The sequence below is a fragment of the Narcine bancroftii genome, chromosome 3 (assembly GCF_036971445.1).
Source record: "Narcine bancroftii isolate sNarBan1 chromosome 3, sNarBan1.hap1, whole genome shotgun sequence".
In the NCBI taxonomy this organism is placed as follows: domain Eukaryota; kingdom Metazoa; phylum Chordata; class Chondrichthyes; order Torpediniformes; family Narcinidae; genus Narcine; species Narcine bancroftii.
The window spans coordinates 65080051-65224229 of NC_091471.1; the positions used below are offsets into that span (position 1 = coordinate 65080051).

The 144179-nt window shown below is 40.9% G+C and overlaps 2 long non-coding RNA genes across 5 annotated transcripts; one reads left to right on the forward strand and one right to left on the reverse strand.

Moving 5' to 3' along the window:
* Positions 1–777: 777 nt before the first annotated feature.
* LOC138756129 (uncharacterized) lies at positions 778–72293 on the reverse strand. Of its 3 annotated transcripts, none has more exons than XR_011352779.1 (5): positions 72177–72293; positions 39583–39624; positions 37074–37182; positions 1994–2033; positions 778–1480 (listed from the first exon to the last, which is right to left on the reverse strand). It is a non-coding gene; the product is annotated as an uncharacterized lncRNA (long non-coding RNA). The 3 variants fall into 3 exon arrangements; XR_011352780.1 differs by lacking the exon at positions 39583–39624 and adding an exon at positions 62291–62430; XR_011352778.1 differs by lacking the exon at positions 39583–39624 and having other exon boundaries at positions 72177–72292.
* On the forward strand, positions 71896–78479 carry LOC138757227 (uncharacterized). 2 transcript variants are annotated; one of them, XR_011353432.1, is made up of 4 exons: positions 71896–72298; positions 73544–73652; positions 78240–78273; positions 78370–78479. It is a non-coding gene; the product is annotated as an uncharacterized lncRNA (long non-coding RNA). The 2 variants fall into 2 exon arrangements; XR_011353431.1 differs by lacking the exon at positions 78240–78273.
* Positions 78480–144179: the final 65700 nt, after the last annotated feature.

Here is a 144179-nt window from a genome sequence, read left to right on the forward strand (position 1 = left end):
ACACCCTTACTAATCAAGAAGCCATCAACCTCTGCTTTAAATATACCCAATGACTCGGCTTTCACACCCATCTGTCGCAATGAATTCCAGATTCACCAATCTCTGGTTAAAGAATTATTAGGGTAAACACAGGGAAATTATTTCCTTTAATGGGAGATAAAGAACAAAGGAGGGAACTTTAGAATTAAAGCAAGGCCAATCAGGACTGTTGTCACAGAAAGACTAGTTGATAAAAACAGCTACCGCAGCCACACAAATTGTACATTTCAAATCTGAGACTGATAACTTTTTTAATATCTCAGGGAATGGTACTAAGGGAAATGTAGCCAAGAAATATAAACATAACCGGGTGGAGACAAGCTATAGTGTAGACTTGAGGAGCTATAAAGCCGACTCCTGTTTGTAAATGGTATCTGATATTTATTACTTTAAATGAACTGAGCTATCAATATCTGAGCAAAGGCTCAGCTGATAACCAAATAAAGATACACATTCTTGCTTATCAGGCCAATTTAGAGAACTGAGGTTTTGTCCCCCAATAAACCATAGACATTGAATGAATTTGACTGGCCTCTTTGAAATCATGCCTGCATTATTCTTTCCGAGTGAATATGTTATTTTGAGCTAAATAGGCAAGAGAAAATTAGGTTGAATCAGTAGAAGTTGGAGCAAGTTAGGCTCCAGAGAACTATTGACAACTGGAGTCAGTTACCAGTTCATGCAACAGATTGAATTTATTGTGGATTCTCATAAGGATAAGACTGAAAGTTGCTTCAGTAAGCTTAAGTTCAGTTTAATTTAAATTGTCACATTATACCTGGTACAAAAAACAAGTATCCTTCAGTGTGCAGTCTCTCAGGTCAACTCTAACATACCTGTAGTAAGTAGAAGAATAAGCACATTTTTATAGTTACAATGAAACAAAAGATCCTGTAATGGCAGAATGATAGCACTGTTATAGGCTTCGTTCAGGAGCCTGGTGGCTGTCTTTAAGTCTGTCGGTGCATGATCTTTTGACACTTCTTGACATTTTTCCAAATGGGAGGAGGAAGAAGAGAGTATGTCTGGGATATGATGGGTCTTTCAGTACATTGGTTGCCTTTCCTATGCAGATGTAGATGATGTCCATGGAGAGGAGGAAAGTTTGCATGATCTTTTGAACTACATTCACCACTTCCTTCTTTATTTTGATGTTGAGCAGAAAGGTCCCCACGATGTGCTATGAGGCAGCAAGTATACTTTTGATGGTGTGCCTATAGAACTTGTTGGGACTTGTTGAGCTTCCTTACTCTTCTAAGAAAGTAGGGCCATTTTGTATGCTTTCTTGACCATTTTGTCAAAGTGGATGGTCTAGATCAGGTCACTGGAAATGTTTACTCCCAACAACTTGAAGCTATCTACTGTTTCAACTTCACTGCCATTAATGTGAACAAGGGTGTGGTCTCTGCACCCTCCTGAAGTCCATGATCATCTCCTTCACCTTAATGACATAAAGAGAGTGTTACCTTGGCACCATTCCACTAGATTTTGAATCATCTTCCTGTATTGTACCTTACCATAATTTGATATCTAGTGTGGTGTGTCAGGGAATTTAAAGATGGAGTTGGAACAGCATAAAGCGAGTATAGTAGGGGGTCATAGTACACATCCTTGAGAAGTGCTGGTGTTGAGTGTAATCATGGAGGAAATGACGAAACACATCTTCATAAATAACCAGGATCAATTAAATTAGTCATCATGGGTATTTTCAGCCTAACCACCATGGGGATTCAGGAGGAATTCCCTTACATTTGTATCTCATTTTCATTTTGGATTTCCAAGTAGATTACAGGAATGTAACATTGGGTTTTATGAGAGGGAGGATGAGTGAAGTTGCGATGCAGGCACGGATAGTACCTTATCATGACAGGGTAGGATTCATGATTAAGTTGCTCCTACTCTTACCTTTTCTCATGTGTTACTATTCAGAGGTAGGGAACTTGGCCAGCATTACCTGTAATACTTTGAAATCTGGAGAATCATGGAAGCAGGGTCTAAGAGCAGAAAAAACAAATCAGCCAAGAAAAATATGGAAGCGAGATATGTAAAGTATACCAAGCTAAAATTGTTTATTAAATAGTGAAAATGAACAAAATATGAATAGAATGATTGATTCCTATGCATGAAAATTGAATAAAAGGAAAGAAGTAATATTTAGTATCATATCCACCTTAAACAAATTAATGTGGATTTGGCAAAAACACAAAATTTCCAGGAGTGATAGATGAGCAATTCATGTAATTGTTCTAGAAAGACTGAATCTAGCTACCTAGAGAGAAAAAAAAACAATCTGCTGAAGGAACTCAGTGGGTTGAGCAACATCAGTGGGAGGCAAAGAATGGCTGACATTTTGGGTTGGAATCCTTCATCCAGATTGCTTTTTCGGCCAGCATCTGTGGCCTCTCACATATCCCCTGTCTATACGGCAGATCATTTTTAAATGAAATACTCAAATGAACAAACGTACACCTTTCATTCGTTACATGTTTAAATGATCATGTGCTTAATTTGCCCTCTCTCCCAAAGAATGACAGTCACTGAGGTTCTGTCTTTTGGGAAGGCAGGCACAAGTTACCTCTTATTTCTAGGTAGCTGAGGAAAAATCCTGGTTTCTGGCTTGAGGCTGACCAGTATTCAGTAGAAAAAGTTCAAAATACAAAACTCGTTGCACAATATTACTTCTAAGCTTTGACATTTGGCAGCATCGCAATAAAAATGGCCTGCTTACTTTCTTAAATTAGCTTTTCGTGAAATCTGGAGAGGCCCACTGCCAAAGCGTTTTAACTTTGCAAGTCATTTATGTCTGAGGTCATTTCAAAATAATTTTGACCAACAAATCTGAGAATTTCCCAAAATAACATTTTTTTTGCTGTGATTTTACTAGCTTAAAACTATTCTGAACTAATGAAACATGTCTAAGTACCTTTTATTGGAGGTGCACAAACCCAGCAATATTTTTCTTCTGTACAAGTGATACATAAAGAACCATAAATCAAGAACTTATGATTACCTGGAGTACAGTTGGCATAGTGATTAGTGCCAGCGATAGGGTCCAGGCCAGGGTTCAAATCCCGTGCTGTCAGGTGTTTGTATATTCTCCCTGTGTCTACATGGGTTTCCTCTGCGTCCTCTGGTTTCCTCCCACCATTTGAAATATGCCAGGGGTGTAGGTTAAATAGGGTGTAAATTGGATAGCATAGATTCATGGGCTGAAATTTAAATTTTAATTTACTACATTTCATCAATTAATTTTAAAAGTCAGGAAAATTATACTGTACAAGGAATGCAACTTATGTTGGTGAAGATGACTGAATGCCTAAATGCAAATAAAAAGTCCATGCATACATCGCAGGAAGTTTTAATAACCTAATCGGCTAAAGGGAAGAACATGCAGAGACTGATTCACCTGAATCTCACTATAGGGCCAGGAGATGAAAATCAGTAATGCGTTTTGAAGGTAAGTTAAGTCTGATGGTTAGAAGGTCTGATAGTTCAAAAGGCAATTTGAAGCATATTTTGTTCTTATATCATCGCTGGAACTCTCACCATTTGGCAACTGATGGAATTGTGCTAAGATCCTTCACTCTTAAATCACATGTTAATCTCAAGGAGTAGTAGTAAGTTTATAGGTTTTGGGGTTGTGATGCACTGTCGTGACAGTAAGCAGACACAAGATTCAAAGACTGAACAATAGGCAGTATAGATTTGTTAGTGTGGCAATGGTGTGTGGAATTGAAGTGTTTGGCCATTGGGAGGTCCTTGCTTTTGGAGGAAACAGAGCAAAGGTGCTCAATGTTAATATCAATTTCAATATTGAAAGGCTCAGGCCCAAAACATTGGCAGCTTTTTACTTCCTATCGATGCTGCTGAGTTTCTAAGGCACTTATATGTACTGCACTGGACTCCAGCATCTATAGATTTGCCTCTAATAAATACAAAAAATAGATGGTTCATAAATAAACATATGGATTGAATGAAGCCAAATGGCATTAGTGTAGATGTGCAAAAAGGATTGGCCTGGACATGTTAGCAAAGCGCCTGTGTTCGGCCGTATGAAACTGTGACTCAATAACCTGCAGGCAACTAAACCTAGCTGAAGAATTGGACGCCTATTCATTCTGACTGATATCATGGAAGACATGGCTGAAAAAATTGTTCATCTTGACAAATAACTTCATTTATTTGTCTTCTAAGTAGTAGAAGGCAAAAAAGTAGAAAAATAATACAGTCTCTATCATTATTTAAATAAGGGTTGGCCTTGGTCATAGAGAGAACATACCAGTTTTAGTTTTCTATCTGAGGAATTGGGCATCTGGTAAGCAGATTAAAAATAATATTTCTTCACCTGCACCTCATAAAAATCTGCAACAGTTTTGCTTATGTGAAGGGGAAAAGGTAACATCTTTTGTAGTTTTGGTTCCTGCATTACAGATCAGATATCATAAAATGCTATTGTGGCTTATGTTTCACTTTAAGAATCATTAATTTAAAATTTAATAAACAACAAATGTCGGCGTTAATCTGCCCAAAGCCAAATGTTGGGAGAAATGAGTTTATGACCTCAGTTCATTATTGGCACAAAATTACAGGCTATTGTCGCTCAAAGGATGTGAGAGGTAAGTAATTGAGTGTCTCCTGTGCTGATCGTGCTTCCAAGTTGTTCTGGTTGATGAGGAAGGGGGTGGAAGGGGTGCTGCTCTCCAGCTGAACAAGAAAAATGTGATCATAGGACAGACAATCCTGCTTCTCCTGCCCCAAAGCAACTTAACAATACAATAAATCATCACTAGCTAGACTCTATTTCAAACTCTTGTCCAGATACTTTTCACATGATATGTGAGCACTTGCTTCCATCACTTTCTCAGGGAGTGTTTTCCAGATGCCACCATTCTCCAGGTAAAAATATTTTTCTTTGGATCACTTCTACCCCCTTACCTCCTCTGGTCTTAGAAACGTCTGCCATGGGGAATAGTTTCTTGCCATTTACTCTATTTATGTCCCTCAATTTTATTTATATCTATCAGGCCCTACTCTAACATCTCAACCTCCTCTGCTCCTGGAGAAAGAAAGTCAGTCTGGCCAGTCATTCCTCATAACTGAAACACTCCATCCCAGGCAAGATCCTGGCAAATCTCCTCTTCACACGCTCCATTTGTCATCATGCCTTTCCTGTTTTGCAGCAAGCAGAATTGCACACAATAGTCCAGCTGTGTTCCGAGAAATATTTGTTCCTGCCCTTATACTCAATGGCTTGGCTGAAGAAAGCAGGTTCCCTGTATTCTTTCTTCTCCAGGTGGCAAGCTTAGCGTAGCCGTTAGTGCACCGCCATTTCAGTGCCAACGATGAGGGTCTGAATTGGACACTGTCTGTAAGAACCTGAGTGGGTTCTCTCCAGGTGTGCCAGTTTCCTCGTTCTCTCCAAAATGTCCAGGGTCTGTATGCTAATTCAGATTAATTGGGTGACAGGGATTTCATGAGCCAGATGGCCTTACATTGCACTGTATCCATTACAATTAAAATTCACCACTTTAGCTCACAGCAGCCATTTTAAGTGTTCAATGGACTTGCACACCATGATTCCTTTTATCCCCAATACTTCCCAGGACCCACTATTCATTGTATATGTCATACCCCTCTTCGACTCTCCAAAGTTCATTACTTCACACATATCAGGATTTAATTCTATCTGTGTGGTGATACACCACTGAATACTGTTACTTGGTTAATGGGATTGTGTATGGTTCATATGAATGGCTGGCCTGCCTTCCCTCAGTGACTCTATCCCCTAAGAGTCTTATGGTATTAAAAGCCTGCTCTCCAGCAACTCCAGTCTTTGGTATTATTGGTAGTGTATTAATTTTAATACCATAAAATTTTGCAATGGACAAGCTGCTAAAGCTGGACAAGCTAGACATAGATCTGCAAATGCCTGATGCCCCAGACCAATTCAAGCTTCTGGATTATCCGCTTCAACAATTTCTTGCACACCAGTGCTCAAGTCATGAGTACTGATGACAGCAAACTACGTTTGCTGCAATTGAGGGTTAACCTTCAGGCCAACAGATTCATCAGAGGCTGCGTGAGGTTTGATGCGGCCATAAGTAAACTCCAAAGCATGTAGAGCTTCAAGACTAATGTGGTCTATGCCAGGCACCTAAGCCCATCTCAGATGGCTCTTGGAACGATTGAAAAATAGGTTTGAGCTTTATGAAGTCTTTCTAGGTGCTTGGTGTTGGCTTTTAAATTGACCCTCTTAGCACTATTCTTGCATCTATAAAACAAGAACAATGCAGTCCAATATCCTATTGATCAGTACAGGGCATTGATGTGAATAAAAGTGGTTGAGGTGGTTAGGAAAAAAATACCAATTTAGTTCCTTTTAACTGCTTGATATTTAATGTAATGCCTTGGTCTGTGAAAATTAAAGCCAGCTTATACTATTTTAATTGATTCCATATGATAAAAAGTTTTTTTGTTGCTTTCAAACCACTATTTCAAAATGAAGGAATTTCCTTTCTCAGAGAAGACTCTGATTTTAGTTTTGAATGACGATAAAATAACTAATAGAATGGACACCCTTCAGATAGAATTTCCAACATTCATCACATTTAGAATATTTTAAAGTAAAATAAACTCAAATATTTACAAAAATGTCCAGCAACTTGGACATATCAGGCCCAGTCTACATGCCGAAGATAATTATAGTGGCCCCAGTTATTCCCTGTGGTATACATGTGGAATCTGGAGCTTATTCATGCTGCTGTTAAGGGGGGGTTCCAGGGAGTTATAGGAGTGCTGCAAAGCAAAGGTGTGTTGGATATATTTAGGTCTAATATAGAAATTGGGGGGGGCACTGGTGAGGTCTGGGCCTGACATCCCGCTTACCCAGGGAAAGTGCATGTATAATATATTGCCTCTCTTTTCTCAGTGTGGTGATCACAGTGTGGCCGCTGTATGGCTTGCGAGGCAGATCACTGCAAATGGCCTCTCCTACATTACTGCATCCATAGCAACAACTTCTTGTCAGTGTCCCATGTTTTCACTGAGTTTGCTACCTAATGGCATGACTGAATGTCCGGTGATATAACTGGATGGGTAGGCCTTGGTTGGCAGCCAGCCTAAGAGAAGGAAAACTCTGATTTCAAACCTGAGCAGAAGGGGCTTGTTAGCCTTGTCAGGCCATCCATCTAGGAAAAGTACACTCCAATATAACAACTACGACCCAAGGACCTGACTGTCACCATCCTACCTTGCTAGGCCGTGGCAGATAAACCCCGGATGTAAGGGGTGGGGCCAGTACTGCACACACTGCACTCTGTGATAGTACAGATTCTATCACCAATATGTACATATGTACAGATGGTAGTGCAGGATGACTGTGATTGGCTGAGAGTGTAGCCACACCTACTGGCAGGTCTTAAAGGATTGCTCCTAGCCAGACCAGGTCAGTCTGGACTGGTCAACCTACTTGTGATATGCTCCAGTCTTTTAGTTAATAAAAGCCTTGGTTTGGATCAACAAGTCTGGTTCTTTCGATGTGCAATGCAATTTTATTAATTAAAAAAAAACATTTTGAAGGGATGGAGTGTATGCTACGGCTGGAACGCCTCGACATCGACCCACAGCCAGCTACAGCCTCGAATGAATTTAAGCACTGGGTGAGATGCTTCGAAACATACTTACAGCTCTCTGATCCTGCCGTGATAGAGGACAGCTGTCGACTATTAATATTGATGACTATGGTGTCCCCGAGAGTCTACCAGAGTGTCCAGGATGCAACCACTTATGCCGCAGCCATGAAGGCGCTGAAAGGGCTCTACGTGTGACCAGTGAACAGGGTCTATGCTTAGTACAAACTTTCAACAAGAAGGCAACAGCCCGGTGAGTCCTGTAAAGCTTATATTCGGGCACTAAGGGCAATAGGCAGCGACTGTGCCTGCACAGACAGAACTGCTGCGGAGACCACAGACAATCTCATTCGGGATGCCTATGTGGCTGGGGTTCGATCAAATAAGGTGAGGCAGTGCCTGCTAGAGCATGGGGGAGAAAACCTAGAGGAAGTGATCCAGATCGCAGAGACGATGGAGACGGCGATGTTAAGTATGGACGTGCACTCTCGGGGCTGGACCCCACACTTTGATGTGAGTAGGATGCCCTCCCTCTACCCTACTACTGCCACTACGCTGCCCGATGCAACTCCAAAGTGTTACTTCTGCAGGAAGAACAAGCACAGCAGGTCCCAGTGCCCGGCAACATAGGAACATAGGAACATAGGAAGTAGGAACAGGAGTAAGCCAAAAATGGCCCATCGAGCCTGCTCAGTCATTTAATACGATCATGGCTGATCTAATTTATGACCTAACTCCACCTTCCTGCCTTCTCCCCATATCCCCTAGGAAAAGCCAGGTGCCAGAAATGCCTTAAAAACGGCCACTTTGCTGTAGTCTGTCGCTCCAAAATGGCCACCATCTAACACAGTGCCTCGTGTGAAGCCAAACCGCCACTCTCCATTTCAAACACTTCTTGCTCAGAGCTCTCGTCAAATGAGAGCGAGGACTCCACCGCGTGGCAGTGCCTGTCGTCACGGGGCAGATACCGAGCGCGGAAGGTACAACCCACACTCGCCACAAAGATGTTCACCCTAACGTCCAACCAGGCCCCAGCCCCAACCTCAATGCCCGGCACTGCCACCAACCAGGGACCTGCTGCCACCGACCAGGGACCCGCCGCTGCCGACCAGGGACCTGTTGCCAACCGGGGAACTGCTGCTGCTGCCGACCGGGGACACGCTGATGCTGCTGACCTGGTACCCGTCAACACTGCTGACCTGGGACCCGACGCTGCTGTCTTGGGACCAGCCACTGCTGACTTCCCCCATGCTGACCGCCCCACCACCAATGGCAAGCAGCGTCCCCCAACACTTACCTTTGGCTGCAGGCAGCAACACCACCTCCCCGACACTGTTTTTCCAGGCCCCACTGTTTGCGTGACATCGTCACACAGGTCTCCACTGTCTACATTACAAGTCTCTGCATCAATAACCCTTGACCAGGACTTCCCCCAACCCCTCACAAAAGCAATGGATCTGATTAAAGTGCATGGACACTATACCACTTGCTTATTTGACTCGGGGTCAACTGACAGTTTTATCCACCTGGACCTGGCTCACTGTTGTGGACTAACTATTCTCCCCACTGCACAGAGAACTTCATTGGTGACCAGATTCCTCTCGACTGGGGTAAAGGGGTACTGCGTGGCGACCCTAAAAGTCCAAGGCATCATGTTCACAGACTTCAAACTATTAGTCCTTCCCCAATTGTGCGCCCCTGCTCTGCTGGGACTGGATTTTCAGTGCCAATTTCAAACCATTTCCATGCACTTTGGGGGCCTCACACTCCGCTCACTGTCTGTAACCACTCCACCCCGGAACCTCCTGCCAGTAGCAGCCCGAGCCACCGGCCCCCACGCCCTGGGGTCTAACGTATAGTCTCTCCACCCTCTGAGTTGCTCTGCTAGCACTTTTCACAAATCTCACCCCTGGCTGGAAGCCTGTGGCCACCAAAAGACGGCAATATAGTTATGAACACAGGAAATTTATCACAAGTGAGGTGCGCAGATTGCTGGATGAAGGCATTTTTGAACCTAGCTCGAGTCCATGGAGGGCCTAGGTAGTGGTTGTTAAAAATGGGGAGAAGCCACGATGATGGTTGACTACAGACAGACTATCAACTGCTTCACACTCCTGGATGCATACCCCCTTCCACGGATCACGGATGTGGTGAATCAGATCGCCCAATACTGTGTAATTTCCACCTTTGACTTATGTTCGGCCTTTCATCAGCTCCCAATCTGCCGAGAAGACTGACCTTTCACGGCCTTTGAAGTGAATGGGCAGCTGTATCAATTCCTCAGGGTACCCTTTGGGGGTCACAAATGGTGTCGCAGTCTTCCAGTGGGAAATGGACCAGATAGTGGGCCAGAACAGGCTGACTGCTACTTTCCCATATCTGGACAATGTCACCATCTGTGGCCATGACACGGAGGATCATGATGGCAACCTTGAGAAATTTTTGCAGACTGCAACTCGGCTGCACTTGACCTACAATTTCGACAAGTGTGTCTTCCGGACCACTCGGCTCACAATTCTGGGTTGTGTAGTAGAGAACGGGGTGCTCATGCCGGACCCTGACTGCATGCGTCCCCTCATGGACTTGCCCCCCCCACACCCAGAAGACACTCAGACGCTGCATGGGTTTTTCTCTTACTATGCCCAATGGGTTCCACACTATGCCGACAAGGCACAGCCACTCAAGACCACCTTCTTCCCCCTGTCAACTGAAGCCAGAGCAGCCATCGACTGCATCAAATCAGACATCGCTGCTACAATGCTGCACGCCATCGATGAGTCCATTCCATTCCAAGTCAAAAGCGATGCATCTGACTTTGGATTGGCATCCACTTTGAACCAGGCTGGCCAGCCGGTAGCCTTCTTCTCCAGAACCCTCCAGAGTCCTGAGAGCCAACAGTCCTCTGTCGAAAAGGAGGCCCAGGCCATAGTCGAGGCAGTACGTCATTGGAGACACTACCTCACTGGCAGGCGCTTTACACTGCTGACCGAACAACGCGTGGTCTTCTTCATGTTTAGCAATACCCAGCAAGGTAAGATCAAGAATGACAAAATCGCCAGGTGGAGAATCGAGCTCTCCACCTTTAATTATGATATACTGTATCGGCCAGGTAAACTCAACGACCCACCAGATGCACTCTCCAGGGGGACTTGTGCCAACATGCAACTGGACAGGCTACAGAAACTACATGAAGAGCTCTGTCATCCAGGGGTCACTACGTTCACGCACTTTGTCAAAGCTCGCAACCTGCCCTACATGGTCGAGGAGATTCGCTCCATGACCTGATCTTGCCCAGTGTGCGCTGAGTGCAAGCCTCACTTCTTCTGTCCGGAGACCAACCACATCATCAAAGCCACCCACCCCTTTGTGCATCTTAGCATAGACTTCAAGGGGCCCCTACTGTCAACCAACCGTAACACCTACATCCTTACGGCCATCGACGAGTACTCCCGCTTCCCGTTCGCTGTGCCCTGCTCGGACATGACTGCCTCCTCAGTTATAGAGGCCCTGCACAGCATCTTCGCCATCTTTGGGTAACCCAGTTACATCCACAGTGACAGGGGTCCTCGTTTATAAGCGCAGAGCAGTAGCAGTACCTTTTGGAGTGTGATATTGCTTCAAGTAGGACCACCAGCTATAACCCATGTGGTAATGGGCAAGTCTAAAGAAAGAATGCCGCCATCTAGAAAGCTGTTACGCTTGCCCTCCGGTCCAAAGGTCTCCTCACCTCTCGCTGGCAGGATATGCTCACTAGTGCCCTACATTCCATCCGCACCCTCCTATGCACCGCAACCAATGCCACCTCCCATGAAAGGATGTTCTCTTTCCCGAGGAAATTTGAGTCGGGTACGACCATACTGGCATGGCTCACAGTTCCCGGTCCAGTCATTTTACAACGTCATGTCCGGTACTCTAAGAACGACCCCTTGGTTGACCGTGTGACTCTGTTCCATGCGAACCTGCATTATGCCTACATTGAGTACCCGGACAGACAGGAGGACACAGTCTCAGTAAAAGACCTAATCCAAGCCAGATCAGGTGCAGCAGTACCTTTAATCCAACCTCCCCCTATTCCTTCTACCCCAGGTCCTGTGCTTGAACAGAGGGACCAGCACCACCCCACCAGCTCAGGCCAGACTGTCGACAACGCCGCTGGGGAATTGAGTGAAGCAGTGGCCGCACCCTACGGGCCTGGTGGCAACACGACTCCAACGACCCCAATCCTGGCGCCACAGCGGTTACGCCAGATGGTCAGACCCCCTGACCGGTACAGCCCCTAACCTTCATCCACCCTGGGGTCAGTTCTCAAAGAAGGGGTGAATGTGATAGTACAGATTCTATCACCAATGTGTATATGTACAGATGGTAGTGTAGGATGACTGTGATTGGCTGAGAGTGTAGCCACACCTACTGGCAGGTCTTAAAGGATGGCTCCTAGCCAGAAGAGGTCATTCTGGACTGGTTGACCTATTTGTGATATGGTCCAGTCTTTTAGGTAATAAAAGCCTTAGTTTGGATCAACAAATCTTTCGTTCTTTCGATGCGCATTACACACTCCACCTAAAAAAAATCCATTGTACTGGCTCGAAGGACATGCCCACATCTATGATCCTTCCTAAATTTCATCTGGAAGCCAAGCCATGATGATGATGGACATGAGACTGGAACCAGGCAAGATGAAGCAATAGTTGGTACATCAGATTTGGAGGAATAATGATTTAAACTGCGAAATGCAGAAGAAAGAGAAGGTATCATCCGCTATGGTCTTATTCATAGAAAATCAAAAACTGCAGATGTTGGAAATCTGAAACAAAAAGAAAAAATTGCTGGAAACAGTTTTCAGATGTGGCAGCATCTCTGGAAAGGGAAATAATTTGGGCCTGGGATACTTTGTCATGGATGATGTGAGTTGGGATTTTTGTTAGGGCTTTTTTAATGGAAACCAGATTAAGGAGCCTGAGATGGTAAGAAGACAGGCACAAATTTAGAAGGAAACAACGGGTTCAAGGATGCAAAAGTACCACAGAGTTTGGAAATTGGAAATAAAGTAGTGGCAATGTTCATAAATCAGGAAGCATCTGAGCAGAAAAGAAGAGAGTTAATGTTTCAGATAGATGATCTTGTACCAGTAAAGGGAAAAAGTAATCAGCTCTGTTACTCTTTCCATGAATGCTGTCTGGCCTGCATTTCAACTCTTTTCAGATGTACATCAGCTTCAAAGATGTGTAAGGGAATGGGATGTTATGGCTCGTTGTTTACAAGTGGTGGGTAGTGGAGGGTGATGGGGAGAGGGAGAGTTCAAGGACAAGAGGGCACCCTCATAAAATTAGAAGTTATCCATTTAAAACAGAGATGAGAAAAAAACTTCTTCAGTTAGAAGGTTGTGGTTTTGTGGAAATCATTGCGTATACAGTGGTGACAGCTTGATCACTGGGAGAGTTTAAGCAGGAGATTGATAAGTATCCAGTTAGTTCGGGCATCAGGAGATATGGGGAAATACCTGGCAATTGGAACTAGGTGTGATTATAGTTCAGTTTAGAGTAGAGTCATAGAACAGACTCAATGGGCCAAGTGGCCTACTTCTGCTCCTTTATTTTGTGATCTTGTGAAGTGTGAGTTATGATAGCAGTTCAGAAAACAACAGGGAGCGTACCTAAGGAGATGGAACAAGTTAAGGTGGCTAGATTGAGAGAGGGTGAGAAGCAGTTTACTGGGATTGGGTTTGACTGAACAGGAAGTGAATTTATAATCAGATTGAACTCAAGGAAGGCATAACATAACAATTACAGCACGGAAACAGGCCATTAGGCCCTTCTAGTCCATGTAATTTCACTGTAATAAATTGCAGAATAACATTGGTGCTGAACAATGACTATCTCAATTCTACCATTGTCATGACTCATGCCAAGCTTTTCACATCAGCATCTTGTCGGTTCACTACTTCAACATCCAATTGTTAAAAGCAGAACTGAGACGGGGTGCTCATCACATAATCACGGAATTATATACAAATAAAAGGGCAATTTAGCCCTTTGTGTTCATTTTTAGCTCTGTTTTCTCAAGGCAAGTAGAGATGATAAATAAAATGGGACTGCCCAAGCATTGGCTACACGATGAGAAGAAATCAAAAAAACATTTCAGATGAGATATAAAGCAAAGATGCTCTTTGTCTTCTGAGGCCAATATATTTGGACAAAAAGCAAAGGAATTCTCTTGAGTATCTTGGCCAAGATTTATCCCTCAACCTCTATTGTTAAACTGGTTATGGCACCCATTGGATGTCAAATACCAGTGTTAAATAGACCAATATAAAAATAATTGGAAGAGAAGTGAAAAAGGAAAAAAGGGAGCCAAAGGTAGTGTATGAGAAAATATTAGCAAGTTGTGTAAAAGCGATTCCAAATGTGTTCTATCGGCATAGGTAAAAGGATGGGACAAAGAGAAATAGAAGATCTTGAGGACAAAAGCAGGAGATGCAACATGAATATTGAGGGCACTATTCCTGCACTGAATGAATACTTTACACGAGTGCTTCCAAAGTAATAGTGAAGTAATGGGGAGTTGAACTACACATACATTAAAAACTGATAGCATGGAGGGATTTGCACATTTGGCTGATCTTGACTGAGTATGTCATTCGGCCTGGATAGGACGCACCTGAGAATTTTGAGCAAAGTTTGGAGGGAAATTGCAGGGCACTGACTATAGTCCAATATTCTTTGGGTAGGCTGCCAGAAGTCTGCTGAGCAAATGTTAAACCTTTGTTCAATAAAAATAATGAGGATAAACCAAGCAAACTACAGGCCAGTCCATTTAATCTCAATGATGGGAAAGCTTTTAGAAACTAGATAGGATTAATAATCACTTTGATGAAAATGGATTTATTCAGTGGTTTTCAAAGTTTTTCTTTCCACTCTCATATCACTTAAAGTAATCTCTAGACCAGAGGTGCCCTGTGATTAGTAAGGGATTGCTTAAGGTGGTACGTGAGTGGAAAGAAAAAGTTTGAAAACCACTGTTGTAAACTTACACAGATTTAAGGTCAAATGATGTTTAACTGACTTGTTAGAATTTTTACTGAGGTATCACTGATAGTATTACTGATAGTAATGGCACCTGGGTAATTCCAAGTTTTTGATAAGGTGCCATATAACATGCTTATCAGCAAAGCTGAAGCACATTGCATGAAAAGGACATTGAAAACATGAATACAAAATTGGCCAAAGAATGGATAGCAGTGGGTCATGGTGAATGGCTGTTTCTCAGAGTGGGGGCAGATAAAAAGTAGCATGAACCAGTTATAGGACCATATCTCTAAACAAAAAAATGTAATTGCTGCCAGAGCTGCTGTAATGGCAATGCTGCCCTTTGGGTGGATACCTAGAGAGTGAGAAGCAGAGATACAGTGCTTCCCCATAGGGTTCTACTGCCCTGTCCGATTGCCATCAGCTCCATACAGGCTTTAAATGACCTATTAAAGGAGCCAGTAGTGGTTTATTTAAAAACCTGCAACAGTGGGGTCTGGGCCCAAGATGGCCACATCTGTGTTTGGCAGCAACCTCGAGGGGCTGCAGACCATGGCAGCAGAGGATTAGCACAGGGAACCAGAAAATGAGGAGACTCCCCTCCCTTTGAGAAGGAGAAACAGAGGGCATGATCCATGGCGGCGGACCAGCAAGGGGTTCTGAGGCTGAAGAACATACATACTGATGGTGACTCGAGGTGAGGAGCCCATGCAAATTGTGGGCTGCTGGCAAATGTAGCCAAGGGACTGACACCAAGCTGCAAACTGCTGGACACTGGCTGCGAGCTGCTGGACACTGGCTGCGAGCTGCTGGACACTGGCTGCGAGCTGCTGGACATTGGCTGAAGATGTAGCAGGTATCGGAACCAAGATACGAGAGGGTGGCAAGGCCTTCCTGATCACGTCAGAGGTTTAGGTCTGGAACTTGGGTTGATAGTTTGGACTGAAGGCTGTGTGGCTGCAGAGACTGTGGGAAAGCTGGAGATGAATCCATGGACATTCAGCGACTCTGGGGGTTGGGGGTGGGAGGTGGTGTGGACTCTCTTTTGCTTCTTTTTCTCTGACTGTAAGGGGCTCTTGGCAATTTCTGCTCATGCCAAATTTTGGTCTGCCTTAAGGTAGGCTAAAGGATATTTTGTGTAATATTGCATTCTCAGTTTTATGACATAACAGTCAAAGAATCTTGAATCTTGAATATTCTTTTTGTGATCTACAGACAGTAAATTAATCATCTAGACTTGACAAGTTCGAAGTATGTGGATGATACAAAACATGGGAGTATTGTGAGTTGTATATTAGAGAGGCCAGTGATGGATTGCACACGACATTGATAGAGTGGTGAAACGTGCAGACACAAGGCAGAGGAAGCTTAATGTAGAGAATGGGCAGTGTGTTTGGCATAGCGATTAGTGCCATGTCTTTTTAGTGCCAGTGATCGTGACTGGGATTGGAATCTCGTGCTGTCTGTAAGGAGTTTGTATATTCTCCTCACATCTGCGTGGATTTTCCCTGGAAGTTCTGGTTTCCTCCTGCATTAATATTGCCGCCTATCTAGGTACAAAAATACACAGCAGATCTACAAAATACATGAAACAGTCTTCATTCGAGTCACGCCAGCGGGAAAGAGTAGTATTAATGTCAGGTAGACCCCCAAGTCACCTTGATTAATACTGGAATCTCATTCAAAGATCACAATGAGAAGGTACAGTATATACCTTGCGTACAAATTTGATAGAAATCTCTTTGAAATTATTGTTACAGGCACAGATTTTATGTACAGTATCATTTCCTTCTAAATAAAGGGAAATAGTTTGACTTCAGTCATTTATTCACATGCATGTCATAATTAAAAGATATCTTTCTTGCATACAAAATTAACAGTAGTCTGGAAGAGTTGCTCCCAATATACATTGACATCTGTTCTCTACCTGCCTGATATCTGGTCTTTAATTATCATATAGTATTTGTGGTGTGATGTTAGTCAGAATCAGACACACACAAGGTAAAGACTGAACAATAGGCTTTAATCCACAAAGACTTCCACAGAGCCAGGCTGGCTGGAGCTGCAGTAACTCTGAGTGAGCTTTGGGAGGCTTATATCCCGAAGGGTGATTGTCCTGTCCCCTTATACTCCTGCAGGTTCAGAGGTTGCCCCCTGCAGTAGGCCGGCAGTGTACCACCACAATATTAAACCATGGAGGTTCACAATAGAGAGTGAAACTTCTGGGCAGAAACAATATTGGGTTGGGACTGGGCCTGCACCATTAGTTGCGTTCCACAGCCTTTGACAATTCAAATTTCATCTGACAGTATGTGAAACCTTAACAGCTGCATTTGCACGGGAAGCTTTTTATGAATGGGCTGCCTGTTGACAGATCGTTGACTCGATCAGCAGTCAGTTAGCGCTACTTTGTTAAAAAGCATTATGCATTTTGCAAGCTTGGCTGTTTGTGCTCACCCAGGAAATGGTTGAAGAAGGCTTTGGAGGATGAGCTAATTAGTTCTAATCATTTGTCTGGGATGTGCCTCTGTCTAGTAAACATGTGGCTCTGTTTGGCCTCATGTCAAGGTTAGTGACTGGTGTTTTAATACGAATAAATCTGTAATATTTTTCTCATAACAATAATGTCTGGTCATCATAAAAATGCAAACTATAACATTCCAACCCTTCAAAACGTGCCAGGGTGTAGGTCCATTGGGTGTGATTGGGCAGTAGGGGCTCGTAAGCTGAAATGGCTGAATTTAATACTGTGCTGTATGTCTGAATTTAATTTTTTTAAAATGAGAGGTGATGTATTTTGATAGGAAAATGAAGAAAGGCATGTAGAATAAAGCATACCATTCTAAAAGGGTGCAGGAGTGGAGTAACCTTGGGAAATTAGTTAAGGCAAGTCACATTTATTGTCACCTGATTGTACATGATGAAACAGTATTCTGCGGTCTCAGTGCAAAATATGCAGACACACAACCAGACATAAAATACATACAAACAAACAATACATATGCAGGACAAGTATTTATATAGACAACTAATAAATAAATATTATTTCGTGAATATGAGAAATGATGGTTAATTTGGACAGTTCCTTTGGTTTCCCAGCATTCTCACTGCCTGAGAGAAGAACCTATTCTTCATTCTGGTGGTTCTGACTCCGGTATTCTTGAATCTCTTTCCAGATGGGAGCAGCTGAATGATGTGTATGGGGTAGAAGGGGACCTCAATGAGTTTCCATGCTCTCTTCAGACAGTGATCCCAGTAGATCACATTGATGGGGGGTGGGGAGGGTGAGACTCCCGTGATCCTCTTTTCCACTCTTATGGTCCTGTCATTGACCTCTGATCAATTTCTCTGCAGCAACCGTGCCACACTTTGATGCAGCTGGCCAGGATGCTCTTGATAGGGCTCCTGTAGAAGTTTGACATGATGCTGGCAGGTAGCCTTGCCTGCTTTAGTTTTCTCAGGAAATGAAGTCATTGTTGTGCCTTCCTGACAAGTGAAGAGATGTGTGTCCATGATAGGTCACTAGTTAAGTGAACTCCAAGGAATTTAGTGCTCTCCACTACAGAGTTATTAGTGTGTAGTGGAGGGTGGTCATTCCTGGTCCTGCTGAAGTCCACAAATCATAGCACACAAATTATTTTAATTACTTATTTTAAGTAATCCCTATGTCATAGGTGCTCTGTGATTAGTAAGTGATTATTTAATTAGTTTGTGAGTGGAAAGAAAAAGTTTGAAAACCACTGATTTAAAGTATCTGGGCAGATTGAAATAATGGTTAATAAGGATTGCACAGTTCAAGGGTTTATTATATTATTATAACAGGAAAGTTATACTGAAACTTTACTAAACACTGGTTTAGTATTAGCTAAAGAATTGTTTTCAATTATGGTTTCTGCATTATAGAAAGGAACTGAAGGCATTAGAGGAAGTCCAGAAAAGACTTATGAGAATGATTCCTATAGTGTAGCAGAGATTGGGATTGATTTATTTGGAGAAGAGAAGGCTGGACAATGATTTAACAGAAGTGTGTTAAGTAATGAGGCTTCTGGACAGAGTGGGTAGTGGGAAGCTATTGCCATTAGTAGAGCCATTGAAGATGAGGTGACAGGTGTAGAATGAAAGTGAAATGAATTAAGAGCGATTTGGAGAAAATATTTTTAAGCCACATATGGATGGAATCTGGAATGTATTCCCTGCAGATGTAGAAGAAATGGTTTCACTGTGGCCTTCAAGATAGAATTGAATTTACATAGTATGGTCTGAATGACATCCTTCTGTGCTGTAACTTTTGTATGAATCTACCATTGCACCAATTGTTTGCTCTGTGCAAATTAATTAAATGAGCAGTGAGTATTGAACATAATTATGATGACTGTGCAACATTCTGGGACATGTGGAGCTTGAGAAAGATGCTACATAAATGTACACATTTTCTTTCTTACTGTAGCAGAAAAAAGAATCTTTCAGGCAAAATCATGTTTCAACAACGAGTCAGTCATTGATTCTAAAATATGTCCTCCAAAGCTGGAAAATAAAATGGCAAAGAGCAAAAAAGAAAATGAGAATGGATAGAATTTTTTTAAAAAAGTGCCTCATGCTGGACAGAGGAACAAAAAGTGAGAAAAGACAAAAAAAATACAGAGAAGTAACACAAAAGTATTGGCCAAGAAAGAGCACCCCAAAATTGGAAAGAGAACTGGAAACTGACCTATAGAAACAGTTGAAGAAGTAGGAAAGGTGGAAAGGCCAGGACAGTAAAGGATAAAAAAATAGAGACAATCATTACTCCAAAGATATGTAAGACAGACTGTAGTCTGAGCACCAGCAAGAAATACAGTTAAGATTTAATCAGTGATGATTATCAATTAATATTTAACACACTATAAATTTACAGAAGCTAAAAGCGCATTTAAAAAAAAAATTGTAATTTCGATCTCAAATAAGTTTTGAAGCCTGCGGTTTTCTAAATAATGTCACATCATTCCCTTTTAAAAACTGTTTTCTCCATACTTTCAAATTCGAGAAATACTTTATAGTAAGTAGAGATATTTGGTTTCAAATGACCCTGCTTATCCTGTTACTATATTTAGTACAATTTAAATTCAGTTTTGACCACAGGCCAATTTTTAATACTATATGGCTCAGGATCATTTCCTCTGGACCACGTCTCTAAGAAATGCACACAATGTGGTCCCTGTAAATAATTCCTAAATTTTCTGTATTGAACTGCTGTAGGCAATGCACAACAAATTGAGTTCTGTTCTGGAGTTTATCTTGGCCAGCAGCAGGTACGTTTACATACCACTATTTTTAACTTTAATCCTTGGTATGCTTCACTGAGTCTGCATTGTGCCCTAAGATGGATTATGGGGGAGCCTGCAGTCAATCACGATATAAGGCTCTTTTTATTTTGTAGCAGTGAAAAGTCAGACAACTAAATATTATTACCATATTATACTTATACATTTTTTTAACTGACATATTATTCCATTCACTTTGTAATACAATTGAGAATAATTTGGTTTCTGCTATCAGTCATTATGCTTTCCTCTAATATTTCATTGTAACAGGATGGCTGGACGAGGAAAAGAGATCATCAAGAAACTGTGCAAGCTCCTGTTAAAGCAAACTCACTCAGCAAATATTAAAATCCAAGAAATTGATCTTGAATGACCTTAGGCTTGCTCTCTCCTTCAATAAGATCAAGGCAGAACTTCTGATACCTTAGTTCCACTTTTTATGCTAAGCCCATTTCGTTTGATTCCTTAAATATCCAAAAATATTAAGCTTGAAACATTTGTTATATACTTTTATCTTTGCTAAATAAAGTGCACTGTTTGACCTGCTGAGTTTCCCAGGCATTTTTTTTTACCATCAGAACCTCAGTAGTTAAAATGGTAGTAGAATTACATGATCATGGAACAAATCCTTTGCCTAGTTTTAATTTATTATTATTTTCTTGTGTCTGGGTAGATAGGGTTAAAATCGGTCTTACTCTGTGTAAATCAATTAAATGTTACCTTTTGTAAAGAACGGGAAATAATACATAGTACTGAATGCTACAAATGTGCTACTCAAAAGAATTTTCTCAGATGTCTGATCGGCTACTGGCTGCATTATTCTTGAACAACAAATTATTGAAGCATGCTCTGCACTCATGTTGATCTCACAGATAGAAATACTTGGATATGCAGAGTGGTGAATAAAAATTATGAATTCCTTTGGGGTTTATTTCCAAAAAACCCAGTTGCACATTCATGGCTTGGTGTGGCAGTCCTCAGTGTCTGCTAGTACATTCATGGCTTGCGAATTACTTGCCTCTTGACAATAAAGATGAGGCATTTTTCAGCCTGACAAATGGAAAGGGTGTGGGGTCTGGTGATTGGAATAGTCTATATTTGGGTCTCTTTGAAGTTCTCTACTTACCAATGCTCTGAACCCTTCTCAAACCAAAATTACTGGATAATTTTCTGATAGCTACTCCAATGAATTCTGTTTGAAAACCTGTTACTCCCCCACAATCCAAACCCTCTCTCCGCAGCTATCCTATGTTTGCCTTGCAAGTTGTGACCCTGGTCCATAGTAAACATGTGTTCCTATTCTTTCTTAAGAAATGTCTCTATTAATAAAAAGTCCACAAGGTACAATTGAATTCTGATTTGAAACCTCTACAGAAAGAGCCAACTTGCCTTTCCTTGCTGCTGACCAATTTGGAGATCTTTGTTCATAGACATTTGAATGATATGACATAATGATCCCCGGCTCAAACTTTATGGGGTATTTTTATTTTACATCAGAGAAAAGGACTACATTAGTTCCCAGCTTGAGTTTGAATACAATGATCAGATCCATTTCCAGCATTATAATTAGAAAAAGGAAAAATCCACCAGTTAGAAAGCTGTGGCACATACTCTGAATTATCAGTAAAGTTTGGCATAAAGGAATGTTAGTTTCATCTGGAAGGTATGTTCCTGATCAAAGTTTAACAGCAAGAAACATAAAATAATACAAAGACAGATGAGATTTTATGAGTCTCTTAAAAGTGAAAATAAAGGTTCAGAAAGAGAACTGTGGTTGGTAAAATCATGGTGGCAAATGTGGGAGCAATTGAAATCAGAACTCAGGGATCAAATAGATCAAGTTTTTGGGCTGTGAAAAGAAGGGAGGGATTTGAAAACAAGAATTTGGATTCTCTTTGCATTGTGTAACGGAACATTTGGAAACTCAGATAGACCAGAAGCTTAAAATTAAATATATTAGTTTCTGGATGAAATTGATAGTCAATGCTGAAACTGAAGCATACTAAATTCAGTTTTGCCATGATTAATGACTTCATATTATTTATTAAAGAAGGAATGGTTTCATGCATTTCAAAATTCAAACTGCACTTAACAGCTAATATATGTGAGCCACAAACCTATATATGTGTATCACAGGAACAAGGATTTAAAAATTATTGAGCAACTCAAGTGCAAGCCATTGCCAACAATCATTTGTATTTTGGAGCACCTAAATGAGTATATGGACAATTTGCTTATTTAACGTGCCTCTCAAAGGGGATCAATGTTAAACTTCCACACATGCTCCAATCACAGTGATTCTGATTCAGGAACTGGTGCAAATTATGAGCACAGAGTTGCTGAGTGAATGTTACTTGAGTGAAGTTTGAATATTGTCAGTGAATTTTGCATGAGCTTCAGTTTATGTGGATTGTAAAGTGAGAGGGCCAGTAGTAATGTATTGGAGTAGGCAATTCCAGAACTAGAGGATATAGCCTCAAAATTCAGGGAAATGGAGGGATGAGGAAGAACTGCTCCTCCCAGAAAGTAGTAAATCTATGGAATCCCTGGCCATGAAAGCAATAGAGGCTACCTCATTAAACATATTCATGACATAAATGGATTTTTGCAGTGCATGGGAATTTAGCATTCTTGGGAAAAGGGGAGCTGATTCCATGACCAGATCAGCCATGATCTTGTTGAATGGCAGAAAGGGCTCAATGGCCTTCTCCAGCTCCGACTTCTTATGCACCAATATAACAGAAGCCACATGTGAATTTTATCAGTCAATGATCAATGGAAATGTGGTCTTTGAACAGTGGCATCATGCATTTGCCTTCAATTGATTATCGTCAAGGTTAAAGCAACTGACCTTAATGGTGGAACAAACATATTGTCTGCTGAGCATCTAAAGTTCCACATGATTGTGCACCAGTTAGTTTTGCTGCCTCACAGATCCAGGAAGCCTTATTTGCTCCTGCTCTTGCCTGATTGGAGTTTGCTTTTATTAACTGTGAGTGCATGAGTTTCCTCCAGATGATCTGAAGGCAAACTTGGTGGGTTAATTGGCTACTTTAAATTATTGCAAAATATATGAAAGTGGCAAATTACCCAAATGAGAGTAGATAGGCCTATGAGAAAGAATATTTCAGGTGCATGGGGAAATGCAGTTGCTCTCCTTTGAAGTGGCATGGACCCACTGATCTTTATGTGTTGTAATAAGTACATCACATGACACTGAAGTTATGAACAGCCAAGACAGGCTTCAGATGGTATTCATAGAAACAGGGGTTTGGAATTTGAGGTATGGTCAAAATTTTTTCTTCTGCCAGCATGAAAACTCAAAGACAGGAGAGTTCAATAGAAATGCTGGTAATCATCAATTCTTTTGGCTTGGCTTCGTGGACGAAGATTTATGGAGGGGTAAATGTCCACGTCAGCTGCAGGCTCGTTTGTGGCTGACAAGTTCGATGCGGGAGAGGCAAACACGGTTGCAGCGGTTGCAGGGGAAAATTGGTTGGTTGGGGTTGGGTGTTGGGTTTTTCCTCCTTTGTCTTTTGTCAGTGAGGTGGGCTCTGCGGTCTTCTTCAAAGGAGGTTGCTGCCCGCCAAACTGTGAGGCGTCAAGATGCACGGTTTGAGGTGATATCAGCCCACTGGCGGTGGTCATTGTGGCAGGCACCAAGCGATTTCTTTAGGCAATCCTTGTACCTCTTCTTTGGTGCACCTCTGACATGATGGCCAGTGGAGAGCTCACCATATAACACGATCTTGGGGAGGCGATGGTCCTCCATTCTGGAGACATGACCTACCCAGTGCAGTTGGATCTTCAACAGCGTGGATTCGATGCTGTCGGCCTCTGCCATCTTGAGTACTTCGATGTTAGGAATGAAGTCGCTCCAATGAATTTTGAGGATGGAGCAGAGACAACGCTGGTGGAAGCATTCTAGGAGCCATATGTGATGCCGGTAGAGGACCCATGATTCGGAGCCGAACAGGAGTGTGGGTATGACAACGGTTCTGTATACGCTTATCTTCGTGAGGTTTTTCAGTTGGTTGTTTTTCCAGACTCTTTTGTGTAGTCTTCCAAAGGCGCTATTTGCCTTTGCGAGTCTGTTGTCTATCTCGTTGTCGATCTTTGCATCCGATGAAATGGTGCAGCTGAGATAGTAAACTGGTTGACCGTTTTGAGTTTTGTGTGCCCGATGGAGATGTGGGGGGGCTGGTAGTCATGGTGGGGAGCTGGCTGATGGAGGACCTCAGTTTTCTTCAGGCTGACTTCCAGGCCAAACATTTTGGCAGTTTCCGCAAAACAGGACGTCAAGTGCTGAAGAGCTGACTCTGAATGGGCAACTAAAGCGGCATCGTCTGCAAAGGGTAGTTCACGGACAAGTTTCTCTTGTGTCTTGATGTGAGCTTTCAGGCGCCTCAGATTGAAGAGACTGCCATCCGTGCGGTACCGGATGTAAACAGCGTCTTCATTGTTGAGGTCTTTCATGGCTTGGTTCAGCATCATGCTGAAGAGGGTTGGTGCGAATATTGAGAAGTAGAGGCCACAGAGATAAGAAGATGAAAAGATGCCAATATATCTTCAAAGCACATTTCATGGAGTTTTCAGTATTTAAAAAAATATAGTAGGATTAGACTTTATTTGGACACTAAGACATTGTTAAGAGTAATATAGTCAAGCACAAAAAATCTTTCATGTCTTTGCATGGCATTCGGTGCCAATGAAAGGTAGAAATTGAGTCAATGGAAATGAATTTTGCAAGTTTTATGGTTGCAGCAAAACAGTCAGTTATATTTGCTAAAGTAACTTAAAGGATCTTAAAGTGCGTACTCTACCTTCTTTCCTGGTTTTAGCAGAATGGTTGTTGAAATATAACCTGCAATGTGTCTTAATTCTGCTGACATTGGGTGACATTTAGTGTTGAGTGTTGTTTGGGTGAAAGTTGGGTTAGCTTGCGGTTTGCTCTTAAAAAAGAATTAACAGACTTACAGGATGTCAACTAGATTCATTCGAACCAGAAATGATGGCCTAGTTACTTTGTACATTCTGTGCTGTTTTCAGAAGAATGAATGGGTCCTGGTGTCAGTTCGGGTAGAGCCATTCTGCCTGAGACAATGGCATTATCTATCATCACTTATGATATTCTTCAAGTGAAGATTGTTATTGTAGCTTTATTCTTTTAGCCAATTTAGCAAAGTAACATTGTTGTTATGTTGTTCATTTAGTAATAAAGGTCCTCCATCAGCCAGCTCCCCACCATGACTACCAGCCCCACCCCCCCACATCTCCATGGGCACACAGAACTCAAAACGGTCAACACTTTACCTGTCTCGGCTGCACCATTTCATCGGATGCAAGGATCGACAACGAGATAGACAACAGACTCGCCAAGGCAAATAGCACCTTTGGAAGACTATACAAAAGAGTCTGGAAAATCAACCACCTGAAGAAACACACAAAGTGTACAGAGCCGTTGTCATCCCCACGCTCCTGTTCGGCTCCGAATCATGGGTCCTCTACCGGTATCACCTACGGCTCCTAGAACGCTTCCATCAGTGCTGTCTCCGCTCCATCCTCAACATTCATTGGAATGACTTCATCACCAACATCAAAGTACTCGAGCTGGCAGAATCCACAAGCATCGAATCCATGCTGCTGAAGACCCAACTGCGCTGGGTGGGTCACTTCTCCAGAATGGAGGACCATCACCTTCCCAAGATCGTGGTATATGGCGAGCTCTCCACTGGCCACCGAGACAGAGGTGCACCAAAGAAGAGGTACAAGGACTGCTTAAAGAAATCTCTTGGTGCCTGCCACATTGACCACCACCAGTGGGCTGATATCGCCTCAAACTGTGCATCTTGGCGCCTCACAGTTCGGCGGGCAGCAACCTCCTTTGAAGAAGACCGCAGAGCCCACCTCACTGAGAAAAGACAAAGGAGGAAAAACCCAACATCCAACCCCAACCAACTAATTTTCCATTGCAACCACTGCAACTGTGCCTGCCTGTCCTGCATTGGACATCAGTCACCAACGAGCCTGCAGCAGACGTGGACATACCCCTCCATAAATCTTCGTCCGTGAAGCCAAGCCAAAGAAAGAAAGGAATTACGAAACAAGGCATATAGTTACAGGTACTAAAACAAAGATGTTATGTTGAACCTACATTAAAAAAAACTGGTTAAGGCATGAAAGGGTTATTTCACCTTGTTCTAAATCTTGACTTTTGGAAAAATGTTCAGGTCTTGGAAAGTGTGATGAAGAGATTTACTAAACTGGTTCCGAGGATAAAGGACGTCAGGGTGGAAAGCTGCTTTGTTCTTGAAGCAAAACATTTATAGAAATTACAGTATTAGTGTGAATGAACAGAAACCATTTCTATTGACAAGTGATTCATTCTCGAGGATATAGATTTAACATCATGAGCAAAGGTACAAGGGGAGTGGGATGGAGGGGGGGCTGGTTGTGAAGATTTGTTTTTATTTGCAGAAAGTGGTTGTGTTCTGGAACACATCACATGCATATATGTTCAAACAGTGGAGGTTGGAGGGCTTGGGGTGTAAGAAGAGCTGGGCATGTTCAGCCACTTCACCCTGGAATGCAGGAGTCTGAGGTGTGACCTCATAGAGGTATATAAAATCATAAATGATGTGAATAAGATCAGAATCAGATTCAGGTTTACAGACAGAAATGTGTCATGAAATTGGTTGTGCAGAACAAGTTGAAAAATTAAAATTCCATAAATGCAACATTTAAAACAATAGCTAACTTGTTCAAAAAAGAGAAGTGTCCACAGTTTATTTTCCATTCAGAAATCTGAGGTGGATGGGAAGAAGCTCTTTTTGTAATGTTGACTGTGTGTCTTCAGGCTCCTGTACCTCCTTCCTAATGGTAGCAGTGAGAAAAGGGCATGGCCTAGGTGGTCCTTGAACTTAGAAGCTGCTTTCTTCAGACACTGCCTCTTAAAAATGTCCTTAATGGAGTGAAGGCTAATTCCCATGATGGTACTGACCCAGTTTATAACTGTTTCTGTCCTGTGCATTGGCACTTCCATACCAGTCAGTAATGCAACCAGTCAGAACACTCTCCATTGTATACTTGAAGAATTGTGCAAGAGGCTTTTGGTAACATACCAAATCTCCTCAAACTCCTTCTTCTTAATTGCATTGACATGGAGGCCAGGAACACCTAGGAATTTGGTTTCTTATCCTCCCCACATCAGATCCCTCGATGGAACTGGGTTGTTTTCTCCAGATTTCCCCTTCCCAAGGTCACAATCAATTTCTTAATTTTGCTGACATTAAGTACAAGGTTGTTGTTGTGACACCACTGAACTAGCGGATCTATCTCACTCCTGTATGCTTCCTCATCGCCATCTATAATTCTGCTGGCAACTGTAGTGTCATCGGCAAATTTGTAGATGACACTTGAATCATGGATGTGGACAGAATAGAGCACTGGGCTAAGCATCAACCCTTGAGCTGAGCCTGTGCTAATTGTTAGTGAGGAGGAGATGTTAACAATCTACACTGATGAAGAAGTCAAGGATACAGTTGCAGAGGGAGGTTCAGAGGCCCAGGGACTGAGGGGATGATGGTGTTGAAAGTTGAGCTATAATCGATGAAAAGCAGTCTGAAGGAACTATTTCTGTTGTTCAGGTGATCTAGCTGTGAGAGGAGAGCCAGTGAAATTGCATCTGTTGTTGAATGATTGTGACAGTAGGCGAATTGTAGTTGGTCCAGGTCTTGGCATAGGTATGAGTTAATTATGGCCGTGACTAACCTCTCAAAGCATTTCATCTCAGTAAATGTGAGTGCTACTGGGCCAAATTCCTGAGGCTGCATGCCTACACTTCTTAGGCAATGGTGTGACTGATGCCTTTTTGAAACAGGTGGGAAGCTCTGACTACAGAAGTGTGAGACTGAAAATGTCTGTGAACACTCCCACCAGTTGGATGGCATAGAATTTCAGTACCCTGCCAGGTACACCATTAATGCCTGGTGTCTTTTTGAAAGATGATCTGATGTTGCCGTCTAAAGGGATTCTGCAGGGATTCTCATTGGTACAGATGAATTCTCTTTTTCAAAGTGAGCGTAAAAGGTGTTTCTCTCATCAAGGAATGAAGCATCACAGCCATTAATGATTCTAGGCTTCACCTTGTAGGATGTAATAGCCTGCAAACCCTGCCATAGCTGGCGTATATCTGATCCTATTTCTAACTTCACTCAGAATTTCTTCTTTGCTGTTAAAATAGACTTCCTATAGAGATCTGGATTACAGGTCTTAATACCATTGATCTAGCCCTTAGCAGACTGTTTGATTCATCGATGGCTTTTGGTTAGGGTATGTGTGGGCACACATCCACACAGGTCCTGTTGAAGCCAGTGATGACTGTGGCTTATTCATTCAAATCTGAAGATGAATCCTTGAATATGGTTCAGTCCACTATGCAAAGCAGCCCTTCAGGTACTCCCTTGGCCATGCATTCACAGTCTTCACCACTGGTGTGGCAGTCCTCAGTGTCTGCTAGTATGCTGGGAGATGAAGTATAGCTAACTGATGAGATTTACCAAAGTCCAGGTGTGGGATGGCTCGGTAGGCATTCCTGATGGTGGTGTAATAGTGGTCAAGTGTATTGGCTCTTCTGGTTGCACAGGTGTTAGGTGGATGGTGGTTTGTCAGAGACTTCTTCAAGCTGGTCTGGTTGATGTCCCCTATGATAATTGGGAAGGCATCAGCATGTGCTGTCTCATAGCTGCTGATTACAGACAGTACTCAACCCTTCCAGTGCCAGCCGGATGTTAACCTGGAGCAGAATGTACACTGCAACCAGGATGATGGTGGAACATTCCCTTGACAGATAGAATGGACGTCACTTGATCGGAAGATGTTCCAGGTGGGAAAGCAGGACTGAGACATAACTGTTATGTTGTGCACCATGATGAATTAATGATGAAGCAAACACCACTACCTCTGCCTTCACTTGATGCTTGTGTGATGCAAGATGAAGCCCTCGAGCTCCATGGCTGTGTCCAGAATGCCACGTCTCAATGAAACATATCACACAGCAATCCCTGATGTCCCTCTGCTACTGTAATCTTACTCAGAATTCATCAAGATTATTTTCTAAAGACTATACATAAACCAGGATGTAACACTGAGCATTATCAGGGAGTGGGTGCCCCAGAGCTGAGTGTTTTAGTGTTATCTGTAGCCTCCCTCTGCATCTGCAAGGCTGGGTCTTTCTGAATGCGCATGCTACCTGAATCAGCCGTGGTCCAGAATTTGCTGTTTCTGCTATCACTAGGTTATCATCCGGTACCGCACGGATGGCAGTCTCTTCAACCTGAGGCGCCTGCAAGCTCACACCAAGACACAAGAGAAACTTGTCCGTGAACTACTCTTTGCAGACGATGCCGCTTTAGTTGCCCATTCAGAGCCAGCTCTTCAGCGCTTGACGTCCTGCTTTGCGGAAACTGCCAAAATGTTTGGCCTGGAAGTCAGCCTGAAGAAAACTGAGGTCCTCCATCAGCCAGCTCCCCACCATGATTACCAGCCCCCCCACATCTCCATCGGGCACACAAAACTCAAAACGGTCAACCAGTTTACCTATCTCGGCTGCACCATTTCATCAGATGCAAGGATCGACAATGAGATAGACAACAGACTCGCCAAGGCAAATAGCGCCTTTGGAAGACTACACAAAAGAGTCTGGAAAAACAACCAACTGAAAAACCTCACAAAGATAAGCGTATACAGAGCCGTTGTCATACCCACACTCCTGTTCGGCTCCGAATCATGGGTCCTCTACCGGCACCACCTACGGCTCCTAGAACGCTTCCACCAGCGTTGTCTCCGCTCCATCCTCAACATCCATTGGAGCGCTTACATCCCTAACGTCGAAGTACTCGAGATGGCAGAGGTCGACAGCATCGAGTCCACGCTGCTGAAGATCCAGCTGCGCTGGATGGGTCACGTCTCCAGAATGGAGGACCATCGCCTTCCCAAGATCGTGTTATATGGCGAGCTCTCCACTGGCCACCGTGACAGAGGTGCACCAAAGAAAAGGTACAAGGACTGCCTAAAGAAATCTCTTGGTGCCTGCCACATTGACCACCGCCAGTGGGCTGATAACGCCTCAAACCGTGCATCTTGGCGCCTCACAGTTGGGCGGGCAGCAACCTCCTTTGAAGAAGACCGCAGAGCCCACCTCACTGACAAAAGGCAAAGGAGGAAAAACCCAACACCCAACCCCAACCAACCAATTTTCCCCTGCAACCGCTGCAATCGTGTCTGCCTGTCCCGCATCGGACTTGTCAGCCACAAACGAGCCTGCAGCTGACGTGGACTTTTTACCCCCTCCATAAATCTTCGTCCGCGAAGCCAAGCCAAAGAAAAGAGGTTTTTAATATAATGGTATGTCGGTACCTCTGGCTGTGGATTTCAGCTATAGCTGTAGTTGTCACTGAAACGAGTCACTTTTTTAATTGAAAATGAATCATCACTGTCTTTTCCAGAGTAGGGAAATTGAAAACTAAAACACATAGATTTAAAGTGAAGGGGAAGAATTACAAGGGACCGAAGAAGCAACTTTTTCACATAGAGAATGCTCGAGGTAGGGTGGGTACAATTAAGACAGAAAAGGGTTAGAGAGACATGGGCAAATGGGACTTGCTCAGATAGGCAAATTGGTCAACATGAATTAATTGGGATAAATGGTCTATTTCCATGCAATATAGCTCTATGACTATGACAGCCGCAGGAAAAGATCAAGGGAATGGGATTCTTCTACAAAGAGTGGGCAGGGACATATTGAGCTGAATGGTCTCCTTTGTGCCATGAGAATTCTGCTCTATGATTCTGTGTTGCATGTCAGATGATTTCAACTCTTTCCCAGAAACAACTGCTTCATCTTATTTTTGAAGGTGAGATCAATATTTTTATTGACCAAAGGCATTGCGGAGGTTGGAGGTCAGAGGGCAGAGGTTTCCACCTGCATCCATCATCCCGGTACCCAAGAAGAGTAGGGTGAGCTGCCTCAATGACTACCGCCCAGTAGCACTAATGTCTACTGTGATGAAATGCTTTGAGAGGATGGTCATGGCCAGAATTAACATGTACTGAAGCAAAGATCTGGTCCCACTGCAATTCGCCTAACGTCACAATTGCTCCACAACAGATGCAATATCGATGGCTCTCCACTCAGCTCTGGATCACCTCAAAAACAGCAATTCATACATAGGGCTTGTCTTCATTGACTACAGCTCGGCATTCAGTATAATTATTCTCTCAGTGCTCATCAAGAAGTTACAAACTCTAGGCCTCTGTATGCCCCTCTGCAACTGGAATGACCACAGTCGGTACGAATTGGAAACAACATCTTCTCCTCACTGATCATCAGCCCAGGTGCACCATGCTTAGCCCACTGCTCTACTCGTTATACACCCATGACTGTGTGGCCAGGTACAATTCCAATGCCATCTACAAGTTTGTTGACAACACCACAGTTTTTGGCAGAATCACAAAGTGTACAGGAGGGTGATAGATCAGCTTGCTGAATGGTGTAACAACAAAAACCTTGCACTCAATGTTAGCAAAACCAAGGAGATGATTGTAGACTTCAGGAGGAAAACAGGGGAAACATTATCCAGTCATCCTCATGGAGAATGTCAAGAACTTCAAATTCCTGGGTGGCAACATCTTTGGGGATGTGTCCTGGAGCATCCACCTTGGTGTAAATTACAAACAAGGCTCGCCAGCGACCATAATTTGTGAGGTGTCTGAGGAGATTTTGTGTGTCACTGAAGGCTCTCATAAACTTCTGCAAGTGTACTGTGGAGCACATTCTGGCTGGCTGCATCACTGCCTGGTATATTGCTGCCAACTCTCAGGACAAGAATACACTCAAAAGGATTGTTAACTGTGCCTGCAACATCACAGGCACCAAAGTTCACTCCATCGAGGACATCTACATGAGGTGGTGTTTTAAAAAAGAAGCCTCTATTCTCAAAGACCCCCACCACCTAGGCCATGCCCTCTTCACTCTGCTGCCAGCAGGAAAAAGATACAGAATCATAAAGACAAGCACTCAATGGCAAAAGGGCAGCTTCTTCCCCACTGCCATCAGATTCCTGAATAATCAATGAAACAAAGATACTGCCCTTACTTTTTGTGAGCAATTATTTTTATTTTATTTATCGTAATGTCGTAACCTGCTTACAATATGAATATTTGCACTAATGACGCTGCCACAAAACATCAAATTTCATGAAGTCAATGATAATAAATCCTGATTCTGAAAGTGATATGTGTTTCATCTTGTATGTGTGAGTTCTTAGACAACACATGAATGAAGGAAAAGATTCTTTACTTTAAAGTTGTTGTAAACTTCACCATGAGGCCATGAGGCTGCAAGTCTCCATTACAGCCCTGCATCCTGTGTCAGCACCTGATGGCAGCCAAGTCTAATCAAACAGTAAGCCATTGCTAGTCAACCACGATCACTATCATGAGAATATGAAATGATGGAATTATCCCCTATAATTATGTTGAATACCAGAAGAGGCTGAAGATGTGAAGTTGCCTACTTTATCGATGTTCCTTTGGCAGAGAAAAAAAATATGTAATCGTTGGCGAAGTGGGAAGGAAGTAGATAAAGCAGATCAGAGACCATTTTGTGTTTCTTGGCATAAATTTGGAAGAAGTTTTGTTTGAACTGAGGCTTGACGAACTAGAAATATGACACCAGCACCTGTTTATTTACTCCACTTCTCACTCGTCAAGTTCAAGTCAATTTCAGGTTTATTTGTCAGCTGATTGTACCAGATCAGAATTCTCTGGTCCAAGATGCAGAACAATGCAAATCACATGGACAGACATAACACAAATAAAGACAAATACATATTTACAGTATATATGTACATTTGCTAAAATAAACATTGTAAATATAATATAAATATATAGGGTCACAGTGAATTGTTTTAGCAGTCTCACTACTCGTGGAAGAAGCTGTTCCAGAACCTGGTGGTCCTGGCTCTGATAATTCGATATCTTTTTCCCAACAGGATTAGCTGTGCAGGATGGTGGGGGTCCTCCCTGATTTTGCGAGCCCTCTTTAAACAAAAATCTTAATATCTGTGGGGGGGGGGGGGAGTTGGAGGGAGACCCTGATGATTCTCTTTTCTGCTTTTTTGGTCTTGTGGATTGACCTCTGTTCTGATGCTCTACAGTAACTGTGCCACACTGTGATGCAGCTGACCAGAACACTCTCGATAGAGGTTTTGTAGAAAATTGACAGAATGGTGCCCAGTAGCCTTGCCCACTCCAGCCTTCTAAAACAATTGCTGTCACTGCTGAGCTTTCTCGACAAGTGAGAAGATATTGTTCAGGATAGGTCCCTTCTTAAGTAGAGTCTGGGGAACTTGGTACTCTCCACTCTTTGCACAACTGAGCTATTAATATATAGTGGAGAATGGTCATCCCTGGTCCTCCTGAGTCCAGTAATTTCCTTTGTCTTGTCCACATTGGGACTCAGGTTGTTATTCTCTCTCCATTTCATGAGATTTTCCATCTTTCCTCTGCATTGCGACTCTTCATTATTGTTGATGAGACCAACTACTGTCATTTCATCTGCAAAATTGATGGCTCTGTTGGAAACGGATTGGTGACACAGTCATGGCTCAGTAGCATAGAAAGTAATTATTCCACGTTACTGTAGGTTTTATCATTATTAAATATTAAAAGAATGCATAACATCAGAATAAATTATATTTGTTCATTCTAGTTCAACTTTCTCTCTCTCAGTGATTCTCTTCCTCTCGATCACCATTCCTCCAATTTAATGCTGAAGAAAATTAGCAATGCAATAAAATTTTCAAGGCTATGCACCTTTCCTGTTCATTATTGCTGTTATAAATTATGTACACATTTACAATGAAAGCTGGCTGTGTAAAATTAGTCCAATGTAAATAAATGCTTCACTTGCGGGATACAAACAAAACTAGGTGAAAATTATATGGCTAAACTACACGAGGAGGAACTGGAGGTGTTGCTAAATTTAATATACAAATGATTGATTTTTAAATGTTTATTTTTGTAATTAATTGCTCTTCTTTCCAGCATTTTAAAAATAATGTTAATATCACCTTGTAGGGTGTATTCATTTCTGAGACCTTTGGATCCATCGTTAGCAAGTTCTTTGAAGAAAGCAGCAAGCTCAGGTAACTGCTGGAAATCATTTTATTATTTTGTTACAGATAGAAATATAAGATTATGATCTTTGTCAGGAAAAAGAGACAAAGCACATAACATCTGTTTAAATATAATTGATCTGCAATTGCTTTGAGCTTTGTTGTTATGCAAGGAACATTTCCAATGTGTTTTTAAAAACAGATTGCTTTCAGCAAAGTGATTTAAGGGTCTACTAGTGGTGAGTCTGTTACTCTTTGATATGAAGGTAAGGCAATTTTGCAAGTTGGTGTTATTAGAGCTATAATTGAACTTCTGGTGATCTCAGATCTGATATAATTACCCGTGCTGCTCATTGTTAGTCAATCAACCCAGTAATTTATCTGCTCACAATTTTCCACACAAAACATTGATCCAAATTTTGTTCCTCAACAGAAAATTGGTTTTTGCAAAGAATCATCAAACAACAACATTGTTCAAATACTTAAAATTGAAAAGAAATAGATGCTGCTGAACATGCCAGCATTTATTGTCCAATCCTAATGTTCCCAAAACAAAGGAGTTAAAAATGAACGACACTGCTGGGTCCAGGAACATACAGAAGTTAGGCTGGATATGAAATAAATTTATTTTATTTATTTCATTTTCCTCAATGTCATCCCAACTGTTGTTTTCTATTTGACTGACCTTGCCCTAGGGAATCTTTTCCTCTGTTCACAAGGTGATCTTTTTATGTAACAAGATCAGAACAGAATGAATGTCTTCAACATAAGCCAGATGTGATTGTATCTCTTTGTTTGAGAACTTCAACTGGCATGCTTGCTTTTTTTCTGTAGTTGGGGCATGGCTCTTTGCAGCTCTAGGTGGTCAAGAGTGGCAACAAGTGCTGTGAATGTTTACAAGTTAATGGAGCTTCTGTGCTCTTTCCATTTACCACCTGTTTGACATTAGTAAGCCCCAATTTTTTTTTAGAAAAGGACAATCATTGCATGGTTACCATTACTGAAAATTGTTTTTTTTAAAATTCCATGTTTATTTAGTTACTTGAGTTCAAATTCTCCAGCTGCAACAATGGAATCCAAACTCATTTCTCAATGCTCCAGAAATCTGGCTGCTAAATCCCATAATTTGTCCAACAAACTTCACACTGGAGTGGAGCTAATATAGAGGACTAATGGGAAACTCACCTCACCTGCACTCCAGAATAAAGTAGGTGACAACTTCTGTGGTTGAGTTGTATGCTACTGTAACCTCAGAGCATCAACAGAATCGTAGAGATGTACAGCACTGAAACAGGTCCTTTGGCTCATTATATCTGTGCCATCTTTGATATCTATTCCCACTAACTCCTTTTACTCTCTTAGGTCAACAGCCTTCTATACATTTGCCATCAAGAGTTTGTATATATGCTTCGTAAATGCTACGAGAGTGTCTTCCCCCACACCTCATCAGGCAGCACCTGAGCAGACAATAACCATCCTTTGCATGAAAAAAATCCTTCATGCATCATGTAATTCCTTCTCAAGTTCCAATGTCAGGAATTCCAATCTGTACATTTATGCAAAGAAACACATTTGTGTTGTATCTCACTTCCTGGTCTTGTGCTGAACTGAGCAATAAATCCAGGGTGGAAATTAATCACCTTGGAAAAGTAAGTGAAGACAAATGCTTCATTATTTTTATTGTACTATAAATGATTTGTCTCCATTTAAAAAAAATATATGCACCATTCTTAGTGTTTTTACTTCCTTAAAAGTATTTGAACCTATTTTAACTGTACTTAATCAGGAACATTTGAAAAACCTTTAAGAATATGACATGTGATGATGCCATTCAGGCAATATGGAAGGGAAGGGATGGGCAAATGGACAGAGTCCTCTGCCTCAGGTCTGCTTCTGGCTGGCTACAGTTGCAAGGCCTCCAGTCCATTGCATCTAAAGTCCAGCGAAAATGTGGTACAGGATGTGAAACTTGACATAGACCATCTGGCCCTTTGGACTCAATAACCCAGAGTTATTGGATTTGCTGATTTAAAAAACATTAACACTATTTTGTAAAAATGTCAGCAATTCCTGGAAATTGCAAATATAACATTTAAATGTAAACTCCAGACTTTGATACCAAGCAAATGCTTCTCCTCATTTTCAGTGTTTAATATTTCACAGAAACAGCTAACAAAATTTAGTGATTTGAAATGGATGAACTTGTTGTACATCATTCTGTTCAAAAAAATGTCTAGTCACTGAATAAGGTGTAACTGAGTATCTCAAGGCAAAGATGTAATTACTTCTGATAAATCTCGCAAGATACAACATTCAATGGCTTATTTTATGCATAGAAATGTAAATTATTCATAATAATATTTATGAATCTCATAATTTGTAAACCAATAAAGAATGCTTTTAATTTCATTCAATATTCTACATTAACCTTAGATCCATGCTTCATGGTCTTTTCTATAAAATAACAAAACAAAATCTTGCTTTTCTTGATTTATATATTCCTTAAAACCAATCACTGTGATCAAACCTTTTACTCATCTGTCCTTAAAAGTTGAGATGTCAAATATTGTGTGATAATGTATCTTTGATCCTGTAAAGTATCTTTTTTGCTGAGATGTTGTTTTTGTTACCGCACTTTTCACTTGCTGGTTTACTATCTAGAGGGATTTTTCAATTAGACCAGGTGCTCAGACAGCTTGTTGATTTTGCTTTTTTTTCTCTTGGAAACCAGATGTTAGTGACCAAATTGGAATAAGGAAAATCAATCCCACTGAGCCTGCAAAATGCCATTCCTTCACTGCTGGCATGGATTACTTACAGCTACTTCCCATTTTTAAGGGGAAAGATTCTGTATGGGCCTTATGCTTATTACCTGAAGTTATCTTTACCGCTATTCATACCTACTTTAATCTATATTTCTCAGTGTTCTTACTGAAGAAAGTGCTTGACATCTGCCCGAGGAGGTGGTGGTATCAAACATTATTATGTTCAAGAGGAATTTCAATCAGTCACTCTGTGGGAAAATGAGATTAGTTTAGAAGGATGAAAAGATTGGCATAGTCCATTTATGTGCCGTGTGACTCTCTCTTGAAAATTAGAACTAACCCAATGTTCTGTTCTTAATATTGCAGGGGTTCTCAGGCTGGCAGTGTACGAGATCATGAACCGACAATGGGAATGGGGCGGGAAATTGAAATGGATGACCACTGGGAGGGAGATCCTTGCTATTGTGGCAGACAGACAGGTGCTGCTTGAAATGGTCTCCCAATCTGTGTCCAGTCCCTCCAATCTAGAGGAGTCAATAACAGGAGCAACAGATGCAGTAGATGACCCCTACAGAGTCACAAGTGGGGTTGTAGGTGAGGCTGAGGGAAATCCTGTCCCTGTTGCGCATAGGGTTCGTGGGTCCAGGGAAAATGACAGGTAATGGAGGATATATGGGTTAGGGCCCAGTTGAGGGCAGTAGAGGGGAAGCCACTTGTTTGAAGAAGGAGACCTTAGATGATCTTGCATGGAAAGCCTCATCATGGGAGCAGAAAAGACATAGAATTGCTACAAAAAAAAAATCCCTTCACAATTGCTACTCCTGCCCTGGGAAAAATATGCTGGCTGTCTACTCCTCATCTATGCTCAGAAGCTTGTGAACCTCTGTTAAGTCACCTCCCATCTTTCTTCACTCCAATGAGAAAATAACTATCTCTGCTAACCTTGCCTAATAAGCCTTATTTTCCAATTCAGGCAACATACTGGTAAATCTCCTTTCACATACTTCTCATAATGAGGTGACCAGAAATGAACACAATACTCTAAATGTGGTTTGTAAAGTTGCAACATGCCCTCTCGACTCTTGAACTCAATGTTGAAGGTAAAGATAAAAAGGATCATTTCCATTTATGTAGCATCTATTACAACCTCATCTATTACTGTAATTGCCAGCAATGAAGCACCCAGCAATGGAGATGGAAGACCACTGTGCCTTTGGGCACAGTTAGATCCCACAAACAGTAATGAGATAAAGGCTAACAATCTCTTTTAAAGATGTTATAGATTAAATATGAGTGGATCTCTGGTAGAATCATCCTCCTGTTCTTCAAAATAGTGCCAATGAATATCTTCCCTAAGAGTGAAAAATAACATCTCTAACAGTGATGCATTCCCCTGATATTCCATGGGAGTGGTAGTCTGGACACAACTACATTTCCAGAAGCCAGACTGAACCTGCAATTTTCAGATTCAAAGGAGAATACATTAATACTACATCACACTTGACATTATATCTTGGATATGAGGAGAGAGGATTTGTCAGCCCAACTAAATGTGTGCAGGGAAAGTGTTGTAAAATAGCTTGCATAAAATGTTCATCGTGCAGTAAAATTGGGAATGGTCAAGAGCTGAGAAGAAACATATAAAATTATGAAAGTGATAGATAAGGTAGAGGTAGGAAAATTGTTTTCACTGGTCAGTTAGACCAGAATTAGGGGACACAGCCTCAAGATTCAGGGGAGTAGATTTAAGACGGAGATGAGGAAAAACTGTTTTTCCCAGAGTAGTGAATCTATGGCCAGTGAAACAGTTGAGGCTGCTTCATTAAACTTATTTAAGGTTCAGTTAGATAGATTTTTAAATAAAAAAGGGAATTAAGGGATATGGGGAAAAGAACATGTAGGTGGAGTTGAGTCCGTGATCAGATCAGCCATGATCTCATTGAATGGCGGAGCAGGCTTGATTGGCCAGATGGCCAACTCCTGATCCTATTTCTTATGTTTTACGTAAGAATGTTCAGCATTTGGGAGAGTTCATTGCTCATTAACTGGGCATCAGGGGAAAATACTTCATGGGCTGGTATCATACTTTACACAAAAGCTGTGCTTGTTAGAGATTAGTCATTCCAGCCACAGGACATTTCTTCAGGAGTTCCTCAGGGCTGTCGCCTGGGCTCAACCATCTTCAAATAATTTGTCAATGAGCTTCTATTCATCATGAGGACAGAAGTGGGTGCATGTCAATGGAACGAGGCAGAATAAATGTTCAACATTGAAGGGATGGGCTGAAGGTCTTGTTTCTGTGCTATGGATCACTTCAAGCTGCTAGGGGCCCCTGTAATGTGGAAGACCTTTATGCAGGTCAGTCATTTAAAAATGGAGGTAGTTTGCATCAGTTTGAGATGTGAGTGAGTGTTTTAAATTGAAGCTGGTCACAGTGTTTCTTTATAAATTAGTTGTTGTCTTCCTTATCAATTCATTCAATTTTCAAGTTATAAATTAAAGCTGCAGAAAAGTTAGATGTTCATTTTGAACTCTTCCTGCTCTTTAGATTTCACTCTTCCTTTTAAAATAGTTAAAAATCACTTTAACCATCTAGGTATTACCATTACTAAGAAATGTAATAATTTGTTTAAAGAAAACTTTCCTACCATAATGAATCACGTCCAGAAGTCCTTGAAACATGGTCCCCTCTTTCATTGACATTAATTGGATGTGTCATGTGAAGGGCCCGGAAGACCCCAAAACCCAGCAGCAATAGAAATTCACCAAGACAAATGGTTACTTAAACAAAAGTAACTTTTAATTTTCTTTAAACATAAAAACAGGATCAAACTTTAACTTATTGCTATTAAATTAACCTAACTTAACCCCCTTCTAATTCTAAGTTCACATGTATGTAATGTGTGTATAAGTTCAGAAAAAGTTATTTGATTCACAGTCCAATCTCATTTCTCACACCTCCAAGTTCACAGGTAATCGGCAATTCTTATATTGTGCACAGAATTTGACATTTATGAATCTTCACCAGGCTTTTGTGCTTGAAAGGTAAATGTTACCACTCAGGAAAGTTTTTGTTGTTTTTCAGAGAGATTTGTTGCTTGTTGGACACACACAAACTGATTCCTTCCGATCAGCCACTTTAGTGTTTTGCCGAAGAAACTTGCCCCATCAGGGTTATCTAGATGATAACCTCTATCTTTCAGGTCACCACAGAGTACATTTTTTGTTTCCCTTATCTCAGGCGAAACATTATACAGCCAGCCATCTCCTCTTGTATGGACCACAAGGGCTTTGAACAAAATGAGCTAAGAGCTCACAACCCATCTTCAAAATAGGGTTTTCAAACAAGCTTATAAAAGCCATAGCAGAAAACCAGCAGTCTCTCTCTATCTCTCTCTTTCTCTCTCTCTCTCAGAGAAAGTCTGTTTGGTCCCCTTTCTCTCTCTCTCCTTGCAAAACCACATTTAGACATACTGCAGTACTGGCCCTAATCTTCTGAGTCCGTTCATCTGTTGCTTTCCAAAACAATAATCCATCACTCCACAGCATGTCCAATTAACACCTACTCGTGAAGTCTTTACATGCATTCTTCAAAGTTTTTGCAAAGGCACCCAGAGCCTGGATTGTCTGGCTTGAGCAGAGCTCTGGCATTTTAAATGAGATCTGTTTTGAAGTGTTTGTATCTGTTCGTGACCTAACTAAAAACCCCACAATCTATCTCCTCCAAAAACACATCTATACACAATATAAAATATAGCATAATCTGTCACGTCAATATTATTAAGATGAATATTCGACCTAAATTTCTATATATTTTTTAAGCTGCATCGGTTTTTGTTCCCAAATCCTTTTTTTGATTCACTGGACTGTCATCTTCTTTTATATGGAAAAATAAGCACTCCCATCTTAAAGTTTTTCTTTAAAATATTAAAAAGAATGGGAGCTTGGCATTACCCAACTTTAGGTTTTATTACTGGACAGCCAACATTAGATTTATTTTGGATTCATCATAAGGAACATCCAGGTGTTTTAAGATGGATTAATTTAGAAATTAAATCTACTTAAAATATTCTCTTCTTTCAATACATGAAGCACCTTTACCTTTTTCGGCTTCCAAATTAACTGATAATGTTGTTGTCAGACATACATTGAGAATTTGATTTCAATTCAGAAAACATTTTGGATACCATAGATTCTTATTAATTAGTCCTATTTCAGGTAATTCCGTCTTTTTACCTTCAGTTCAAGACATTGGTTACCATCAATGGTCAAATTTAGGTATCCAATTCTTTTTCGATTTCTTTATTGACCAAAATCTTGTTTCTTTTGAACAATCATCCACCAAATTTATATACCTAAACATCACTTTTTTCATTATTTACAGGTTAGGAACTTCTTGAAGTCTTTAATTTTGAGGCTCCCTCAAGACCTAATATGAAAAGGAAGATTTATAATTTCAAACCTGATCATAAATGGATGTTATCAGTCCTTTATGAACTACTTTTAATATCTAGGGATATTTCGCTGGTCAGAATAAAAAAAAACGATGAGAAGAAGATTTTTAACAGTTAATTTCTGACACTACATTTTGAAGTGAGTGCATTCATCCTCTCTTTGTTCTAGACACGCATTAATACAATTTATGATAGTACACCAAGCCCACTATTCCAAAGTCCAATTGGCTAAATTCTATTCTAATCTAAATGTGCTAAATGTATAACTGAAGAAGGAACACTGTACCATATGTTCTGGGTATGTCCTTCTCTTTCCAATTTTTGGGAAGGTGCATTTCGTACCTTGCCTTTAGTTCTTACTATTACGTTGACTCCAAATCCTTTTCATGCTCTTTTTGGACTAAGTGGGCCAACGGGTCTGATATTGACTGCTTCACCATCCCATGTAGCTACCTTTGCCTCCATTATTGCTAGAAGGGCCATATTGATGAGATGGAAAGATGCTGTCCCTCCCACTCATACTCAGTGGTTGCCTGATATGATGGCATGTCTGACTTTAGATGCTCCATTACTGAAATGAATCTTAATTTTGTTTCCTTATGGGGTTCATTTTTTAATTATTTTCACAATTTGTAAGATTAATTCACTTTTGGGTTTTTTTGATTACCTTCCCTTTTTATTATCAGGCTGCTTTAGCCAGTAGCCTCCAAAGGGAGGGGGTTAACAATTAGTATAGTGTTTTTTTTTTGTGTTTCTTTTAACTTCACAATGTGACATAGGTCCTGACGCCATTTTTATTTTTATATGTGATTTGTTAATACTTTATTATCATGTACCTATGTTACATTTACTTGATTAAACCAATAAAAATATTAAATATCGTTTGCATCAGTTTGAGAACTGAGTATGGAGTATGTTTTAAATTGAAGTTGGTCACAGTGCATCTTTGTAAATTAGCTGTTGTCTTCTGATGTTGAAAGTAGTATCAGGAGCCTCTCTGAGCTGTGTGTCATGTTATTGCATGAGCATAAAATAAGGCCAATTTTGTCTGTCACTGCCTTTAAAATAGATTGAACTCCCTTTGCAGAACTCTTTCAATCTTTCATTTAATTTAATTTGGAATGAGAATTGGGTGATTTCTACAGATGAGTGCCCCACTGTTGATTTCTATTCAGGCAACAACAATCATAATTAGTCTAATTTTAGTTGACAAGTGAGCTGGAGAAGCTTTGCAGGTCACACTGCATCCATATACCTGACAAAGAACACAGGCCCGAAATGCTAGTTGCCCTTTAATTCCTATGAATGCTGTGTGACTTGCTGAGCTTTTTCAGTATGTTTGTGCATTGCATTTGACCCCAGCATCTGCAGACTTTCTTGCTTGATCTAATTTTATTTGGAATTGTTTTGAATGGTCAGCCATCTCTCACTCACTGGATCAAATAATGCAAAGAGCAGAGAAATCGCTGAAGGTTGTTGCAAGGGATGGGCTGAAAATAACTGGATGGCTATTTCAAAGTCAATAAATTTTATTGCTTTGTACTATCCCTATTTGTCTAAATTTAATGAATAGCAACCTGATTTCATATTGAATACAGATGAGCGGTTGCCAAAATGTGCATGGAAGTGGATGTGAGAATTAGTTTGCAAGTTGCATAATTTCTCTTGTTAACCCATGTAGGTCACTCCATGGCAGTTTCACATTACATCTTTGAGCACTTAATTACTGAAAGCACATTATGTTTCTTTCTCATCGGCATTGTTTGCTTATTTTGACCATATCTTTAAAACTATTAAAAAAAAATGGAATGGATTTTTTTGTTGTTGCTTTCATGTATTTATAATGGTTTGATGTCCTTAACATTAAATCAGAAATGTCTGAAATGCAGTAGAAAATGGGTTAAAAATGATTAGAACTTTATAGGAACTTATTGACTAGAGACATGGAATCCTGGAAGTTTCAGCACTTGGCCCAGTGTATCTGAGTTGGTTGAGGGAGAATTATTAAGCCTAATTGTACTTCCAGACTCTTCATTGGCATTCTTTAAGGATATGATATTTGAAAATTCATGATACAAGTGGAGCCCATCGTGCCTATCCTTTTCAGGATATATCTGAATTAAATTTAGTTCAGATTGTTATTGAATTTGATTACGCCTCCATCCACCATCTTTCAGGGGTAAATTTCTGAATGCAAATCACATTCTCAGAGAAAAATATTCTCCTCACTGTTCATCCTGTAATGATAGTGATTGTGATTGCATGGCAACTAGCAATGCCTTACTGTTTGATTAGATTTGGCTGTCAGCAGGGAGCTAACACAGAGCAGAACACAGTATGTAGATTTGTAATGGAGGTTGCAGCCTCATAGCCTGCCTCATGGTACTTTTTACAACAACTTTAATGTAAATAACCTTTTCCTTCACCCATGTGTTTTCTTAAGAACACACACATATGAATAAAAGACAAAGCATGCTGTCAGAAGTGAGATGAAGGAAATACTTTAAAAGGTAACATCTAAAGTCAGCAACTGATCAGAGAAGAGAAGCTAAAATTATGAAAAATGGAAGGATTACATACACCAGCGAAACTACAATTGACAGGTAATGTGGCTGAAAATTGGACCAGATTAAACAGCAATTTGGATTCTATTTAGTAGCAGTCAGAGGTGGCAAGAAAAGTGATAAAGTGAAAGCATCAGTTTTCTTACATGTTGTGGGTGATGAAGCCCTGCAGGTATATAATAACTTCACATTTGCTGCTAAAGGAGACAAAATGAAATTGGAAAAAAATAATGGAACAGTTTGAGGCACACTGCATACCTAAACGTAATGTGACATTTGAGAGGCACAGATTGTTCACATGTGTACAGAAAATGGAAGAAAGTATTGATCAGTATGTGACTGAATTGAGAAACAGAAGCAAAATGTGTGAATTTGGGGGACTGACCAATTTGCTGATAAAAGACAGACTTGTATGTGGTATTCTAGATAATAGTCTAAGGGAAAGACTGCTAAGAGAGCAAAATGTAGACCTGGAAAAAGCCATAGGATTCTGTAGAGCTACAGAAACTGTAAAATTGCAAGCAAAAGAGCTGTTCAGTGAAACTAGCTGCAGTGTGAATGCAGTGAGCAGAACATACATAAACTGTTTAACAAAAAGCTTGGCAAAGTGGAAGGAAAGGCATGGCCAGCAAACTAAAATGAAAGGGACACTCGAAACCAATATCATCGATGCAGTACACAACCCCTACCAAATAAAAGTGTCCAGCATATAGTGAAACATGCTATATGTGCAACAAAAGCAACCACTATGCCCATTGCTGTAGGAACCAAGTACAACAAAGCAAGGGTCATGCAGTAGATGAAAGAGAGATAGAAAAATTCTATGTAGATGTTGTGAGTGAAAACAAGAAAGAAAACAGACACTATGTTGAAATTAAAAGTGAATGACATATACATTTCAGTTAAAATGGATACTGGAGCACAAATTAATGTGATATCAGAGATAGATTTTAAGAAAATTAGACCCAGACAAAAGATGTATGGAACCAAAGTGAAGGTGACACTGATATACCAGTCCAAGGAGAATGCATGGTCAAAGTGAAACACAAGGACAAAAAACACATGTTAGCATTCATCATGGTACCAAAGGATGTACAGGCCATAAAAAGTGTAACAGTCTGTGAGAAACTGAACCTGGTAAAAAAGAGTCCTCATTGTGGAATGCGAAGTCTGTGATGAACTCTTGAAAGAGTACAATGACCAGTCTAGGCTGCCTTCCAGGAGAACACACAATCAGAGTGAATAAACGTGTGCCACCGATAATACATCGATGCAGAAAAGTTCAATTTGCGCTTCAAAAGCAACTAAAGGCAGAGTTGGACAGCATGGAAAGCTTGAACGTGATTCAGAAGATATATGAGCTAATGGAGTGGGTGAGTTCACTTGTTGTTGTGGACAAAATGAATGGAAAGATTAGAATTTGCCTGGATCTAAGAGATCCAAACAGAGTAATAAAGAGAGAAAACTTTAAGCCTCTGACATATGAAGAAATCATGTCATGATCTCAAAAATGTGTCTGCTATTGGGAAAAGGATGTACAGAGGTTTAATGGAATGGTCAATTATATGAGTAAATTCATATCCAACCTCTCAGAAAAGATGGCTCCATTGAGAAGACGAACAGAAAAGAACATTGAATGGGAGCGGAATCATGAGTATGAAAAGTCATGGAGCGAACTAAAGAAACTGCTCACAGGGGAACCAATTCTGAGGTTTTACGACTCAGCGAGACCCATCAAGATATCATCAGACACATCACATAGTGGGCTTGTTCTTCTGCAAAAATATAATGACTGGCAACCCATTGCATATGCATAACGCTCAATGGCAGACATGGAGATGTGATACGCTCAAATTGAAAAGGACCTGTTCAGCATCACGTACGCCTGTGAAATGTTTGTGTCAGGACAAGCAATCAGTGTAGATACTGACCATAAGCACTTGATTACATTGTTCCAAAAGCAATTAAATGAATTTCCATTTTGAATACAAAGAATGATGATTAAGCTGCAACGCTATACACTAAATGTGGCGTACACTCTGGGTAAGCTAATGTACACAGCAGACACCTTGTCTAGAGCTGTTGACACGAGAGAGCCCTCAAAGTCCAAAATGGATGAAGACATGAACGCCTTTGTAGATATGATCACAAGTGCACTGGCCATATCAGATGCAAAAGTGGAGCTCATAAAGTCAGAGACAAACAAAGATGAAACACTGAGACAACTGAGAAAAAATATCTTGGATGAATGGCCCAATATGAAGCAGGACTGCTCACTTGATGTTTCAGCGTACTGGAACTGCAGGGATGAACTATCAATGGTTGAAGACATCATCTACAAAGGAAGTTAAATCCTTAACCCAAAGTGTCTGAGAAAAGAGATGCTTTAAAGGATCCATGGAGGACATCTCAGAATTGAAAAGTGTAAGAAAATATCACGAAAGGTGATGTACTGGCCAAGAATCAATAATTATATAATAAATGAAATGTCAAACTGTACAATATGCTGGAAATATCAAGCAAGCAATCCTGCAGAACCATTAAAGCCACACCCAGCACCATATTGACCTTACCAGAAGGTAGGCACTGACCTATTTGAATGTCAAGGGAAGGACTATCTTGCAGACACAGACTATTATTCCCTGTATTCAGAGGTGTGTAGACTGAACATCACCACTGCAGATCCTGTAATAACAGGTATGAAAGCCATATTCTCCATACATGGCATGGAAAGTGAGGTCTTCACAGACAATGAACCCCAGTTTTGCAATTTAAAGTTCCAACAGTTTGCCAATGGGTGGGACTTTCTACACACCACGTCAAGTCCTTATTTTTCACAGTCCAATTGCCTAGTGGAAAAATCAGTACAGACAGTAGAAAGACTGAAGTACAAGACAAAAGACAGTGGACAGACTTCTACCAGGCCATGCTATTATATTGCACAATGCCACTCGAGTGTGGTATGTCACCAGCTCAACTCCTTATAGGACGTAGGCTAAGATTAAACCCCCCATTCAGGAGATCCAGGGGAGAAAGTGAGGAAATTCAAAGAACAACAGAAAGAAAAGCAAAAGTGTTATTTTGACAAAGGAACAAAAAACCTAATGGTGACCAAGTAAGGCTAAAAACAAAAACAAACTTATGGACTCAGAAGGGAACTGTCCTTAGTAAGGTACATCCAAGATCATGCATCATTCAGACAGATGAAGGTGCTATTCTGCAAAGAAATAGTCAGGATTTTCAAATGGGACCAGCCACAGTAGATGGAAAGACGGATACCATTGAACAACCTGAATGCACAGCTGAGAAGACATCATCTGAGGCATCAACTCAGATTCAAGGGCAATCAATCAGGAGATCGTCAAGACATGTGAATCCTCCTAAGAGACTCACTGAGCAAATTTAATGACTCCTGTTATAGAATGAAGTAGTGCTATCTTATTCACTCTTCAAGTTTTAGTGTATGTAAATGCAAACACACAAAACAAGTTTAAAAAATGTTAACAATGTTGATAATAATGAAAATGTAAGTTCTTGGTGTTCAAGTTAAAATTGAAGAGTTATATAAAGAAGCTACTTTTGTTTTAAGAAAGGGAGGTGTAATGATAATGATCGTGGTTGCAAGGCAACTAGCAATGTCTTACTCTTTGATCAGACTTGGTTTCTAGCAGGGAGCTAACACAGAGAAGGACACACAGTATACAGTTCTGTAATGGAGGTTGCAGCCTCATGGTGCTGTTCACATCAACTTTAAAGTAAAGAACCTTTTCCTTCATCCATGAGTTGTCTTAAGAACTCACACATACGAATACAAGATGAAACACATGCCTGCCCTTTACCAATTCAGATCTCTGCCACTGGTTAGGTAAACTTCATCAAAAGAAATAAATTTTACCTATCTACTCTTTATAATTTCACATGCCTCAATTAAATCTCCCCATAATCTCCTCTGATTCAAAGAAGCAGTTTCTGTCTAATATGATATATCAGTTTTCATTACATATTTCAAACTCTGCATTCTTGTTTGACGATTTAGAAATTATTGCTTTTACTTTGTAGTCTTTTTAAATTACAATTTTGCTATTCTATGGTTGGAATGAATAAATACAAAGAAATATCTAGTGGTGCTGCCTGAACCCAGTATAAGCCTATTTCCATCGTGGTTCTTCTGACTGTCTGTTGTACGTTTGCCCAGAAATTTGTCCATTCACACCTTAGACTAGGAAGTATTGTACACTTGTAAAAGAACATCAACATTATGCTTTGCATGCACAGTGCCAAGTTTTCTCTGGTTCAAGAGAGATAAATTTTCCCAAGAACATTGTGTACAATGGCCCAAAGCATTTGAAATTCTTGTTCTTTTGTGGGATTCAATGTAGAAACCACAGGGCACCTCATAAAGTTCCTGAGGAGCAAGATGTTTTGCCATGATCTGAACTCATAAAATTATGGATCTCCAAGAGAATATCTGCTGCAAGCAATGGGATTCATTTGGAGTTGCTTTACCTTTTAGTGGTATAAAAGAAGAAGGGGGTGATGACTTTGAATGACTGACTGCGTGATGGGTTATGGTAGTGGGAAACTCAGAAATGATCAATGTGGTCTGCTCAAAGGAAGCAATGACACCAGAAACCATGGAGCCACCTTGCTTGGTAGATACCATATCAGTGGCTCAGGTAATATGTGTCCTTAATGGTGCACTACAACTGTCTGGTTATGGCTTTTTCCTGCATTTAAAACCACATAAATTCTTCTATATGTTTCCTCAATAAAATCTCACCAATTGATGTCACCAATTGCTTCTGTATGCTTAATCATCACACACACACACACACACACACACACACACACACACACACACACACACACACACACACACACACACACACACACACACACACACACACACACACACACACACACACACAATTATTGAACATTCTATGCCCTGAAGTCAAGCTAATTGCTAATTCCTTTTAATGTCCAGTTCTCAGTTCTCTATGTTTGAAGAATGGCTTCATGCATCAGCTGTGTTGTGTAATGGAATCTCTCCCTATTTTTTCACTTAGCTATTGGCCACATCTTCAATTCATCTCACAGGGAATTTTTCCCCCCACTCCTGCTCTAACATCAATTATATTGAAGTTATCCTGAGCCCTGATCAGGGGGCAAACATATTAACTTACAGACATAAGATTGTATACATTACAAAGCAAATGCATGAATTCCTCTTTCTGTTCTGTCCATTTACTGGAGTTGTTAATAGAAGACAACTAATAGAATGGTCTGTTAGATGTGTCCTGTGAATGGACTGAATAGCTTCCATTTATATTATTATTATACAATATCTCCATTACTGTGATTCTTGCTGAATTCAGATTAATGTAACTCCTGTTCATTGTCCTGACCCCCGAACAAGCTGTTATCAGATTCCTGAGCAAATTTCACATTAGTAAAATATTTTAAATTTTAAATGTAGACATACAGGACAGTACAGGCCCCTTCAGCCCATGAGCTCATGCAACCTAAATACACCTAATTGACCTACACCCCCGGTACATTTTGAAGAGTGGGAGGAAACCAAAGTACCTGGAAGAAACCCATGCAGGCAGAGGGACAACTTTATTACTGGTTATATTCGTATGGTTATGGATAAATATGTCTTTAACGAGATAGATTGTAGGGGTTTAGTGTAGATCATTTCACAAATAAGAGTAACGGTTCACAAAAGACATCTAATTTAAAAAGCAAGAGCTTTGCTGAAACTATATTGAGACTCTGGTTAATTTTGCAGAGACAATGGAACTGCTTTGGAAAGAACTTCAAAAGGAGGTGCAAATGGTACAGAGTCCAGGCTCAAGTACTGATCAGATCTTTCAAAGATTGGGGTTGGCGTCTTGGGAGAGGTTATTTGGTTTTCAGAAACAGAGAGAGGAAAAAAAACAAGCAGGATTCTTCTCTCACAGAGAGGGAGAGAGAGAGAGAGAGAGAGAGAGAGAGAGAGAGAGAGAGAGAGAGAGAGAGAGAGAGAGAGAGAGAGAAGTAAGTTCTACAGTAGCAGTTGAGGCTGCAACATGGCAAGCTGGCATGCTTGTTGAAATACCCCATTTTGAAGATGGGGTGTGAGCTCTGAGTCAGCCTGTTCAAAACACCTGTAGTTTTTACAAGAGGAAATATCTGGCTGGAGTGTTTCTCCTGAAATAAGGAAAACAAGAGGAACTCTGCGATGACCTGAAAGAAGAGGTTATCATTGGAAAACCCATGATGGGGAAAGTTTATTTGGCAAGACACTGAAGTGACTGATTGGAGAAAATCAGTTTGTGTTTGTCCAATGAGCAACAAATATATCTCTGAAACCCACAAGAACCTTCCTGATTGGTAACTATTTACCTTTAAGTGCCAGAGCCTGGTGAAGATTCATAAATGTTAAATTCTGCACAGTATAAGAATTGTCTGATACAGGTGAACTTGGAGAAGTGAGAAGTGAATGATTGGACTGTGAATCAAAGAACTTTCCTGAACATATACACATTACGTACATGTGCACTTAGAATTAGAAGGAGGTTAATTTAAGTTACGTTGAGTTAATAGTTATAAGTTTAAGATTGATCATGGATTATGTTTAATGAAAATCAAAAGCAACTTTTGTTTAAGTAAGTATTGTCTTGGTGAATTTCTATTTTTGCTGGGTTTTGGAGTCCTCTGGGCTCATAACAAAGTACAAACTTCTTATAGACAATGCCGGATTGAAACCCAGGTCACTGGTGTTATAACAGCATTATGGTAAATGCTACACTAACGGTGCCACGCTTATGCTAATCATGCTGCGAAATAATGTTGCCTTTGCTCTGTTTTAACTTATCTCTCTGTAACTCCGCACCTTGGGCTGTGTTTTTATTGCAGTACCATGTATGGGTTGATTTATTGGACTGGTCACAAACTAACTTGGTAGGTATGACAATAAACTTAAACTTGAAATTGAATTTGAGAACTGATTTTCAAAATTGAGGGCTGCTGAACAATCTATTTGATATATCTAATTATGTAAATAAGTTGTTTTATCTGAATACTCTCATTACAATTATTAAAAATTACACCTTGTGAGAATATTTATTTCTTGGTTCTGGAATTATTGGGTGTGGTTTTGGATGTTGTGTTAGTTAAGGAAAGAAGGTTAAGTTATGAAGCTGGGTTCCATCTGTTATTGGCTAGGGAGATGGGCATGACATGCATGTCTCTGACATCCCCATATTTTACCTTTCTGGTGTTGAGTTTCTTGCTGGCTAATTTATTTTGGTCTGCTCTGTCTTTGGCTTTATTCTTAGCTGGTCTGGAATAAATCATGAGCTTGTCTCCATGGCTATTCTGAGAATTCTTGAACTGGTCTTAGTTACATAAGGAAACCCAAAACAAAATCTGCCCACATATACATGGTTTGGCTGTACAAACACTAATTTGGCACAGAAATGGAATAAAAAAAAGCTTGCCTTTGAGCCATCACAACAGTTTAAAATAGAAACATCTAAAGTTCAGTTACTCTTGAATCAAATTACTATCAAAATATAACTGTTCTTGGCCTACTGTTCAGACTTCACTTTGATAATGGATGCCACAGTTACTTCCTCCATACATTTGCAAATACCAAACTTCTTTTCCCAAGAATAAAATCTTTATACACTATATTTAACTGATGGTATAGTTCTAGGAGGAGAAAGAATCTTAAATGCTCAGATTGAAGGAATTTTCACAAGAATTCTCTCCTCTTCCCATTTTCCCCCACCCTACTCTGTTTTAATTTATTTTAAAATAAATATTATTTTCCATTTGCATCAAACATAAACATATGTTTTGTCATCCTGAACAATACATTATAATAGAAGCGATCCAAAATGATACATAATTTTGTTTTTATCCCCGCCCCAAAAAGATTACATAAACCAACATGCTATAACATATCTAAATATATAAATATTATATTTTAAATCAATTCTAAATGTTAAATTTCAATATCTAATGTTACTCCTAATTAATCATATATCCATTAATAATCTCATATCTCTTCCATCGTCCAATTTAAATTCCGTGTTAAATCAATTCTCTAAAGTAAAACATCAATGTAATCGATATAACTCCATTCATAAACATATATTTAATAATATTAGAACTCCCTCTACGGGACTATGGAATATAACACCACCCCCCTCTATCATACAAGACATGGCTCATTGCTACAAACAAGCCCTTAAACAGAAGCTGATGGATTCTGGCACCTTTCACCTCCCCAATATGACATCAGAACCAAGTCTCGAATTTATTAGTCCATTGCCCTGTTCCAAATAGTTCCTTCACATTTACTCAGCCTATTAAAAGGCAAAGTTTCTACGAAATCTAATTTGAGTATGGCAGTGGTCTGAGAGTTCCATGTGCTGTTCAATTTCAATTGGACCTCTTATATTTTAAATCAATTCTAAATATTAAATTCCAATATATCTAACACTAATCCTAAAGTAATATCTAACACTAATCCAATTCTCTAAAGTAAAATAAAACATCTATACAACTCCATCCATAGATATATATAATAATGGAACTTCCTCCCCTCCTCCATTGGCGCTAAGGAAAAAAGCACCATCCCCCTCTATTGTGCGGGATGTGGTTCATTGCCACAAACGAGCCAATGAACAGCAGCCAATGGACTCCAACACCCTTCACCTCCCAGGTATTATTTCAGAACAGAGCCTCTAATTTACTGGTCCATTGTCTCATTGCAAATAATTCCTTCACATTTACTTGGCCTATTAGAAGGTAAAGTTTCTACAAAATCCAATGCCTGTTTGTAATCCATAAGAAATCTATTTTTGCCATCCGGTAATACAATCTTCATCATCACTGAATAGCGTAATGTAAACTTGTATCCCATTTCCCAAAGACTTCAATTTACTTCATTAAACTGTCTCCTCTTAGCCAACAGCTGCGCAGTAATATCCGGGTAAAGAAAACCTTTGAATCATCATATTCAAGTGGACTTTTCTTTTATTTTTTTTGCTGCTAAGGTTAGAATCTTTTCCACGTCTCGATATTTTGAACACTTTAATGAGCGAGGTTTCTCATTTGATTGTGGTTGTGGTCTGAGTGGACCTTCAAATTGATTTACCCCCAGAACCTTGGTATCCATCCTTGGAGAAACTGAATCATGTCATTTTTTTCTTCTCCTTCCTCCAAGCCAAAAATCTTAATATTATTTCTGCTACTAAAATTTTTCAATTTTATCAAATTTTTCAGAATTTATATTCTTCTCAATAATTTCTTCCTTAACTTCAGACTCCACATTTTTCAGCTTCTCCTTTATACATTTACCCTTTTCATAAACCTTCATAATATTCTGATGTTCCTCATTCTGTTGTTCTTGTACTTCCATCATATTTGTTGATAACTCTTGTATTTTTCATTCACATCTTTAACCTCAGATCTTAAATAATCTATTTCTTTCCACATCATTTTGATATAACCCCACATTTCCCAAACCATCTGTTGCAATTCACCATCAGAGTTCTCTTTATCCTTTTGTATAACCTTAATTTTATATTTAACTTGTTTAACATCTTCATAGACTGAAGCAACTTCTCAAAATCTTGTCTGTCCTTGTTCACCACTGAAACATCTCACTCAAACTCGACATTCTGACCTTGCTTAAAGAATTTGTTTTCTTTGGCTCGATGCCATCTTCGCCAGCCAAAAGGCTGGTCACACTCACTGCTACTCCCAGCAGCTCAACTCTTTGACGGGCTTTAGTTATCACTCTAGATCTGGGATTTCTTGGTGTCAGAGGCTTCTTTTCATAACCAGGAACACCTTCATCCGCTCCAGCAACAACAATTCCTTTCTTCCTTGATATTTTAATCTCTGTTTACTTTAGCAAAATAATCATTTTCTTCTATTTTCCCAAGAATTTTAGGATCCCATGTCCTACATCCTCTGCATCACATGACTTCCTCCCCACCAAGTTTGATACCACGGAGATAATTGACATGTAATAAATAACTCGAGAGACTGAGTCTGAGTCACTGATTTTAAACAAAATGGGCAGGGCTTTCTGGGAAAGGGTCAAGGAGTTAGAGGATTTATACAAGGTCAAAAGAGGGAGGGGCCAAAGGTACAGTCACAGAACAGGGAAGAACCAGGTAATCAGGAATACAGCAGTTCTCCACAATAATGTATATGTAGCGGCGGCTACACTGCTCCTGCAATAACACACGCAACCTGACGGGTTGAGCTCAGTGAGCAGACTAGTTTATTGCAGGCTGCTGGGCTGCACTTATACTCCCAGCCCAGACCTGGCTGAGAACCGTGTTAGAGGGCGCTGACGTCTCCTGGGCATCACGTGGTCCCCAAGCGTGGGTTTCTGAGCCCCGAGTTGGAAGGAAGGGAAACCCCGATGGCGCCATTTTGGCTGGCTGCCCCGCCACGTGGCTTATAAGTGGGGCTGGTTTGCCTGCCTTGTCGTGAGCTGCCATACAGCACCCCCCCAGAACCTTTTTTGCCGGGCGGCCTCACTTCTTGGGCTGGGCAACGACCACGGGCTTGGTGGGATTGAGGTGTGCTGGCTTCAGCCTGTCCATGGTAAACATCTCATGCCTGCTGCACAACTCCAGCGTGAACATCGAGCCGGAACACTGTATAACCCTGTATGGCCCCTTGTACGGTCACTGCAGAGGAGCCTTGGTCGGGCCCCGCCAAACGAAAATGAACTCCATGGAAAGCAGCTCACCAGGATCGTGAGCAGTTGTGGGGGTTCGAAGGAGTCCAAGCGTGCCCTGAGGTGAGGAAGTAGTTCGAGCGGCGACCACTCGGGATTGTGAGGTGTGTTGACGAACTCACCAGGTAGTGCCAGCTGCGCACCATAGACCAGCTCAGCGGATGACACCTGCAGATCTTCCTTGGGAGTGGAGCAGATGGCTAGGAGCACCCAAGGCAGTTCATCTGTCCAGTTGGGACCGGTGAGGCGGGCCATGAGCATCGACTTAAGGTGGTGGTGCAGACATTCAACCAGACCATTGGCCTGCGGGTGGTATGCCATGGTGTGGTATAGCTGTATCCCCACCCTGTTGGTAAGCTGTGCCCAGAGCACCCCAATCGCTGGTGAAGTGACCGGGGACGCTGAACCAGGTGACCCAACCATGCAACAGGGCTCAGGAGCAGGAGTCAGTGGAGGTGTCTGGCATCGGGATTGCCTCGGGCCAGCAAGTGGTGCTGTCCACCACAATAAACAGGTGACGGTTGCCCTGGGAAATGGGTAAGGGCCCGACAATGTCCATGTGAATGTGGCTGAACCATTCCTGGACGTGTTCAAACTCCTGTACAGGCGTCTTGGTTTGCCTGTGCACCTTGGATGTCTGGCAATGGGTACATGTTCTGGCCCAGCCTGCGATCTGCTTCCGCAGCCCATGCCATACGAACCATTCTGCCACCATCCGGACCGTGGACCTGATGGACGGATGTGAAAGGTCGTGGATGTGATGGAAGACCTGCCTGTGCCACTGCTGTAGAACTTCTGGCTGCGAGGTGCCCAAGGAGATATCGCACAGGATGGTGCCTTTGCCGCTTGGAGTTGGGAGGTCTTGGAACCGCAGGCCAGTGATGGCAGTCTTGAAGGCCCTCATCTCCTCATCATCTTCCTGGTCCCAGCGTGCTGGTCGAAGTCGAGGCCAGGCATCAGCGCACGGATGGCCAGTCTCGAGAGTGCATCAGCAACCATATTGTCCTTCCCTGTCTTGTGCCAAATGTCAGTGGTAAACTCCGACACGAAGGAGAGGTGACACTGCTGGCGGGCTGATCAAGGATCCTTTGCCATTGCAAGCGCCTGGATGAGGGGTTTGTGGTCGGTGAAGATGGTAAAAGTCTTCCCCTCCAAAAAATAGCAGAAATGCTGCGCCGCCAGGTACTCGCAGTCGAAGGCACTATACTTTTGTTCCAGTGGGCGAAGCAAGTGGCTGAAGAATGCCAGCGGTTTATAATGTCCATTCACCTGCTGCTCCAGGATGGCACCGACAGCTGTGGCAGAGTCATCGACAGAGAGTGCCATATGCAGGTCGGTGTGCGGGTGGGTGAGCATGGTGGCCTTCACGAGGGCATCCCTCGAATGCAGTGCAGGCTTCTGGGTTCCAAGCAAGCATCTTGTGTTTGGCTGTGATGAGGGCGAACAGCGGTTGCATGATTCATGCAGCTCCTGGGGTTGTAAAAGTTGATCATACCCGCAAAATCCTGCAGCCCCTTGAGGCTGTTCGGGCGTGGGAACTCCCTGATAGCGGCAACCTTCGCAGCAGCGGGTGTTGCTCCTTTGGCCGTGATGGTATGGCCCAGGAACTGCATGAACTCTTTCCTGAACTGGCACTTGGCCGGGTTGATGGTAAGGCCAAAGTCAGCCAGCTGGGAGAAAAGGGCACATAGGTTGGCTTTGTGTTGCGCCCGATCCCTGCTGGCAAAGAGGATACCATCTAAGTAAATGAAGACGAAATCCAGGTCCCTGCCCACAGAGTCCATGAGGTGCTGGAAGGTCTGAGCGGCGTTCTTGAGCTCGAATGGCATGTGCAGGATTTCGAACAGGCCAAAGGGGGTGATAATGGCTGTTTTGGGTATATCTTCAGGGTGCACCAGGATCTGGTGATATACGCGCACCAGGTCAACCTTGGAGAAGAACCTCACGCCATGTAGGTTGGCCGTAAAGTCTTGAATGTGAGGGATGGGGTAACGGTCAGGAACGGTTACCTTGTTGAGCCATCGATAGTCTCCGCAGGGATGCTAGCTGCCAGAGGCTTTCGGGACTAGGTGGAGTGGCGAGACCCACGGGCTGTCGGACCACTGAATGATCCCCAGCTCCAACAGGTGTGAAAGTCCTCCTTCAGCTATCTGGAGCTTGTAAGGCGAGAGCCAGCGTGCCTTGACGTGAACCGGTGGGCCCTGGGTGGGGATGTGGTGGAACACCCCCTCTTGCAGCGAGGCAGTGGAGAACTGTGGCTTGAGGAGTGTCAGAAACTCATTCAGGATCTGCTGGAACTCGTCTCTGGGCATGCTGATTGTGGCTATCTGTGGTTGCTTCGAGCGGGAGGCATCAAGGCGAATGGCCTGGAAGGTACAGGCATCCACCAGGCGCCTACCTCGAATGTCCACCAGAAGCCCGTGTGCGAAGAGGAAGTCTGCACCCAGGATGGCAGGCGGGAGGGATGAGATGGTGAACTTCCATGCAAAATTCCATTGGCTGATCTGGAAGTGGACTGTCTTGTCTCCATACGTTCGGATTGTTGTTGTGTTGGCTGCACGGAGGGGAGGTCCACGAGGTCGGTTCCTGGATTCGATGGCTGTGGCTGGGATGATGCTGATCTGGGCTCCAGTGTCAATGAGGAACCACCGGTCACTGACTGAGTCCCACAGGTAGAGAAGGCTGTGTCTTTGGCCAGCCGCCACAGCCATTAACAGTGGCTAGCCTGGTCATTTCCCTGGAATGAGCAGGGCTGATGACACTTCTGAGCCTTGTCTGGTGGTAGAAGCAGAGTCCTGAAGCCTGAAGCGGATGTGGTGGCCTTGGTTATGCTCTTGGGGGCCCCTGCAGGGGCCGGGTGCTCTACCGCAGCACGAGGGGTGGGCTTGATGTGGTCATGCCCTTGCCCATGCGTCGTGACCTGCTGGACCACTGAGCCTTCTGAGAATCATCCGAGCCATAGCTCTTGGGCCTTCTGGGTGACCTTCCTCGAGTCAGTGAAGCTCTCCTGAACCAGCAGTGGCCAGATGTCCCTGGGCATATGTTCGAGGAGCTGTGCTCGGAAAGTGGTCAATTGGTGTGCTCACTCATGAGCGTGAGCATCTTGTCCATCAGTTCCATCGGGGACTTGTCCCCCAGGGCGTCGAGGTGCAGCACCCGAGCAGCACGCTGGTGTTTGGATAGTCCGAGGGACCCGGTTAGCACTCGCTTGATAGGCTCGTACTTGTCCTCGGTGGGTGGGTGGTGAATAAGGTGCAGCATGCATCTGGCGGTGGCCTGGTCCAGGGAGGCGACCACATGATAGAATTTGGTCGTGTCGGACGAAATCTGGCGGAGGTGAAACTGGGCCTCTGCGTGGTCGAACCTGAATCCAGAATTCAGGCAGTTTTACGGCTATAGCACTGATCCCAGGCTCGCTCATGATAGGTTAAAAGATGTTTGTACCAGTCGGAGTTACCAATTGTAGCGGCGGCTACACTGCTCCTGCAATAACACACGCAATCAGACAGGTTGAGCTCAGTAAGCAGATTAGTTTATTGCTGGCTTCTGGGCTGCACTTACACTCGAGCCCTGACCTGGCTGAGAACCGCAATGGAGGGTGCTGATGTCACCTGGGCGTCACGTGGTCCCCAAACGCAGGTTTCTGAGCCCCGAGCTAGAAGGAAGGAAAACCCCTGATGGCGCCATTTTGGCCAGCTGCCCCACCACGTGGCTTACAAGCGGGGCCGGTTCGCCTGCCTTCTCTCAGGAGTAATGCATTAGGTACTTATATTTCCCGAGGAGGTCATCACAAGGTTTTATTGTCTATCATAACAGGACATACAGTACCTGTCACATCCTGTTGTGGTTAGGTGTGACCACTTTCTCTTTGACTCCTTCCAGCTTGTATACGGGAGCAACAATGTCTATTTGTTGCATGCTCTATGCAACCAAGATTCATATAAAAATGTTGTACGGATACAGGCCTTTGGTCCACCGAGTCCATGCTGAGTGTAATACTAATCCAATTTTCCCAAGATTGTATCTCTCATGTGAGCAAATTTACAGAAGCCAATTAACCTACCAACCATCATGTTTTACGGAGTGTGAGGAATTGGGCAAACCCAAGCAGTCACAAGAGAATATACAAATTCTGGAGCAGAGGAATCTGAGGGGTGATCTTGTAGAGGTTTACAAGATTATGAAGGGCATGGATAGGATATATAGACTTTTACCCTGAGCATGGTATTCTAGAATTAGAGGTCACTGTTTTACAGTGAGAGGTGACAAATTTAAAGACAACCTGAGGGGCATTTTTTAAAAATCTCACAGAGAGTGGTGGGTATGTGCTTCATGGGACCAAAGGAGGTGGAAGGGGATAAAAGAGTTGCAGGGCTTAAATAAACATTTTTGACAGTAAATTGTAAAGGAAAGGAGTTGAAGGACAAAGACCTACTTCAGACAAATGGGATTAACTTTATAGGCATGACAGTTGAAATGGATGAATGGAACAATGGACTTGATTCTTTGCTGTACACCTCTGTGAATCAGTGACTATATGGCTCCATACAGACAGAACTGGAGGCCAGAACTAAACTAGGATCTCTGGTGCGGTGAGGTAGCAACCCAACTTGTTGTGCCACTGTGCTACCATAATATATTATCTCTACCACATGAGTCATAATGTGCAGAAGGTCATCTAATTGATTGATTTACAAATTGATGCCCGATCTGCTCTTCATACTTTAAGTATCTTAGTTGCCAATGTTAATAGTTGGAGGACCTATCTAAATTGGGACACTGGAATCAAATGCAGCCCTTAAAATAGGTCAGAGGCTCTAAAATGATGGTGTCAAATATGTTCTAAAGGACTGAGAAAAGGTTCTAATAAATCAAATCTTTTGAATAGAAAGAAGGTAGAATCTCATGTAGATAGGGTGATGAAGAAGGCTTTTGGTATGCTGGGCTTTATAAATTAAACCATAGAATACAGGAGTTTGGAAGTGATGTTGAGACTGTTCAAGTCATTGGTGAGGCCAATATGTGTGCAGTTTTGGTCATTTAATTAGAAGAAGGATATCAACAAGTTAAAAAGTGTGCAGAGAAGATTTATGAAAATGTTACCTGGGTTTCAGAATCTAGATTACAAAGAAATTAGGTCTTTATTCTTGGAGTTTTGAAGTAACATGAGGGGGTATCTTCTTCACTCAGAGAGTGGTGGCTGTATGGAATGAGCTTCTGGGAGAAGTAGTGGCGGCAGAGTCCATTTTGTAATTTAAAGAAAAATTTGATAGGTCTATGGATGGAAGAGGAGTGGAGGGTTATGGGCAGGGCGCAGGTAGGTGGGACTAGAGGAGAATACTTAGTTCAGTGCGGACTATAAAGGCTAAAATGGCCTGTTTCCGTGCTGTAATTGTTATATGTTTATATGTCAAACCCTGAGAAATTTAAATGACTGAATTTTGACCTTAGTTTTACATAAATTATTTGTAAGTCATAATTGGAGATCTGCTATTTCATCTCTTGGACAGACCAGCAAAGAGGAAGTTCATACATTTTTAGAAACAGAGTTCTTGTCTCAAAGTTTGTTGAAGAAGTGGAAGGATTGAAGGATTGCTCAGACTTTTGCATTTCTCCTTCTGGAAGATCTCAAAAAATGGCCTTCCAGAAGGCTGTTATGTAAGCTTTCATCATGTGCAATTGCAGGGTGGTAAGTTGATTGTATACTTGCAAGCAAAGGGTAATAATTAATGGAAGCTGTTCGATGTGGGTTCTCTGTCATTTACGGAGTCCCACAGGCATCCTTCTTAGGACTAATTCGCTATGTCACCTTCATTTATAATTTAGTTGAGCATGTTGAGGGAACATTTGCCATATGTTCACGTCACATGAAAATAAACATGAGAGTTAGATATATCTAAGACTATGAAATAAATTGTATACCGAGTGATCCAACTGCATGGGAAAATGGACATATGTATTACAGATCACATGGAGCCATAGATGGAGGCATTTGGGCCAAAGTATTTTATTTCAATTGCTGAAGAGATGAATAAATCTAGTGTAATGTATGTGCTGACAGATTTAAGAGCATTTATGTTGTATCACTAAGTATATATTGTAGGCATACATGGATACTCACCAATCCATGACCATGATGAGTACATGCCTGTCAGTTCACAGATTACAGTGGTAAGTAGTCTATTGTTTGCAATAAAGAGCTATTGATCAGTTTCACTCTGAATGAAGAAATAAACTAGACTACATTGCGAACCCTGACACAGCCATAAGGCTTCTAGTTAATATTCACATGGAATAACCCAAAGCCGTAAAAGGACAAAGGTAGTAGGTGCATAAGAGTACTACTATCTGCATATTTTACACCAAGCCACATGCCATTTTGACTTGCAGGTATATCACGTGTCCTTCATCATTGCTGGGTTGAAGTCCTGAAATTACTTCCCCTTCAGCACTGTGGGAAGATGTGCACCAGAAGGACTACAGCAGGTTCTAGAATGCAGCCTATTCTCAAAGACAAATGGGGAGAGACAATAAGGCCGGCCTTTATTATCCATGACATAGAATACAGAGCTAGAATATCATATTACATCTTTATAAAATATTGGTTAGGCCACATTTGGGGTATTATGAGTCTATCCACCACACTCTAGGAAAAGTGTAAATGATTCAAAATATTCATATATATCACAACCAGAATATTCATATTTATAACCATCCTATATTACTATAAAAAGTAAAAATAACAGTGCACGAAAAGTAAGGCAGTGTCTTTGGTTCATTGATTATTCAGGAATCTGATTTGTGCGCACTGTGGTCCAGAGAAATCCTGTTTTGTCTGGTTGTATACAAACTGTCACATGATAATAAACTTGAACTTGAAAGACTGTGATTGCACTAGAGGGGAGTTGTGTCAGGATGCTGTCTGGATTGGAGCTTTACAGATATAGGAAGAGAAGGATATGTTTTCCCTGAAGCAAAGGAGGCTGAGAGGGGACTGCTAGAGGCACATAAAATTAAGGTTAAGGGAAACAATTGAATCCTTTTTCCATGGCGAGACTGTCAGAGACAAGAGGGCATAGACTTAAGGTGAGAAGTAGGAAGCAGGAGGTTTAGACCTCTGCTGTACTGACCACATGCAGTAAAGATCATTGGAAGATTTGGAACTGAGCAGGCTTCATCACGATGGATGTTTGCATTTGCATCGAATAAACAGATAACACAAGTGGTAACCTTAGTTATACAATGGGAGCTTTGTGTAATGGTGTCTGGCATTAGCCAAGCACTGTTTTGAACTGCCGCACCTCCTAGGGACTGGTGCATGCACAGTGGTGCTGTGGTGAGTGCGGTGGTTGCAACGCAATTGCAGTGGGTTCAGCACAGTCGATGGGTCCGACTGTCTACAACTAAAACAACTTCAAAGGTCAGGTTGGGTAATGAGCAAGCTTCCTGTCCTATAGGCAGGGACCATGACTTGTGCAAAGCAGGTGTTGTTGTGCAAGGTGGATAAAAAGTTTTATTCATTAATGCACATGGCAAAACATTTAATAACTCCCTATTTCACTACCATTTGATTAATTCATACCTTAAATGAGGTTTCAAGGCTTCGTATTTTCTATTTGCCCATAGTCTCAGTGAATTGTAATGGCTCTCTGTGTATTTAGAAGATAATTTTGGGGATGCTGTGGATATGTATTTGTAATCCAAAATGTGAACAGTCTATTGCTAGGGAAAGAAAAAGAGATGGTGATTCTCAAGTAGTGTTTTTGGCAAGAGAACATGTTTTTCACAATTCAGACAGAAGCGATTTCTGTTTATCCCCTAATGTGTTTGACAAGCAGGTTGTGACGAGGTAATGCTTGTGTGGAAAATCACGTGGTGCCCGATTTTCTCTGGTGGACCTGTTACCTGTGTTTGTTGCCAGCAGCTTCCTCTTCTCTGAACTTTCCTTGCCTGGGTCGAGGTCACTGGCTTAACTGATCCATAAACAGAGTCCCACAGTGCAAAGTAGTAGAAGGAGCTCTGTCAGCACAACTGAGAAATGCGAGCAGACCACAGGAAGCCTTTTCCATCAGACTTATCTGGAAGCGGGGAGGAGTCACGTGATGGAGTAGTGGCCGGACGGTGAACTCCAGCCCTCTCCAGAAAAGTCGGAAAATACAAAGGAAAACACAAAGGCACAGAAATAAAATTTAAAGAAAAGTGAGTATAAAGGTGGAAAGAAGATGGCGACAAAAAAAGAAAAATCGAAATCAACGGTAAGAAGAGAGGAAGAGAAGACAATGGAGGAAGAAGGAGAAGGCCTTACCTGTTCGAAGAGGCCCGCGGTGGAGAGAGAAACCCGCTCCCTCAGGTCGGTAGAAATTGGACCACAAAAATGGCTCGCTGAGCCGAGTAAAAGTGCGCAACCGCGCATGAAAAAAAACACACCGACGGGAGGGGAGACCAGCTGGGGAGTCGATCTCCACAGCCGGCAACGACAGCTGCAGAACACCTGCAGCAAGAAGAGAACACAGAAGACAATGGAAACAAGAAAGAAGAGAAGAAAAGGGCAACAAAGAAACAACAGATGGCCAACCCAGAGGAAGAAGAAGAGGAAGAGGAAGAGTACAGTGAAATAGAAGAAGAAGGGAAAGGCAAGATAAAGGATTTACTTTCTCTTATTAAAGGATACATGGAGTCATTTAAAGAATGGCAAACACAGGAATTTAATGATTTAAGAAGAAGAATAAACAACACAGAAGAGAAAATGAATAAAATAGATATGACCTGAACAGAAATGGGAAAGAAAATGGACAAGATGGAAGAGCGGGCAGTAGCAGCAGAAATGGAGGTAGAGGACTTAAAAAAGAAATTAGAGGAATCTAATAATATAGCTATAGAGACACAAGAACTGTTAGCTCAGAAAATAGATATAATGGAAAATTATAACAGAAGAAATAACATAAAGATAGTGGGCCTTAAGGAAGATGAAGAAGGCAAGAATATGAGGGAGTTTATAAAAGATTGGATCCCTAGGATCCTAGGATGTCCAGAACTACAGCAAGAAATGGAAATAGAAAGGGCACATAGAGCATTGGCCTTTAAACCACAACCACAACAAAAACCAAGATCTATTTTAGTAAAATTCCTAAGATATACTACAAGAGAAAAGGTACTGGAGAAGACAATGGAAAAAGTAAGAGAGGGCAACAAGCCACTGGAGTATAAATGGCAAAAAATCTTCATTTATCCAGATATAAGTTTTGAACTCCTAAAGAAGAGAAAGGAGTTCAATACAGCAAAGGCGATTTTATGGAAGAAAGGGTATAAATTTATACTAAAGCATCCAGCGGTATTGAAAATATTTATTCCAGGACAACAAAACAGACTATTCTCGGATCCAGAAGAAGCACGAAAATTTGCAGAACAATTACAAAATAGACTGAGGGATGAAGACGTGTAATGAGAGTAAAAATGATCACGATTGATATGTATGTGGGTAAAGAGGTAATAGAGTGTATAGGTATAATGTGCATACGTGAATGTATCTGTATTTAGAGGAAAATATAGATAGTATAGACAAGAATTAATAAGGGAAGGTAATGGAATAGAGAGAATAAGGAGGGAATTAAAAGAGTGACCTTTGTTACATATGAAAAGTGAAATCTTTTCTGGGGGGGGCTGGGTGGGGGGGAATTGCGGTCACTGCAAAATCAGTTGACGCTTGCGAGTGAATTCGCAAACCCAAATGGAGAGGGGAGATGTGGTTGTCCGACAAGGGATAAAGGACAACTCAGGAGGGGAAGGGGAGATTGGGGCTAAAGAAGTTATAAATAGGAGAATAAGGAAAATGTTTGATGTTTTAGGAATGTTGTCTTATAAAGGGTTTAAAATAAGAAAACAGAAATGGAAAAGGAGGAAAGGTAATGATGGAAAAACGGAAAGGGAAGATAAACAAAGTATAAAATGGCTACGTTGAACTATATGACTTTAAATATTAATGGAATACATAACCAAATTAAAAGGAAGAAACTGCTAAATTTACTGAAAAAAGAAAAAATTGATATAGCATTTGTCCAAGAAACACACTTAACTGAATTGGAGCACAAGAAATTAAAGAGAGATTGGGTAGGACATGTAACAGCAGCATCGTATAATTCAAAAGCAAGAGGAGTGGCTATATTAATTAGTAAAAATGTGCCATTTAAAATAGAAGAGGAAATAATAGATCCAGCAGGGAGATATGTAATGATAAAATGTCAGATATATTCGGAGTTTTGGAATCTACTCAATGTATATTCACCTAACGAAGAAGATCAAAAGTTTATGCAAGATATCTTTTTGAAGGTAGCTAATACGCAAGGGAACATACTAATAGGAGGGGATTTCAACCTGAATTTGGATTCAAATATGGATAAAACTGGGAAAAAAATTAACAGAAAGAACAAAGTAACCAAATTTATAATTAAATCAATGCAAGAAATGCAACTTTTGGATATATGGAGGAAACAAAACCCAAAAGAAAAGGAATATTCATATTACTCGGCTAGACATAAAACATACTCAAGAATGGACCTATTTTTGTTATCAGCTAGTATGCAAGATAGAGTAAGAAAAACAGAATACTATCGGACCATTCACCCTTAATATTGACAGTAAAGCTAGAGGACATCCCTCCAAGAATGTATAGATGGAGATTAAACCCCATGCTACTTAAAAGGCAGGATTTTAGAGAATTTATTGAAAAACAATTAAAAATGTATTTTGAAATAAACACGGAATCAGTGGAAGATAAGTTTATACTATGGGATGCAATGAAAGCATTCATTAGAGGGCAAATAATAAGTTATGTAACCAAGATGAAGAAGGACTATAATCAGGAAACAGAGCAGTTGGAAAGGGAAATAGTAAATATAAAAAAAAAATTAGCAATGAAGGAAGATACAACTAAAAGAAGAGAATTGGCGGATAAAAAAATAAAATATGAAACATTACAAACATATAAGGTAGAGAAGAATATAATGAAGACAAAACAGAAATATTATGAACTGGATGAAAAAATGCACAAAATCCTAGCATGGCAGCTTAAGACAGAACAAGCTAAGAAAATGGTATTGGCATCAAGGAAAAAAGATAAACAAATTACATATAATCCAAAAGAAATTAAGGAAAACTTTAGAGAATTCTATGAACAATTATACCGAACTGAAAACGAAGGGAAAGAAGGGAAAATAGATGAATTTTTGACTAAAATTGAACTACCAAAACTACAAATAGAGGAACAAAATAAATTAACAGAACCATTTGGAACAGTAGAAATACAAGAGATAATAAAAAAATTACCAAATAATAAGACACCAGGAGAGGATGGATTTCCAATAGAATTCTACAAAACATTTAAAGACTTATTAATTCCGCCCCTCCTGGATGTAATCAACCAGATTGATGAAACACAAAGCTTACCAGATTCATGTAAAACAGCAATAATTACAGTAATACTAAAACAAGGGAAAGATCCACTCTCACCAGCGTCATACAGACCAAATCTTTACTAAACACAGATTATAAGATAATAGCTAAACTATTAGCAAACAGATTAGCAGAGCAGGTACCGAAAATGGTAAATTTAGACCAAACTGGATTTATCAAAAAAAGACGCACAACAGACAATATTTGTAAATTTATTAACTTAATTCATGCAGTAGAAGGAAATAAAGCACCTGCAGTAGCGGTTGCTTTAGACGCAGAGAAGGCCTTCGACAGAGTAGAATGGAATTATTTGTTCAAAGTATTGCAAAAATTCAGTTTACCGGAGAAGTATATTAATTGGATTAGAGCATTATATAAGGGACCGTTAGCGAAAGTGACAGTAAATGGACATGTATCAAAGCAATTTAACTTAAGCAGGTCAACGCGGCAGGGATGCCCACTATCACCTTTATTGTTTGCGTTAGCTATAGAACCACTAGCAGAATTGATAAGAATAGATAATAATATAAAAGGAATAAAAATAAAAGACAAGGAATATAAAATCAGTCTATTTGCGGATGATGTTATAGTGTACTTAACAGAACCAGAACTATCAATAAAAGAATTATATAAGAAATTGAAGGAATATGGAGAAATGTCTGGTTACAAGATAAACGTAAATAAAAGTGAAGCGATGCCTATGAATAATGCGGATTTCTCAAAATTTAAGAAGGAATCTCCATTTAGATGGCAAATGCAGGCAATAAGATACCTAGGTGTACAAATAAACAAAAATCTCGGCCAATTATATAAACTCAATTATTATCCACTAATGAAAAAATTACAGGACGATTTAGAGCATTGGAAAGATTTACCACTAACACTAATAGGAAGGATAAACTGTATTAAAATGAACATTTTTCAAAGGATATTATACTTATTTCAGGCATTGCCAATACAATTGACAGAAAAATTCTTCAAAGAGTTAAAGAAAATAATAAGGAAATTTTTATGGAGAAGGGGGAGACTGAGGATAGCACTAGATAAATTAACAGAATGGTATAAACAAGGAGGCCTACAATTGCCAAACTTTAAAAATTATTATAGAACCACACAATTAAGATACCTTTCAGATTTTTATCAAACAAGGGAAAAACCAGACTGGACGAGATTAGAATTAGATAAAATAGGGGAAAAGATACCTGAACACATATTATATAAATGGGATGAAAAATTGGTACAACATAGAACTTCTCCAGTATTACATCATCTCCTCAATATTTGGAAGAAGATTCACGTAGAAAGAAATAAAAAAAATTATCAATTACCAAAACTAAAATTGACGCAAAATAAGTTACTCCCTTTTACAATAGATAACCTTTCCTTTAGAGAATGGGAAAAAAAGGGATTAAAAGAATAGAAAATTGTTTTTCAGGAAGTAGATTCTTATCCTTTGAACAAATGAGAGATAAGTACAATATAACTGGAGATACAGCGCTGGCATATTACCAATTGAGATCCTACTTGAAGGATAAATTAGGAAGCAGTTTGAGTTTGCCAGAGGGAAGTAACCTTGAATATGTGATTACAGATACAATGTTAATCAAAAGATTTATAACAAATATGTATATTAAACTGCAAGAAAAGGAGAATGAGGAAACAAATGGTAAAACTAAACAAAAATGGGAACAAGATTTAAATATAAAGATAAAAAAGGAAACATGGGAGAAATTATGTTCTGGAACGATGAGAAATACAATAAATACGAGGCTACGTATGATACAATATAACTGGTTACACAGACTATACATTACACCTCAAAAGTTAAATAAATGTGACCCAACAATATCTGATAGATGTTTTCGATGTAAAAAAGAAATGGGAACAACAATTCATGCAATCTGGACATGTGAGAAAGTAGAAAAATTTTGGGAAGATCTCAATCAGATATTAAATAAAATTACAGAAAACAATATACCAAAGAATCCAGAGATCTTTCTCCTAAGTAACATAAAAAACAAAGAATTTGGAATTGATTTGGAGGATGCACAAAAAAGATTTGTTAAGATAGCTCTAGCCGTAGCAAAAAAATGTATTATGTCAACCTGGAAATTGGAAGATAATCTGAAAATTCAACAATGGTATATAGAAATGAATAAATGTATTCCATTAGAAAAAATTACATATAGTTTAAGAAATAATATTGAAATATTCAAACAAATATGGGAGCCTTACATTAAATACAATAGCGAAAACCTACCGGGGACAATCATTACCTAAGTTGATGGAAGGAGAAGGAAAGAAAAGAATGGACTCAGTAGAATTTCTGGTGTATTTTTGTTGAATGACAACATTGTCTGACTGGTTTAATGTAAACTAGATTGTATACCTAAAATGGATGGGGGGTGGGGTGGGGGGGGGGGGTGGGTGGCTTGGTAGGAGGTGGGGGGGGGTGGAGAAAAAGTCACTGTATATGTTTGAAGAGGAAAAAGTGTGTATCATGGCTAATGTGATCTATGGTGTGAAAAAAAAAAAGACTTCTCTGGAAGCCCTGGGCGACCATCAGAATCCTGCTTCACTTTTGCTGTCTCTCAAAGTCGTCAAATTATTTAGAAACAATTAAAAATAAATAATTTTAATAGAATTATTACACTATTTTAAAATAAAATGAATTATAAAAAAACAGAATGATTATATCAAAATATCAAAATATTAACTATAGCCTGAATAATTAAAACACTTTATTACTACTTTACTTTTTGTATTTTTTTTTATCCTGAACATGTATGGATAGGAATGGTTTAGGAGGATATGGAACAAATGTAAGTAAAGGGGACTAGCCCAGAATGCCAACTTAGGTCAGCATGGAGGAGTTGTGCTGAAGGGCCTGTTCCTTGCTCTATGATTCAATTGATCCTGCAGGAGATAAAGGAGTTGATGAATATTTCTTTGGCTTGGCTTCGCGGACGAAGATTTATGGAGGGGGTAAAAAGTCCACGTCAGCTGCAGGCTCGTTTGTGGCTGACAAGTCCGATGCGGGACAGGCAGACACGATTGCAGCAGTTGCAGGGGAAAATTGGTTGGTTGGGGTTGGGTGTTGGGTTTTTCCTCCTTTGCCTTTTGTCAGTGAGGTGGGCTCTGCGGTCTTCTTCAAAGGAGGTTGCTGCCCGCCAAACTGTGAGGCGCCAAGATGCACGGTTTGAGGCGTTATCAGCCCACTGGCGGTGGTCAATGTGGCAGGCACCAAGAGATTTCTTTAGGCAGTCCTTGTACCTTTTCTTTGGTGCACCTCTGTCACGGTGGCCAGTGGAGAGCTCGCCATATAACACGATCTTGGGAAGGCGATGGTCCTCCATTAAACAGGAAAGTCTGTGGGCGCTATGATTGTAGTGCAATACACAAAAGTGTCTGAGAACTTCAGCAGGTAAGCATGTTTAGAAAGTAAATGGTAACAATGTTTCAGGCCTGAGTCCTTTGTCAAGATATGAGCAAGAAGCAGGCAGGCGTCTGAATAAAAAGATGGGGGGAGAAAAGGGAAGAAGGGACTTGGGAGGAGTACAGGCCAACAGGTAGGAGATCATAGATGAATATGGTGGGGGGGGGAGATAGAGGAGAAAAAACGTTAAGAAGAGATGGGAAGGGGAAGCTCTAAATGGAGAGGGAAGGGAAGGGAATGGGGAGCTGGAAAAAAGGAGATGGGAAAAAAACAAAGAGAGAGACTTGGGGAATGGGGCGGGGGGGGGGGGAGGGTGGGAGTTAATGGAAACTGATGTTAATGTGTTCTGGATGGAGAGTGCCCAGATGGAATATTAAGTGTTGTTCCTCCAATTTGCGAGTTTGACCATGCATGATGTGTGTGAAATGTCTTTGAAAAAGTATGTCAAATTAAAATGGTTGCCTAACAGGTGGTCCCTTTTATTTCAGCGGACAGAGTGAAGGTGCTTAACAAAATTATCTCCCAGTCTGCTCTCAATTTCTCTGTTGTAGAGGAGGGGAACACTGAATGAAGAATATGCCCCCTGCTGATTCACAAGCGAAATGTTGCTTCACTTGGAAGGACTGTTTGGGGCTAAAAATGGTGGTGAGGGATGAGATGTAGGTACAAGTGCAACATTTCTTGTATTACGATTAAGATTTTTTATTTAATTTGGTCCAATGGGGGATAAAATTAGATTGGTGATGATTTTATTAAATCAAGATCCAAGGATGAACCACTACTCCTTTCCTTAATTGGTAGATATGTAAATGTACTAACCACACTATTAATATAAATGACAACAAGGATCCCCGTAGCGCATCACTGGTCTCAAGCCTCTAGTCTGAATAATAACCTTCTATGTCTACCATCAAAGCAATTCTGTACCCAATTGGCCAGTTCACATGGAAACCCATCTGATCTGACCTTCTAATCCAGCCTACCTTCGAGGTTCTTGTCAAAGGCCTTGTTAAAGTCCAAGTAGACAATACCATCCTAACCCTGTCAATTTTCTTGGTCACATCCCGAGAAAACATGTCTTCCCCCTTAGTGTCTGCCTGCCATGTCTTTCTTCCCTCTTTCACCCTAAGATTAGGTTTCTACGTTTTCCATAACAGATTTGACTTCCCACTGCCTCTCCATGGGAAATGGGAAAGTTGCTGGTGTGCCACAGAAGAGCCCACCATTCCCACTCATGTGATATTTTATAGTTCTCTTGAAGAAAGTTGGTTGGCACAGTTAATCTGTGAGTTACTACATATTTTGGGTAGTGGTTGGATGAATTTAGACATACCACTCTTCTCAAAATGTGGCTGAGTTCAATAATTTAAAGAGCAGATATTATTTATGGGTTTAGTAAAGGCGAGGAACCTCCAGTCAAGACCTATCAATCAAGCACATTTACAAATTAAGAATATTCTTTATTGAGTTCAAAGGATCTAATGGAACAATCTGCTAAATGCTGGAAACAGTGATGAACATGTTGAATGGTCTCATGTATAATTAATTGCCAAATCTAATAATCTGACCAACATCTTTGCGACTTTGTACTATGAAGGGACTCTCATGACAAAAGACATGAACAGATCAAACAGTATTCATAGTTTCTGATGTCAGTGAAGAATGAAATGTAAACTCTAATCATTTGCAAATGTATGGAGCTGAAGTTCTGCATTGAATTGTGAACATTCCTTTTATTATAGGAATAATGAGGTCTTCAACCTACAGTAAGAAATGCTGCATGAAATTTACTGGCAACCCCTGACAATGTGAGAATATTCAATGCAAGAATAAAAACCACCAGATGTGTACTGAAGCTCATCTTGGGAATTAATTTTATTTCAACCATGTTCAATATTTTACCAAGATCACATGAGAAAATTTGGGCTAACTATCCTCTCGGGAAATAGTTGTTTGAAAAATAAATGCTAATCACATTCAGTTAAAAATAGAACAAAATAGTCTTGGTGTCAACATGTAAAGCCGCAGCAACTAATACTTACTCATGGGCTTTGAGGCTGGCTCAAGGTTTGCTCAAGTGACTATGGCATTTATGGTCCATTGCAATATTGAAGGAGTGCTGGGTACTCTCAGGGGTGCTCCATTAAAGAGGCCCCTTTTATCCTCTCAATAGGATATGAATGAGGGCAATGCATTCTGTGAACAGAAAGTTATCCTCCTGTCCTGATGAGTGTTTATCCTTCAAATGTCATTGAAAGTTTAAAAAAAAGTTATTTATTATTATTGTTATAACCAGCCTGGGAGAGGGTAGCAACATCGGTTAGAATCAGTTGGCTTCATTAGTTGGCTACTTTGTTTGCATGCAGTCACAGGAAGAGATTATTCAGCTTACAGAGGAAATGATTTAAAGATTGTGCTCAAAGGTTCTTTGAAAAGAATAGAACACCCCCACCAAGATTTGGGAATCTAAAACACTTAATAGCTCAATTTGGAGGAGGAGCATCTGGGTTGTTATTCAGAAGCTCAAGTCCATAGCACACACAAGCCCTGACATCAGAAAGAGTACACCACCTGACAAACTCACCATTCGCCTTCACCATTAAGGACCTGTGGAAGAGGCTGCAGTTCCCACACTGATCACATCATCGCCTCAGCAGCCACAAAGTTAGAATAAGGGCAAATCATCTTCAAATCATTATTATACAGGTATGTATGATTGCAATGCAATTTCACAATTCATAATTGTGATGTAATTCAAATTATTATTCACTGGCTGTGTGGTGTTTTGGGATATCCTCAGCTCACAAAAGGCACTATATAAAGTGGTTAGAATTCCAGAGTACTGTACTTCATTAACTATAATGCTCCATGGATCAGCTTGAACTTGTGGAAAGTACTTCAGAAGTTCAATTTACTTTTTAAATATCACCAACTTATAATCCATAAGTTCAGCAAGCCCAATCTCCTTTCAGTAATGATAAGTACTGTGGTGCAATATCAATATCTTAAAAATAATGGGATCTTCAGATTTATTAAGAATAAAAATTATGTATCACATATTTTTAATATAATAAATGTACATTGAAAATTAATGGATGTTTGAGACATGTTGACTTGATTTATGACAGGGAGATGTAAGGCATTTTTCATTAATTTATACGTCACATAATTAAAAAGTTTACAATTTAGACATGCAACACGGTAACAACCCCTTTTGGGCCATGAGCCCTTGCCACCTAATACACTCAATTGACCTACAAAGTCCGGTGCATTTTGAAGGAAGGGAGGAAAATGAAGCACCTGAAGGAAACCCACACAGACATGGGGACAACATATAAACTCCTGATCCACAGCACTGGGTTTAAACCCTGGTCACTGGCAGTGTAGCAGCATCGCGCCAACGACTACTCTAACCATGCCACCCCCATAACATGGGGATTAGTTCAATACAAATATTTTACTATCAATACATTTTAAATTGTTTAATGAAATATTGATAAGTTATTCCTTGGTATAATATTCAATTATGGGAAATAAACATAACTCAATCTGTATTTATGTTTCATCCAATTTATCTTCTCATAGGGGATCTAGACTGACAGTGATCCAAATTCAAATCCTGCCATGCAAGCTGTGGAATTTCAATTCAGCTAATTATGAAAAATATATTCCTTAGTAATAATGACCACAAAGCCATGGGATTGTCGTAAAAACATATCTGATTCGATAATGTCTATTAGGGGAGGAAATTTGACATCCTGACCTCATGTAGTGTACATGTGACTCTAGACCCAATAGTGTTATAAATTCTTAAATGCCTGCGGAAAGATCAGCTGACAACTTAAAAATTGGAGAGAAGGCATAAGATATTAAATAGCCTACTCCTGTTTCTATTTTATGTTATTATGTAATCCTGTCTTTCCTTTTTTTTTCTTTGGCTTGGCTTCGCAGATGAAGATTTATGGAGGGGTATGTCCACATCTGCTGCTGGCTCGTTGGTGACTGACAAGTCCGATGCGGGACAGGCAGGCACGGTTGCAGCGGTTGCAGGGGAAAATTGGTGGGTTGAGGTTGGGTGTTGAGTTTTTCCTCCTTTGTCTTTTGTCAGTGAGGTGGGCTCTGCGGTCTTCTTCAAAGGAGGTTGCTGCCTGCCGAACTGTGAGGCGCCAAGATGCGCGGTTTGAGGCGATATCAGCCCACTGGTGGTGATCAATGTGGCAGGCACCAAGAGATTTCTTTAAGCAGTCCTTGTACCTCTTCTTTGGTGCACCTCTGTCTCGGTGGCCAGTGGAAAGCTTGCCATATAACACGATCTTGGGAAGGTGATGGTCCTCCATTCTGGAGATGTGACCCACCCAGCGCTGTTGGGTCTTCAGCAGCATGGATTCGATGCTGTCGGACTCTGCCAGCTCGAGTACTTCGATGTTGGTGATGAAGTCACTCCAATGAATGTTGAGGATGGAGCGTCTCAATAAAATTACACATAATTCTTTTAATCTTCAGTAAGTGTAGGCCTATCATCCATAATCTCTTCTTGCTGGACCAATGCCTCATTCCGGGAATAATATTAATAATGTGAGAATTGCAAGAATGTACTTTTCTGGGAAGGTTGAATGGACAAGGACTTCTTTTCTCTAAAGAGGAGGGTGTTTTAGAATGTGATTTCCATGAGAAGAATTTTTAAAAATAGCTGTTATAAAGGATCTTGGAGAAACTTCATTGCCCAATGATATAAAATTCTGAAATGCAGCCCGTTTAGGATATATTGAAGCAAATAACATGAGTTTTTTTTATGAGGAAGTGGCATAAATATGAGAAAATGAAATAACTGAATATGATGACAATGTGTGATATTGTAGAGTGGAAGGATTCCTATGGATCAGAAACCAATTGAATTAATACTGTGCCTGACACTCATTATAACCTGGTCTAATTCAATGTAAGAATACAGTTGCCGTAAAATCTCTGTTTTAATTAATTTCCCAAGAAAATTGAGATTGAGTTTTTCAGATTGGCTAAGCACTGGACAAAGACAAGAAAATTTATCTTTATGATCTAATGTCAAAAGGCATGATGCAGACTCAGTTAAACAAAGCTGCTTAAAAAAATATCACCAGGGCATAGAATTTGGAATGTGTAAGAGTGCAGAGTTACCTGCTTTGGGATAATTTGGGCATCCTGGTTGAGGTTGGATGACAGCAATCCTTCCCTCTACCGTACCAAACTACCAGATTCCTAGCTATAAAATAATTCCAGCAATTCAAAACATTATTTAAACTTACAGATCAATTGCAAAAATTTCTGTAAGACTCTCCAAATGCAATCAATAGATATTTCTATGTCATGTATATATATATATATATATATATATATATAAATATATATATATATATATGTATATATAAATATATATATATTAAAAAAAATATATATGTATGTGTGTGTGTATATATATATATATATATATAGTATAAATTCACCTCATCATACCTTCATCAGACCTTGGGATGGTGGATTTCTGTTACTAATCCTGCTTCCAGCAACTCACTGTTCACTTACTGTGTCCTGACTATTCAAGAATTTGTCTGGATACTTATTAGATGTTTTGCCGAAACCTGACTGGACTAACCCCACAGGTTCCCTTCAATATTATTTATTATTCCTCACATATGGTTGTCTGTAGAACATAGAGTATTAGAGCACATACAGGGCCTTCATCCCACAATGTTGTGCCAACTTATACAAACCAAATCAACAATCTACACCTTCCCTACTTCATACCCAAAACACTGTTTTTCTTACATCTATGTGTCTGCCTAACTTTCCTCTCCTCTCTTTGAATAGTTCTTTGGTATTTGCTACTGTAACCCTAGGAAAAATGTGTTGACTCTCCACCTTATCTATGTCTGTCATAATCCTGTAGAACTCTATTAAGTTGACTCTCATCCTTCTTCGCTCAAAATATAAAAACCCTAGCTTTGTTAACCTTGCTTCATTAGACACATTCACCAATTCAGGCAACGTCCTGATAAGTCTCCTCTAAAGCTTCTGCATTGTTTCTATAATGAGGCGACCAGAATGGAACACAATATTCCAAGTGTGGTCTAATCAGAGTTTTATATAGCTGCAACATTACCTCATGGTTCTTCAAATCAGTCCCCATAAACTTGTCAGTGTCCCATAAACTTTCCTTACTACCCTAGTAACTTTAAGTGGCAACCTTGAGAGGTCTTTGGATTTGTTCTTCCACACTCTTAAGAATCCTGCCTTTAACTATGTACTCCACTGTCAAGTTCAACCTTCCATAATGCATCAATCCACTACCTGGATTGAACTTCATCTGCCATTTCTCTGCCCAAATCTACATTCTCTCTGTAGCGCATCAAATGACTTAAAGACTTGTTGACTTTTATTAACAAAAGACGAGTGCAGTACATTGAGGTCAACCAGTCCAGAATGACCTGGGTCTGGTTAGGAGCACCCCTTTATGACCTGTCAGTAGGTGTGGCTACAGCTCTCAGCCAATCACTATCGCTATATGTAAATATATACCAATGTATACAGTGGTGATAGGATCCCATAATATCACACTCTCTATATCTAGTTGTAACCTATGATAACCTACTAAACTATCCACAGCATCTCTAACCAGTCTGCAAACTTTCTGTCCCATCCTGTCACTTCTTTGTCCAGGTCATTTATAAAAATCACAAAGAGCAGGGGTCATGGGAACATAGGAACATAGGAAGTAGGAACAGGAGTAGGCCAAAAATGGCCCATCGAGCCTGCTCTGCCATTCAATAAGATCATGGCTGATCTAATTTATGATCTAACTCCACCTACCTCCCTTCTCCCCATATCCCCTAATTCCTCTATCATGTAAAAATTTATCTAACCGAATTTTAAATATGCTTAATGAGGCAGCCTCAACCACTTCCCTGGTTAGAGAATTCCAAACATTCACTACTCTTTGGAAAAAACTATTTTTCCTCATCTCTGTCCTAAATCTACTGCCCCGAATCTTCAGACTGTGTCCTCTTGTTTTAGTTTCCCCGGCCAGCTCAAAAAACCTTCCTACATCTATCCTATCCATACCCTTCATAATCCTATATGTTTCTATAAGATCTCCTCTCATTCTTCTGAACTCGAGCGAATACAATCCTAGACGATTTAATCTTTCATCATAACTCAACCCCTTCATCCCAGGGATCAACCTAGTAAACCTCTTCTGGATCGTCTCCAAAGTCAGTATATCTTTCCTCAAATATGGAGACCAGAACTGAGCAGAGTACTCCAGGTGCGGTCTCACCAGTACCTTATACAGTTGCAACATTACCTCCCTATTCCTGAATTCAATTCCTCTAGCGATGAAGGCCAACATTCCATTTGCCTTTTTAATAACCTGCTGCACCTGCAACCTAACTTTTTGCGATTCATGCACAAGCACTCCCAAGTCCCTCTGCACAACAGCATGTTGTAGTTTTTCACCCTTTAAATAAAACTCAGCTTTTATTTTTCTTGCCAAAGTGGATAACCTCACACTTACTAACATTGTACTCCATCTGCCAGACCTTTGCCCACTCATCCAGCTTAACTATATCCCTCTGCAGACTCTCCACATCCTCATTACAATTTGCTCTTCCGCTCAATTTGGTGTTATCCGCAAACTTGGCTACACCACATTTTGTCCCCTCCTCCAAGTCATCAATGTAAATGATGAACAGTTGTGGGCCTAACACTGAACCCTGTGGCACCCCACTTACCACTCTCTGCCAACCTGAAAAACTCCCATTTATCCTGACTCTCTGCCTCCTGTCAGACAACCAATTTTCAATCCAGGCCAATATACTTCCCCAGACTCCATTTTCCTGTAAGGGTCTCAGAACAGATCTTTGTGGAATTCCACTAGCATTATAGACAGGGTCGGTGATGGAATGCAGTATCAAGTTAGAGGGGGGCAAGGATGGGAGTGGGTGCTGAAGGGTCTGACCAGTCAATGAGGGGAGGGGGGTCTAGCAGTAGCTTATCTGTCATTGAAGCCATCCCTCAGATGTGGGATAGGAGGGTGCTCTTTTTATTGCTTCAGTGTCACTGGATGCTACTGACACTTAATACATGCTATTGATGTTACCGGGGGTGAATGGACAGTCGCTAGCATGCATCAACCTAGATGCTATAGACGCTACTGAAGCGGGAGGGAGTGTGAGCGGTTCTAATGGGCGGGGATGGCCATGACTGTAGGGGAGGGGGCAGAGCACCCCATTTTGGGGTCACAGCACCTAGTTTGGGAGGCAATGCCCACAGATGCCCCCCCCTTTGGCACCGACCCTGACTATAGAACAGACCATCTCTCTTGAGGGATTGGATTTCCTCCAGGTTTTGTCCCAAGCATTCTGTTCATCGGTAGTTTATTTGTCCTTCAATCAAAACTCAACATGTTTACAAAAATATTCTTGAACAGATGAATGTTTTTTAAGCATGTAAGATTGGTTATCTTTCATGTGAAAATGAAAAAAAAAGAAAATCATATGCTCGTGTTTTCTTTAAATGCAATACTGGAAACTTCAGTAATTTAATCTGACAAGCACAGAAACAAACCATAGATGTTAGAGTGTGATACAAAAATGTTTTATTTATTTTACTCCAGAAATCATTGGAGATTGTGGTGAAGATGGCTTCGGGTAAATTTTATTTAATGAAATAGTTTTAATCTTAATATTCTTAAATCCTATCTATATATTAAGCTTTGGTCTAACAGAAGATCTGTTTCCTATCAGAATGATCAAAGCTGTTGTGGGGGACTTCTGTGAACAAGGATGAACTACAGCTTCGTAAAGAGAAGAAGGCTCAAAGGAGTAACAATAAATTTGATGTTAAAATCCTGACATCATAAGTTTTCCTCTTTTTCCCAGGAATTGATAACAATGTTGATACTTTGCCTTTATTGAGCAATTTACTAATTTCAGCATCCACATAACAGACCTAACTGAAACAGTCCATTTTATATAATTTGTACTTTTACAAGTGATTTTGTTAAATGGAAACATAAAAGCAGGACTCTGAATGTCACTGCTGTTTTGGTTCAATGGGTCAAAACCATTCGCTTCATAAATCCAGGTAAATGGCTTTCATAGCATGTTATGGGTTATGATAAAGTGTGCTGGGAATGCATTTTTAAAACAATATTGTCAATAATATTTGACTTTTGTGATCCCTTTTAGATGATCTTAGATTACTATTTGTCCATATGCTTAGGCTATGAAAGAGTGAGTCATCGACTTCAAGCATTGAAAGCTGTGATTATATGTCAAGATTTTCTTCTTGTTCCAACTGAATGACTACATAAAGTAAATAGAATTGTTGAAATCAGGGGCTCGGAAAATGGATATAATTTTTTTTCAAATTTGGAAAATAGTTATCAAGTTAAAATATACAAACAAGAGTTTAAAAAATATCACCTAATGTTTTTCAGACCAGACACCTGTGATCAGTGTGCTACAGGGATCAGTTGTTCGTCATTTATAATAGTAGTCTGGATGAGCATGTACTGTAGGGAGCATGGATAGTGAGTTTGGGGATGATACCAAATTGGTGGTAGAGTGCATAATGAACACAGTTATTTTTTTTTTGAAGTTTAGACTTGCAGCCACGAGTCCACACTGCCCAATTTACACCCCATTAATCTACACCCATGGTAGTTTTCAAATGGTGGGAGGAGACCTGCGTCTCTGGGGAAAACCCACACAGACATGGGGAGAATGCAAATCTCCTTACAGACAGCGTGGGATTCTAACCGCAGTCCTGATTACTGGCGCTGTAAAGGCTTTGTGCTAACTGCTGCAACAACTGTGCCACCCAAATATTACAACAGAATCTTGATTAAATTAGGCAACCGGCCAAGGAAATGCAGGTGGTATTTAATTCTGATAAGTGTGAGGGGTGCATTTTAGTCAATCAAAACTTGTTCAGTAAATGGTAGGGGTATGAGGAATGTTGGAGAACAGAGAATCCTTGGGGTACAGGTTCATAGTTCACTGGATGTGGCAGTATACGTAGGCAGGGTGGTGAAGAAGGCATTTGGAATGTTTGCCTTCTTTGAGTGCAACGATTGGGACATCACGCTACAGCTGCATCAACAGTTGGCAAGACCTCTGACGGATGGACCATCAATAATCACAAAATGCTGATGTTGTGAAACTATCAGGCTTTTATTAACTCAAGACTGGAACTACCATAACCTCATTGACTGATCAAAGCAAAGAGAAAGAGGGAGCGTGAAAGGGGCTATGGGTAGGATCCGTCTCGGGAGGTATGTCCAGCCAACAGCAGCTAATCATGGCATAACAGTGGTTTACCACATTCCCCCCTCCTTTTTAAGAAGAGTCCTGAGGGGTGAGAAAAAAAGGTGAAACAATTATACATTTATATATATACATATTTATGCAATTATAAATATCTACATTTCACAGGCTAAGTATCAGGGGTCTCCTCTGCTGCATCAAGCAATGTGACAATGATTGGGGCGCTACTGTAGTGCCCTGAGCAGCTTGTGAGGTTGGCCTGTTAACAGTTTGTTGAGGGGTGGGGTGGTGGGGTGGTGGGGGAGTGTGGTGCTGGTACATCGTTGGTGACAACAGTGGCCTGGGGTAGGGGGTGGTCAGCTGCAGATTCCGGGACACCTAAGGTTGAAGAGGGAGGGGGTCTGTTGAAAGTCAGTGGTGGTCAGGGAGGCACGTGATGGAGCAAGGTCCCGGATTGATAACGTGTCTTCACACCCATCAGGGAAGGCAATGTAGGCATGCTGGGGGTTCGCATGGAGAAGGTGGACCATCTCGATCAGTGGGGCAGTCCTAGATTGCCTGACGTGCTCCCGGAGCAGGACTGGTCCTGGAAAGAGAAGCTAGTTGAGCAGCGTAGTCCCTGATGCAGACTTCCTAGAGAAAGCAAAAATCCGTTCATGAGAAGTGTTTTTGGTGGCTGAACATAAAAGTGGAGTGGAGTGTGTCTGGGATGACCTCTTGCCACTGGGAGACAGGGAGACCCTGAGACCTCATTGCCAGGAGGATTGTCTTCCATACTGTGGGATTCTCCCTTTCCACTGGCCTGTTACCCAAAGGATTGTAGCTAGTGGTCCTGCTCATGGTGATGCCCCTAGCCAGCAGGTACTGCCACAGCTTATGAATGATGTACCACAGTGTCTGTGGATGAAGCCAGGATACCCAAAGAGCTTGAAGATATTACCGAGGCCTTGTTAACTGTGACTGTGGTCATGTCCGGGCAAGGTATGGCGAAGGGAAAATGGGAGTAGTCATCGACGATTGTAATTAAGTAGGCATTCTGGTTGGAGGCGTGGAGGGATTCCTTGAAATCAATGCTGTGGTGCTCAAATGGGGGGGGGGGGGTAGACTTGATCAGATGTGCTTTGTCTGGCCAGTAGAATTGAGATTTGCTTTCGGTGCAGACCTGGCAGTTTTTAGTCATAGTCTGGACAACTTTAATGGAGTATGGTAGATTCTGAGATTTGATAAAATGGAAAATCATAGTGACTCCAGGGTGGCAAAGATCATTGTGGAGAGGCTGCAGTCTGTCCATTTGAACATTAGCACAAGATCCTCGGGAAAGAGCAAGTCCAGAGGCTTATTAAATTTGCCAGGCTGGTAGAGAATGTCATCATTGTAAATGGACAGCTCACTTCTCCACCTGAGGATCTTATCATTGTTGATTTTACCCTTTTGCTTATTATTAAACATGAATGTTATTGCTCGCTGATCTGTGAGGAAGGGTGAACTGTTCCTTGGCGAGACAGTACCTCCAGTGGCATCAGAGGGATCATTTAACTTGCCAGGTCTGTACAGGATCTCATAATTGTAAATTGAGAGTTCTATTAGCCAGCGTGCCATCTTATCATTTTTAATTTAACTTTTGTGTTTAGTACTAAACATGTAGGCTACAGATTTCTGATCAGTGATCATGGTAAATTTTCTGCTAGCTAGGAAGTGTCTCCAGTAACGAACAGCTTCAATGATAGCCTCGGCTTCTTTTTCAATGGCCGGATGTTTAAGTTCAGGTCCGCGTAAAGTGCGGGAGAAGAATGCTACAGGTCTGTCCTTTTGAATTAGGGTTTCTGCTAAAGCACACTCTGAGGCATTGGTTTCCACTTGGAATGGGACATCCTCATCAATGGACGAGAGTGCAGCTTTGGCAATATCAGCTTTAATTCTCTCAAAAGCTTTCAGAGCTGCTGGAGAGAGAGGGAAAGATTTTGTGTCAAACAGGGGGCATGCTTTCGTAGCGTAGTCACGTACCCATTTGCAGTAGTAGGAAAAGAATCCCATACACCTTTTAAGGGCTTTTGCTGAGTCTGGGGGTGGTAACTTCTTAAGGAGGGCCATTCTTTCAGGATCGGGGTGGATTTCACCCTCATGAACAATGTAACCCAGAATGGGTAGTTCTGTTGCATCGAAAACACATTTACTCTCGTTAAATGTAAGGTTGAGTTCTTTGGCCATTGCTAGAAATTTTTTTAGGTTGTTATCATGCTCGGTCTGGGTCTTACCACAGATAGTGACATTATCCAGATAGGGGAACGTACCCTGTAACTCATGCATGCTAACAATTTTATCCACCTCCCTCTGAAACACTGACACACCGTTAGTGACTCCAAAAGGTACCCTCCTAAACTGGTATAGCTCCCCATCAGCCTCAAATGCCCTATAGGGTAATTCACATTTTTTAATGGGAGTTTGGTGGTAGGCTGCCTTAAGGTCAATAGTCGAAAAATGCTTATATTGTGCTATCTGATTAACCATTTCATTAATGTGAGGCAGGGAGTAGGCATCCAAGTTAGTATAATGTTTAATTGTCTGGCTGTAGTCAATAACCAGTCGTTTCTTAGTATGACATTTCACCACTACCACATGGGCTCGCCATGGACTCCTGCTGGGTTCAATCACCCTCTTTTTAAGTCGTCTCTGAGTCTCAGTCTTAATAAACTCGCAGTCCACTTTGCTGTAAGAACAGCTCTTCGAGGCAATCGGAAGATAGATTGCTGAACAGGGAGGGAGCTTTGATCTTTAATGTGGACAGACCACAGTAACCAGTGCGGGGGATGGTAAGTGTGGGTAGAAGCCCATCAAAATTTAACACTACACTTTTCATCTGAGATTGAATATCTAACCCCAGTCACATGGGAGTGCAGAGATCAGGCATTATGAAGAGCCAAACATCAGCAAGACAATATCCCTGCAAGTTCAGAATAACCTTACACTTGTCCCGTATAGTCTTTTTAAGTTCGCTACAAACCATTGATATCCATTGGTTCGCTGGATATCTCCACAAATTTAAGGCTTTAGCAACCTTTTCATGAATGTAGCTGTCAGTGCTGCCGGAATCTATTAAGCAATCGACACTCACCATTTACCTCCCCCTTCATAGTCGACCATTCCAGTCCATAACAACCCCCAAGCTTTACAGTCAATTGAGCTGTCACGCGGGAACTTTGTGTTGATCTCACCTCGCCGTCACTAGAAGTCGATTCAGTGGGCTTGTCTGAAGATCCCCCTCCTTCGCAGTCATCTTCTATTCCAGCGGCTCTAGGGTGAGTTTTCTTGGCGCTTTTCTTCTTATCAGTGGGAGTATTTTTTTGCCCTACCTGCTTTAGCGAAGTGGCCATGTTTCCCACAGTAGCTGCAAGTAGTGAATCGAGCTGGACACTTCTGTCTGGGGTGCCAGCTCTTTTTACAGAAGTAAGATTTGCCAGATGTTTGTCCCTTCATCCCCCTCAGGGTTCCAGCACTCATCGACAAAAGCATCCAGTTTCAAAGCATTGCGGTATTGTTCCACATTGACTGCCTCAGCATCGCATTCGTTTGCCAACGAGTCAAGAGCCAGTGCATAGGCAGCATCACTTTCCCGGGGTTTCTGGTGTCTAGTCAGCAACTGGTGCTGGGCAAGTACCACATTCTGTGGCGCTGCCTAGTAAGCAGTCAGTCGTTCCCGGGCTATAGCCAGAGTCGCAGCTCCTTGAGTTACAGCAATAGGGATCTCGCCCAGTAAGGAGTTCAGGTGGGCCCACTGTATCGCCTCATCAACCATGTTGTTCCGAGCCATGTAGTAATTGAAATAAGTAATCCAGTGGTTGAAGATTTCTCTGGGCCTTGGGGCAGACTGGTCGATCATCAGCCGCTCTGGCTTGAGTGCTGCATCCATTTCTACTAGTAAAATTGAAGTGCTAGTAAATGAAGAAACTGAAGGCTGTGTAGTTAACCAGGAATCATGGCTTTTATTAGTAGAAACTTAGTAACACAATAATGAATGATAATAGTTATAACCAAGGAGAGTGTCTTTAGTGGAAGAGATAATGCACGTCCAATGTCAGGAGAGCAGACTAAGCCCAGCGAAAGACTGCCAGCATGACACAGATTCATCACATATGGCTAGCTGTGCTGTCCAGAACACACATTAACGTTCATGCATTTTTCTGTCCGGAGGAACTTGTGGAGGTTCACATCATGATCCTGTAGGTTGAGGCTGCAGTTAATTATCTAGGTATGGGAAGGTGGCCTGTAGATCGTAGCTGTCCACCATGCGGTCCATCTCCCGCTGGAAGATGGAGACCATATTTGAGATGCTGAAAAGCACCCAGAGGAAGTGGTAGAGACAGCCAACCACTTTGAATGTCATATACTGGTGGTCCTCTGGGCAGATTGGGAGCTAGTGACTTGCTGACTTCAGGACAATTGTGAAGAATATCCAATATTGTAAAATCAAGTTGACCATATTGGATATGTGGGGAAGGGGGTAAGCATTGAGCTGTGTATACTGGTTGATGGTCTGGCTGTTGTGTATGACCATCCTATTCTGATCCCTATTCTTTACCATGACAACCTGAACCCTCTTAGGGCTATTACTGGCCTCGATGATGCCCTGAACCTCCGCCTTAATAAATGCCCTGTTAGCTGCACTATACCATCTACTTCTGGTCGTCACTGGCTTGCAATCAGGGGTGAGGTTGGCAAACAGCAGAGGGGGGATGACCTTGAGGGTTGAGAGACCATAAGTTGCCTAAAGGGGGCAATATGAGGTGGGAGGGTCCCATCAAATCGCAGAGTAAATTTCTGAAGTTGGCATTGGAAATCCAGGCCCAGTAGCAAGGGGGGACAGAGTTGTGGCATAACGAGCAGTCTGAAGCATTTGTCCACGATGCCTCTCAACAGCAAGGGTCACTACGCAGGACCACAGGGTGGATGCCATGTATGACTTCCTGTGTTTGGCGGGCCATACTTTAAGGGACAGCTGTTTAGTGGTATCGGGGTGGATAAAGCTTTCTATACTCCTGCTATTGAATAAGCAGTTGATGTCGCACCTGTTAACCAGGACATCCGTCATGGACCTGTCGAATTCGTGCAGGGCGTCCTAGTTCAGGGTGATGGAGACAAGTATGGATTCATTGTCCGAGTCTGATGGGTGCTCCCGTGCCCGAGATGACTGCCCTTGGGCCCAAGATGGCCAGCCTCAACCCCTCATATTATTGTATGCATGGGAAGATGGCATTTGGCATGCAGCCCAAAATGGCGGCTTGTGTGATTCAAACATGGTGTTGCTGGAGTGCAGGGAAGATGGTGCCGATTGCACTGCTCAGAGTGGTGACTGATCTCATGAATGGTTTGGATTGGCAGACTTTGGCATTATGCCCCTTTTTCCGGCACCTGGAGCACACTGCTTCCTTGGCGGGGCAGAGTTTCCTCAGATGCTGACCCTGCCTGCAAAAGTAGCATTTGCCGAGATCTTCCCCAATGGCAGCCGATGTCAGATCACTAGACTAGTGGGATAGTGTAGGGGACGGGGCAGGATGATGCGTTGCCCCAGGATAGCAACGCTTCAGCGACCAAGTGGCAGAGAAGTCATTTGAGTTCTAGACAGCCACCTCATGTGTCAGTGTAAGTTCAAGCACCTTTCGCAGATCAAGAACCTTTTGCTCCAATAGCCATTGTCGTATGTGGATACTGGCCGCATAATTGTCTCTGATGAGGTCCTCTGCATTCTGGTTGGCCGACATAACCTTACAGTTGCACGCTTGACACAGGATCTGGAAGGCCCGCAGGTATTTGGCAGTCGACTCACCAGGTCACTGTTTTCTGGTGGCCAAGAGATGCTTGGTGTACACCTCATTATCCTTCCTGTGACACTGGGCCTTGAGAGTCTCCATAGCTGCTTGGTACGAGCTGGCATAGCTTGATCATCGAGAACTCTTGGGGCCTGACCCACGAGAGGAGTAGTCTCAGTCGGTTAGCATCCATGGTGATGGCATCCACAGCTGCCGCCAGGAAGTTTTTGATGCAGCATAGCCAAAGTTTGAATGTGTTCAGGGCATCCAGCAACTGGGGATCAATGACAAGCTTCTCAGGTTTTAGGAATTGTTCCATGCTTTTAAAAAAATTAGTTAATACAATTGATAATTACAAAAGACAAGTTATGAAACTATCAGGCTTTTATTAACTAAAGACAAGAACTACCTTCAACCTCATTGACTGATCAAGGCAAAGAGGAAGCAGAATGTGCAAGTGGCTAAGGGTAGGATTGGTATCCGGAGGCGTGTCCAGCTGGCAGCAGCCAATTACGGCAAAACAGTGGTTTTCCACAACCCCATTTGGATTGTTGTGCAGTGTTCTGTGGGCCTTGCCATTGGAAGGATGTCACTGGAAAGGGTGAGAAAAAAGATTCATGGAGATGTTATGAGGACTGGAGGACTTGAGTTATAAGAGGGTAGATAGACTTGGACATTCTTCCTTGGAGCACAGGAGGCCAAGGAGAGGCCATGTAAAGCTATACAAAATCATGAGGGAAATAAATATGATGAATAGTCTTTTCTCTCTGGTAAAAGAGATCCATAGGTTTAAAATAAGTGGAGTGGATATGGAATGAACTATGTAGAGTAGTAGACATTGAAAAGACATTTGGACAAATTTGCGAGAGGTGATGGGGAGGGTTTAAACTAGTTTGGGAACAAGATTGAGAATGCAGTGAATAGGGCAGATGATACACCAAGTGGATGTACTGTGCAGTGAGAGTGTAAGGAAAGATAGGCAATCGCTATGCCAAAATTGCAAGCGTAAAATTAACATGTGGTATTTTGGAAACAAAAATGAAAAGGGTGATATATACATCACTTGTACTTAAATGTCCACATTTTAGAAATAAGGTTGATGATCTAGGAGTGCAGCTGGGAGTTGGCAGGGGTGACATTGTGGCCATCACAGAGTTGTGGCTGAAAGAAGATAACAGCTGGGAACTGAACATCCAAGGATACATGGACAGGGCAGGTAGGTAAGTGGGGATGGGGGTGGGAGATGGTTTTATTGGTAAAATATGGAATCAAATCTTTGGAAAGATGAGACATTGGATCAGAAGATATAGAATCTCTGTGTGTAGAATTAAAAATTACTGTAATGGTAAAAAGACCCTGATGGGGGTTATGTACATGCATCCAAACAGTAGCCAGGATGTGGTATGCAAATAATAGTGGGAGATAGAAAAGACATGCTGAAAGGGCAATGTAACAGAAGCGTGAAACACAAAAGTCTGAAAACACAGTGATTGAATTAAAAACACGATGCAGCTGATTAAACAGCGCACTTTATATAGCAAAGATAAAGATACAAAACCAATGTTTTAGGCTTGAGCCCGTTCATCAAGGTTACAATAGTCATGGGGGATTTCAATATGCAGGTTAATTGCTGGATCCCAAGAAATGGCAATTCTGAACTGCATGTTGTGTAATGAACCAGAGTTGATAAGAGAGGCGAAAGTAAAAAAAAAAATAACCTAGGAGACCGTGATCATAATATGGCAGAATTCACCCTGCAGTTTGAGAGAAAGCAACTAAAATTGGAAGTATCATTCTACCAGAGGAATAAAGGGGACTACAGGGATTGGGGCTGGGACCATTGTTGTTTGTCATCCATATCAATGACCTAGATGATAATATGGGAAATTGGTTCAGCAAGTTTGTGGATGACACTAAGATTGGAGGAGTCATGCACAGCAACAAAGGCTTTCAAAGCTTGCAGAAGGATCTGGACCCAACTGAAAAAATTGGCCAGAATATGGCAGATTAAATTTAATGCAGAAAATGTGAGGTATTGCATTTTGGAAGGACAAACCAAGGTAGGGCATACACAGTAAATGGTAGGGCACTGAGGAGTGTGGAGGAACAAAGGGTTCTGGGAATACAGGTACATAATTCCCTGAAAGTGGTATCAAAGGTATACATGATTGTAAAGAAAGCTTTAGGAACCTTGGGCTTCATAAATCAAAGTATTGAATATAGTAATTGGGATGTTATGGTGAGATTTAAAAAAAAACTTTATTTATTCGTTCAAAAAAACAAATAGTACATAACATATACAACAATTAACCATAAACATGAACGTTATTTTTTATATATAAAAAATGAAAAGAAAAGAACCCTCCCCCCCACCCCATTCAGCTAACTCTCCTAAGGAGAGCCATAAAGAAAGAAAAAAGAAAAAATATTAAGGAAAAATTAAACATACATATTAAGATCTAATCAACATAAATTGAAATGTAAATATTCTGAGTATAACAACCACTTATTAATAAAAAAAACTATAATTATCATATGAAACATATGTAATTTTTTCCATTATTAAACAATATTTCATCTCATTATGCCATCTATTAATATCAGTCATATTTGTATCTTTCCACGTACTAGTAATACATTTTTTCACTACAGATAAAGCTAAATATACAAAAGCAAGTTGAAATTTATCTAATCCATTTGGATTTCAGAGGTTGCAAACTACCCAATAAAAATACTGTCGGATCTAAAGGTATTTTAATCTTATACAGGTATTCTAAAAACAGTTGAATTTTCTTCCAAAAAGATTGTATATATATACATTACCAAACAGCATGAAAAAAAGTTTCAACAGAATTACCACATCTAAAACACAAATCTGATTCATGAAAACCATACCTTTTTAATTTTTCAGGTGTTAAGTATAATTGATGTAGAAAATTATAGTTAATCATTGCATAACATGCATTTATCAATCTAGTTACACTGTCATAACAAGTATCTAACCAATCATCCTCAGAAAAAATAAAACCAATATCCGCTTCCCATTTTCTTTTAGATTTATCCCAACCCTTTTTATCCATACCATCCTGTAATATTTGATACATAGATGAAATATAGCCCTTCTCTGGTACCTTCTTAAGAAAAGTCTCAAATTTAGTCATTTCAGGTAAAATCATATCTCTACCAAATGTATGTTTTACCAAAGATCGAATTTGATAATAAAGAAACAAAGAGTTCTTATCAATACCAAAACTATCCCTCATCTGATTAAAAGATAAAAATTTACCCTCTTTAAAACAATCTCCCAAGTTTTCCACACCTTTAAATCTCCATGGTGAGGTTGATTCAGACATTGGTGAGACCAAATTTGGGAGAATTGAGTGCAGTTCTGGTCACCTAGCTATAGGGTGGATATCAGCAAGATTGAAGAGTGCAGAGAGAATTTACTAGGATGTAGTTGGGTCTTCAGGAGTTGAGTTACATGGAAAGATTGGACAGGTTAGGACTTTAGTGCTTGGAGCATCGAAGAATAAGAAGAGATTTGATAGAGGTTTACTAAATTATGAGGGGTATAGATAGAGTAATTGCAAATAGGCTGTTTCCACAGATTAGGAGAGATAAATATGAGGGGGCATGACTTCAGGGAGAAAAGGGGAAAGGTTTAGGAGGAACTTCTTCACTCAGAGAGTGGTGGAAATGTGGAACGAGTTGTCATGGGAGGTAGTAAATGTGGGATCACTCTTAAATTTTAAGAATGTTGGATATATACATGGATGGGTGAGTCCGGGAGGTTTATAAAATGGCTGCAGGTCAGTGGGACTAGTGGAAGGATGTTTCAGCATAGACTAGAAGGGCTGAATTGTCTATTTACTATGCTGTAGTGTAGTGATAGCTTTCAGCATAATGGGGAATTAAGAGTTATTGGCTGGAGCTGAGTCTGAGGCCAGATCATCCATGAATTTATTGATCCTCTTGCTCTTGTTTCTTATGTTCTTATGTCATTTTCAAAGGAAATCCATTGAGCCCATTGTGCAAGTACAAGCCTACCTTTTCCTATTAATCTTTGCTGTAATTCCTCTAGCTTCAGCAGAGAAAGAGGCAGCTTGATCAGATCCCTGCTTGGACTGCCGAGATGCTGGCTGCCTACATTCTCTGGATTTAGTATCTCTCAAGGCCCTGCAGTTGATTGCTCCACCTGAATCCAAGCATGGGCAAATTTGCCCATTGCTGCATAAGGCAGCATATACACTACTGAGGTACAGTGGCAGCGGGCGCATTTGCACGGAAAAATCCAATTCTTTCAAGGTTTCAGCTGCACTTTATTACTAACTGTGTGGGAGGACATAGCAAGAAATAGAGCCTGCATAATAATGTTGCAGCCATCTTGAAACACAAGTGATGGGACCTTGAAAGCTAATGCACAAACGTGCTGGAGGAAGCTAGCAGTTCACACAGCTTCCGTAGAAAGCAATAGGGGGTTGGCTTTTCAGGCCTGAGCTTTCCACAGATGCTGCATGACCTGCTGAGTTCTTTCAGGATTTCTGGGTTTTGCTGTAGTTTACCTGTATCTGCAGACTCCTTGTTTACCTTTGAGCTTTTAAACTTTTCAACAATGACCAAACTTTGCATGGTAAAACTTACCTGCTCATGGTTCATACAATAAGTGAAATGTGGTCACCTTCAAAATTATAGTTCCAAGCATCTTCTTCCCGAGCTATGGAAGAACCTTATCTTTCTGATGCGGCAGCAACTCAAGTTTGAGGTGAATGCATTTATAGTCCCTGCATTTCAGTGGCTTTAAAGCCTTTTGTGCATTGCATGGATTAGTGATTTCTTCTTTTCATTGTCAGCCTCATTGGAATACCACCTGCAATCTGTAACACTCCAAAACAAACTCTCTACTCTGGAGTCAAAGGCACGGTCAAAATTTCAGGTCAAGACTCTGCCTCAGAACTCCTTTTGCCTTCACAGATGTTGGTCTGCCTGTTGTGTTCTCCAATAATTTGCTTTTTGCTCCATATTGTGTGCGAAGCTCCAGCCATCTGTCTCCTTGCCGCTCTAAAGTGCGTGGACCCGAAGTGGTGACCTTCAATGCTTGGTGTGCTGGAATGTGTCTGCAGCTGGGCTGAACTGAGCAAGGCTTCATTGGGAATTAACATAGTTCCATCTCCCAACACAGTGCATATTTCTGTGAGTAAATCTCCCAAACACTTTCTAATGTCTTTTAGGCCTATTTTCCTATTTTGTTTTTGTTGGAAAACTGAATGGACATTAGCATTCTATGCAGTGTCAGTTTAGAACATCAAAAAAAGGGTGAAATCCAATTTATAACTGATTTCCTTTTCCATGAAATTTAAAATAAATAAAAATCAGAGGGAAACACTGCTGCTTCCTAACATTCATTTTCCCTTCTATTGATGATGAATTGCCCTCCCTTTTGGTTTTCAATCCACAGTCTTTCAGCATGAAATAGATTTAAATCATCAGTAAGAAAACTTCACATTTGCCCTGATTCCTGTTTACTTAAACCAAATGTTTTGAAAGCATTTTATGAATGGCAGGTTCTTCTTGCTCAATGAACATGCCATATAAAAATCATTTCTGATTTTGAGTAATAATAAGGCACTACGACTACAGCAAGAAGGGAGGTGCTTCAAATTCAATTTATTCCTGAAGTGAACATTTACTGCTTCCTTGATTCCCCCCCATGATCCTAAATGAATTAACTACACATTTACAGCTGCATGAAGATGTAAAATTGACATGGAAAATTTCTTAGCCCCCTCCAGAGGCTCAGTGGGTGAAAACTCTGAGGGACATTGTGTATTTGGAGACTCCTATACATTCCAGTCAGCCATGCCAAGATAAATTCATCAGAATCAGGATGTTTTTTTTTAACCAGATTGTAGCAACTTCTAAGTCCTGTTATGTTACGACATTACTATTTCATTTAGCAAAAGGAGACTTCAGAGTTGTAGAATTGAGCAAAGTGGGATTCCAGTTGCACCATCCTATATGGTAATGCTACAACATTTCTACCATGGACTAAGTATAACCGTTATCTAGTTTGACAATTAGTTACAATGTTCAATAAACAACATTAATTAAAATATATCATCGAAAAGAAAGCCAATCCATCCAGCTATCATTAAATCCTAACTCCTTATTTGCTCCAGTTTTCTAAATAAATTTTGAACTCAGATCTATTGACATAATATAATAATTGCTACCTCTTTTCTGATAGGATATCATTTCTGATATTTGAGTCGTGAACATTGTTATTTTTAATTGTGAAGGAATTTTCCTTGAACACTTTATGAACTTAAGAACAACTAAAATAACTGAATAGTGACTAATTTTATATTTTTGTACTTATTGTTTATTTTTAATTCAATTAAGTATACTATTGTCATTGTATTTTAGTTGTTTGTAGTTATTGTTTTCCTAAGTACCTGTTCAGCTTTAGGGTGCAAGAAGTTTGGTGTGTATGTACATTGTACAATCTATATGACAATAAACTCATTATCAATACTATCATGAGATAGTCAAGGTAAGGTCTTGAATTGTAATACTGGTTTAACACATTGTTAGGTCAGGGCACGAACTTAGAAAATCAGATCAAACTCATGCTAGAAAGAGCCAAATGGAAATTTATTAAACAGCTGTTGCAACTTGAATTCCCACTTGCTCTCATTAGCCAAATAATGCATCATTTTGGTAGCTATTTCTGTCCTTCACTTCTAAAAATGTTCCCTCTTTGTGAGTAAATGAGATTTACAGTGGATTGTGCCATTCAAAAAAAGAATGCTTTGATGATTATTGCTGGTATGGAACTATGAAGAGAATCTCTAGATGATTTCATGTGAAGGGAGTCCATGGTCTGAATGAAGAATAAGTAGACATGAGGCCTGGCAAGCCAATACCAACTGACACAAGAGAGAAGGACAAGAAAGACTCAGTGGCTCTCATCTCTCTGGTAAGAGCAATACTCTGAATCTCCTCCATCAGGCTACACTGTGCCACATTTGAACACCTGGGGGCCCTATTCCATAATTACTGATTCATTCCTCACTCTGTTGTAAGGTCCAAATAGACTACCATCAGTGGAAATGAATGGAATGAATCTAATATTCCAAGTCTCAAACTTGGTACAAAACTCATTCTGAGACATTGATGAAGTCCTGAAGAAATATCACCAGAACTATCTCTAAAATGTTTTCCAAATCCATTGGCAGGATGGGTGCACTAATGCCCTCTCACAGAACATTATCTCCAGTATCAAGGGCCTAACAAACTCCTAACTGTGTTGATCCAGCTATGATGTCACTCATATGCTCAACAGCAGACTCCTGAGACAGATGTTCAACTCCAACAACTGGTTGGCTTCAACAACCGAGACATTGAGCCCAGTGTTAGGATGGCATAGTACAGTGGTCCAAAACAGTAGTTAGGCTGAATTTGGAATACTGTCTGCAGTTCTGTTACTTCTTCATTTATTGGTATTTCATTTATTTTGTTCAACATTGAATATAAAATATTAAATTTTAACATCTTAAATACTGTGTTGATGCTAATTTTGAGCAAGAAATGTGACATTTGATATCATTACTTTGGGAAAATGCTTTTTATATTTTTGGTAAATTACAGGGATTTTCAGATATTAATTCCTTTCTTTGGCTTGGCTTTGCGGACGAAGATTTATGGAGGGGGTAAATGTCCACGTCAGCTGCAGGCTCGTTTGTGGCTGACAAGTCCGATGCGGGACAGGCAGACACGGTTGCAGCGGTTGCAGGGGAAAATTGGTTGGTTGGGGTTGGGTGTTGGGTTTTTCCTCCTTAGCCTTTTGTCAGTGAAGTGGGTTCTGCGGTCTTCTTCAAAGGAGGTTGCTGCCCGCCGAACTGTTGCACGGTGTGCAATATACCTTAATATATCTGCCGGATATCAAAATCATGACCAAGTTATAGTACTTGTGGCTTTCCATTCGGATGTTTCTGCTCCAATGTTTTGCAGTGTTTTCCCACTATCCTGGCAATTCCCTCAATTATATTTTAAGCTCTATGTTTCAGATACACTATTCAATATTCAGTAATTGCCTCAGCTCACTGAATCAAATACCATGGTTAGTTCTTTGAGACCGAGCTGTGAAGTACCGTGTGCTGTAGGACACGTCTGTCCAGCACTTACTTAATGTTGCATTGGCACATGGCTGTACAAGTGAAAGTGAACTGTTAGTGCGATTTTCTTTCAACAAAAGTAATTAAATGCACATTTTTTTAGTCACTACCAAACTAGAAAATTGTTGATTATATGATGTGGAGACTATTCTAAGTTAAGAATTCCAGATTTGAAGGGATGGTTCCTGATACTTGAGTGAAAGGGTGGGAGGGGATTTGAATCGATGCCATGGTGAGCAGCTGGGCTTGAGTCATCTTCTTGTGGGGCTGGCCTGGCCAGAAAACCAAATCAGTCTTTCCTGCTAATGCTGGCTAGCTCAGCTGGAAATCAGGTTTTGTGGCATTTTTAAAAAAGAATTGTACTCTGAATGTTTGCAATCATTTATATTTTATGATGTTATGTAATTGCACTGATTTTATTTTCAAAATGGGATAAAATACATGCAAATTCAAATAATAATTTGCTCAGACAAAATATAGTTCTTGTGACATGTTTAGTAATAGCATAAATTACATTGTAAGGCATCCACTGCTTTGAATGTAACTGTTTTAAAAATTTTGGATGTTGAGGTTGGACATAGGAACATAGGAACATAGGAAGTAGGAACAGGAGTAGGCCAAAAATGACCCATCGTGTCTGCTCCGCCATTCAATAAGATCATGGCTGATCTAATTTATGACTTAACTCCACCTACCTGCCTTCTCCCCATATCCCCTAATTCCTCTATCATGTTAAAATTTATCTAACCAAATTTTAATGAAGCAGCCTCAACCACTTCCCTGGTTCGAGAATTCCAAACATTCACTACTCTCTTGGAAAAACTATTTTTCCTCATCTCTGTCCTAAATCTACTCCCCCGATTCTTGAGACTGTGTCCTCTCATTTTAGTTTCCCCGGCCAGCTCAAAAAGCCTTCCTACATCGATCCTATCCATACCCTTCATAATCCTATTTGTTTCTATAAGATCTCCTCTCATTCTTCTGAACTCGAGCGAATACAATCCTAGACGATTTAATCTTTCATCATAACTCAACCCCTTCATCCCAGGGATCAACCTAGTAAACCTCCTCTGGACCATCTCCAAAGCCAGTATATCCTTCCTCAAATATGGAGACCAGAACTGGACACAGTACTCCAGGTGCGGTCTCACCAGTACATTATACAGTTGCAACATTATCTCCCTACTCCTGAATTCAATTCCTCTAGCGATGAAGGGCAACATTCCATTTGCCTTCTTAATAACCTGCTGCACCTGCAACCTAACTTTTTGCGATTCATGCACAAGCACTCCCAAGTCCCTCTGCACAACAGCATGTTGTAGTTTTTCACCCTTTAAATAATATTCAACTCTTTTATTTTTCTTGCCAAAGTGGATAACCTCACACTTACTAACATTATACTCCATCTGCCAGAACTTTGACCACTCATCCAGCTTAACTATATCCCTCTGCAGACTCTCCACATCCTCATTACAATTTGCTCTTCCACTCAATTTGGTGTCATCCGCAAACTTGGCTACACCACATTTTGTCCCCTCCTCCAAGTCATCAATGTAAATGATGAACAGTTGTGGGCCTAATACCAACCCCTGCAGCACCCCACTTACCACTCTCTGCCAACCTGAAAAACTCCCACTTATCCCGACTCTCTGCCTCCTGTCAGACAACCAATTTTGAATCCAGGCCAATAGACTTCCCCGGACTCCACTTTCCTGTAACTTACTGAGAAGTCTCTTGTGCGGCACCTTATCAAACGCTTTCTGGAAATCCAAATATACAACATCAACCTGTTCCCCTCTATCCACCGCACCCATTATATCCTCAAAGAATCCTAACAAGTCTGTCAAATAAGATCTTCCCTTTCTACAACCATGCTGCATCTGCCTGATTGAACCCTTACATTCCAAAAGTTTCACTATTTCATCTTTAATTACGGCTTCAAGCATTTTTCCAACTACAGACGTCAAACTAATTGGCCAATAATTTCCAGTCTTCTTCCTACATCCCTTCTTAAAAAGTGGCGTGACATTTGCTGTCTTCCAGTCTGCCGGGACCTGCCCAGAATCCAAGGAATTTTGGTATATGACCACCAATGCATCAGCTATAACTTCTGCCATTTCCTTCAGAATCCTTGAATGCATATCATTAGGAGCATGTGATTTGTCTGGCTTTAGTCCCATTAGTTTCTCCATCATTACTTTCTTTGTCACAACTATTTTATCAAGGCCTTCCCCAACATTCGCATCCTTAACTCCGCACTTGGGCATGCTGGACCTGTCTTCCACCGTGAAGACTGACACAAAATATTTGTTCAATGCCTCGGCCATTTCCTCATTTTTTGCTACCAGTTTTCTTTTCTCATCCTCCAAGGGTCCTATGTTAACTCTGGCCACCCTCTTCTGTTTTAACATTTTTTGCTTTTTGTTTTTATATTTTGTGCCAATTTACTTTCATAATCCTTTTTCCCATTTCTTATTACCTGTCTCTTAAAGTTTTCCCAATCTTCCAGTTTCCCACTGCTCTTTGCAGCTTTGTACCCCTGCGCCTTCAATTTTATACTCTCCTTTATTTCCTTTGTTAACCATGGTTGATTTTTTTCCCTCTCTTGCTGCCCTTTTTCCTGACCGGAATATATTTTTGTTGAGCATTACAAAATATTTCTTTGAAAATCTTCTACTGTTCATTTGACATTACAAATGAGGAAAAACCCAACACCCAACCCCAACCCACCAATTTTCCCCTGCAACCGCTGCAACCGTGTCTGCCTGTCCCGCATCGGACTTGTCAGCCACAAACGAGCCTGCAGCTGACGTGGACTTTTTACCCCCTCCATAAATCTTCGTCCGCGAAGCCAAGCCAAAGATGGTACAGATTTAACAAGTCATGCCTTTTTCTGAACTAGTCAGTGTTTAGTGGGTGAACAAATAAGGCTTGTACCACAAAATTTAGAACTCTATATCGTAATCAACAGACTAAGTGTTCTAAAGCTAGACCATTCCACTCTTAATGCAACTTCAACATTCATGTGATCGTTGCTGGATTGGAAATTATTGGACTTTTTGTCTGCCTACCATATGCTTGCGTGCCTGTGGAATCTGAAATGGATATTTCATATCTATATATCCTGGAAACTGCTGGAGGCCATTTGGCCCTATAGAGATGTTGCTGGTTCACAATAATCCCTTCAATCCCATTCCCTAACCTTTTTCCCTGTAGCCCATTTATCTCTAGCATGACCCATAAGAGAAAGTTGTAAGTATGTGGTTGGGAATGGTTGGATTGTTTTGGAGTAGGTTTGTATAGATTCAGAATTAAAATATTTTGTCATAATCATGTCACAAATTTTGTTGAAGGCAAAGGAGGAAAAACCCAACACCCAACCCCAACCAACCAATTTTCCCCTGCAGCCGCTGCAACCGTGCCTGCCTGTCCCGCATCGGACTTGTCAGCCACAAACGAGCCTGCAGCTGACGTGGACTTTTACCCCCTCCATAAATCTTCGTCCGCGAAGCCAAGCCGAAGAAAGAAGACAAATGAGAAAGCAATGTCCAATTCTCACACACTGAATGCAGTTGAAAGCAGTTGTTTTGAGTTTGCTGTTACAATTAGATACCAGTCAGTATCAGTTAGATTATTATTCCTTTTTCTCACAATTGACTGAACATTACTTCCACCCGCATAGTAAGTTTGTTTAAAAAAGACACTTTCAATTTTACTTTGGAAGACACATGAATTTTTAAAAATCAGACAAGGGCAGACAATTTATTGAACATTTTGCTGAAGCACACTGGATTGACAGCATTTCATCAGAAATATGGATAGGAAAGTCTCAGAATGATATGGACCAAATGTGACTGGCCCAAAATGTCAACTTGGTCGATATGGACAGGATGGGCTGCAGGGCCTGTTCCATTCTGTGCAACTCTATGATTTTATGACCCAACAAAAAATCTCTCCTGGTGAAAGGGGAATGATTGATTTTTAAATACAAATATAGAAATGAATGGGTAGAAAGAAAATTATGAAGTGCACGTGATAAATTACAGACATAAATGCCAACCAGAGAAATTAAACTTGTGAAGTTATTTTATGATATTGCAAAACCTATTTATCCTGCAAGGTAGTGCAAACATAATAAAAGTGAAAATTTTGCTTCAGAGTAAAGCAAAATATTGCAGAAGTAGGATATAAATTTTTATAATTTAAAGTTTTTATAATTTAAAGTTAGACATACAGCACTGTAACAGGCCATTTCAGCCCACGAGTCCATGCTGCTCAATTTAGACCCAATTAACTGACACCCCTGGTACAGTTTGAATGGTGGGAGGAAACTAGAGTCCCTGGGGAAAACTCATGTAGACACAGGGAGAACGTACAAACTCCTTACAGACAGCACAGGATTCAAACCCTTGTCCCAATCGGTGGCATTGAAAACAACCATGTCACCCTAAAACATCTAAAACAAAAAACTGAAATACTGGGGACATTCAGTTTGAATCGACATCTGTGGAGAGAGAAAAAGTAATGGAGGTTAATGACCTTCCATTCAAAATCCCCACTGAGCTTTCACTGTCTCTGATAACTGTCTTTGCATGAACCCTAAATTTTCAATCCTTAGAACTTTTATTTCCTAATGTGCATATTTCAATACTTTTTTTTAGCTTCCCTTAATATTGAGCTTTTCTTCTTCTGCTACTTTTTGCCCAGTAATCTTCAGTATGCCTTTTACATGCTCCAATCTTTAAGTTCCAGTTTATTATCATCTGATTGCACAAGTACAACCGGACAAAACAGCATTCTCCGGTCCTCGATGCAAAAACTTGCAACACACGTCCAGACATAGCACACAAATAGACAGTTGATGCATATCAGTATGTATATATACATACATAAAAATAAATAAATATTGTTTAATAAATAATAGTGACTGGGAGAGTGTGTATGAGCAGTTAATTTTAGTCGTTCAGCAGTCTCACTGCCCATAGGGAGAAACTATTTTTCAGACTGGTTCTGGATCTGATACTCCTGTATCTGTTTCCCAATTAGGAGTAGCTGGAAGATAGTTGTGCAGGGTAGAAGGAGTTCTCAGTCTGTTTCCCAATTAGGAGTAGCTGGAAGATAGTGTGTGCAGGGTAGAAGGAGTTCTCAGAGATATTCTGAGCCCTCTTCAAACAACAATCCCAGTAGTTCCCATTGATGGTGGTGGAGAGAAACCCTAGTGATCCTTTCTTCTGCTCTTATTGTCCTGTGGATTGACCTCCAATCCAATACTTTACGTTAACCATATCACGCTGTGATGCAGCCGGCCAGAGTGCTCTTGATAGAGCTCCTATAGAAAGTTGATCAAGAGGTGCCTGCTTCAGTCTTCTCAGGAAGTGCAGTTGCTGTTGTGTCTTCCTGTCAAGGGGAGAGATGTTGTCTGACCAGAGTACACAACTTCTTAAGTGGATTCTGAGGAACTCTACTCTCTCCACTACTAAGGTATTAATGTGTAGTGGAGGATGGTTGTCTCTGGTCCTCCTGAAGTTTGGATTTCACAATTTGAGAAAGTTCACTACTATTAGAGAATGACACCATTGTGGCCAGGATTCTCCTCTGTCATCTCTTCAGATAGTGCCTTGCCACTATCTTACTGCTTTGCTTAAATCCCTCTTTCCTTCTTCATGTTGGAGCAATAATTGGTCACTGATTTTCCTTCTATAAGTAAAGGACACACAGGAGAGGACAGGTTGTGCAATCTCAAAAGAATTCCTTGCCACTCATTGATATGCAACTGCTTCCTAAGGCTGAGATGTGGGAGGGTTAGTATGTTCAAGGAAGTCACTTTAATAACCTTGGGGATTATATTTGGGGAGTGGCTTGTTATGTCCTCTCTCTAACCCAAACCCCAACAGGACTAAATGACAACCCAACACCAAGATTTGGTGGAATAGTAAAACCTATCTTCAAAGTGCTTCTCTTCTGGACCTTTTTTCTTGTTGCTAAATAGCTTCAGTGATACAGAAGGAAAAATTTTGGCCCATCAGCTCCATGATAGCTCTTAGCAGAGCCATTAAGACCTTCTCCCTCTTATTTCCCTTCAACCTTGAAACAGGTTCTCTCTCTCATTGCCCATCAACCCCTTTTGATTCTTTTGCCTCTTACTAACACTGATGGTAACTTGCAGGAGCCAACTCATTGTTGGGATGTGGGTGGAAAAAATGTAACCTGTATACAGTTAACAACCAAGGACAGAGGTCCTGAAGCTGTTGGGCAAGTATTGCTAATAGATGCATTGCTGTGTCACAACATTTATGGTTTTTAAACTGATGGCATGTAACAGCACAATCAAGGAATTTTGCTGCTACACAGGGAGTCTAAAAAGGAATGTGCAGGAATTTTGAGTCAATTCCTGCACTGTGATTTATACTGCTCCACCCCTACAATCTTTTGGAAAAATCCTGCAGTGTAAATCCTACCAGAAATAATTGTTGTCAGTCATTCACTCTACTGCATGTCCAACCACTGGGACTGTTGGACTCAAGTACTTGCATCTAAGAAGGTGCCCAGAGTGAACAACCATTCGGGCAGTAATTATGTTAATTTTTTTCAGTGATTTTTTTCAACATTGCAGTCTAAAAAACATTATGGTTTCTTCATTAGAAGTGCCCTCAAGGATCACCTTTTCAATGTCAGGTAGTAACATTGGATTGGGTTGTGACAGATTTAAAGGAGTACTTTTTTTATGCAGAAGGTGATGAGTGTATGGAACAGGATGCCAGAGGAGATGGTTGAGGCAGATACTATTGCAATGTTTAAGAAAAAAAATGGACAAATATATAGATTGGATACATTTAGAGGAGTATGGGTCAAATGTCAGCAGGTGGGATCATTGGGTGGGACATTTTGGGCAGCATGTGCAAGGTTGATCAAAGGGCCTGTTTTCATGTTCTATGATTCACACTTACAAGTGGTTCCAAGAATTAACGGCCAATCGACAGAAACCAGCATTGCAATAAGGCAAGTGTAGAATGGGCAATTGCATTCTGAGATAAAATGACCCAAGTTTTGCGTGAGTGTAGGAACATGAAGGAAGACAAGATTAAAATGAAGGTATAAATTTTGCCATGGTAAAGTTGCAGCAGGAGAGAGAGAGAGGAAATAAATACCAATAGCAAACAATTTTTAAACAGCATGGGAAAGTTGGTAGTTCTATAGCGCACAATTTATAAAGACCATGGGAAAAAGCAATAGCAGACCTGACTTCCCATAGAGCCGTGAGGCAGATAAACCCCTCTATGAGTGCTCTGTGCATGCAGCCATGCACACAGCCCTTTCTCTGCTGCATTCTGGGAAGATAGGTCTGCTATCACTTTTTCCCATGGTATTTATATATGGTGCCCGATAACACTACTAACTTTCCATGCTGTATGAATTTTGTGTGATAGCACTACCAGCTTTTCCAAGCTGTTTAAAAATTGTCCGGTATTGCTAACACTTTCTTCACGGTCCCTCATAAAAGTGTATATAGGTCGGCACATCAACAACAGGGGCTGAAGGGCTCAAACTGTGCTGGACATAGGAACATAGGAACATAGGAAGTAGGAACAGGAGTAGGTCAAAAATGGCCCATCGAGCCTACTCCGCCATTCAATACGATCATGGCTGATCTAATTTATGATCTAACTCCACCTACCTGCCTTCTCCCCATATCCCCTAATTATGTTACAATTAGGCATGATTAATTTTGTTCAAATACAAGATCATAATAGATTGATCAGGATTTAGAGCAGATCCATCATAGCTCGATGAGTCATGACATTATCAGTAGATGGTAGAACAGTCCTAACCCCGGGGATGGCTCCTTGCAAGTGTGAATGCATGCAGCGCCTCAGTTAAGAGTGGTCAAGTGTAAACAGCAAAATTGCCATTCCTATCCCAGCACAATTAATGGCCAATTTAGTGGAATGCAACTGTAAAAGGACTTATGACTCTACTTTGCAGTTCTGCATCAGAGGAAATCCCTTCTTATGAAATAAATCATGACCATTATTTTTTCCTATTTTCTTATTCACTGAAACTTATGTATCAGGTTCCCAATGAATGGTTTGGTATTCTGAGCAGGGTTGACCTTAACTTGAGACTACAAGTTGGTCTGGCACCAAACAAAGTTGCTAATGGAAAATCCTGATAGGAAGTTTGAAATTCAAAACCATAATACAATGCATTAATGTTCTAATGCGCTCTCACAGCAGCAGGGAGTTGGAAATAAATTTCCGAAGCTTACTGATTTGCATGAGGTAGACATATTCATGTTTTATTCCAGGTTTATACAATGATTCAATGCTTTCAGAAGAACTATGTAGATATTCTGCATTAATGTGTCTTGAACTACTGACTAAGAATGCTATTGAGTCTACAGTCTTTGAAGTCTAAATAAATAGAAATAGATTGGAATTGCACAGTGTGATGTGTTCTATGATTGATCCACAAAGCAAAGTGAAAGCAGAGTACAACTATAGAAAAATATAGTTTCTTTTTCTATAACTATCTATTTGGTTCTTCTGAGGATCAACTAAAAGAAAAACAATCAATGGGAGAGCAGCTCTGTTCAAATGAAGAAAGATTGACTTGTTGGAAACAAAGTGACAAAATAATGTAATACTATACTATGGTACGAGCCATTATGAGCTATTATGATAATGACACAACTTTTATAAGACACAGGTCATAATGTGGATGCTGATACTTGAGCCTATGGGAGTGAAGAAGGAAATGTTCAGGCTCTAGGATGGCATGCCTAGTCCAGGACCTCAAATAATATCTCTTCCAGTGGTTCTCAACCTTTTTCTTTCCACTCACATACCACTTTAAGTATTCCCTACGCCATAGGTGCTCTGTGATTAGTCAGGGATGTGGGTGGAAAGAAAAGTTTGAAATTCACTGTTTTAACTGTACCTAATTGATTCGTTATGTGCATGGTTTCATAACTCGTGGGTCAATGACAATTTTCTCAAGCAAAATATTTCAGTAACAATTAGGTCCAGAGCAGTGATTCTCAACCTTCCTTTCTCACTTACATACCACCTTAAGCAATCCCTGACTAATCACAGAGCACCGATGGCATAGGGAACACTTAAGGTGGTATGTGAGTGGAAAGAAAAAGGTTGAGAATCATTGATCTTTTCCATACTATACAAGCCACAAGTATATTGCAGTAAAAATAAGGACATTGGTTACTTATTATGAGAACAGTGGAAGATCCATGCTGTCTCCCCACAGATAAATCTCATTATTTCCATTCCTTCTCTATTTATTTCCCCTCTCATAAAACCACCATATTCCTTTTGATTCTTTATGCTACATATCTATACAAAGGAATAATTTACAATACCCTGTGATTCAACCAACACTTCTTTGAGATTGGGTGCAATAAAGGGTTTGTTGTCCATTGTGACTTTTCACGTCAGGATGTGCCAAAAATTTGTATTGTTAATGAACTATTGGTTAATGAACCAGTCCCCCTCCACCATCAGCCTCCTCTAGATGGCAGAACTTGTTCTTACCCTTAATAATTTCTTTAACTCATTGCACTTTATCCAGGTTAAAGGGGTAGCCATGGGCCCCAGCTATGCCTGACTTTTTGTTGGTTTTGTGGAGCAATCCACACTGCAAGCCTGCAAAGACAAGGCCCCTCTACTCTTCCTCCGGCACGTCGATGATTACTTTGGTGCTGCCTCATGAACCCATGATGAGCTCATTGACTTCATCCACTTTGCTGCCAACTTCCACCCTAACTTCAAATTCACTTGGCTCATCTCTAGCAACATTCTCTCCCTTTCCTCGATCTCTCTGTCTCCATTTCAGGAGACAAACTCTCAACAGACATCTTCTATAAACCCACCAACTCCCACAGCTACCTCAACCACACCCCTTCTCACCCTGTCCCCCGTAAATATTCCATTCCATTCTCTCAATTCCTCCATCTCTGTTGCATCTGCACCCAGGGATGAGAACTTCCATGCCCGATAATCAGAGATGTCCTCCTTCTTCAAACAATATGCTTTCCTTCTACCACCAACATCACAGCACTCACCCGCATATCCTCCATTACCCGCACATCTGCCCTGGCCCCCTCTGCCCCCACACACAAGGACAGGATTCCACTTGTTCTCACCTTCCATGCCATCAGCCTCCGCATCCAACACATCCTCCTCTGCCATTTCTGCCACCTACCACGCGATTCCACCACCAGACACATATTCCCCTCTCCACCCTCTGCAGGGACTGGCCCCTCCATGATGTCCTTGTCCACTCCTCTCTCTCTCCACCACTTGTCCCCTTGGGACCTACCCCTGTGACTGCAGGAGATGCTCCACTTGTGCCCACACCTCTTCCTTCAGCACCATTCAGGGCCCCAAACAGACCTTCCAAGTGAAGCAACATTTCACTTGTGAATCTGCAGAGGTCATCTACTGTCTCCTTTACATCAGAGAGACCAGATGCAGACTGGGAGATCACTTTGTTGAACACCTCAGCTCTGTCTGCTGCAATCTCCCAGTTGCCACCCATTTCAATACTACATCCCATTCCCTTGCTGCCATGTCTGTCCATGGTCTCATGTACTGCCAGACTGATACCACCTGTAAATTGGAGCAACAATATGGCATGGTTAGCATAGCAGTTAGAGCAAAGCTGTTCCAGCGGCAGCGATCAGGACCGGGGTTCGAATCCTGCGCTGTCTGAAAGGAGTTTGTACATTCTCCCTGTGTCTGCGTGGGCTTTCTCTGGGGCTTCGGTTTCCTTCCACCCTTCAAAACATACCGGGTGTAATTGGGTGGCACGGGCTCATGGGGCGAAAGTGGCTGTTACTGTGCTGTATGTCAAAATTAAAATTAAATAAGAATGCCTCATCTTCCGACTGGGCACCCTCCAACTGGATGGTATTAATATCAACTTCTCTGGCTTTTGTTAACCCACCCACCCCCTTGCTTCCCCCATCATCTCTCCATTCTCTTTCTCCTTTCACACAGACATGATAAATTCTACCTAGTTTCATATCATATCCAATTAACACCTTTTGTTGGTCTGGAATCCTCCCCCATTCTTTAATTTCTGAGACTTTCTGATATATCCTGCTTCTGCCCTTTCAGATTTTTCCTTGAAGAAGGGCTCAGGCCCAAAACATCGGAAATATATCTTTGTCTCACATAGATGCCGAATAGACCAGCTAAGTTCCTCCAGCATTTCAGTATCCTTTCTACAATCACAGCATCTGCAGCCTATTGTGTTTCTCTCAGTGAACTACTTCCCAATCAAGTTGTAGACCGCAGCTGTTCATAGACCACAACATAACAAACTCATTGTGTGCTGGCCAGGAGATTTATCCTGTTCTTGTTTCAAAATAATCTTCATAGTATAATATCAATGATGGAGCAGGAGAAGTATGGGTATTATCTCTCTTACCTTTCATGTACCATACAGTCTTCCATATACTTCTGCTTTGAACTTTGTCACAAAAATTCTTTCCAATATCATTATTAATTGCAGTAATTTTCATCAACAGCAAAAATGTGAATGTTCTTTTCCCTTGGATGTGCATTTTGTTCTTACAAAGGATGAATACTTACATTTTGGTTGATTGAAAAATAATGACTAATGCACAATTGCACATGTACAGATCAGCTGGAAGCCAAATTATGAGGTCACCTTGTCCTGAAATGGCCTGAGGAGATAATCCTTCAAGGTTTAGGCAATGAAGATCTGAAGTCCAAAGAAAACTTGGTGGTTTTCTCTTTGGACAATGTTTAGTTCAACATTTTATCCTTCTTTCTCATTTAACTCTTTTATTCAACATACAGTGAAATCAGCCCAGCATTACTAGGACCTCAGAGTTACCAGCACTGAGAATTCCCCTTTCGTGCAGTCATCAGGATAAGGACCAGATACCCAATTACCTCAGTCACAAAGCAGGGAGTCCCACTAGGATCCCATGCAAGCTCATATTTTTCAATGGTAATCCTTCCATAACTCATACAGTCAATGCAGAACATTTGTTAAGTAAGCATAAAGCAACTTCATTTTCCGCTCCTCATCTCTGACCTCACCTATACTCCTGACGAGTCATGGCCCCCTTAACAAAAGGGATAAATCAAATTATTGTTAAAATCTAGCTGTTCAAGGCAGTTGTGGGCTTTGGTCCCCATTTCTAACTCAGTGAATGCTCATACATCTCAGTTATTCAAAGGAACTAACCATTAACTCTTGATACATTAACTCTTGTCCATTATCTCTCGCTCTACTCCTCATATGTCATATGGGTTATACAAATTGCTTTTTTTCTGAGTGATGCTACGGCAAGTTATAAAAATGTCTGGCTCATCTTCCTTTTCATTATGTTGTCACTCTCTCCTCTAATTGAGTGCTGTCTTTGCCTTACTTACATTTTTTATGGAGCTTACAGCATTGTAAATGAACTATTCCTGCAAGGCTTCAGAGGTTAGCTGTAATATATGGCCAGGTAACTATAAAGATCTATTGGAAGAAATGTGCTGTTGGATCAACATCTCTTGGAAGGTTTATTTTGCTGTCTGATTTATCTTTCTCATTTTAAATCTTCTTATTTACTCTTTCAAAATTCATGTTATGAGCAATGGTATTCCATTGCAAATTCTCAGGTGCTACTTTTAACAGTCTTTTTTATGGGATTGTTTAGTGAAGAAGGAATCTTCTCCAGTGCTTCTCACTTGTGTTACAATCATCAGAATTACAGCCTCATAAAATTTGTAAACTATTAAGGCAGGATTGAGTCAAGTTCTAAAAAAGGTTCTGTATGATTGTAGCCTCTGCACATTCCACTTGAAATACTACTTGCAACTGCATCATCGGGTTTAATGAAAAATGTTATTAAATATTTTACATGGTTAATGATTACAAAATAAATTCTAAGGTGTAAATATTAGGATTTTAAAAATGGTGATGTTATTCATGTTTAATTCACTGTATGTATGGCTACACCCATTTGAGACAAACTGGTTCTACCTTCATCTCTCACATTTAACATAACTTTAACCCTTGAATAAATGGCATGGGATGCAGGTTAGCAGATGTACTAATATGTACAGACATAATGATTTTAGAGAGAGAGAGAGAGAGAGAGAGAGAGAGAGAGAGGGGGGGGGAAAGAAAAACATTGAAAAGATTTGTCATAGAACTTGGTGTGCTCTTCAAAATCTTTATTATTGCATCGGTGGACGATGAAATTCATGTCAAAAGTCTGAACACATTTGATTTATTCTTGGGAGGTGGGTGATACTTGCAAGGCTACTTTATTGGTCCTTGTTCTGAGAAAGTTTACTAGAGTAACAGTGGGAGTGGATCACTTGACTGCACAGCTGAACTTCAGAGGGCAATAAAATTAATTTACGTACAGGGATTGGAATCAAGTGAAAATGGTAGGCCCCTTATCCTGAACAGCTTTATTGGTTGATTTTTTATGTGTAAATCTAGTAGTTTATATTTTTTTCTAGTTCTGTTCTACAAATTACTGTATAGACCCAAATTTCAGTACTTGAAATTTAAGATTTGAGTCTACAGCAGCAGGAATGTTGATCCTAATAATGGCAGTTGTGGGATACAGAACAATTCTCATTGAGTTACTACACATGTGCCTCAATGTCCTTTTTTGGATAGGGTTTAATTTAAAATTCTAATGATTACCTTCAGTGGTCCCACTACATTACCCCAGATGGACAACAGAAACATGATGTCTGGGAGGTACTGACAAAAGTTATCATATTGCTTTTTCCAAAGCATTATGATTTGGCACCTCAGAACATCAATTCTTTTTAGGTTTTAGATCCATTGTAAAAAAAAACCTTTTAGATTAATCTATTCATTTAGAGTTTAGACAAAATGCAATTGAGATGATGATTGAGCAGAACTATATTTTTATCCAGCCCGTGAAATCAGTTGAAAGGTAAAGTTGAGTGTGTTCAGAATTGACAAATCAGAACCATATGTGCATAAAACCTTTCTCATTATGCACAGGAATATGAATGCATTGCAATTCTCATTTGTTTCCTATCTAACATACAGCAGTTCCATTCAGTTTATGTGTGGGTTCCTATGACTATGGAGCCAATATTTAATAGTAACATCAGGTCTAGCTATAGCTTTGGGTAGAGTCTTGCCTTCTTTTACCAGCTTTGCTTTGGCTTGGCTTCGCGGACGAAGATTTATGGAGGGGGTAAAAGTCCACGTCAGCTGCAGGCTCGTTTGTGGCTGACAAGTCCGATGCGGGACAAGCAGACACAGTTGCAGCGGCTGCAGGGGAAAATTGGTTGGTTGGGGTTGGGTGTTGAGTTTTCCTCCTTTGCCTTTTGTCAGTCATCAGGTCTAGCTATAGCTTTGGGTAGAGTCTTGCCTTCTTTTACCAGCAGCATAATGCAAACTAACAAATGATTTAACCAGGTGTAATAAGCATGAAAGGCTAATAATTTCTTCTCATAATTTAATTTGCATAGACTGGTGCTATTGTTAGTTCATTTTATCAGCCATGTGGTAAAATAGATGTATTTCAACTGCTTCAAAAAAAGCATCACCCCTTCATCCAGCATAGAATAGTTTGTAACCAAAAGAGACATGAGAAGCAATATCCAAATAAAGCCTTTATTTTTATATTTGATCAGAATTTCTCCAATGGTAGAGCTGGTTAAGGCAATGACTAGCCAGGATGAATTAACCAAATATGTCAAAGGCTTGATTTCCTGAATACTAATGAATATGTCTCAGCTGGAATGCTGTCAAAGGATGCTATAATCGGACTCTCATCCTGCGATTGGAAAAAAAACCCTTTAATTGCTACAAATGGAAAATTGTGCAAATGGACTTTGGGTGATGATATGGACCAATTAAAGTACTTGTGTTCCCAAATCAAAATGACTTCTGATATTGATCATTTAACATTTCCATAGGATTTCTCACATTCAAAAATCCTCCCAGTGTCTAACCCTGGAATTAACATTTATCAAGTTAGTAGGAAAAGAGAAATTGCAATTGGCAGAAAATAAAGGAAAGGAACAGAAAACATGCAGAAATATTTAAGACTTCCAAAAAAAGTTATAAAAATGGAAATGAATAGAAATTATGCATTGAATACTTACTGAACAGTAACTAATTATATTGATTATTTAAAAGAAAAGCTTTATTTGGAGCTTTCAGAGGGCAACTCCAGCTACTTCAGGGATTTGGAAGTACTGGCAAAGGTTCTGAATAATTTAAAGCTTTTTTTTGGTCACAGCTGACCTCCATTAATGTTCTAAATCCAAAGAGTGCAACGGAACCGAGGCCTTACCTGGGGGAATAGTAAAAGACACAGAGATGGGATCTGAGGTCTAGTCATTGAATTCATACAAAGCTTTGTACAGTCCTAGATAGAGAATCACTTTGGCCAGTGACTTCTGATGTAAAGCTTCATGGGTATTGATTACAGCAGATGTGTCACACTTTCATTGCTGGAGGTCACTTTATCAACTGTCATTCTGTCACTCATTTTGTCACCGCAGAAGGGTCCAATAAAGAGTGAATAATGACAGAAGATTCTCAAACTGTGCTGTTTGTAAAGATGATATGCAGTAAAGACGATATCCCCTTAGGAGAGGACCACAAGTGGAGATGTCTAGCCAGTATGCTGATGGCAAATATAATAATAAAAAACCAATGGATTCAGAGCAGATGTCGCAGAAGCTGCAGATGGTGCCAGAGACAAAGTTTTTAAAGACAAGAGGTTGGAGGAGGGGGGATGCACCCTACATATGTTTCCTCTCTCCTCTCCACACTTCAAATGTCAGAAGGGGCATTCTTATCTCAGTTAGTCCTGACTGGAAGGATAATAAACATTTTCTTTATTTTTAGAAATAGCTTATGAAGCACACTCACTGTAAGTCTAAAGGATAAAGTCCAATACTTGTCAAGGCTATTTTAGATACAGGCTGTCCTCCATCCAAATTGTACTGCGGCTGAGAAACACAAAAACTGCAAATGGTGGAATTCTGAGCAAACAAAATTAAGCTTTATTTTGGGAAAAATAACCAAAATGCAGTGAAGGGGAGGGCATTGAGGAATGCTGAGGAACAGAGAGAATAATGTTCCAACGTTCCTTGAAGGTAGATTCCCATGTAGGTAAAGAAGGCTTTTGGTAAGCTAGCCTTTAAAAATCATTGCATAGAATATAGGAGCTGTGAGGTGATGTTGAGACTGTTTAAGGCATTGGTGAGCCGAGGTTTGGAGTATTGTGTGCAGTTCTGGTCTCCAAATTATAGGAAGGATATAAATAAGGTTGAGAGGGTGCAAAGAAGGTTTACAAAAATCTTGCCTGGATTGCAGTATCTTGAACACAGAGAAAGATTGAGTAGACTGGGACTTTATTCATTAGAGTGTAGAAAGTTGAGAGGGGATTTGATAGAGGTATTTAAAATTATGAAGGGAATAGACAGAGTAGATGTGATAGGCTCTTTCCCCTGAGGGTAGGGGAGATTGGAACAAGGGGTCGTAAGTTAAGGGTTAGGGGACAAAACTTTAGGAGTAATACAAGAGGATGCTTCTTCACTCAGAGAGTGGTGGCTGAGTGGAATGATCTTCCAGAAGAGGTAGTTGCGGTAGGGTCAATTCTATAATTTAAGAGGAGGTTAGGTGAGTACATGGATGATAGGGGGTTGGAGGGTTATGGGCATGGGAGTGGGTAGGTGGAACTAGTGGAGTTTCACATAAATCGGTGCAGACTAGAAGGGCCGATATGGCATGTTTCCGTACTGTAAAATGTTATATGGTTATGTGGAGGGACTCAAAAGGTCAGGCTGTATAACTGGGTCAGTCATTGTTTCGGGTAGGACCCGTGATCACAACTACAGCAGGAAGGGGTGATATCAAGTTGATTTAAAAGAAGGAAAAGTAGAGGTTGGGAAAGAATGGAAAGGGGCAAAGAGATGATAGGATATTGAACAACAGTGGGAGAAGTAGAGCCGTGGTTAGACGGAGAGACCACAGGGAATGGGGGGTGGGTGATAGGTAAGTGAAAAAAGAGCGGGAGTAGGTAAAGAAGCAATGGGAACATGGAACCAGAGAGGGGTGGGATTATCTAAAATTGAAAAAAATGATGTTGGTGCCAATGGGTTTATCGCTGTCCAGGAGGAATATGATGTGTTTGTTTCATGGTTGATTCCAGTAAATGGAATATCTAAAATCAATAGGAATGCAAGCATGCAGATCCTGTAAACACTCCCACCAATCATGTAAGTTAAAGAAGAAACTACCGTTTGTGCAGCAACTTCCTTTGAAGAAGACCGCAGAGCCCACCTCACTGACAAAAGGCAAAGGAGGAAAACCCAACACCCAACCCCAACCAACCAATTTTCCCCTGAAACCGCTGCAACCGTGTCTGCCTGTCCCGCATCGGACTTGTCAGCCACAAATGAGCCTACAGCTGACGTGGACATTACCCCTCCATAAATCTTCGTCCGCGAAGCCAAGCCAAAGAAAGAGGTGAGCAACGGTTTCTGTGCTCCATGACCATATATCTCCTTGACTCAAAGAGTTATACAGCACGTAACAGGCCCTTCAGCCCAATTCATCCGTACCAACCAAGAGTTCCTGGAAGACTAACTTCCTCATCGGAAAACCACAATCAGTACGTCTCCTCCTCACTGATTATCAACACAGGTGCATATTTAGCCTACTGCTCTACGCGCTATACAGCCATAACTATGTGGCCAGACACAATTCCAACGCTATCTGCAAATTTGCTGATGATGCCACAGTTGTTGGCAGAATCACAAACGGCAATGAGGAAGAGTACAGGAGAGAGACAGATCACCTGGTTGAGTGGTGTCACTGGCAACAGTCTTGCGCTCAATGTTAGCAAAACCAAGGAGATGATGGTGGACTTCAGGAGGGAGTCAGGAGAACACGGCCCAGTCCTCATCGAGGGCTCAGTAGTGGAGACAGTCAAGAACTTCAAAAATTCCTGAGTGTCAACATCTCCAAGGATCTCTCCTGGAGCCTCCATTTCAATGTCATCACAAAGAAGGCTCACCAGCGGCTACACTTTGTGAGGTGTTCAGGAGATTCAGTATGTCACCGAAGACTCTGACTGTCTGGTATGGAGGTGTCAACGTTCAGAACAAAAATAAACTCCTGAGGGTTGAAAACTTGGTCTGCGACACCACAGGCACCAGCCTTCACTCCATCGAAGAGATCTACAGGAGGCGGTGCCTTAATAAAGCAGCCTCTTTCCCCAAAGACCCTCACTACCCAGCTATGACCTCTTCACTCGGCTACCATCGGGAAAAAGGTACAGGAGGCTAAAGACAAGCACTCAGCAGCACAAGGACAGTTTCTTCCCTGCTGCCATCAGATTCCGGAATAATTAATGATCCAAAGACACTGCCTTAGTTTTCATGCACTATTTTATTGTTTTTAATTGTAAAACTGGTTATATGAATGTTTGCACTGTAACGCTGCTGCAAAACACCAAATTTTGTGACTTGTTCACGACAATAAATTCTGATTCTGGGCTGGTTCCATTTAACTGCATTTGGTTCATATTCTTCTACATACTTCTAATCCATGTATCTGATTCCTATGATCATCTGTTTCTTTCACCCCTCCCAGGACACTACCAGATGACTGCCACTGGTAGCTTGACATTGTTGTCTCATTTTGGGCCTGCATTTGCAAGGCCTTTAGAGGCATAACACAGAATAGGAGCAGACTCCAAGTATGTTGATATCCCTCAGGGAATGCTCGATGTCCATGCAGATAGTCAGGATTCATCCCTCAGGGGATGCTCACTGTGAATGCAGATAGTCAGGATTCATTTTGGACTTCATTAGATTTCCATGGGGATTTCTGGAGCATATTGCAACTAGTCAGTTTGGGGTGGAAAATTGTCTGCTTTATGTTGATTATGTTTATGATAATTTAATTGTTTATTGTTATGTCTATCAAAATTCAATGAAAAGCCCCTCCCCTAATCTTGTCCATTTCATTCTTGATATGTCCTCCTCCACATCGTTGGGCCTAAATGCAGACTAGGCAATTGCTTTGCCATCATGAGATACCAATTGCAAGCCATTTCAACTCTCTCCCCAATTCCACACCAACCAAAGTCTGATGGCATCATTCTTTCACCAATAGTATGAAGACTGCCATATGAGAATATGAATGGGCCTGCCCAAACAAAGCAGATGCTGCAAACATCATGTGCTCCATTTGTGTAAGAGTGTAGAGTGTTATTGTGATTGACTTAGGACAATGCCTAAGATGTGCATGTAAACTTAAAATGTCATTTCCCACATATAGAGCTCTATGACTCTACACTCAAAAAACTCATTTAGAAATATTGTGGAACATTACTCACTTATATAGATCCTGAGTCACCCTGCTAATTTGAGAACACACTCATTATCTCTACTTTCTGTTTCCTAACCCCTGATCTATTTCCTGTTCTAGTCATCAGTTTGTTCTAATTTAATACTCTTTCATTTTTGGAATTATGTCATGCATAATATTGTCAAAATATTTTTGGATGGGCACATAAATTACATTCAAACACAGCTTATTCATTAAATTTGTGGAATTCTCAAGTGAGAGCATTGCCATGACTTGAATGAAATTCCCGATGGTTATCTCATTTTAATTCAATAATGAACCAAGTATGGAGGCAAGGCTTGGCAATATTATAGCAAATGTGCTTAAATTAAACTACATTTCATCTTTTAATGAGGGCTTTTGGTACCATTTTATATTGTGGCATATTCCTCTATCCTTAATTTCTGCCTTGTTTTCTCTCATCCTGCTGCAGGAGAAGATATAAAAGCTAAAATAAAATCAATTGCACCCCTCCCCCATACACAACCTACAGTACAGCAGGTTGCAAAGAGAGAGCAAGAAATATAGAATAATGCACAAAGAAAAATAAACAAAAGAGAAAGAAAAGAGGGTAACATTGACTGTCCCACAGAACCCAAATATATGAATGGCTTTTATATTTTCCATGTAACAATATGTTCCAGGCTTGTCCTTGTATTGTTTCCAGCATTTTATACTGTATGGAAATGATTTAAAAGCTGGTCAATTATTGCACAATTAGGTAGAGAATCCTGTCTCTCTTCCCACAGACTCAGCCTGACCTGCTGCATATTTCCAGCATTTTCTGTTTTTATCTTAGGTGATCTTAACAGTTCGCGCAATACTATTAAAGTATCAGTGCATTGGGTTCAAAACCTCCGCCGTCTGTAAGGCATTTGTACGTTCTTCCCCATTCACGTGGATTTCCTCTGGGCATTCTGGTTTCCTCCCATGTTCCAAAGACATACGGAGTTAGTTGGTTAATTAGTCTTGTCGGTACAAGTGGGCGGTTTTGGTTTGTGGATCAGAAAGGCCTCTTACCATACTGTACTCGTAAAAAACAATAAATATCTAAGTTGAACTAAACATTTAAAACAAATTATCATTATTAACTGGAATATGGTTAGAGCCAGATGCATGTAAAAATGTTGGAACATTCACGAATAACAACAATTCCCTGCCAAATTCTGTCTTTGTTACTTGCCAAATCCATCCCTCTCACTAATAGATGAGGATGAGGTAGACTGTTTGGTGAAGTATCTTCTTCCTCTGAATGAAATCATTTGCATAATTTCCAGATCTCTCCAGGCCTTATAGCACATACGATGCAAGAACACGTTGAAATTATCCTGCCCAGCCCCGAGATCATGCCTGAGTTGCCTTCAGCTTGCTGATCTATATTGGCTACCTCTACAACAACATCCAAGTTTAAAACTCTAATCCTCTAAGCCCAGTAGCATAAATATCAAAAAAGAAAACATTAGGACAGGGTGACAGTGAACTGCAATTCACTGGTAGTGCGTTGTGCCAATGGCTGGCTCCGCCCCCATCTGCTCACATTTAACCCTGGTTTCCCGTTTAAACCCAGAACCCTTCTGAAGACTACTGAGACCCAACCCATAATTATAAGCTAAAAAAAGTTGTTCTCCATCCAGTTGTGAGAACTTTTATTCACTTATTCCTTAAATGATGGCAGCCTGGAATGTTGCTGATAGACCCTTTGTCCCCCGATGCAGCTGAGGAGTTCATGTACTGGCTAGACTGCCTCTAGTCCAACCTGAACACGACCAGAGACGTCTTCCGCACTGATGAACTCAGGAGGTCTGCACTCGTTTCGAAGGGAGGAATGAAAGGGCATGCAGTCATCAGGGACTGCACAACATATGACGGTGCAATTGAGGCATTGAAGGGTTGGTTCCTGAAGTCTCAAAACGAGGTCTGAAGACTACTGTGAGTCCTTACCCTTAATTATAAGCTAATAAAAGTGTTTGTTCTCCCTCCAATTGTGAGAGCTTTTATTTGTGCTACAAGGGTTGACCCAAGAAGAAAGAAAGAAATCAAGATCCTTTTTCGTGGTTCAAACTATGCAATTATGTTTTTGACAGGACTAAATAAATGGAAACTGGTGTAAAACTATTAAGTGCAAGAGGGCAGAATGGCAATCGTGGAGTTTACAAGTCCATTAACTTGATGTAAATTATAGGAAATCTACAGGAGTACTTACAAAGGAAGTAATTCTGAGTCATCTGTCAAGAGTGAAGGCAATAAAGAGCAGTTAAACATTACAATGAATAGGACTTTTGACCTGACACTTTCACCATTCGCTGATAAAGCCTAAAAGTAATAGATATGCTACCCTTTAATTTCAATAATACCATTTACCTTTAACATCATACTACGAACCTCAGAATAATACAAAACATCTTGCATTACAGCATGACTGAAATATCTTTCAGTTATTTGTGAAATATGGAGAAAGAGAAAGTTTAAGTAATTGTTTGGTGAAAACATCAACTCATCATTTAGTATAAAAATGAAAATTAAAAGTATTGAGAGCTATCTTGCACATTTTTACTATTAAGCAGTCAATTCTATATTTAATGAACAGTTGAATGAATGACTGATTAAAAGGATGCCAAAGAAGAATGTAGATTGAGCCTAAATAATTACCTCTGACATCCACGTTATGAAATGCTTCGAAAGGATGGTGATGGCCATAAGAGCATAAGACATAGGATCAGAAATAGATTATTCAGCCCATCAATGACATACAATTCAATCATGAGGAGATCCATTTTCCCACTTATCCCCACCACCTAGCCTTCTCCCCATCTCCCTACTAGTGCTCCCTTCCAATTTACTTTGGCCAGTTTCTCTCTTATACTTCAGTAATTTCCTTTAATCCACTAACATTCCAACACATCTGACTTTAGTTCTCCTTGTTAAATCTCAAATTGAACCAAATCATTTTGTGATAACTACCCCTTAATAGTTCATTCACTCTAACTCTCTAATCACCTCGGGTGCATTACACAACATGTAATCCTGTATACATAATCCCCTCGTGGGCTCATCAACAAGATGCTCCATAAAGCCATCTCAAACTTTTTACAAAATTTCTCTATTGAGATCCAATTCCAACCTAGTTTTTCCAATTTACTTGCATGTTAAAATCCCCCAAGGTTACCATAACAATGCCCTTCTGACACACCTTTTCTATCTACTGTTACAAATTGTCCACATTACGGCTACTATTTGGAGGCCTAAAGACAGCCAACAGTCTTTTTGCCCTTGCCATTTCTTAATTCAACCCACAACAATTCTATATCCTCTGATCCTATGTCACTTTCTAAGGTATTCTCCCTCTACCTACCTGCCTCCCCTTTCAATAAGCTGTGTATCCTGGGATATTCAGCTCCCAATGACATCCATTCTTTAGCCTTGACTCCATGATGGCCACTACAGCATATCTGCTAAATGTGTAGCTGCACTACAAGGTTATTCAGTTTATGTCCTATGTTGCATGCAATTAAAGACAAAACCTTTAGCTCTTTATTTGTTACATTTCACTCTGTTGCAATGCATTTCCATGGCTGCCTGACCTTCAACACAAACTCCCTACCAGATGTCCCTATTTGTGCGTCAACCACCTCTTCCTCTGCTTCTTCACATTGATTACCAACTCCCCCCGTGAATCTAGTTTAAAAGCCCTCCACCACCCCACCAAGAGCTGTAGTAAACCTCTCTGCCAGGATACTGGTCCCCCTCGAGTTCACGTCCCACCTGTCCACTTGTATAGGTCATCGCATTCCCAGAAGAGATTCCAATGATCCAAGAACTTGAAACCCTGTCCACTGCACCATATCCTCAGCCACATGTTTGCCTGCACTATCTTCCTGTTCTGACTGTCCCTAGCTCATGGCACTGGCAGTAATCCAGAGATTAGCACCCTGGAGGCCCTGCTAGTCAGCCTCTTTCCTAACTCCAGAAACTTATTTTGCAGGACCTCTGTCCAACTCATGGACTTGCACCCCACTTATGGAGCACAGTACAGGCCATGATGCTGTGCCAACTTATAAATACATTCCAAAATAAAATACTAAACCCTCCCTATCTCATAACCCTCTATTTTTCTTTCATTCATGTGCCAAGGAGTTTGTTAAATGTCCCTATTGTTCCTGCCTTCACCACCACCCCTGGTAATGGATTCCAGGCTTCCACAAGTCGATGTGTTATATAAAAAAAACTTATCCCTGGTGTCTCCTCTAAACTTTTCTCCCTTCTCTTTGTACAGATGTTCCTTGGTACACCACCCTGGGAAAAAGGTGCTGTCTGTCTACCTTATCCATGCCTCTCATAATCTTGTATATAAGCAAAGTTTTGGATCTCTGCTCTTATGGACATTGAGGGACCTGCTGAGTTCTCCAGCACTTTTGTGCATTCACTATAGTAGGTTGGTTTGGTTTGAGGTTTACTTGTGTGGCATTTCCACACAAATAAACTTCGAGGCTATTGTTTAGTCATCCCAGGCAGTTATAAAAGGTTATGTTAGTGAAGGGTTTGATGTCTGTTTTAAAGATAATTTGAGAATTATGATAGTCAAAATTAGCTTGCACCATAATGGGTGAATTGAATGTCAAATCCCAACCACAGTTGGAGGCTGCATCAATAGAGATAAACTCCTTTAAAACCTTTGACTTGAAAATAGAACCATGTGTGGAGGATCATGTGCTCCTCCTATGGATGCTGTGAGACTGGTTGAGTTTATCCAATATTTCTGTGTTTTCACTAAAATCATAGTGTCTCCAGATGTTTGTGTTTCACTTCTACCTCTTTACCCACATACATATCAATCGTGATCATCTTTACTCTCATTACCCGTCTTCATCCCTCAGTCTATTTTTGTAATTGTTCTGCAAATTTTCGTGCTTCTTCTGGGTCCGAGAATAGTCTGTTTTGTTGTCCTGGAATAAATATTTTCAATACCGCTGGATGCTTTAGTATAAATTTATACCCTTTCTTCCATAAAATCGCCTTTGCTGTATTGAACTCCTTTCTCTTCTTTAGGAGTTCAAAACTTATATCTGGATAAATGAAGATTTTTTGCCTTTTATACTCCAGTGGTTTGTTGCCCTCTCTTACTTTTTCCATTGTCTTCTCCAGTACCTTTTCTCTTGAAGTATATCTTAGGAATTTTACTAAAATAGATCTTGGTTTTTGTTGTGGTTGTGGTTTAGAGGCCAATGCTCTATGTGCCCTTTCTATTTCCATTTCTTGCTGTAGTTCTGGACATCCTAGGGTCTTAGGGATCCAATCTTTTATAAACTCCCTCATATTCTTGCCTTCTTCATCTTCCTTAAGGCCCACTATCTTTATGTTATTTCTTCTGTTATAATTTTCCATTATATCTATTTTTTGAGCTAACAGTTCTTGTGTCTCTATCGCTTTTTTATTAGATTCCTCCAATTTCTTTTTTAAGTCCTCTACCTCCATTTCTGCTGCTACTGCCCGCTCTTCCATCTTGTCCATTTTCTTTCCCATTTCTGTTAAGGTCATATCTATTTTATTCATTTTCTCTTCTGTGTTGTTTATTCTTCTTCTTAAATCATTAAATTCCTGTGTTTGCCATTCTTTAAATGACTCCATGTATCCTTTAATAAGAGAAAGTACAACCTTTATCTTGCCTTTCTCTTCTTCTTCTATTTCACTGTACTCTTCCTCTTCTTCTTCTTCTTCCTCTGGGTTGGCCATCTGTTGTTTCTTTGTTGCCCTTTTCTTCTCTTCTTTCTTGTTTCCATTGTCTTCTGTGTCTTCTGTGTTCTCTTCTTGCTGCAGGTGTTCTGCAGCTGTCGTTGCCGGCTGTGGAGATCGACTCCCCAGCTGGTCCCCCCTCCCGTCGGTGTGTTTTTTTTCATGCGCGGTTGCGCACTTTTACTCGGCTCAGCGAGCCATTTTTGTAGTCCACTATCTACTGACCTGAGGGAGCGGGTTTCTCTCTCCACCGCGGGCCTCTTTGAACAGGTAAGGCCTTCTCCTTCTTCCTCCGTTGTCTTCTCTTCCTCTCTTCTTACCATTGCTTTCGATTTCTCTTTTTTTGTCGCCATCTTCTTTCCACCTTTATACTCACTTTTCTTTAACTTTTATTTCTGTGCCTTTGTGTTTTCCTTTGTTTTTCCCGACTTTTCTGGAGAGGGCTGGAGTTCACCGTCCGGCCACTACTCCATCACGTGACTCCTCTTTAAATAAATATTATTAGTAAATAGTGGACTCTTGGAGAGTTGATTTAGAAGTTCATCAGTTATTGAGAAGTCTTACTGCCCATGGGAAGCTATTCCTCAGCCTGGTGCTCTGACTCGAATACTTAGATCCTGCACACAGGTTGGCAAGGGTCCTCATTAATTTTCGAGCTGTCTTTAAAGAACAATTCTAGTAAATCACATAGAGGGGGGGGGGGGGGGGGGGAAGGAGACCTGAGTGATCCTTTCTGCTATTTTTGACCTCTGATCCAATGCTCTCCAGTAAACATACCACTCTGGGATCAGCCAGCAAGGACACTTGAAAGAGCTCTTGTAGAAAGTTGATAGAATGGCAGCTAATAGTCTTGCCTGTCTCAGCCTTCTAAGAAAGTGCCCTTGTTGTTGTGCTTTCCTGACAAGTGAGGAGATGCCGTGTGTCCAAGATAGGACATTTCTTAAGTGGACTCCGAGGAATGTGATGCTCACTACACTCTCCATTACCGAGCCATTAATGTGAAGTGGAGGGAGGTTGTCCCTGGACTTTCTCAAGTCTACAATCATCTCCTTTGTCCACTCAGGCTGAGATTCAGGTTGTTATTCTCACAGCATTTCATGAGATTTTCCACCTCTTCTCTGTATTTTGACTCATCATTGTTGCTGATGAGGCCAACTACTGTTGTGACATCTGCAAACTTGATGACACTGTTGAACATGGATCTGGCAATGCAGTCGTGGGTCAGCAGCATGAAAAGGAGCGGGCTGAACACACAACTCTGAGGTGTGCCAGTGCTCAGCGCGATGGTCATGGCGTTCTGGATCCAACCCGAACAGACTGTAATCTTTCCATTAGGAAGTCAAGAATCTAGTTACAAAGAGGAGTGTTGAGTGATGACAGCTTCTCCACCAGCCTCTGGTGAATAATATTTTAAATGCCCAGCTGAAGACAACGCAGCCTGGCATATGAGGTGTTCTCCAGGTGTTCCAGCACAAATTGGAGGGACAAGACTATAGCATAATCAGAGGAATGGTTCCATCTGTAGGCAAATTGAAATGGGTCCAGTGTCTCTGCGAGGTGTGTTTTGATAAGTTCCATCATCAGACACTCAAAGCTTTTCATAATAGTGGAGGTCAGTGTCAATGGGTAGTAGTTATTGAGGCCTGTTAATCTCGCCCTCTTCGGTACCAGGATGTTGGTAGCTGCATTGAAATCTGTGGGGATAATGAACTGCTGCAATGATGTGTGAACGATGTCTGCAAGGACCTCTGTCAGTTGATCTGCACAAACATTCAGTACCTGATATTGTATGTTTTCTGGTCCCACTGCCTTGCGTGGGTTCACCTTGGATAGGAATCTTCTCACCTTAGCCATGATGATGCAAGGGGCCTGATCTTCAGTGGGAGACAGAGTTTTCTTTGGTATCAACCTGTTCTTCTCATCAAACTGTGAATAGAGATGTTCAGTCTGTCAGGAAGGCACCATTATTGTTGACTCTCAAGGTTGTCATGTGATCTGTTATAGCTTTGATACCTTGCCACATGTGCCTTGTGTTGCCAGTGCAGCACAGCTGACTATCCATGGGTTGCCTTCTGGTTTGCAAGGGAGAGTTCAGCCCTGGCTGGTCTTAGTGCTACCTTGCCTCCTGCCCTGAAGCCAGCATCACAGATTCTGAGAAGTGCATGGAGTTCTGCTTCCAACCATGGTTTCTGGTTATCCCTGGTTGTGTGGCATCTGATCTCTGTGACTCCTCAATGCATTTGCTAATGAGTAAGGTGCTGAGCTCATGAACATGTCAATGTTTACATAGCCATTATTGGTGGTCATCTCCCTGAAACTGCTTCAGTCCCAGATCACAAAGCAGTCGTGTAGTGCTGCTGTGTGACCCCACCTCCCCCCTTTCCACCCCACCACCCCATGCCAGCCACATCCTGATCTCCCTGTGATCTGGTTCATTCATTTTACCAGAGGTCTGTATGCCAGTGTTAGCAACATGGATAAGCAATCTGAATAACGAAGGTAGGGGTGAGGAGCAGCCTTATACATACCAGGGACATTGGCGTACACTTGATATAGGGTGTTCTCTCCTCAGGTGGTGGTGGACGTGCTTTTGAAACTGTGGTAGGACAGATTTTAGGTTGGTGTGATTGAGGTCGCCAGCTACAATCATGGCACCATCAGGTTGGGACTTCTGGGCTTCAGAGATGGTACCATAAAGCTCCTTCATTGCTTCTCCCTTATTTGCAGAAGGCAAAACGTAAATTGCAGCAATCTGTGTGGCTGTGAAATCCTATGGGCAGGTAGAAGGGTCTGCATTTCATCATCAGATACTTTATGCTCGCTGAGCAGAAAGTCTTTGACCGGAGACATTTGTGCACCAGTTTCACTGATGTAACTGCATGGACCCTCTCCTAAAGTCTTGCCAGAAGGAAAAGCATCTCTGACTGCCCTGAAGGGGAGAAGGAAATCTCAATGAATCACTGAATATGGAATTGAGTCCTGGAACTACTTTTCTGTAATCACCAGAGCAGAGCAGCCCTTCAGTTCTCTGTTGCTCAGAAGCAGCCTCGGGTAATCCATTTTCTTCTCTAGCAATGTCACATTTGCAAGTCAGATCATTGGGAGCGTGGGTCCAAATGGGCTCACTCTCAGTCTAACCCCAATGCCGGCTTTCTTACCTTCTGCCTTCTCGCACAATGTTTCTGCTGGCCTTCCTCATGTCTCCAGTGTCCTGCTTCACAGTTTACTGCAATCTGGCTCGCTTTCTTCAGTAACTTAAAGTCACTCAATAAGTTTCAAATCCGATCCCCTAGTTTGAATTTCCCCTTTTTTCTATTGTTTACTGAATGTAAACAATAAGTATAGGGTAGGGGATTCCACCATGTACAGAGCTGAAGTGGCCGCTGCAGCCTTGTGTTCCTCCATTCTCACATCCCCAACCTTGTTCAGTCTGGTTCTTGTGATAACGTAATGGGGGGTGTGTGTTATACTGACTATTTCTCATGTATGGAGTTGCTTGCCATTGGCTATGGCTGTAGAGATGCTCCATCCTACTGGTATAACAAATGGAGATGCTTTCTCACTGGCCAGTATAGTAGTGGCTGAGGGTCTGTTAATAAAAGCCCTGTATTAGTATAACACTTGTCTGGTCCATGTCTATGGCACATCAATTTTATTAAAAGACTCTCAATCGTGGATACTTCCCTGAAACCTGGAAGACTTGAGCTTGATCAAGATGCCACCCGAGCTGGAGAAATTTTTCACCACTGGCTCCAGTGTTTTGAAGCATACTTGTGAGTGAACAATGTTGTGCAAGAAGCTGTGAAAGTGGACCATCTTGTGGCCTTCCTCAGAGAATAATTCCTTAGTCCATAGTTAGCCATGAACCAGAATGCATTGAATCTCCTCAGAATCTATTATTTTTAAAAAACTTTATTTATTCATTCAAAATACAGATAATAAGTAACATATATAACAATAAACTAAGCATGAACGATATATTTTATATATATAAAAGAAAAAAAAGAAAAAAAAAGAAAAAAGAAAAAGAGGAAAAAGGAACCCCCCCCCTTTCAGCCAACTCTCCTAAGAGAGCCATAAAGAGAAAAAAAATTAAAGAAAAATTAAGAATACATATTAAGATCTAATCAATGTAAATCAAAATGTAAATATTCTGAATATAACAGCCATTTATTAATAAAAAAACTATAGTTATCACGTGAAACATATGCGATTTTTTCCATTATTAAACAATATTTCATCTCATTATGCCATCTATTAATATCAACCATATCCGTATCTTTCCACGTACTAGCAATACATTTTTTTGCTACAGATAATGCTAAATATACAAAAGCAAGTTGAAATTGATCTAATCTCAAACCTTTCAGAGGTTGCAAACTACCCAATAAAAATACTGTCGGATCTAAAGGTATTTTAATCTTATACAGGTATTCCAGAGACAATTGTACTTTCTTCCAAAAAGATTGTATATATATATATATATATATATATATATATATATATACATATATATATATATATACACATGACCAAACCGCATGAAAAAAAGTTCCAACAGTGTTACCACATCTAAAACACAAATCTGATTCATGTAAACCATATTCCTTTTTAGCTTTTCAGGTGTTATGTATAATTGATGTAAAAAATTATAATTAATCATTACATAACATGCATTTATCAGTCTAGTTACACTATCATAACAAATATCTGACCAATCATCCTCGGAAAAAATAAAACCAATCTCCGCGGACTGTTTAAACCTCAAACATTAAAAGTAGCAAACCTCAACTTTGACATATCTACTAATATTACTAAGAACTAATAATATCAATATATAAAAACTCAAATCAACATAAAAAGGCCCTCCAATAGGAGAAAAAGAAACTACAAATTAAAGACTAAATAAAATGAAAATTAAAAAAAAAATAGAAAAAAAAGATAAAGTAAAAAAAAAACTACCAAAAGGTAGTAATCCCTAAACCAAATTTGGGTGTGGATCACCCACCAGTGGCTGATGATTAATAGAACATAGAGCAATTATCTCCCTCCCCAGTCAAACAAAGAATAATAACAAGACATCATAATGACACAAAAATAAAGTAAGAATAAGAAAGTTCTTCTATTCATCCAAGAGATTCCAAACTCGGCGACCCCATTTCAAGGGAAGTTAGACTCTTTCCATTCCCATTTCTCCCATTTCTACCATTTCCTCCATTTCCAGAACAACCAGATTTTTCTTTAGGAGACAATGGTGGACTACGTCTTTGTCCTCTTACATCTGGCAACGAATCAGCAAAAATCATTGCTTCACGCTCATTCTCAAAAAACCGAGATTGAAAGTCTCCACAAAACACCTTCAACACTGCCAAATAGCGAAAAGTAGACTGAAAGCGTTTACACCACCAAAATTCTTTAACTGGATTAAATCACCGCTAACACTGAATAACCTCTTGACTCAAATCGGGATAGAAAAAACTCTATTATTCTGAATCATTAATTGAACTTGTCGTTGTCTCACATTTTGCACTGCTAAATGAAGTATTGTTTCTCTGTCCAAATAATTCAAGCATCGAATTATCACGGGTCTCGGTGATTGACGAGGCAGAGGTCTTCTTCTTAAGGCTCTATGAGCTCTTTCCAATACCAACCCTCCAGAGAAAAATTCTTGCCCCAATATTTGTGGGATCCATTCTGTAAAAAAATGAAGAGGATCTTGTTCTTCCATACCTTCCGGCAAACCAACAATCTTCACATTATTCTTTCTACTTTGATTCTCCAAATAATCTACTTTCCTCTCTAACTCCCTCTCACGTTCTCTCAATTCTTTAATGGATTTTTCCACCTCCATCACTTTTTCTGTATTAGAGGCCTCTTGCTGTTTACATTCCAAAAAAGCAGACTGAAATTTTTAAAAATCTTCAGAAAATGCTTCCACACGTGCATTAACTGTCGTGAATTCTGACCTCATACTATCTTTCATTTGAGCCAACTCTTGCATTATCGGCTGAGTGACAGTATTTAACAGATTAAATTGTAATTCAGAAAGACTCAACCCTGCTTTCTTTAACGTAGTGACAGAACCAGGTAACTGCAGCTCCTGCTGCAGCTTAACAGCAGGCATTTTAACAGTCTTACTGCGAGTTTGAACTCCCAGCGACGATCAATCAGGAGATTGATGCTGGTCTCCCCCCACAACTCGCTGTTGTTTCAAGAACTCACGGATAAGATCGGGCTCTTCATGCCTTGAGTTGAAGAGAGGGAAGTAGAAGTGCACAAGTGCTGCTAATAAGCAGGGACACTGTTTTGAGACTGCTGTGTTGACTTGGAGAGCCAACGATTCATCTAACACCTCTTTTTTCAATATCGTGAGTGGAACTGCCAGTGATGAGAGACACGGCTGCGGGAGACCCTGTTCTGGCATCGATGATGATAAACCAAGGTGAACACCACGGGCTGAAGAATTCTATGATGAAGGTAAAATTAAATGGGGAGCCTGTTGACTGTTTGATTCAGGCAGTACTGACAGTTATATCCACCCTACAACCACAAGCTCCTGAATATTAACCTGTATCCATCTAAGCACAAAGTTTCTATGGCTTGTTTTGGACTAAAACAAGACATTACAAATTGAAAGTACAGGGAAATGAATACAAAGATTTCAAATTACAATATCATTGACCTCCCTTTCCTCCCTCCTTATCTTCTCTACCTATACCCACTAGGTGCTATTTCCCAACATTCCTTCCAATCCCCACAAATTCCTGACTCCCTCTGCCCATTAACCTATCCATCAATTGCTGGCCAGCCCCGTCTCATCCCATCCTCTCACCTCCTAATACTGATGATCTCCCTTCTACTCTCCATCCTCATGCAGAGTGTCATCCTGAAACACCAAACATCCCACCACCACCAAAGATACTGCCTGTCCTGTTGTGTTCATAAAGCAGTCTGTTTGTGCACTCCACGTTACACCATCTTTCACCTCTTGTGTCTCCTTCTCATCAATAACCCCACCATTCCCCTTCAGAATCTTGTATGCTTAGAGAAGAAGAAGTCTCATTCTTCTCCAAACTAATGATGATTGGCCCAAACTGCTTTCTTCATGTCAACCTCTTCAACATAGTGTGGCTTCTTAGAATTACTTCCAATGTAAGCACAACTTTCCTTGAATATGGTGACCATAAATGGTACAGTTTTACCAGTACCCTGTAAAGTTGCACAGATGTCTCTCCTTTTATAATTCCACTAAACTTTCCAATTTCTTGTTGTACCTGCACACTAATATTTTGTGCCTTGTGTACTCTTATCAACAGATCACATTGTACTGCAACATTTTGTAATCTCACTTTATTTGAATAATATTTTGCTTTCTCATTCTCTTTCCAAATGCGATACTTCACTTGTTCACTCCTTGCCTAGTCAAGTAACCAATTCATATACCACTGCAGGCTCCATGAGTCCTGCACACAAGTTTTAACCCACAACATTCTGCATCATCAGCAAATTTGACTGCAGTATATTCAAGTCATCAATACTTGAGGCTCCAGCACTGATTTTTGTGGTACCCACCATTTACTGATCAATTGACCAACAGTAGGAAATCCATTGATCTTCATTGCTTTTTATTATGCAATCCCAATCCATGACAACGTACTACCCAAAACTCCAGGCTATCTTATCTTGTATTCAATTATGTAGCATCTTATCAAATGCCATCTGGAAACATAAATACTCAAGAGCAAAAATGCTATATGGGGAAAATTACATACTTGATTGTCCAAAGGTAAGTTGCAAATTACTGGCATTGGTGTGCAATCTGCCTCACTCAACTTGTGAGATTGTTCATATAATGCTTATCACATGTACTAACTAAATCCTGATGGTGGCTAGACGTTAAATGATGTCTCTTAAAAATTATAGCCTGACTGTTTGAACATGTTTGTGAAATAATTAGACTCATGCCATATTTACTAATGATTTTCTGCAAATGATTGTTTATGATCCTATGGAAAGTTGATAAGTATTTCATGATTCCTAACACTGCACTTTTGCTCTCATAATAGTTTCTGTACATTTGAGCAGAGGAAAGCAGACCATGAGGAAAGATGCATTGTGAGATAAGACATCTGCTTTCCCCTTCCTCAGGAGACCGTCTGTGGGGAATTAGTATTAGTAAAAAGCAATTACATAGGGAAGAGTCCCAATATTGCATGAACTGTGTTCCTGATATTTAACATTTCTCTCCCTTAAAACCATGAACAGCCTATGTTGAGCACTGTCCACTGCAATAGTGGGGATCTCCCAGTGGCATCCCATTTCAATTCTCTGCCCCATGTCCCTACCAACTTGTCTGTCCAAGGTCTTATGCATTGCCAGACTGAGATCACTCACAAATTGGAGGAACAATACCTCATATTCCATCTGGGCACCCTCTACCAATTTTTCCAGCTTCTGTTAGCATTTCACCCCCCACACAACTCTCCCCTTTCTCTATCCCTATGTCTCCTTTAGCTCTCTCTCTCTCTCTCTCTCTCTCTCTCTCTCTCTCTCTCTCTCTCTCTCTCTTTCCCTTAGTCTCCTTTCCTCTAGCTCCTCATTCACACAGCCACCTTCCTTCCCCGATCAATTCTCACCTTTGGTTTCCTGTCCTCCTTATCCATGTCCGATTATGACCTTTTGCATTTTGGCCTGTGCCCCTCCTCTGCCCATTCTTACCTCCTCCCCCAGACTTTTTTATTCAGGAGCTTTTCTGCTTTATTCTCATACATTGAAGAAGGGAACAAGCCTGAAATGTTGGTTATACACCTTTATCTCCTATGGACACTATGAGACCTGTGGCGTTCCTCCATGCTGTTTTTACATCTTAAAGCATGCCCCCTTGTGTCCTATTTTAGACCAACAATAGTACTAAATTCAGTATAATGTTATATTTTGCTCAATAAGACAATTAAGCAGGATGTTTCATTCACATGAGATGAACAAAGAAAAACTAAATTTTGCAAGACTGGTGCATCACCTGAAATGCATTCCTGCCAATGAATTCTCATCTGAGTTCACTGTTCTGTGAAATTAAGAGTTTATTTTTCAATAAGAGGAAATGACAAATAAGACATGAATGAAGCTGTCACACATCTAAAGCTGTCTGCTTCAGAACTTATATTGGCGAAGATGGAAACAAATCCCTGGAGATGTTTTGTCTTTGCTATTGGGAGAAGTTCAGTTTCCTCAAATATTGCAGCCTTGGGCTCAAAATAAAAGGAATGCAGACAAACATAGAATTAACTTTCAAACAGCAAAAGTTAAAAAAAAAGCTGGAAATTTGAAATAAAACGAGAAAGAGGTGGAAATACACAGCAGATGCGGAAGCAGCTGTGAAGAGAGAAACAGTTGTTGTTTCAGCTCTATGATCTTTCCACAAGAGTTGCCCAACCTGCTGAATGATTCCAGGATCTTCTGCTTTTGTTCAGAATTTGATTTTATTTTTGCAATTTTTTTGTTTAAACTTTCTTACCCAGTTTTGAATCAATTTTAGATTACTGGTACATACAAAATAAGAACAGGAGGAGTCATCTGGCTCATTGAACCTGCTTTGCCATTCAATCAGATCATGGCCGATCTGGTCATGGATTCAGCTTCACTCTTCTATCTTTTCCCCATAATACTTAATTTCCCCTATGCAAAATATATAACTATGTCTTAACTATATTTAACTGGGAAATTTCTACTGCTTCATTGGCAGAGAATTCCACAGATACAATAATCCCTGGGAAAATCTACTTCCTCAAATCTTGAGGCTATGTCCTTTAAAGTTCTAGTCTCACCTACCAGTGGAAACAGCAAGCCTCTGTCTTGTCCATCCTTTTCATAATTTTATGTTTATATAGGGGCCCCTCTCATTTTTTCTAAATTCCAGTGACTATAGTCCCAGGCAACTTAATCTCTCCTCAGAGGCTAATCCCCTCATTTCCAGAATTCACCTGATGAAATACAGAAAAGTGCTGGAGAAACTCAGCAGATCATGCAGCATCTAGAGAAAATAGAGTTTTTGGCCTGAGTCCTTTGTCAAGGAGGTTGTTTGAATAAAACGGTGGACCTGAGGGCAAGGGTAGGAGGAGAAGAAAGGAAGGAAGATGGGGCAGTGGGAAAGAGCATAGGCTAACAGGCCATTGGTGATTCATAGACATGAGGGCTGCCTTAAGGAGAATGAATCTGAGGAAAGCATCCGATCTGGATGGTGTACTTGGCTGAGTATTAAAAATCTATGCTGACCAACTCAATGTATTCATGATATCTTCAACATCTCACTCCGCAGGGCATGGTACCAAACTGTTTCAAACAGGCGTCAATCAAACCAGTGCCCAAGAAGAGTGTGGTAGCCTGCCTAAATGACTATTGATCAGTGGCACTCATGTCAATAGTGATGAAGTTTTTTGAAAGGCTGGCAATGAAGCATAACAGTTTCTGATTGAGTGATGATATGGATACATTCCAGTTCACCTATCAAAGCAACAGGTCTACGGCAGATGCTAACTCACTAGCTCTACACAAAGCCCTGGAACATCTGGACAGCAAGGATACAAACATCAGGATGGTCTTTATTGACTACAGTTCGGCAGTAAACACCATCATCCCCTCAAAATTGATCAACAAACTCCATGATCTGGGCCTCAAAACCCACTGTGCAATTGGATCCTGGATATCCTCACCTCCAGACAACAATCAATGAGGATTGGTAAGAACATCTCCTCCACAATCTCCATCAGTATTGGAGCACCACACCACTACACTATTCGCTTTACACCTATCATGTAGCTCGGTATGACAGTAACACCTTCTACAAATTTGCCGATAATACCACATAAGGGTTGTATAAAAAGGGGTGATGAGTCAGCATACAGGATTGAGAATGAAACAATAACCTCACACTCAGTGACATCAAAACCAAGGAGCTGATTATTGACTTCAGGAAGGGAAAACCAAAGCAGGTTCAACGAGCCAGATGACTCCTCCTGCTCTATTTTGTATGTTCCAGTGATCATTGGAGGATCAGAGGTGGAGAGGGTGAACAAATTTAAGTTCTTGGGAGTCACTACATTGGACGCTCTTTCCTGGAGCCAACACACCAATGGCAACGTGAAGAAAGCACATCAGTGCTTCTACTTCCTCAAGGGTTTGCAGAGGTTTGGTATGATACCAGAAACCTTGGCAAATTTCTACAGGCGTATGGTGGAAAGTGTGCTGACTGGCTGCATCATGGTCTGGTATGAAAACACAAATACTCCTCAGCATAAAGCCCTGCAAAAGGTAGTGGACACAGCCCAGGACATCAAAGGCAAAACGCTCCACACGGTCGAGAACATTTATGGGGATCCACACCTGCCAGCACTCACTCTGTTCTCACTGCTACCATCACAACACCAGGTTCAGGAACAGCTGCTACCTCTCCACAGACTCCTCAGCAATAAACTCAATAAGGGACTCGTTGAAGGACTCATACTTTTCACTTTATTATTTGTTTGTTTTCTCTCTGTCCTGCACAGTCAGTTGTTAACATTTTTAAAATTGTTTGCATATATACATTGTGAATGGCTTTTTTGCACTACCAATAAGTGGTAATTCTGCCTTGCCCGCAGGAGAAAGAATCTCACAGTTGTATGTGATGTCATGTATGTACTCCGACAATAAATCTGAAATCTGTATAGGTGAGAGGGTGATGAGAAAAAAAAGAGATGAGGCAAGGAGGGGGTAGTTCTCTGAATGGAAAGTGAAGAGAAGGGGGTGAGAAGCTCGAGGAAAGGAGACCGAGGGATAGGGAAAGAAAGAAAGACTAAGAGGTGGGGATTACTGGAAACTGGAGAAGTTAATGCTAATGGTTGGAGAGTGCTCAGGTAGAATATTAGTTTGTTTCTCCAATTTGCTGATAGCCTCACTTTGGCAGTACATGAGGCCATGGATATACGTTCCATTGTGGGACAGGTATGTGGAATTGAAGATGTTGGGAGTTCACCTGCATATTGGAGGAGCAACACCCAATAAAGAAGAACATTGACCTCCAGTTTCTGTTAAACCCCTCCTGACTTCCTCTTTCCCTATCCTCTGCCTCCTTTCCTCCAGTTCTCTACCCTCTTCCCTTCCCTGTCCATTCAGAAAGCTACCTCTTCCTATAATTTCTCAGCTTTTAAAAAATCTTCTACCCTCTCATCGGAACCCACATGACCAATTAGCCTGAGGTCTTTCCCCTGCCCCTGCCCCTTCCTCCCTCCCTCCCTCCCTTCTCCCAATAATTTATTCAGGCAATTGCCTGCTTTCTGCTCATACCTTCATGAATGGCTCAGGACTGAAACCTTGGTGCCCCTTTAATTTCCATTGATGCTGCTGAGTTTCTCCAGCATTTTTGTGTACTACACTGCAACCCTAGTGTCTTCAGACTTTCCTGTTTAAGTCCATTCAATCTGATGAACCTCCTTTGTACTGCCTCCAAAGCCTTTCTGAAATAAGGAGACCAGAACTACATGCTTCAGTACTTCAAGTGCAGCCTCATTAGTACCTTGTTGCAGCAGAGCCTCCCTGCTCTTAACTCTTTGGACTATGGCCATTTTTAACCTTTCATTGTACAGTACTCTGGGCCAGGTCCATGGGTAAACTACAGACCTAACACCAGTATTGGTGGTTGGGTATAAAATTAGTCCCAGAAAATGGGGTCACCGAGTATATGCACTTGTTGATAGTCCCGAAAAACCAGGCCATGGAAGACATGCATTTGTTGGTTGCCCCTAAAAATGGAGACACAATGTCCAAAGGGTCAAATTCAATCCATCTAGAAATTAGGGCAATATCTTATTTGCATCCTTGATTACCTTTTTTTAACCCGTAAACTTTTACTAGATCAGTGGTTCTCAACCTTCTTATTTCTACTCAGATACCACTTTAAGTATATCCTACACCATGGGAGCTGTGTGATTAGTCAGGGAATGTTTAAGATGGTTTGTAGGTGGAAAGAAAAAGTTTGAAAACCACTGTTTTAATCGTACCTAATTGACTCGTTATGTGCATGGTTTCATAACTCCAAAGAAGATGGGCCAATGACAATTTTTCTTATGCAAAATATTTCAGTAACAATTGGGTCTAGATCAGTGGTTCTCAACCTTCCCTTCCCACTCACATACCATCTTAAGCAATTTCTTACTAATCACAGAGCATCAATGGCATAGGGATTACTTAGTGGTAGGTGAGGGGAAAGAAGAAGGTGGAGAATCTCTGTGCTAGATGATTGTAATCAAGGATTGACACAAAGATAGAACATTACAGTATAGTACAGGCCCTTCGGCTTCTATATATGCCAAAACACAACTTTAAAAAAAACCAAAACCCTCCCAACCTCATAAGAGGTTAAACAGGAAAGTCTGAAGACACTAGAGTTGCAGTGTAGTACACAAAAATGCTGGAGAAACTCAGCAGCATCAATTGAAATTAAAGGTGCTCCAAGGTTTCATCCATGCACCTGTCTAAAAGGCTCTTAAATGCCCTATTGGGATTTTCTTTGCAACAAAGGAGACTAAGGAGACTGTTGATCGAAAAAGTAAAAAAAAATGTTGATGTTGTGAATCTTGAATAGAATCAGAAACTGACGGAAGATCTGATTGAAGATCATATACTTACACACTTACTTTAAGAATAGTGAAGAAAGTTGCAGAAGGATTGGGAATGGAACTGAGAAATAAAATGGAAAAACAATAGAATCTCAAGGCCCCTCCTCTGGATGGAATGTAAGTCCACTGCAAAGTGTGTTTGCTTTCTCTCAGACCACAATTACCCCTTTTATACAGTACTCGAAAGCTGGGTATTATCTGCCTTTCAAGTGCTGTGTGAATGCATCCAAGGAGGATTGTTGGGTCTAAACTCTCCTGGCTTCGTTCTGCCAAGGTAGGTAGTGTCAGAGGGAGAGATTATTGATGCGGGACCAGTCAAAAAGGGCGAGCCGTGTTGCCATGCTGCTTTTTCTTGTTGTGTAAAAGGACTTAAGGACTCGGCTTCTGTTCTGTGTGAACAAGCAAACTGGCTTCCAGAGACAGATTGTGCATGTGGTAATAACACGGCTTTTCAGTGTAAGAAATGTCAGATGGAAAAAAAAGTGAGTATCTTCTTCCTCTGAAAGGTGAAGGGAAGAGGTAAAAGACTTGAATTTTGACATTTTCATGTTAATCAGAAGCGGGTGGCATGTTACCTTTACACATGTGGTAAATAATATAAATTAGAATCTTCACAGACCCCTTCTTTAGCAGTTTTTTTAGCACACAAAATACAGTGGAAAATTTTCAAATAGCTCCTTTCGTAGCAGTCAAAAGATTAACTTTACAATTTTGCTTTTGGTAGGAATCTTTATCCAAATTTAGATGTGCGTTACCCTCCACTCCCTCATTTGTGAATTGAAGCAATTAAAAACTCTTCACTGATATATGATCCATTATCTCATTAGCACTGGCATTAAAGCAGAGGGAATGGAATTTTACTCTAAGTTTGAAATCTGGCTGAGGTTTCTTTTTCATTCTCGGTTAATTATAAACTCAACCTTATGACATCAAACTAGATAAGCTTGGCAATTTATTGCTCCCACTTGAGTTGGAATTGAGTTGAGTTTGTTAGGAATGTAAAGTCATGTGATGACTGTCAAGTATTTTATTAGTTCTTGAATATTTCTATTTTCCAAACTGTTTCCTTCGAAGTAGTTGCTATTATTATCTTCCATTCAAAAGCAAGAGACAATCAATAAAGGATATTTTTAAGATAGATCTCAAAATGAAACCAGTAAAAACATCAAAATTCTGGAGGAACTCAGCCAGTCTTTTCCACATCTATAGGAGACAAAGATGTATTGCTGACATTTTGAGCCTGGGCCCTTCTTCAAGGAAAAATCATAAAGGAAGAAGCAGGATATATCAGAAACTTATTTAGACTAATAATTAAAGGGGGGGGGGGTTAACTACAGTACGATCATATCACAGAACAACATGATCAAATCAGAGAAAGATAAAAAAATCATATTTAAGGGAATTTTATGTGTATTATTTCTACAGTTATATATTCAATATTGGCCTTCTCCTATGCAGGTTTCTTACCCGGGCTGGAGGGGCCTGCCTCCCCTCCTAGGTCGGTCCATACTGCCCGGACCGGGGCCGAGGCCGCCGCAGTTCACCCTGTGCCTGGATTGGGGCCGCCGCCTCCCACTCTCTGCCCAGATCGGGGCCTTCGCCTACCCCACTCGACCGAGGCCGGGGCCGCCGTCTCCCCCTTGCTCCTGCCCGGATCGGGGCCCCCCAGAAGTCTGGAAGGCTGGCGGCAAAACTCTGCATGCCAAACTGCATGAGTTTTTCAAGCTTTGTTGGGACCAAGGTAAACTGCCTCAGGATCTTCGTGATGCCACCATCATCACCCTGTACAAAAACAAAGGCGAGAAATCAGACTGCTCAAACTACAGGGGAATCACGTTGCTCTCCATTGCAGGCAAAATCTTCGCTAGTATTCTACTAAATAGAATAATACCTAGTGTTGCCGAGAATATTCTCCCAGAATCACAGTGCGGCTTTCGCGCAAACAGAGGAACCACTGACATGGTCATTGCCCTCAGACAACTCCAAGAAAAGTGCAGACAACAAAACAAAGGACTCTACATCACCTTTGTTGACCTCACCAAAGCCTTCGACACCGTGAGCAGGAAAGGGCTTTGGCAAATACTAGAGCGCATCGGATGTCCCCCAAAGTTCATCAACATGATTATCCAACTGCACAAAAACCAACAAGGTCGGGTCAGATACAGCAATGAGCTCTCTGAACCCTTCTCCATTAACAATGGCGTGAAGCAAGGCTGTGTTCTGGCACCAACCCTCTTTTCAATCTTCTTCAGCATGATGCTGAACCAAGCCATGAAAGACCCCAACAATGAAGACGCTGTTTACATCCGGTACCGCACGGATGGCAGTCTCTTCAATCTGAGGCGCCTGCAAGCTCACACCAAGACACAAGAGAAACTTGTCCGTGAACTACTCTTTGCAGATGATGCCGCTTTAGTTGCCCATTCAGAGCCAGCTCTTCAGCGCTTGACGTCCTGCTTTGCGGAAACTGCCAAAATGTTTGGCCTGGAAGTCAGCCTGAAGAAAACTGAGGTCCTCCATCAGCCAGCTCCCCACCATGACTACCAGCCCCCCCACATCTCCATCGGGCACACAAAACTCAAAACGGTCAACCAGTTTACCTATCTCGGCTGCACCATTTCATCAGATGCAAGGATCGACAATGAGATAGACAACAGACTCGCCAAGGCAAATAGCGCCTTTGGAAGACTACACAAAAGAGTCTGGAAAAACAACCAACTGAAAAACCTCACAAAGATAAGCGTATACAGAGCCGTTGTCATACCCACACTCCTGTTCGGCTCCGAATCATGGGTCCTCTACCGGCACCACCTACGGCTCCTAGAACGCTTCCACCAGCGTTGTCTCCGCTCCATCCTCAACATCCATTGGAGCGCTTACACCCCTAACGTCGAAGTACTCGAGATGGCAGAGGTCGACAGCATCGAGTCCACGCTGCTGAAGATCCAGCTGCGCTGGATGGGTCACGTCTCCAGAATGGAGGACCATCGCCTTCCCAAGATCGTGTTATATGGTGAGCTCTCCACTGGCCACCGTGACAGAGGTGCACCAAAGAAAAGGTACAAGGACTGCCTAAAGAAATCTCTTGATGCCTGCCACATTGACCACCGCCAGTGGGCTGATAACGCCTCAAACCGTGCATCTTGGCGCCTCACAGTTTGGCGGGCAGCAACCTCCTTTGAAGAAGACCGCAGAGCCCACCTCACTGACAAAAGGCAAAGGAGGAAAAACCCAACACCCAACCCTAACCAACCAATTTTCCCTTGCAACCGCTGCAATCGTGTCTGCCTGTCCCGCATCGGACTTGTCAGCCACAAACGAGCCTGCAGCTGACGTGGACTTTTTACCCCCTCCATAAATCTTCGTCCGCGAAGCCAAGCCAAAGAAAGAAAAGAATATTCAATATTGATTTAGGACATAATATGAGTTATGATTTAATTGTTTAATTATCAAAATTATAGAATTTGATGTCCCGAACAAATTAAGTTAATATAATAATTATGATTCCGCTTCTAATTTTCAAATGATATGTAACATATATAAATGTGATTTGATTTGATTTATTATCATTAATATACCTTCTGTAAAGAGTTTTTGTTAAATATTTTAAAAATATAGGATATATCAGAAAGCCTCAGAATTCAACAATGGGGGAAGAATCCAGACCAACAAAAGGTGTTATTTGGATATGATAAGGGATGAGGTAGAATTTACCATGTCTGTGTGAAAAGGCGGCAGTAAATGGAGAGATGATGGGGGAAGAAGGGCCTGGGGGTGGGGGGAGGTTTAACCCAGAGAAGCTGATATTAATGCCATCTGGTTGGAAGATGAGGTGTTGTTCCTCCAATTTACGGGTGGTCTCAGTCTGGCAGTACATGAGACCATGGAAAGATATGTTGGCAAGGGAATGGGATGGAGAATTGAAATGGATGGCCACAGGGAGATCCCCTATATTGTGGTGGACAGAGCCGAGGTGTTCAACAAAGCGATCTCCCAGTCAGCGTCCGGTCTCTCCAATGTAGATGAGACAGTATGTGACCCCTGCAGGTTCACAAGTGAAATGTTTCTTCACTTTGAAGGACTGTTCAGGACCCCGAATGGTGATGAGGGAGGAGGTGTGGGTACAAGTAGTGCACCTCCTGCAATCACAGGGGTAGGTCCCAAGGGGACGATTGGTGGGGAGAGACGAGTGGACAAGGGAGTCACGGAGAGAGTGCTCCCTGCATAAGACAGAGAGAGGAGTATGTGTGTAATGGTGGGATTATGTAGCAGGTGGCAGAAATGCTGGAGGAGGATGCAGAGGCTGGTGGGGTAGTAGGTGAAGACAAGAGGAATCCTGTTTTTGTTGCAGGTGGAGTTGGAGGGGGCCAGGGCAGATATTCAGGTAATGGGGGATATGTGAGTGAGTGCTGAGTTAATGGTAGTAGAGGGAAGACCACATTCTTTGAAGAAGATCTTGCTAGGAAGTCCCATCCTGGGTGCAGATGCAACAGAGCCGGAGGAATTGAGAGAATGGAATGGAATCCCTACAGGGGACAGGGAGGGAAGAGGTGTAGTCGAGGTAGCTGTGGGAGTTGGTGGGCTTATAGAAGATGTCTGTCGAGAGTTTGCCTCCTGAGATGGAGACTGAAAGAGCAAGGAAAGAGAGAGAGTGTTGAAAGAGATGGACCAAGTGAATATGAGGTCAGGGTGGAAGTTGGCAGCAAAGTAGATGAAATCAACTAGCGCATCTTAGAAAATTAAACCCTAAATATGTTGTGGTTAGAAAGGAGGAGAATCTGACTGTATGTCTCTGCCATTTATTGGGTGAATCTGAAATGTTAGATCTGTTGTTTTATCGTAGCAGAGCTACCTATCTTTCATGACATACAAATCCTTGCTAACGTAAGTACTTAAGCCAGTAAATCCGATCATGGACAATTTAATAATCGACAAACAGCTTGTAAAATGTAAATTGAACACTTTCCTTTTTCTGCCCCACCCTTTCCTTTGCATTTTTGCTGTATATTGCTTTGAATGTATTTGCCAATTTTTATTGTGTCTTTTTTTTTATAATGTCTGGTCCATTTCTCATTAAAATTAAGTGATTTAATATGAATGCTCTGCAGTGTTCTGTATCATCAGATGCTTTGTGAGAAAAGATACAATACATGTGGCAAAAACTACATCCTGTAAAAATGTACTCAAATTATTTACTGCAAAATGAAATAATTGTGGAAAAGTTAATGGAGCAGATCAAATTAAATCGGAGCTCGTAACTATGGAGATGCATGTTACCCTATTGGTTCAGCTTGACCTAACACAAATACAGCCCGATTTCAAATAATAACGGCTTCTGTGATCACATTTGAATGCTGTTTATCTGTGATTACAGGTTCCATTATGGATAAAACTGCAGGATATTAGCAATTGCCACAAGGAGATATGGTTTTAATGGCGCATATGTAAGCTGATACATGCTTTTAAGACTTGAGCTATCATTCACTATTACTCAGAGGGAATTGTATTTGATGCAATGTCCAGCTTTTGAACAGTGATGTTCAAGCTTCCTTGTGAATTGCATGTATCAGATAAAAAGGAATCGCATGGAGAAGGAGAATACACTTGGAAAATGTCACAATGAACCAACAAATAAAAACAACTATTTAACATACTATTATAAATAATTTCTATGTATTTCATCAGTAAGTAAAATAAATTTAGAGAAGTATTTTGATTTTATGCAAATAAATAATACTTAAAATAAATTCTTGGCTTTAAAATTAAAACAATGCAAATTTAAAAATATGTTTATATTGATCTCCTCCTTCCTTTATCTTACACCAGATCTCATTTATATTCCTATAGATTCAAATATATGCAGTACATACCCTTGATTCACTTTGCCTCCATGTCTCTTGTCAAACTCCTTTGCTCACGGTATCCAATCAAGAGGGCTTTGTTATTTCCATTAATTGGAAACCTAAACGCAACTTGAAACTCCAAATTCATCAGAAAATGGGATTGAAAGTTGATTGAAAATTAAGTGAAAAAAATGACAGTCGTCCATGACATCTGTGGGGGATCAGAGAATGTAGAAAATATAAGAAATTTCAGGTCAGACAGCAGCTGTGGATGGGAAAAAACTAGGTTAATATCTCAGCCCAATCACCCTTCCCTAGAATTGTGAAAATTCATTAAAAGACAAGTTTTAAGATGTGGAGAAAACATGGTCAAATGTCTGTGTTGGGTGGTGGGAAGTAGAGATTGAATGAGTAAACTAATGATGGAGCTGGCTGGAAGAAGATGGTAAAAATATGATAAAAATATATAAAATATATTAAAAAAGTGTGGCATAAATAGGGGAAGGAAAATAAAAGCTGAATTCACCAGAAGAAGAAAATAAATTGTTAATCCTCAAGATGTGAGACAAAATGCTGAAATTACTAATTATTGTATGTGTTATCCTCAATAATGATTCAAAAGGACAGGAATACATGGTTGGAAAATTAGGAAAATAATCTTACATGGGAACAATGCAGGAGCCAAAGGCACAGGTCAATAGGGGGTGGAACAGAGAATTAAACTATTGACATCCAGTACCTTGGGATTGTACTTTCAGAGGTATTTCCCAAAATGATTATCCTCCAAAGGAGGAGGAGGAGGCCACATAATGAGCAATAAAAATAAATACAAAACTGAAAGAATTCAAGGTTACCAATTCACTGAAAAGGGAATCTGGATATTGGGAAAGAGGAGGTTAAAAAGTGGGGTGGTGCAAAATATAGAGTGGCCAAACCAATCTTTAAATGGAGCCCTCCCAGATACAGAAGTTTGACTATTTATTTTTGGAGGACTAAAATTAAACTAAGACTGCTCCAATTATCTTTAGTTCAGCTCAGGTTGCAAGTTGCTGGCTTTCTCAGCTCTGAAATTCAGAGGTGAAGTACTTGTATGCCTTTCCACGGATAACTTCTATGAAATGGTCCTTTCACTCAAGTAAAATAGCAACAGCAGAAAAAAAATTGAAAAATCACATTCCTTTCACCCTTACTACTCAATCTCTGGGTATGATCTCAATACATGAAAATTGTCTTTGTGGCACAAGCTGACACTGTGCAGTTATCAGCAAGATATCAAGCACTGTGACACTGCACCGAGGTACACTTGAGACTAACCATTGAGCCCTTCGATGCCCATGGACTGATCAAAATTCTGATGTCACACTCCTTGATATCAAGGGAAGTCATTCTCACCTCACCTCTGGAATTCAGATCTTCAGTTATAGTGTGGAGAATCTTGTCTGTCACATCACCAATCAATCCAGGTTGGACTGCACCCACCCATTAGTGCACACCTGACTATTATCCCCTTTTAACACATGGCAATTACCTTGGCTGGACCCTCCAGCTTACTGTACCATAAAGTTCACCACCATGAGAGCACCTCTTTTGCTCTTCGGCCCTGAGATGAGGCAGGTTCCACTCCAGGTTGCGCACTGGGGACAACACTGGAGGAGTTTGTTGGTAAGGTGTGAATTACATTAGGATCAGGATTTTTGTATATTGTTGTAGTGTTGTAGATAGCATCTGAGCTATACCCATGTTGGACAAGGAATGGCAGGTTGTGATATAAGTCTGCATAACCAGTTGCTAGTATCCGTAATTGTTGTATCCAATGTGCCTGGGTTGTACTGTGCTTGTAAGCAGTTGCTAGCATCGGTATTGATAGTCCAATGTGACTGATTATACTGCGTTTTCAGATTGAGAGAAATAGTGTGTGTTATCCTTAATGAGATCCCCTTATATGTGTTTCAATAAAGATCATTCCTGTGTTCAGCTGTGTCTTGACTCATTACTCTTTGAACTTGTTTCCCTTCCCACACATCATTAGTCTATTTTGAACAAAGCTGTGATGGAATGGAGTGGAGCCGATGAATCCAAATCTTGGTATTTTCTGCAGGTTATTGGCATGTTTATAAGTCCCTTAGACTGGTGTATCTAGGAGTATGCAGTTGTTTTTTGCTATCCTGTGGATTATTAACTGAATTGGCAGGGTACTGGGCTGACTTCTATGACACTGGGGTTTGTAGGAGGAATATTAAATGATGGATTGTCCACTTGGAAAAATTCTGTCTCTCCCACATTAATTCTTTTGGCACTTACCTAAAGTGATTTAGAGTTTCTAATTAACTGTCAGATTTTAGAGGACGCTGCAGAAAACCACAGTCACGGGGAGAATATATCAACTCCACATAGACAAATTGAGATTAGAATCAAACGGAGTTCTTAGACCTATATGGCAGCAGCACTAATTGCTGTGGCAATCTCCGATGATTTGTGTCGGGCATATGTGAGGAAACAGTATCCATAACTTTCAGGGTAGAGAATTACAGATTCCTAATCTGCAAGAGAAGGAATTCTTCCTCATGTCAATTCTTATCATGAGATTTTATTATTCTACTCCAGTGTCTGCCAATGTAAACAAACTGGCTGCTGCATTTTCTCCATGACAATACTGACTGCACTTTATTGACTCTGTAACATTCTAGGCCATCCTGATATCATGAATTGGATCACACAAATACAAGTACTTAAGATTGGAGATATTGGCAGCATATGAAATAGTAAATCATTTGAATACTTTCTTGTTTATTTTCAGCTGTGTAACCCTGACATGCCAACATAATACATGGATCAGCTTCAGCTTAAATGAATGTTGGTTGTTAAGGATTAAAATATAGAATAAATATGAAATGTCAGAAGATTCATGAAGTAATTGAGCCCTAGAGCTCAGGAACAGTCCCTTCGGCCCATTGGCTTCATGCCCAATTTTGCCTTTCTACACATCCCCTGTGTCTTCATGAGGCGTCATCTCTTTTGATGCCTTGCTTACTTAGTGTTTCCATGTCTCTTGAACATTGTGATTGTATCTGACTCTACTCTTTCTCTTGGCAACACCTTTTAGATACCAACTATCTGAAAATGCTTTCCACTCAAATCTCCTTTAAAACACTTTCCTCTCACTTTAAGTTGATATATTCTTATTTTTTATAGCTTTGATTTACTCTATATAATTTTATTTAACTCCAGCAGTTAACCCTCAGCCTATTTTGCTGTAAGGAAAGCAAATTCAGCCTGCCTGATTACTCCCCAACTGAAATACTCTTGTCGATGGTTCATCCTTGTAAATCTCCTTTGTGATATCTCCAGCACAACCTTGGCCTTTTTATAGTGTGGTGACCAGACCACATACAATACTCCAAATATGGTCTCATAAGTGTTTTGTAAAGATGGAATATAACATTCCAACTTTTATATTCTATGACATAATCAATGAACATTTTTTGTGCACAGTTTGATGAGAAGCACAGGATTACACCACAGATAGTTCCTTGTCCCCATGATGAATGTGCCCCTGTATAGCTGTGACTGAGGTAAGGAGAACCCAATCCAAGGTGGTGGGACCTGATAACACATCTGGTCACGTATTAAAGGACTGGGCAGACTAATGATGGAGGTCTTCACGAACATATTCAACAGCTCATTTGCAGCAGTCCATCATATCCACAGGGTTAAAGACAACCACCATCATCCTGGTACCCAAAGGAGTGACAATAAGTGCCCTCACTGCCTACCACTCTTTGGCATTGACCATTAAGAAATGCTTTGCGCATCTGGTGATAGAACTCATCAAAGCACACTTCCCAGAGATTCTGGACCCTTTTCAATTCACTTGTAGAAGAAATGGTCCTACAGAAAATGCTATAGCCTTGTCACCCCACTCTGTCCTGACCCACCTATTGACATCAGCTCAGCATTTCATAAGACTCAACACCTCTCACTGTAACTGGATCCTGGACTTCCTAATGGAAAGACCACAGTGTGTCTGGGTCGATAGAAGAATGCCAAGCACCATCCCGCTGAGCACTAGTGCAACTCAGGGCTGTGTGCTCAGCCTATTCCTGTTCACACTACTAACTCATGATTGCATTGCCAAATCCAGCTCCAACAGTGTCATCAAGCTTTCAGATGACACAACGTTAGTTGGGCCTCATCATCAGCAATGATGAGTTGCTCTACAGAGAAGAGAAGGAAAATCTCCTGAAATTGTGCAAGAGCAACAACCTGAGGATCAATTTGGACAAGATGAAGGAAATGATCGTGGTCTTCAGAAGGACCAGGAACAAGCACCCTCCATTACACATCAACAGCTCCATAATATAGAGAGTGAAGAGGACCAAGTTCCTTGGAGTTCACTTAACTAGTGACCTATCATGAAAATTCAACATCTCCTCATCTGTCAGGAAGGTGCAACAGTGATTGCACTTCCTGAGAAGACTGAAGCGGGCAAGGCTACCGGCCAACCTTTTATAGGAGGTCTATCAAGAATGTCCTGGCCAACTTTATTACAGTGTGGGATGGTTGCTGTAGAGAAATGGATTGGAGGTCAATCCTCATGACCATTAGAGTGGCAGAGAGGATCACTTGAGTCTCCCTCCGCTCCATCAAAGTGATCAACCGGGATCACTCTCTGAAGAGGGAATGCAAAATTATTGAGTACCCCATCCACCCAGCAGACTGCATCATTCATCTGCTCCTGTTGGGGAAGAGATGCAGGTGTAACAGAGCCAGCACCATCAGGCTCCCATGGGGAGTTAGAATGCTGAATGACCAAAGGAACTGCTCACATTAACCATCTGAGACTTTTATATTCATAAAGCAATATTTATTTATTTATTTGTATAGATGAAATACGTCCTGCATATGTATTATTTGTCTGCATGTGTGATATGTCTGGTTGTATGTTTGCTTTTATTTTGCACTGAGGACTGGAGAACGCTGTTTCGTGAGGTTGTACGTGCAATCAGGTGACAATAAACTTGATTTAAATACAAGCATGCCATATGCTTTCATAACCCTATCTACCTGTGTTGCCATGTTGAGGGAACTATCCCAAGGTCCCTCTGTTCATCAACATTCTTTAACACCCTACTATATCTAAGCCCCCCACCCCTCACTTTACTTTCCAAGAGGGGGTTAAATTCTATCATGCGAATGTTCAACTTTCCATCAGATAAGAGGTTAATTCTGCATTTCTTAGCAAATACATTTTAATCTTGAACTGGAATTTGTTGGTGCAAAAGATAGAAAGTAGATTTTTTTTTCTTCAAGGATGATTGAAATCGGGGTAAAAAAGAGGAGAAAATGCCACTGTGTATATTCAAGAGGGAAATATTTGTGTGTATTTTGATTGATATGGTTCATAGTGTGAAAAAAATTTAAAAAAAAAAGCATGATTGAAATCCTTGTTCTATGTATTATGCAATCAGTTATCAAAAATAGATGAACATACTGCAAAAATATGCTTCCCATTGCAGTCAATATTGAGTCTTGGATAACACAGAGTTTACAAAGTACCAAGAATCATTTGTAGATATGCATCCCTCACATGGGCAGCAATGACCTTTCATAAAAATACAGGTCTGTATTTATACTGCTATTTACAGTATGCTTAAAGGCTGTCTTAAAAAAAGGCAC